This window comes from Coregonus lavaretus (genome assembly GCF_964263955.1).
Source record: "Coregonus lavaretus genome assembly, contig: HAP1_SCAFFOLD_137, whole genome shotgun sequence".
Lineage (NCBI taxonomy): Eukaryota > Metazoa > Chordata > Actinopteri > Salmoniformes > Salmonidae > Coregonus > Coregonus lavaretus.
Window position 1 is genome coordinate 840,882 of NW_028156980.1, and position 144,179 is coordinate 985,060.

At 43.9% G+C, this 144,179-nt stretch overlaps 1 protein-coding gene across 1 annotated transcript; it reads left to right on the forward strand.

Annotated features, from left to right (window-relative positions):
- Positions 1-30,463: 30,463 nt before the first annotated feature.
- On the forward strand, positions 30,464-97,406 carry LOC311125954 (GRB2-associated and regulator of MAPK protein 2-like; the record flags this gene model as incomplete). Its single annotated transcript, XM_084199981.1, is given in 9 exon segments — positions 30,464-30,578; positions 31,459-31,599; positions 63,242-63,372; positions 66,519-66,684; positions 67,393-67,607; positions 67,801-68,400; positions 96,346-96,430; positions 96,433-96,505; positions 96,827-97,406. Coding segments are annotated over 9 exon segments (2,106 nt in total).
- Positions 97,407-144,179: the final 46,773 nt, after the last annotated feature.

A 144,179-nucleotide genomic window follows, 5' to 3' on the forward strand; every position in this document is an offset into this window, starting at 1 on the left:
TTCAGTAGATTACAGTTTAGTTCAGTAGAGTACAGTTCAGTTTAGTTAAGTATAGTAGTCCAGTTTAGTTCAGTGGAGAAGTTCAGTTTAGTTCAGTAGAGTAGAGTTCAGTTTAGTTCAGTAGAGTAGAGTTCAGTTTAGTTCAGTAGAGTACAGTTCAGTTTAGTTCAGTAGGGTACAGTACAGTTTAGTTCAGTAGAGTACAGTTCAGTTTAGTTAAGTATAGTAGTCCAGTTTAGTTCAGTGGAGAAGTTCAGTTTAGTTCAGTAGAGTAGAGTTCAGTTTAGTTCAGTAGAGTAGAGTTCAGTTTAGTTCAGTAGAGTACAGTACAGTTTAGTTCAGTAGAGTACAGTTCAGTTTAGTTCAGTAGAGTACAGTACCGTTTAGTTCAGTAGAGTAGAGTACAGTACAGTTCAGTAGAGTAAAATACAGTTTAGTTCAGTAGAGTACAGTTTATTTCAGTAGAGTATTTTTCAGTTTAGTTCAGTAGAGTAGAGTTCAGTTTAGTTCAGTAGAGTACAGTTCAGTTTAGTTAAGTATAGAAGTCCAGTTTAGTTCAGTGGAGAAGTTCAGTTTAGTTCAGTAGAGTACAGTTCAGTTAGTTCAGTAGAGTACAGTACAGTTTAGTTCAGTAAAGTACAGTTCAGTTTAGTTCAGTAGAGTAGAGTTCAGTTTAGTTCAGTAGAGTAGAGTTCAGTAGAGTACAGTTCAGTTGAGTTCAGTAGGGTACATTACAATTTAGTTCAGTAGAGTACAGTTCAGTTTAGTTCAGTAGAGTACAGTACAGTTTAGATCAGTAGAGTACAGTTCAGTTTAGTTCAGTAGGGTAGAGTTCAGTTTAGTTCAGTAGAGTACAGTTCAGTTTAGTTCAGTAGGGTAGAGTTCAGTTTAGTTCAGTAGAGTACAGTACAGTTTAGATCAGTAGAGTACAGTTCAGTTTAGTTCAGTAGGGTAGAGTTCAGTTTAGTTCAGTAGAGTACAGTACAGTTTAGTTCAGTAGAGTACTGTTCAGTTTAGTTCAGTAGAGTACAGTACAGTTTAGTTCAGTAGAGTACAGTACAGTTTAGTTCAGTAGGGTACAGTTCAGTAGAGTACATTATAGTTTAGTTCAGTAGAGTTCAGTTTAGTTCAGTAGGGTACAGTACAGTTTAGTTCAGTAGAGTAGAGTTCAGTAGAGTACATTATAGTTTAGTTCAGTAGAGTAGTTCAGTTTAGTTCAGTAGAGTACAGTTTAGTTTAGTTCAGTAGAGTAGAGTTCAGTTTAGTTTAGTAGAGTACAGTACAGTTTAGTTCAGTAGAGTACAGTTCAGTTTAGTTCAGTAGAGTAGAGTACAGTTTAGTTCAGTAGAGTACAGTACAGTTTAGTTCAGTATCGTACAGTACAGTTTAGTTCAGTATAGTAGAGTACAGTTTAGTTCAGTAGAGTACAGTTCAGTTTAGTTTAGTAGAGTACAGTTCAGTTTAGTTAATTAGAGTAGTTCAGTTTAGTTCAGTAGAGTAGTTCAGTAGAGTTCAGTTTAGTTCATTAGAGTAGTTCAGTTTAGTTCAGTAGAGTAGTTCAGTAGAGTAGAGTACAGTTTAGTTCAGTATAGTACAGTACTGTTTAGTTCAGTAGTGTAGAGTACAGTTTAGTTCAGTAGAGTACAGTTCAGTTTAGTTTAGTAGAGTACAGTTCAGTTTAGTTAATTAGAGTAGTTCAGTTTAGTTCAGTAGAGTAGTTCAGTAGAGTTCAGTTTAGTTCATTAGAGTAGTTCAGTTTAGTTCAGTAGAGTAGTTCAGTAGAGTAGAGTACAGTTTAGTTCAGTAGAGTAAAGTACAGTTTAGTTCAGTAGAGTACAGTATATTTCAGTAGAGTATTTTTCAGTTTTGTTCAGTAGAGTAGAGTTCAGTTTAGTTCAGTAGAGTAGTCCAGTTTAGTTCAGTGGATAAGTTCAGTTTAGTTCAGTAGAGTACAGTTCAGTTTAGTTCATTAGAGTAGTTCAGTTTAGTTCAGTAGAGTAGTTCAGTAGAGTACCGTTTAGGTCAGTAGAGTACAGTACCGTTTAGTTCAGTAGAGTAGAGTACAGTACAGTTCAGTAGAGTAAAGTACAGTTTAGTCAGTAGAGTATTTTTCAGTTTAGTTCAGTAGAGTACAGTTCAGTTTAGTTCAGTGTAGTAGTTCAGTTTAGTTCAGTGGAGAAGTTCAGTTTAGTTCAGTAGAGTACAGTTCACTTTAGTTCAGTAGAGTAGAGTTCAGTTTAGTTCAGTAGAGTAGAGTTCAGTTTAGTTCAGTAGAGTAGTTCAGTTTAGTTCAGTAGAGTAGTTCAGTTTAATTCAGTACAGTAGTTCAGTTTAGTTCAGTAGAGTACTGTCACGATCGCTGACTAATGAAGCGGACCAAGGCGCAGCGTGATATGCGTACATTCCTTTTATAGTACTTAATACACGATACAAAACAACAAAACAAACGATACGTGAAGTCCTGGGTTGAACACAAACCTTCCGTAACAAGATCCCACAATAAACTGTGCCAAACAGGCTGCCCAAGTATGGTCCCCAATCAGAGACAACAAGCTACAGCTGCCTCTGATTGGGAACCACCCTGGCCAACATAGATATACACGAACTAGAACACAACATACAAAACTATAACATAGAAAAATCCACACCCTGGCTCAACATATAAGAGTCCCCAGAGCCAGGGCGTGACAAGTACAGTTCAGTAGAGTTCAGTTTAGTTCAGTAGAGTAGAGTTCAGTAGAGCACATTTACATTTACGTCATTTAGCAGACGCTCTTATCCAGATCGACTTACAGTTAGTGCATACATTATTTTTATTTTTATTTTCATAATTGTCCCCCGTTCAGTAGAGTACAGTACAGTTCAGTAGGGTACAGTACAGTTTAGTTCAGCAGAGTACAGTTCAGTTTAGTTCAGTAGAGTAGTTCAGTTTAGTTCAGTAGAGTACAGTTCAGTTAGTTCAGTAGAGTACAGTTCAGTTAGTTCAGTAGAGTACAGTTCAGTTAGTTCAGTATAGTACAGAACAGTTTAGTTCAGTAGAGTACAGTACAGTTTAGTTCAGTAGAGTACAGTACCGTTTAGTTCAGTAGGGTACAGTTCAGTTTAGTTCAGTAGAGTAGAGTTCAGTTTAGTTCAGTAGAGTACAGTACAGTTTAGTTCAGCAGAGTACAGTACAGTTTAGTTCAGTAGATCAGAGTTCAGTTTAGTTCAGTAGAGTACAGTACAGTTTAGTTCAGTAGAGTACAGTTCAGTTTAGTTCAGTAGAGTAGTTCAGTTTAGTTCAGTAGAGTAGTTCAGTTTAGTTCAGTAGAGTAGTTCAGTTTAGTTCAGTAGAGTACAGTACCGTTTAGTTCAGTAGGGTACAGTTCAGTTTAGTTCAGTAGAGTAGAGTTCAGTTTAGTTCAGTAGGGTAGAGTACAGTTTAGTTCAGTAGAGTACAGTACAGTTTAGTTCAGTAGAGTAGAGTTCAGTTTAGTTCAGTAGAGTACAGTACAGTTTAGTTCAGTAGAGTAGAGTTCAGTTTAGTTCAGTAGAGTACAGTTCAGTTAGTTCAGTAGAGTACAGTTCAGTTAGTTCAGTATAGTACAGTACAGTTTAGTTCAGTAGAGTAGTTCAGTTTAGTTCAGTAGAGTTCCTTTCAGTTTAGTTCAGTAGAGTTCAGTACAGTTTAGTTCAGTAGAGTACAGTTTAGTTCAGTAGTGTACAGTTCAGTTTAGTTAAGTATAGTAGTCCAGTTTAGTTCAGTGGAAAAGTTCAGTTTAGTTCAGTAGAGTAGAGTTCAGTTTAGTTCAGTAGGGTAGAGTACAGTTTAGTTCAGTAGAGTTCAGTACAGTTTAGTTCAGTAGAGAAGAGTTCAGTAGAGCACATTGACATTTACGTCATTTAGCAGACGCCCTTATCCAGAGCGACTTACAGTTAGTGCATACATTATTTTTATTTTTATTTTCATACTTTTCCCGCGTTCAGTAGAGTTCAGTTTAGTTCAGTAGAGTACAGTTTAGTTCAGTAGACTACAGTACAGTTTAGTTCAGTAGAGTAGAGTTCAGTTTAGTTCAGTAGAGTTCAGTTTAGTTCAGTAGAGTACAGTTTAGTTCAGTAGAGTACAGTACAGTTTAGTTCAGTAGAGTACAGTACCGTTTAGTTCAGTAGAGTACAGTACCGTTTAGTTCAGTAGAGTACAGTTCAGTTTAGTTCAGTAGAGTACAGTACAGTTTAGTTCAGTAGAGTAGAGTAAAGTTTAGTTCAGTAGGGTACAGTTCAGTTTAGTTCAGTAGAGTAGAGTTCAGTTTAGTTCAGTAGAGTACTGTTCAGTTTAGTTCAGTAGAGTAGTTCAGTTTAGTTCAGTAGAGTTCCTTTCAGTTTAGTTCAGTAGAGTTCAGTACAGTTTAGTTCAGTAGAGTAGAGTACAGTTTAGTTCAGTAGGGTAGAGTTTAGTTCAGTAGAGTACATTACAGTTCAGTAGAGTACTGTTCAGTTTAGTTCAGTAGAGTACAGTTCAGTTTATTTCAGTAGAGTAGTTCTGTTTAGTTCAGTAGAGTAGTTCAGTTTAGTTCAGTAGAGTACAGTACAGTTTAGTTCAGTAGAGTAGTTCAGTTTAGGTCAGTAGAGTAGAGTTCAGTTTAGTTCAGTAGGGTACAGTACAGTTTAGTTCAGTAGAGTAGAGTACAGTTTAGTTCAGTAGAGTACAGTACAGTTTAGTTCAGTACAGTTCAGTTTAGTTCAGTAGAGTACAATACAGTTTTGTTCAGTAGAGGACAGTACAGTTTAGTTCAGTAGAGTAGAGTTAATTTGAGTTCAGTAGAGTACAGTTCAGTTTAGTTCAGTAGAGTACAGTACCGTTTAGTTCAATAGAGGTAGAGTACAGTTTAGTTCAGTAGAGTTCAGTTTAGTTCAGTAGAGTGCAGTTCAGTTTATTTCAGTAGAGTACAGTTCAGTTTAGTTCAGTGGAGTAAAGTTCAGTTTAGTTCAGTAAAGTACAGTTTAGTTCAGTAGAGTACAGTTCAGTTTAGTTCAGTAGGGTAGAGTTCAGTTTAGTTCAGTAGAGTACAGTACAGTTTAGATCAGTAGAGTACAGTTCAGTTTAGTTCAGTAGGGTAGAGTTCAGTTTAGTTCAGTAGAGTACAGTACAGTTTAGTTCAGTAGAGTACTGTTCAGTTTAGTTCAGTAGAGTACAGTACAGTTTAGTTCAGTAGAGTACAGTACAGTTTAGTTCAGTAGGGTACAGTTCAGTAGAGTACATTATAGTTTAGTTCAGTAGAGTTCAGTTTAGTTCAGTAGGGTACAGTACAGTTTAGTTCAGTAGAGTAGAGTTCAGTAGAGTACATTATAGTTTAGTTCAGTAGAGTAGTTCAGTTTAGTTCAGTAGAGTACAGTTTAGTTTAGTTCAGTAGAGTAGAGTTCAGTTTAGTTTAGTAGAGTACAGTACAGTTTAGTTCAGTAGAGTACAGTTCAGTTTAGTTCAGTAGAGTAGAGTACAGTTTAGTTCAGTAGAGTACAGTACAGTTTAGTTCAGTATCGTACAGTACAGTTTAGTTCAGTATAGTAGAGTACAGTTTAGTTCAGTAGAGTACAGTTCAGTTTAGTTTAGTAGAGTACAGTTCAGTTTAGTTAATTAGAGTAGTTCAGTTTAGTTCAGTAGAGTAGTTCAGTAGAGTTCAGTTTAGTTCATTAGAGTAGTTCAGTTTAGTTCAGTAGAGTAGTTCAGTAGAGTAGAGTACAGTTTAGTTCAGTATAGTACAGTACTGTTTAGTTCAGTAGTGTAGAGTACAGTTTAGTTCAGTAGAGTACAGTTCAGTTTAGTTTAGTAGAGTACAGTTCAGTTTAGTTAATTAGAGTAGTTCAGTTTAGTTCAGTAGAGTAGTTCAGTAGAGTTCAGTTTAGTTCATTAGAGTAGTTCAGTTTAGTTCAGTAGAGTAGTTCAGTAGAGTAGAGTACAGTTTAGTTCAGTAGAGTAAAGTACAGTTTAGTTCAGTAGAGTACAGTATATTTCAGTAGAGTATTTTTCAGTTTTGTTCAGTAGAGTAGAGTTCAGTTTAGTTCAGTAGAGTAGTCCAGTTTAGTTCAGTGGATAAGTTCAGTTTAGTTCAGTAGAGTACAGTTCAGTTTAGTTCATTAGAGTAGTTCAGTTTAGTTCAGTAGAGTAGTTCAGTAGAGTACCGTTTAGGTCAGTAGAGTACAGTACCGTTTAGTTCAGTAGAGTACAGTACCGTTTAGTTCAGTAGAGTAGAGTACAGTACAGTTCAGTAGAGTAAAGTACAGTTTAGTCAGTAGAGTATTTTTCAGTTTAGTTCAGTAGAGTACAGTTCAGTTTAGTTCAGTGTAGTAGTTCAGTTTAGTTCAGTGGAGAAGTTCAGTTTAGTTCAGTAGAGTACAGTTCACTTTAGTTCAGTAGAGTAGAGTTCAGTTTAGTTCAGTAGAGTAGAGTTCAGTTTAGTTCAGTAGAGTAGTTCAGTTTAGTTCAGTAGAGTAGTTCAGTTTAATTCAGTACAGTAGTTCAGTTTAGTTCAGTAGAGTACTGTCACGATCGCTGACTAATGAAGCGGACCAAGGCGCAGCGTGATATGCGTACATTCCTTTTATAGTACTTAATACACGATACAAAACAACAAAACAAACGATACGTGAAGTCCTGGGTTGAACACAAACCTTCCCTAACAAGATCCCACAATAAACTGTGCCAAACAGGCTGCCCAAGTATGGTCCCCAATCAGAGACAACAAGCTACAGCTGCCTCTGATTGGGAACCACCCTGGCCAACATAGATATACACGAACTAGAACACAACATACAAAACTATAACATAGAAAAATCCACACCCTGGCTCAACATATAAGAGTCCCCAGAGCCAGGGCGTGACAAGTACAGTTCAGTAGAGTTCAGTTTAGTTCAGTAGAGTAGAGTTCAGTAGAGCACATTTACATTTACGTCATTTAGCAGACGCTCTTATCCAGATCGACTTACAGTTAGTGCATACATTATTTTTATTTTTATTTTCATAATTGTCCCCCGTTCAGTAGAGTACAGTACAGTTCAGTAGGGTACAGTACAGTTTAGTTCAGCAGAGTACAGTTCAGTTTAGTTCAGTAGAGTAGTTCAGTTTAGTTCAGTAGAGTACAGTTCAGTTAGTTCAGTAGAGTACAGTTCAGTTAGTTCAGTAGAGTACAGTTCAGTTTAGTTCAGTAGAGTACAGTACAGTTTAGTTCAGCAGAGTACAGTACAGTTTAGTTCAGTAGATCAGAGTTCAGTTTAGTTCAGTAGAGTACAGTACAGTTTAGTTCAGTAGAGTACAGTTCAGTTTAGTTCAGTAGAGTAGTTCAGTTTAGTTCAGTAGAGTAGTTCAGTTTAGTTCAGTAGAGTAGTTCAGTTTAGTTCAGTAGAGTACAGTACCGTTTAGTTCAGTAGGGTACAGTTCAGTTTAGTTCAGTAGAGTAGAGTTCAGTTTAGTTCAGTAGGGTAGAGTACAGTTTAGTTCAGTAGAGTACAGTACAGTTTAGTTCAGTAGAGTAGAGTTCAGTTTAGTTCAGTAGAGTACAGTACAGTTTAGTTCAGTAGAGTAGAGTTCAGTTTAGTTCAGTAGAGTACAGTTCAGTTAGTTCAGTAGAGTACAGTTCAGTTAGTTCAGTATAGTACAGTACAGTTTAGTTCAGTAGAGTAGTTCAGTTTAGTTCAGTAGAGTTCCTTTCAGTTTAGTTCAGTAGAGTTCAGTACAGTTTAGTTCAGTAGAGTACAGTTTAGTTCAGTAGTGTACAGTTCAGTTTAGTTAAGTATAGTAGTCCAGTTTAGTTCAGTGGAAAAGTTCAGTTTAGTTCAGTAGAGTAGAGTTCAGTTTAGTTCAGTAGGGTAGAGTACAGTTTAGTTCAGTAGAGTTCAGTACAGTTTAGTTCAGTAGAGAAGAGTTCAGTAGAGCACATTTACATTTACGTCATTTAGCAGACGCCCTTATCCAGAGCGACTTACAGTTAGTGCATACATTATTTTTATTTTTATTTTCATACTTTTCCCGCGTTCAGTAGAGTTCAGTTTAGTTCAGTAGAGTACAGTTTAGTTCAGTAGACTACAGTACAGTATAGTTCAGTAGAGTAGAGTTCAGTTTAGTTCAGTAGAGTTCAGTTTAGTTCAGTAGAGTACAGTTTAGTTCAGTAGAGTACAGTACAGTTTAGTTCAGTAGAGTACAGTACCGTTTAGTTCAGTAGAGTACAGTACCGTTTAGTTCAGTAGAGTACAGTTCAGTTTAGTTCAGTAGAGTACAGTACAGTTTAGTTCAGTAGAGTAGAGTAAAGTTTAGTTCAGTAGGGTACAGTTCAGTTTAGTTCAGTAGAGTAGAGTTCAGTTTAGTTCAGTAGAGTACTGTTCAGTTTAGTTCAGTAGAGTAGTTCAGTTTAGTTCAGTAGAGTTCCTTTCAGTTTAGTTCAGTAGAGTTCAGTACAGTTTAGTTCAGTAGAGTAGAGTACAGTTTAGTTCAGTAGGGTAGAGTTTAGTTCAGTAGAGTACATTACAGTTCAGTAGAGTACTGTTCAGTTTAGTTCAGTAGAGTACAGTTCAGTTTAGTTCAGTAGAGTAGTTCTGTTTAGTTCAGTAGAGTAGTTCAGTTTAGTTCAGTAGAGTACAGTACAGTTTAGTTCAGTAGAGTAGTTCAGTTTAGGTCAGTAGAGTAGAGTTCAGTTTAGTTCAGTAGGGTACAGTACAGTTTAGTTCAGTAGAGTAGAGTACAGTTTAGTTCAGTAGGGTACAGTACAGTTTAGTTCAGTAGAGTAGAGTTCAGTAGAGTACATTATAGTTTAGTTCAGTAGAGTAGTTCAGTTTAGTTCAGTAGAGTACAGTTTAGTTTAGTTCAGTAGAGTAGAGTTCAGTTTAGTTTAGTAGAGTACAGTACAGTTTAGTTCAGTAGAGTACAGTTCAGTTTAGTTCAGTAGAGTTGAGTACAGTTTAGTTCAGTAGAGTACAGTACAGTTTAGTTTAGTATCGTACAGTACAGTTTAGTTCAGTATAGTAGAGTACAGTTTAGTTCAGTAGAGTACAGTTCAGTTTAGTTTAGTAGAGTACAGTTCAGTTTAGTTAATTAGAGTAGTTCAGTTTAGTTCAGTAGAGTAGTTCAGTAGAGTTCAGTTTAGTTCATTAGAGTAGTTCAGTTTAGTTCAGTAGAGTAGTTCAGTAGAGTAGAGTACAGTTTAGTTCAGTATAGTACAGTACTGTTTAGTTCAGTAGTGTAGAGTACAGTTTAGTTCAGTAGAGTACAGTTCAGTTTAGTTTAGTAGAGTACAGTTCAGTTTAGTTAATTAGAGTAGTTCAGTTTAGTTCAGTAGAGTAGTTCAGTAGAGTTCAGTTTAGTTCATTAGAGTAGTTCAGTTTAGTTCAGTAGAGTAGTTCAGTAGAGTAGAGTACAGTTTAGTTCAGTAGAGTAAAGTACAGTTTAGTTCAGTAGAGTACAGTATATTTCAGTAGAGTATTTTTCAGTTTTGTTCAGTAGAGTAGAGTTCAGTTTAGTTCAGTAGAGTAGTCCAGTTTAGTTCAGTGGATAAGTTCAGTTTAGTTCAGTAGAGTACAGTTCAGTTTAGTTCATTAGAGTAGTTCAGTTTAGTTCAGTAGAGTAGTTCAGTAGAGTACCGTTTAGGTCAGTAGAGTACAGTACCGTTTAGTTCAGTAGAGTAGAGTACAGTACAGTTCAGTAGAGTAAAGTACAGTTTAGTCAGTAGAGTATTTTTCAGTTTAGTTCAGTAGAGTACAGTTCAGTTTAGTTCAGTGTAGTAGTTCAGTTTAGTTCAGTGGAGAAGTTCAGTTTAGTTCAGTAGAGTACAGTTCACTTTAGTTCAGTAGAGTAGAGTTCAGTTTAGTTCAGTAGAGTAGAGTTCAGTTTAGTTCAGTAGAGTAGTTCAGTTTAGTTCAGTAGAGTAGTTCAGTTTAATTCAGTACAGTAGTTCAGTTTAGTTCAGTAGAGTACTGTCACGATCGCTGACTAATGAAGCGGACCAAGGCGCAGCGTGATATGCGTACATTCCTTTTATAGTACTTAATACACGATACAAAACAACAAAACAAACGATACGTGAAGTCCTGGGTTGAACACAAACCTTCCGTAACAAGATCCCACAATAAACTGTGCCAAACAGGCTGCCCAAGTATGGTCCCCAATCAGAGACAACAAGCTACAGCTGCCTCTGATTGGGAACCACCCTGGCCAACATAGATATACACGAACTAGAACACAACAGACAAAACTATAACATAGAAAAATCCACACCCTGGCTCAACATATAAGAGTCCCCAGAGCCAGGGCGTGACAAGTACAGTTCAGTAGAGTTCAGTTTAGTTCAGTAGAGTAGAGTTCAGTAGAGCACATTTACATTTACGTCATTTAGCAGACGCTCTTATCCAGATCGACTTACAGTTAGTGCATACATTATTTTTATTTTTATTTTCATAATTGTCCCCCGTTCAGTAGAGTACAGTACAGTTCAGTAGGGTACAGTACAGTTTAGTTCAGCAGAGTACAGTTCAGTTTAGTTCAGTAGAGTAGTTCAGTTTAGTTCAGTAGAGTACAGTTCAGTTAGTTCAGTAGAGTACAGTTCAGTTAGTTCAGTAGAGTACAGTTCAGTTTAGTTCAGTAGAGTACAGTACAGTTTAGTTCAGCAGAGTACAGTACAGTTTAGTTCAGTAGATCAGAGTTCAGTTTAGTTCAGTAGAGTACAGTACAGTTTAGTTCAGTAGAGTACAGTTCAGTTTAGTTCAGTAGAGTAGTTCAGTTTAGTTCAGTAGAGTAGTTCAGTTTAGTTCAGTAGAGTAGTTCAGTTTAGTTCAGTAGAGTACAGTACCGTTTAGTTCAGTAGGGTACAGTTCAGTTTAGTTCAGTAGAGTAGAGTTCAGTTTAGTTCAGTAGGGTAGAGTACAGTTTAGTTCAGTAGAGTACAGTACAGTTTAGTTCAGTAGAGTAGAGTTCAGTTTAGTTCAGTAGAGTACAGTACAGTTTAGTTCAGTAGAGTAGAGTTCAGTTTAGTTCAGTAGAGTACAGTTCAGTTAGTTCAGTAGAGTACAGTTCAGTTAGTTCAGTATAGTACAGTACAGTTTAGTTCAGTAGAGTAGTTCAGTTTAGTTCAGTAGAGTTCCTTTCAGTTTAGTTCAGTAGAGTTCAGTACAGTTTAGTTCAGTAGAGTACAGTTTAGTTCAGTAGTGTACAGTTCAGTTTAGTTAAGTATAGTAGTCCAGTTTAGTTCAGTGGAAAAGTTCAGTTTAGTTCAGTAGAGTAGAGTTCAGTTTAGTTCAGTAGGGTAGAGTACAGTTTAGTTCAGTAGAGTTCAGTACAGTTTAGTTCAGTAGAGAAGAGTTCAGTAGAGCACATTTACATTTACGTCATTTAGCAGACGCCCTTATCCAGAGCGACTTACAGTTAGTGCATACATTATTTTTATTTTTATTTTCATACTTTTCCCGCGTTCAGTAGAGTTCAGTTTAGTTCAGTAGAGTACAGTTTAGTTCAGTAGACTACAGTACAGTTTAGTTCAGTAGAGTAGAGTTCAGTTTAGTTCAGTAGAGTTCAGTTTAGTTCAGTAGAGTACAGTTTAGTTCAGTAGAGTACAGTACAGTTTAGTTCAGTAGAGTACAGTACCGTTTAGTTCAGTAGAGTACAGTACCGTTTAGTTCAGTAGAGTACAGTTCAGTTTAGTTCAGTAGAGTACAGTACAGTTTAGTTCAGTAGAGTAGAGTAAAGTTTAGTTCAGTAGGGTACAGTTCAGTTTAGTTCAGTAGAGTAGAGTTCAGTTTAGTTCAGTAGAGTACTGTTCAGTTTAGTTCAGTAGAGTAGTTCAGTTTAGTTCAGTAGAGTTCCTTTCAGTTTAGTTCAGTAGAGTTCAGTACAGTTTAGTTCAGTAGAGTAGAGTACAGTTTAGTTCAGTAGGGTAGAGTTTAGTTCAGTAGAGTACATTACAGTTCAGTAGAGTACTGTTCAGTTTAGTTCAGTAGAGTACAGTTCAGTTTAGTTCAGTAGAGTAGTTCTGTTTAGTTCAGTAGAGTAGTTCAGTTTAGTTCAGTAGAGTACAGTACAGTTTAGTTCAGTAGAGTAGTTCAGTTTAGGTCAGTAGAGTAGAGTTCAGTTTAGTTCAGTAGGGTACAGTACAGTTTAGTTCAGTAGAGTAGAGTACAGTTTAGTTCAGTAGAGTACAGTACAGTTTAGTTCAGTACAGTTCAGTTTAGTTCAGTAGAGTGCAGTTCAGTTAAGTTCAGTAGAGTACAATACAGTTTTGTTCAGTAGAGGACAGTACAGTTTAGTTCAGTAGAGTAGAGTTAATTTGAGTTCAGTAGAGTACAGTTCAGTTTAGTTCAGTAGAGTACAGTACCGTTTAGTTCAATAGAGGTAGAGTACAGTTTAGTTCAGTAGAGTTCAGTTTAGTTCAGTAGAGTGCAGTTCAGTTTATTTCAGTAGAGTACAGTTCAGTTTAGTTCAGTGGAGTAAAGTTCAGTTTAGTTCAGTAAAGTACAGTTTAGTTCAGTAGAGTACAGTTCAGTTTAGTTCAGTAGGGTAGAGTTCAGTTTAGTTCAGTAGAGTACAGTACAGTTTAGATCAGTAGAGTACAGTTCAGTTTAGTTCAGTAGGGTAGAGTTCAGTTTAGTTCAGTAGAGTACAGTACAGTTTAGTTCAGTAGAGTACTGTTCAGTTTAGTTCAGTAGAGTACAGTACAGTTTAGTTCAGTAGAGTACAGTACAGTTTAGTTCAGTAGGGTACAGTTCAGTAGAGTACATTATAGTTTAGTTCAGTAGAGTTCAGTTTAGTTCAGTAGGGTACAGTACAGTTTAGTTCAGTAGAGTAGAGTTCAGTAGAGTACATTATAGTTTAGTTCAGTAGAGTAGTTCAGTTTAGTTCAGTAGAGTACAGTTTAGTTTAGTTCAGTAGAGTAGAGTTCAGTTTAGTTTAGTAGAGTACAGTACAGTTTAGTTCAGTAGAGTACAGTTCAGTTTAGTTCAGTAGAGTAGAGTACAGTTTAGTTCAGTAGAGTACAGTACAGTTTAGTTCAGTATCGTACAGTACAGTTTAGTTCAGTATAGTAGAGTACAGTTTAGTTCAGTAGAGTACAGTTCAGTTTAGTTTAGTAGAGTACAGTTCAGTTTAGTTAATTAGAGTAGTTCAGTTTAGTTCAGTAGAGTAGTTCAGTAGAGTTCAGTTTAGTTCATTAGAGTAGTTCAGTTTAGTTCAGTAGAGTAGTTCAGTAGAGTAGAGTACAGTTTAGTTCAGTATAGTACAGTACTGTTTAGTTCAGTAGTGTAGAGTACAGTTTAGTTCAGTAGAGTACAGTTCAGTTTAGTTTAGTAGAGTACAGTTCAGTTTAGTTAATTAGAGTAGTTCAGTTTAGTTCAGTAGAGTAGTTCAGTAGAGTTCAGTTTAGTTCATTAGAGTAGTTCAGTTTAGTTCAGTAGAGTAGTTCAGTAGAGTAGAGTACAGTTTAGTTCAGTAGAGTAAAGTACAGTTTAGTTCAGTAGAGTACAGTATATTTCAGTAGAGTATTTTTCAGTTTTGTTCAGTAGAGTAGAGTTCAGTTTAGTTCAGTAGAGTAGTCCAGTTTAGTTCAGTGGATAAGTTCAGTTTAGTTCAGTAGAGTACAGTTCAGTTTAGTTCATTAGAGTAGTTCAGTTTAGTTCAGTAGAGTAGTTCAGTAGAGTACCGTTTAGGTCAGTAGAGTACAGTACCGTTTAGTTCAGTAGAGTAGAGTACAGTACAGTTCAGTAGAGTAAAGTACAGTTTAGTCAGTAGAGTATTTTTCAGTTTAGTTCAGTAGAGTACAGTTCAGTTTAGTTCAGTGTAGTAGTTCAGTTTAGTTCAGTGGAGAAGTTCAGTTTAGTTCAGTAGAGTACAGTTCACTTTAGTTCAGTAGAGTAGAGTTCAGTTTAGTTCAGTAGAGTAGAGTTCAGTTTAGTTCAGTAGAGTAGTTCAGTTTAGTTCAGTAGAGTAGTTCAGTTTAATTCAGTACAGTAGTTCAGTTTAGTTCAGTAGAGTACTGTCACGATCGCTGACTAATGAAGCGGACCAAGGCGCAGCGTGATATGCGTACATTCCTTTTATAGTACTTAATACACGATACAAAACAACAAAACAAACGATACGTGAAGTCCTGGGTTGAACACAAACCTTCCGTAACAAGATCCCACAATAAACTGTGCCAAACAGGCTGCCCAAGTATGGTTCCCAATCAGAGACAACAAGCTACAGCTGCCTCTGATTGGGAACCACCCTGGCCAACATAGATATACACGAACTAGAACACAACATACAAAACTATAACATAGAAAAATCCACACCCTGGCTCAACATATAAGAGTCCCCAGAGCCAGGGCGTGACAAGTACAGTTCAGTAGAGTTCAGTTTAGTTCAGTAGAGTAGAGTTCAGTAGAGCACATTTACATTTACGTCATTTAGCAGACGCTCTTATCCAGATCGACTTACAGTTAGTGCATACATTATTTTTATTTTTATTTTCATAATTGTCCCCCGTTCAGTAGAGTACAGTACAGTTCAGTAGGGTACAGTACAGTTTAGTTCAGCAGAGTACAGTTCAGTTTAGTTCAGTAGAGTAGTTCAGTTTAGTTCAGTAGAGTACAGTTCAGTTAGTTCAGTAGAGTACAGTTCAGTTAGTTCAGTAGAGTACAGTTCAGTTAGTTCAGTATAGTACAGAACAGTTTAGTTCAGTAGAGTACAGTACAGTTTAGTTCAGTAGAGTACAGTACCGTTTAGTTCAGTAGGGTACAGTTCAGTTTAGTTCAGTAGAGTAGAGTTCAGTTTAGTTCAGTAGAGTACAGTACAGTTTAGTTCAGCAGAGTACAGTACAGTTTAGTTCAGTAGATCAGAGTTCAGTTTAGTTCAGTAGAGTACAGTACAGTTTAGTTCAGTAGAGTACAGTTCAGTTTAGTTCAGTAGAGTAGTTCAGTTTAGTTCAGTAGAGTAGTTCAGTTTAGTTCAGTAGAGTAGTTCAGTTTAGTTCAGTAGAGTACAGTACCGTTTAGTTCAGTAGGGTACAGTTCAGTTTAGTTCAGTAGAGTAGAGTTCAGTTTAGTTCAGTAGGGTAGAGTACAGTTTAGTTCAGTAGAGTACATTACAGTTTAGTTCAGTAGAGTAGAGTTCAGTTTAGTTCAGTAGAGTACAGTACAGTTTAGTTCAGTAGAGTAGAGTTCAGTTTAGTTCAGTAGAGTACAGTTCAGTTAGTTCAGTAGAGTACAGTTCAGTTAGTTCAGTATAGTACAGTACAGTTTAGTTCAGTAGAGTAGTTCAGTTTAGTTCAGTAGAGTTCCTTTCAGTTTAGTTCAGTAGAGTTCAGTACAGTTTAGTTCAGTAGAGTACAGTTTAGTTCAGTAGTGTACAGTTCAGTTTAGGTAAGTATAGTAGTCCAGTTTAGTTCAGTGGAAAAGTTCAGTTTAGTTCAGTAGAGTAGAGTTCAGTTTAGTTCAGTAGGGTAGAGTACAGTTTAGTTCAGTAGAGTTCAGTACAGTTTAGTTCAGTAGAGAAGAGTTCAGTAGAGCACATTTACATTTACGTCATTTAGCAGACGCCCTTATCCAGAGCGACTTACAGTTAGTGCATACATTATTTTTATTTTTATTTTCATACTTTTCCCGCGTTCAGTAGAGTTCAGTTTAGTTCAGTAGAGTACAGTTTAGTTCAGTAGACTACAGTACAGTTTAGTTCAGTAGAGTAGAGTTCAGTTTAGTTCAGTAGAGTTCAGTTTAGTTCAGTAGAGTACAGTTTAGTTCAGTAGAGTACAGTACAGTTTAGTTCAGTAGAGTACAGTACCGTTTAGTTCAGTAGAGTACAGTACCGTTTAGTTCAGTAGAGTACAGTTCAGTTTAGTTCAGTAGAGTACAGTACAGTTTAGTTCAGTAGAGTAGAGTAAAGTTTAGTTCAGTAGGGTACAGTTCAGTTTAGTTCAGTAGAGTAGAGTTCAGTTTAGTTCAGTAGAGTACTGTTCAGTTTAGTTCAGTAGAGTAGTTCAGTTTAGTTCAGTAGAGTTCCTTTCAGTTTAGTTCAGTAGAGTTCAGTACAGTTTAGTTCAGTAGAGTAGAGTACAGTTTAGTTCAGTAGGGTAGAGTTTAGTTCAGTAGAGTACATTACAGTTCAGTAGAGTACTGTTCAGTTTAGTTCAGTAGAGTACAGTTCAGTTTAGTTCAGTAGAGTAGTTCTGTTTAGTTCAGTAGAGTAGTTCAGTTTAGTTCAGTAGAGTACAGTACAGTTTAGTTCAGTAGAGTAGTTCAGTTTAGGTCAGTAGAGTAGAGTTCAGTTTAGTTCAGTAGGGTACAGTACAGTTTAGTTCAGTAGAGTAGAGTACAGTTTAGTTCAGTAGAGTACAGTACAGTTTAGTTCAGTACAGTTCAGTTTAGTTCAGTAGAGTGCAGTTCAGTTAAGTTCAGTAGAGTACAATACAGTTTTGTTCAGTAGAGGACAGTACAGTTTAGTTCAGTAGAGTAGAGTTAATTTGAGTTCAGTAGAGTACAGTTCAGTTTAGTTCAGTAGAGTACAGTACCGTTTAGTTCAGTAGAGTTCAGTTTAGTTCAGTAGAGTGCAGTTCAGTTTATTTCAGTAGAGTACAGTTCAGTTTAGTTCAGTGGAGTAAAGTTCAGTTTAGTTCAGTAAAGTACAGTTTAGTTCAGTAGAGTAGAGTTCAGTTTAGTTCAGTAGAGTAGTTCAGTTTAGTTCAATAGAGTAGTTCAGTTTAATTCAGTAGAGTACAGTACAGTTTAGTTCAGTAGAGTACAGTACAGTTTAGTTCAGTAGAGTACTGTTCAGTTTAGTTCAGTAGAGTAGAGTTCAGTTTAGTTCAGTAGGGTACAGTACAGTTTAGTTCAGTAGAGTAGAGTACAGTTTAGTTCAGTAGAGTACAGTACAGTTTAGTTCAGTAGAGTTCAGTTTAGTTCAGTAGAGTGCAGTTCAGTTAAGTTCAGTAGAGTACAATACAGTTTAGTTCATTAGAGTACAGTACAGTTTTGTTCAGTAGACGACAGTACAGTTTAGTTCAGTAGAGTAGAGTTAATTTGAGTTCAGTAGAGTACAGTTCAGTTTAGTTCAGTAGAGTACAGTACCGTTTAGTTCAATAGAGGTAGAGTACAGTTTAGTTCAGTAGAGTTCAGTTTAGTTCAGTAGAGTGCAGTTCAGTTTATTTCAGTAGAGTACAGTTCAGTTTAGTTCAGTGGAGTAAAGTTCAGTTTAGTTCAGTAAAGTACAGTTTAGTTCAGTAGAGTAGAGTTCAGTTTAGTTCAGTAGAGTAGTTCAGTTTAGTTCAGTAGAGTAGTTCAGTTTAATTCAGTAGAGTACAGTACAGTTTAGTTCAGTAGAGTACAGTACGTTTAGTTCAGTAGAGTTCAGTTTAGTTCAGTAGAGTGCAGTTCAGTTTATTTCAGTAGAGTACAGTACAGTTTATTTCAGTAGAGTAGATTTGAGTTTAGTTCAGTAGAGTTCAGTTTAGTTCAGTAGAGTAGAGTTCAGTTTAGTTCAATAGAGTACAGTTCAGTTTAGTTCAGTGGAGTAGAGTTCAGTTTAGTTCAGTAGAGTACAGTTCAGTTTAGTTCAGTAGAGTAGAGTTCAGTTTAGTTCAGTAGAGTGCAGTTCAGTTTAGTTCAGTAGAGTACAGTTTTAGTTTAGTAGAGTAGAGTTCAGTTTAGTTCAGTAGAGTACAGTTCAGTTTAGTTCAGTGGAGTAGAGTTCAGTTTAGTTCAGTAGAGTACAGTTCAGTTTAGTTCAGTAGAGTAGAGTTCAGTTTAGTTCAGTAGAGTGCAGTTCAGTTTAGTTCAGTAGAGTACAGTTTTAGTTTAGTAGAGTAGAGTTCAGTTTAGTTCAGTAGAGTACAGTTCACTTTAGTTCAGTAGAGTAGAGTTCAGTTCAGTTCAGTAGAGTAGTTCAGTTTAGTTCAGTAGAGTAGTTCAGTTTAGTTCAGTAGACTACAGTTCAGTTTGGTTCAGTAGAGTAGATTTTAGTTTAGTTCAGTAGAGTCCAGTTCAGTTTAGTTCAGTAGAGTACAGTTTAGTTCAGTTTAGTTCAGTAGAGTAGTTCAGTAGAGTTCAGTAGAGTTCCTTTCAGTTTAGTTCAGTAGAGTACAGTTCAGGTTAGTTCAGTAGAGTAGTTCAGTTTAGTTCAGTAGAGTACAGTATAGTTTAGTTCAGTAGAGTAGAGTTCAGTTTAGTTCAGTAGAGTACAGTACAGTTTAGTTCAGTAGAGTACAGTACAGTTTAGTTCAGTAGAGTAGAGTTCAGTTTAGTTCAGTAGAGTAGTTCAGTTTAGTTCAGTAGAGTACAGTACAGTTTAGTTCAGTAGAGTAGTTCAGTTTAGTTCAGTAGAGTAGTTCAATTTAGTTCAGTAGAGTAGTTCAGTTTAGTTCAGTAGACTACAGTTCAGTTTAGTTCAGTAGAGTACAGTACAGTTTAGTTCAGTAGAGTAGAGTTCAGTAGAGCACATTTACATTTACTTCATTTAGCAGACGCTCTTATCCAGAGCGACTTACAGTTAGTGCATACATTATTTTTATTTTTATTTTCATACTTGTCCCCCGTTCAGTAGAGTACAGTACAGTTCAGTAGAGTAAAGTACAGTTTAGTTCAGTAGAGTAGAGTACAATTTAGTTCAGTAGGGTACAGTACAGTTTAGTTCAGTAGAGTAGAGTACAGTTTAGTTCAGTAGAGTACAGTTTAGTTCAGTAGAGTAGAGTTCAGTTTAGTTCAGTAGAGTTCTGTTTAGTTCAGTATAGTACAGTACTGTTTAGTTAAGTAGAGTATAGTACAGTTTAGTTCAGTAGAGTAGAGTACAGTTTAGTTCAGTAGAGTAGAGTTCTGTTTAGTTCAGTATAGTACAGTACTGTTTAGTTCAGTAGAGTATAGTACAGTTTAGCTCAGTAGAGTAGAGTTCAGTTTAGTTTAGTAGAGTACAGTTCAGTTTAGTTCATTAGAGTAGTTCAGTTTAGTTCAGTAGAGTACAGTTTAGTTCAGTAGAGTACAGTACAGTTTAGTTCAGTAGAATACAGTTCAGTTTAGTTCATTAGAGTAGTTCAGTTTAGTTCAGTAGAGTAGTTCAGTAGAGTACAGTACCGTTTAGTTCAGTAGAGTAGAGTACAGTACAGTTCAGTAGAGTAAAGTACAGTTTAGTTCAGTAGAGTACAGTTTATTTCAGTAGAGTATTTTTCAGTTTAGTTCAGTAGAGTACAGTTCAGTTTAGGTCAGTGTAGTAGTTCAGTTTAGTTCAGTGGAGAAGTTCAGTTTAGTTCAGTAGAGTACAGTTCACTTTAGTTCAGTAGAGTACAGTACAGTTTAGTTCAGTAGAGTAGAGTTCAGTTTAGTTCAGTAGAGTACAGTACAGTTTAGTTCAGTGGAGTAGAGTTCAGTTTAGTTCAGTAGAGTACAGTTCAGTTTAGTTCAGTAGAGTAGAGTTCAGTTTAGTTCAGTAGAGTGCAGTTCAGTTTAGTTCAGTAGAGTACAGTTCACTTTAGTTCAGTAGAGTAGAGTTCAGTTTAGTTCAGTAGAGTAGTTCAGTTTAGTTCAGTAGAGTAGTTCAGTTTAGTTCAGTAGACTACAGTTCAGTTTGGTTCAGTAGAGTAGATTTTAGTTTAGTTCAGTAGAGTCCAGTTCAGTTTAGTTCAGTAGAGTACAGTTTAGTTCAGTTTAGTTCAGTAGAGTAGTTCAGTAGAGTTCAGTAGAGTTCCTTTCAGTTTAGTTCAGTAGAGTACAGTTCAGGTTAGTTCAGTAGAGTAGTTCAGTTTAGTTCAGTAGAGTACAGTATAGTTTAGTTCAGTAGAGTAGAGTTCAGTTTAGTTCAGTAGAGTACAGTACAGTTTAGTTCAGTAGAGTACAGTACAGTTTAGTTCAGTAGAGTAGAGTTCAGTTTAGTTCAGTAGAGTAGTTCAGTTTAGTTCAGTAGAGTACAGTACAGTTTAGTTCAGTAGAGTAGTTCAGTTTAGTTCAGTAGAGTACAGTTCAGTTTAGTTCATTAGAGTAGTTCAGTTTAGTTCAGTAGAGTACAGTTTAGTTCAGTAGAGTACAGTTCAGTTTAGTTCAGTAGAGTACAGTACAGTTTAGTTCAGTAGAATACAGTTCAGTTTAGTTCATTAGAGTAGTTCAGTTTAGTTCAGTAGAGTAGTTCAGTAGAGTACAGTACCGTTTAGTTCAGTAGAGTAGAGTACAGTACAGTTCAGTAGAGTAAAGTACAGTTTAGTTCAGTAGAGTACAGTTTATTTCAGTAGAGTATTTTTCAGTTTAGTTCAGTAGAGTACAGTTCAGTTTAGGTCAGTGTAGTAGTTCAGTTTAGTTCAGTGGAGAAGTTCAGTTTAGTTCAGTAGAGTACAGTTCACTTTAGTTCAGTAGAGTACAGTACAGTTTAGTTCAGTAGAGTAGAGTTCAGTTTAGTTCAGTAGAGTACAGTACAGTTTAGTTCAGTGGAGTAGAGTTCAGTTTAGTTCAGTAGAGTACAGTTCAGTTTAGTTCAGTAGAGTAGAGTTCAGTTTAGTTCAGTAGAGTAGTTCAGTTTAGTTCAGTAGAGTAGTTCAGTTTAGTTCAGTAGACTACAGTTCAGTTTGGTTCAGTAGAGTAGATTTTAGTTTAGTTCAGTAGAGTCCAGTTCAGTTTAGTTCAGTAGAGTACAGTTTAGTTCAGTTTAGTTCAGTAGAGTAGTTCAGTAGAGTTCTGTAGAGTTCCTTTCAGTTTAGTTCAGTAGAGTACAGTTCAGGTTAGTTCAGTAGAGTAGTTCAGTTTAGTTCAGTAGAGTACAGTATAGTTTAGTTCAGTAGAGTAGAGTTCAGTTTAGTTCAGTAGAGTACAGTACAGTTTAGTTCAGTAGAGTACAGTACAGTTTAGTTCAGTAGAGTAGAGTTCAGTTTAGTTCAGTAGAGTAGTTCAGTTTAGTTCAGTAGAGTACAGTACAGTTTAGTTCAGTAGAGTAGTTCAGTTTAGTTCAGTAGAGTAGTTCAGTTTAGTTCAGTAGAGTAGTTCAGTTTAGTTCAGTAGACTACAGTTCAGTTTAGTTCAGTAGAGTACAGTACCGTTTAGTTCAGTAGAGTACAGTTTAGTTCAGTAGAGTACATTACAGTTTAGTTCAGTAGAGTAGAGTTCAGTAGAGCACATTTACATTTACTTCATTTAGCAGACGCTCTTATCCAGAGCGACTTACAGTTAGTGCATACATTATTTTTATTTTTATTTTCATACTTGTCCCCTGTTCAGTAGAGTACAGTACAGTTCAGTAGAGTAAAGTACAGTTTAGTTCAGTAGAGTAGAGTACAGTTTAGTTCAGTAGGGTACAGTACAGTTTAGTTCAGTAGAGTAGAGTACAGTTTAGTTCAGTAGAGTAGAGTTCAGTTTAGTTTAGTAGAGTACAGTTCAGTTTAGTTCATTAGAGTAGTTCAGTTTAGTTCAGTAGAGTAGTTCAGTAGAGTTCAGTTTAGTTCAGTAGAGTACAGTTCAGTTTAGTTCAGTAGAGTACAGTACAGTTTAGTTCAGTAGAGTACAGTACAGTTTAGTTCAGTAGAGTATAGTACAGTTTAGTTCAGTAGAGTAGAGTTCAGTTTAGTTTAGTAGAGTACAGTTCAGTTTAGTTCATTAGAGTAGTTCAGTTTAGTTCAGTAGAGTAGTTCAGTAGAGTTCAGTTTAGTTCAGTAGAGTACAGTTCAGTTTAGTTCAGTAGAGTACAGTACAGTTTAGTTCAGTAGAGTACAGTACCGTTTAGTTCAGTAGAGTACAGTTCAGTTTAGTTCAGTAGAGTACAGTACCGTTTAGTTCAGTAGAGTACAGTTCAGTTTAGTTCAGTAGAGTACAGTACAGTTTAGTTCAGTAGAATACAGTTCAGTTTAGTTCATTAGAGTAGTTCAGTTTAGTTCAGTAGAGTAGTTCAGTAGAGTACAGTACCGTTTAGTTCAGTAGAGTAGAGTACAGTACAGTTCAGTAGAGTAAAGTACAGTTTAGTTCAGTAGAGTACAGTTTATTTCAGTAGAGTATTTTTCAGTTTAGTTCAGTAGAGTACAGTTCAGTTTAGGTCAGTGTAGTAGTTCAGTTTAGTTCAGTGGAGAAGTTCAGTTTAGTTCAGTAGAGTACAGTTCACTTTAGTTCAGTAGAGTACAGTTCAGTTTAGTTCAGTAGAGTAGAGTTCAGTTTAGTTCAGTAGAGTAGAGTTCAGTTTAGTTCAGTAGAGTAGTTCAGTTTAGTTCAGTAGAGTAGTTCAGTTTAGTTCAGTAGAGTAGTTCAGTTTAATTCAGTAGAGTACTGTCACGATCGCTGACTGATGAAGCGGACCAAGGCGCAGCGTGATATGCGTACATTCCTTTAATAGTACTTAATACACGATACAAAACAACAAAACAAACGATACGTGAAGTCCTGGGTTGAACACAAACCTTCCGGAACAAGATCCCACAATAAACTGTGCCAAACAGGCTGCCTAAGTATGGTCCCCAATCAGAGACAACAAGCTACAGCTGCCTCTGATTGGGAACCACCCTGGCCAACATAGATATACACGAACTAGAACACAACATACAAAACTATAACATAGAAAAATCGACACCCTGGCTCAACATATAAGAGTCCCTAGAGCCAGGGCGTGACAAGTACAGTTCAGTAGGCTACAGTACAGTTTAGTTCAGTAGAGTACAGTACAGTTTAGTTCAGTAGGCTAGAGTTCCGTTTAGTTCAGTAGAGTACAGTACAGTTTAGTTCAGTAGAGTAGAGTTCAGTTTAGTTCAGTAGAGTACAGTTCAGTTTAGTTCAGTAGGGTAGAGTACAGTTTAGTTCAGTAGAGTACAGTTCCGTTTAGTTCAGTACAGTACAGTTTAGTTCAGTAGAGTAGAGTTCAGTTTAGTTCAGTAGAGTACAGTTCAGTTTAGTTCAGTAGAGTTCAGTACAGTTTAGTTCAGTAGAGTACCGTTTAGTTCAGTAGAGTAGGGTACAGTTTAGTTCATTAGAGTACAGTTCAGTTTAGTTCAGTAGAGTACAGTTCAGTATAGTTCAGTAGAGTACTGTTCAGTTTAGTTCAGTAGAGTAGTTCAGTTTAGTTCAGTAGAGTTCCTTTCAGTTTAGTTCAGTAGAGTTCAGTACAGTTTAGTTCAGTAGAGTAGAGTTCAGTTTAGTTCAGTAGAGTAGAGTTCAGTTTAGTCCAGTAGAGTACAGTTCAGTTTAGTTCAGTAGAGTAGAGTTTAGTTCAGTAGAGTACATTACAGTTCAGTAGAGTACAGTTCAGTTTAGTTCAGTAGAGTAGAGTTCAGTTTAGTTCAGTAGAGTACAGTACTGTTTAGTCAGTAGGGTACAGTACTGTTTAGTCAGTAGGGTACAGTACAGTTTAGTTCAGTAGAGTAGTTCAGTAGAGTACAGTACCGTTCAGTTCAGTAGAGTAGAGTACAGTACAGTTCAGTAGAGTAAAATACAGTTTAGTTCAGTAGAGTATTTTTCAGTTTAGTTCAGTAGAGTATTTTTCAGTTTAGTTCAGTAGAGTAGAGTTCAGTTTAGTTCAGTAGAGTACAGTTCAGTTTAGTTAAGTATAGTAGTCCAGTTTAGTTCAGTGGAGAAGTTCAGTTTAGTTTAGTATAGTACAGTTCAGTTAGTTCAGTAGAGTACAGTTCAGTTTAGTTAAGTAGAGTACAGTTCAGTTTAGTTCAGTAGAGTACAGTACAGTTTAGTTCAGTAGGGTTCAGTTCAGTTTAGTTCAGTAGAGTACAGTTCAGTTTAGTTCAGTAGGGTAGAGTACAGTTTAGTTCAGTAGAGTACAGTTCCGTTTAGTTCAGTACAGTACAGTTTAGTTCATTAGAGTAGAGTTCAGTTTAGTTCAGTAGAGTAGAGTTCAGTTTAGTTCAGTAGAGTACAGTTCAGTTTAGTTCAGTAGAGTTCAGTACAGTTTAGTTCAGTAGAGTACCGTTTAGTTCAGTAGAGTAGGGTACAGTTTAGTTCATTAGAGTACAGTTCAGTTTAGGTCAGTAGAGTAGAGTTCAGTATAGTTCAGTAGAGTACTGTTCAGTTTAGTTCAGTAGAGTAGTTCAGTTTAGTTCAGTAGAGTTCCTTTCAGTTTAGTTCAGTAGAGTTCAGTACAGTTTAGTTCAGTAGAGTACCGTTTAGTTCAGTAGAGTAGGGTACAGTTTAGTTCATTAGAGTACAGTTCAGTTTAGTTCAGTAGAGTAGAGTTCAGTATAGTTCAGTAGAGTACTGTTCAGTTTAGTTCAGTAGAGTAGTTCAGTTTAGTTCAGTAGAGTTCCTTTCAGTTTAGTTCAGTAGAGTTCAGTACAGTTTAGTTCAGTAGAGTAGAGTTCAGTTTAGTTCAGTAGAGTAGAGTTCAGTTTAGTTCAGTACATTTTTTACATTTACATTTTAGTCATTTAGCAGACGCTCTTATCCAGAGCGACTTACAGGAGCAATTAGGGTTAAGTGCCTTGCTCAAGGGCACATTAACGTCATTTAGCAGACGCTCTTAGCCAGAGCGACTCACAAATTGGTGCGTTCACCCTATAGCCAGTGGGATAACCACTTTACAATTTGGGGGGGGGGGGGGGGGTTAGAAGGAATACTTTATCCTATCCCAGGTATTCCTTAAAGAGGTGGGGTTTCAAATGTCTCCGGAAGGTGGTGAGTGACTCCGCTGTCCTGGCGTCGTGAGGGAGCTTGTTCCACCATTGGGGTGGAGTACTGTTCAGTTTAGTTCAGTAGGGTACAGTACAGTTTAGTTCAGTAGAGTACAGTACAGTTTAGTTCAGTAGAGTTTAGTTCAGTAGAGTACATTACAGTTCAGTAGAGTACAGTTCAGTTTAGTTCAGTAGAGTAGAGTTCAGTTTAGTTCAGTAGGGTACAGTACTGTTTAGTCAGTAGGGTACAGTACTGTTTAGTCAGTAGGGTACAGTACAGTTTAGTTCAGTAGAGTAGTTCAGTAGAGTACAGTACCGTTCAGTTCAGTAGAGTAGAGTACAGTACAGTTCAGTAGAGTAAAATACAGTTTAGTTCAGTAGAGTATTTTTCAGTTTAGTTCAGTAGAGTATTTTTCAGTTTAGTTCAGTAGAGTAGAGTTCAGTTTAGTTCAGTAGAGTACAGTTCAGTTTAGTTAAGTATAGTAGTCCAGTTTAGTTCAGTGGAGAAGTTCAGTTTCGTTTAGTATAGTACAGTTCAGTTAGTTCAGTAGAGTACAGTTCAGTTTAGTTAAGTAGAGTACAGTTCAGTTTAGTTCAGTAGAGTTCAGTTTAGTTCAGTAGAGTACAGTACAGTTTAGTTCGGTAGAGTACAGTTCAGTTTAGTTCAGTAGAGTAGAGTTCAGTTTAGTTCAGTAGAGTAGAGTTCAGTTTAGTTCAGTAGAGTACAGTTCAGTTGAGTTCAGTAGGGTACATTACAATTTAGTTCAGTAGAGTACAGTACAGTTTAGTTCAGTAGAGTAGAGTTCAGTAGAGTTCAGTTTAGTTCAGTAGAGTACATTACAGTTTAGTTCGGTAGAGTACAGTACCGTTTAGTTCAGTAGGGTACAGTTCAGTTTAGTTCAGTACAGTAGAGTTCAGCTCAGTAGAGTACAGTACAGTTTAGTTCAGTAGAGTAGTTCTGTTTAGTTCAGTACAGTACAGTTCAGCTCAGTAGAGTACAGTACAGTTTAGTTCAGTAGAGTACAGTTTAGTTTAGTTCAGTAGGGTACAGTTCAGTTTAGTTCAGTAGAGTAGTTCAGTAGAGTAGAGTACAGTTTAGTTCAGTATAGTACAGTACTGTTTAGTTCAGTAGTGTAGAGTACAGTTTAGTTCAGTAGAGTACAGTTCAGTTTAGTTTAGTAGAATACAGTTCAGTTTAGTTAATTAGAGTAGTTCAGTTTAGTTCAGTAGAGTAGTTCAGTAGAGTTCAGTTTAGTTCATTAGAGTAGTTCAGTTTAGGTCAGTAGAGTAGTTCAGTAGAGTAAAGTACAGTTTAGTTCAGTAGAGTACAGTATATTTCAGTAGAGTATTTTTCAGTTTTGTTCAGTAGAGTAGAGTTTAGTTTAGATCAGTAGAGTAGTCCAGTTTAGTTCAGTGGAGAAGTTCAGTTTAGTTCAGTAGAGTACAGTTCAGTTTAGTTCATTAGAGTAGTTCAGTTTAGTTCAGTAGAGTTCCTTTCAGTTTAGTTCAGTAGAGTTCAGTACAGTTTAGTTCAGTAGAGTACCGTTTAGTTCAGTAGAGTAGGGTACAGATTAGTTCATTAGAGTACAGTTCAGTTTAGTTCAGTAGAGTAGAGTTCAGTATAGTTCAGTAGAGTACTGTTCAGTTTAGTTCAGTAGAGTAGTTCAGTTTAGTTCAGTAGAGTTCCTTTCAGTTTAGTTAAGTAGAGTTCAGTACAGTTTAGTTCAGTAGAGTAGAGTTCAGTTTAGTTCAGTAGAGTACAGTTCAGTTTAGTTCAGTAGAGTACAGTTCAGTTTAGTTCAGTAGGGTACAGTACAGTTTAGTTCAGTAGAGTGCAGTACAGTTTAGTTCAGTAGAGTTTAGTTCAGTAGAGTACATTACAGTTCAGTAGAGTACAGTTCAGTTTAGTTCAGTAGAGTAGAGTTCAGTTTAGTTCAGTAGGGTACAGTACTGTTTAGTCAGTAGTGTACAGTACTGTTTAGTCAGTAGGGTACAGTACAGTTTAGTTCAGTAGAGTAGTTCAGTAGAGTACAGTACCGTTCAGTTCAGTAGAGTAGAGTACAGTACAGTTCAGTAGAGTACAGTACAGTTTAGTTCAGTAGAGTATTTTTCAGTTTAGTTCAGTAGAGTATTTTTCAGTTTAGTTCAGTAGAGTAGAGTTCAGTTCAGTTTAGTTCAGTAGAGTACAGTTCAGTTTAGTTAAGTATAGTAGTCCAGTTTAGTTCAGTGGAGAAGTTCAGTTTCGTTTAGTATAGTACAGTTCAGTTAGTTCAGTAGAGTACAGTTCAGTTTAGTTAAGTAGAGTACAGTTCAGTTTAGTTCAGTAGAGTTCAGTTTAGTTCAGTAGAGTACAGTACAGTTTAGTTCGGTAGAGTACAGTTCAGTTTAGTTCAGTAGAGTAGAGTTCAGTTTAGTTCAGTAGAGTAGAGTTCAGTTTAGTTCAGTAGAGTACAGTTCAGTTGAGTTCAATAGGGTACATTACAATTTAGTTCAGTAGAGTACATTACAGTTTAGTTCGGTAGAGTACAGTACCGTTTAGTTCAGTAGGGTACAGTTCAGTTTAGTTCAGTACAGTAGAGTTCAGCTCAGTAGAGTACAGTACAGTTTAGTTCAGTAGAGTAGTTCTGTTTAGTTCAGTACAGTACAGTTCAGCTCAGTAGAGTACAGTACAGTTTAGTTCAGTAGAGTTCAGTTTAGTTCAGTAGAGTAGAGTACTGTTTAGTTCAGTAGTGTAGAGTACAGTTTAGTTTAGTAGAGTACAGTACAGTTTAGTTAATTAGAGTAGTTCAGTTTAGTTCAGTAGAGTAGTTCAGTAGAGTTCAGTTTAGTTCATTAGAGTAGTTCAGTTTAGGTCAGTAGAGTAGTTCAGTAGAGTAAAGTACAGTTTAGTTCAGTAGAGTACAGTATATTTCAGTAGAGTATTTTTCAGTTTTGTTCAGTAGAGTAGAGTTTAGTTTAGTTCAGTAGAGTAGTCCAGTTTAGTTCAGTGGAGAAGTTCAGTTTAGTTCAGTAGAGTACAGTTCAGTTTAGTTCATTAGAGTAGTTCAGTTTAGTTCAGTAGAGTTCCTTTCAGTTTAGTTCAGTAGAGTTCAGTACAGTTTAGTTCAGTAGAGTAGAGTTCAGTTTAGTTCAGTAGAGTACAGTACAGTTTAGTTCAGTAGAGTACAGTACAGTTTAGTTCAGTAGAGTAGAGTTCAGTTTAGTTCAGTAGAGTACAGTTCAGTTGAGTTCAATAGGGTACATTACAATTTAGTTCAGTAGAGTACAGTACAGTTTAGTTCAGTAGAGTAGAGTTCAGTTTAGTTCAGTAGAGTACATTACAGTTTAGTTCGGTAGAGTACAGTACCGTTTAGTTCAGTAGGGTACAGTTCAGTTTAGTTCAGTACAGTAGAGTTCAGCTCAGTAGAGTACAGTACAGTTTAGTTCAGTAGAGTAGTTCTGTTTAGTTCAGTACAGTACAGTTCAGCTCAGTAGAGTACAGTACAGTTTAGTTCAGTAGAGTTCAGTTTAGTTCAGTAGAGTAGAGTACTGTTTAGTTCAGTAGTGTAGAGTACAGTTTAGTTTAGTAGAGTACAGTACAGTTTAGTTAATTAGAGTAGTTCAGTTTAGTTCAGTAGAGTAGTTCAGTAGAGTTCAGTTTAGTTCATTAGAGTAGTTCAGTTTAGGTCAGTAGAGTAGTTCAGTAGAGTAAAGTACAGTTTAGTTCAGTAGAGTACAGTATATTTCAGTAGAGTATTTTTCAGTTTTGTTCAGTAGAGTAGAGTTTAGTTTAGTTCAGTAGAGTAGTCCAGTTTAGTTCAGTGGAGAAGTTCAGTTTAGTTCAGTAGAGTACAGTTCAGTTTAGTTCATTAGAGTAGTTCAGTTTAGTTCAGTAGAGTTCCTTTCAGTTTAGTTCAGTAGAGTTCAGTACAGTTTAGTTCAGTAGAGTAGAGTTCAGTTTAGTTCAGTAGAGTACAGTACAGTTTAGTTCAGTAGAGTACAGTACAGTTTAGTTCAGTAGAGTAGAGTTCAGTTTAGTTCAGTAGAGTAGAGTTCAGTTTAGTTCAGTAGAGTACAGTACAGTTTAGTTCAGTAGAGTACAGTACAGTTTAGTTCAGTAGGGTAGATTTCAGTTTTGTTCAGTAGAGTAGAGTTCAGTTCAGTAGAGTTGAGTTCAGTTTAGTTCAGTAGAGTACATTAAAGTAAAGTAGGGTACAATACAGTACACTTTACTGTACTGTGCTCTACTGTACTGTGATCTACTCTGCTGTCCAATCTTGTGAAATATAGATGTCCATGATTGGTTCAGATTTGGTCCGGTCTTGACCAAACCAAATCTTAACCAATTATAGACATCTTTGTTTTGGCCAAATATAGGCCGGGCCGGACCGGACATCTGTTGACTTTGAAATTAAGGCCGGTCCAGAACAGACCAAATCTGAACCAATCATAGATGACATGATCTGGACACAGTGATCAGGACCAAGAAAATACGCCCAAAAGACGTCACTGTTGGTAAATGCTTAGTGGGAGGTCTGTAGTAGAAGTCAGTCATTGATATTATGATTCCGTTAGATTAATTCACTGCTACCACAGGCTTCAGTCCGCTCCCTCAACCATTCACTGCTACCACAGGCTTCAGTCCGCTCCCTCAACCATTCACTGCTACCACTGGCTTCAGTCCGCTCCCTCACCCATTCACTGCTACCACAGGCTTCAGTCCGCTCCCTCAACTATTCACTGCTACCACAGGCTTCAGTCCGCTCCCTCAACCATTCACTGCTACCACAGGCTTCAGTCCGCTCCCTCAACTATTCACTGCTACCACAGGCTTCAGTCCGCTCCCTCAACCATTCACTGCTACCACAGGCTTCAGTCCGCTCCCTCAACCATTCACTGCTACCACAGGCTTCAGTCCGCTCCCTCAACCATTCACTGCTACCACAGGCTTCAGTCCGCTCCCTCAACCATTCACTGCTACCACAGGCTTCAGTCCGCTCCCTCAACCATTCACTGCTACCACAGGCTTCAGTCCGCTCCCTCAACCATTCACTGCTACCACAGGCTTCAGTCCGCTCCCTCAACCATTCACTGCTACCACAGGCTTCAGTCCGCTCCCTCAACTATTTACTGCTACCACTGGCTTCAGTCCGCTCCCTCAACCATTCACTGCTACCACAGGCTTCAGTCCGTTCCCTCAACCATTTACTGCTACCACAGGCTTCAGTCCGCTCCCTCAACCATTCACTGCTACCACAGGCTTCAGTCCGTTCCCTCAACCATTCACTGATACCACAGGCTTCAGTCCGCTCCCTCAACCATTCACTGCTACCACAGGCTTCAGTCCGCTCCCTCAACCATTCACTGCTACCACAGGCTTCAGTCCGCTCCCTCAACCATTCACTGCTACCACAGGCTTCAGTCCGCTCCCTCAACTATTTACTGCTACCACTGGCTTCAGTCCGCTCCCTCAACCATTCACTGCTACCACAGGCTTCAGTCCGTTCCCTCAACCATTTACTGCTACCACAGGCTTCAGTCCGCTCCCTCAACCATTCACTGCTACCACAGGCTTCAGTCCGTTCCCTCAACCATTCACTGCTACCACAGGCTTCAGTCCGCTCCCTCAACCATTGCACGACAGTTTGAGCATATCAGTTGAGCTCATTCAGTAAACAACTCGCCCGGTCCCCTAGGTCTACTGGAGGATCTGCTGGAGTCAATGATTGGCTGTTCATGGGGAGGGAGTGACGCTCCATTAGAGAGAGAGAGAGATTGGAGGAGGAGGACATGTCCACGAGGAGGTTCCCACAGGAACAGAGCTAGCGAGCTCCCCACCTTGCACTTTCTCTCTAAAAAATGGCGAGACTCTCTGCGCGAGCAGCAGCACCCCGGTGTAGAGAGGTGTGGGGTATGATGACATCGAGCCGGTATGAGATATGATGGAGAAGCTTTGGGCCAGCCTGTTGGAGGTGTCATGGAGCCCGGCATCAGTTCCGTTAGATGCTGTGGTCAGCAAGGTCCGCTTGCCCTGTCTCGTCCGCCTGGCGCCCGGTAAGACCAGCCCTCTGGGATGTACCTCACACACTCCTCTATCCTCCCTTCTATCTCAATCTAGCCTCAGTGGTTTTCTATCTGACAATACACTTCTCTTAGTCTAACAATAGGGCTAAGTCTTATCACAATATCGTCTGGTAAACTGAACCATGTCTACAGACAGTGGAGAATAATAATATCTGAACTGTTGAGATGAACGGGGAGACGTTCACATCCATGGGAAAAAAATAGTTTATACAAATGTGCAAACGTTCTTTGGGTAAGTCTATGTTCTAAGCTGTATTAAAGATGACTAGTTGTCATCATGTCTTCAGTTTAACCATCAGTACCCAGTCAGTTGTTTAACAGTTTGGCCAAACCACCACAAAGTGTCTGTTGTGTAACTAAAGTCCTGCTCTGCTTTTCATATGTAAATGATGTAATCTGCCAGTGAATGTTCTGAATACTAACGAACTGCGTGAGGAAACCTAGGGCCAGATATTCTACACTGAACAACCCCCCCTACACACACACACACCCTTTAAACCAAAAACACTATCTTCACTCAAGCGCTGCTATTTACACCCTGTTGGACCAGAGACGGTTATTAATGTGAGAACATGACCTCTGTGTAGGCAGACAGACAGGCAGACAGGCAGACAGACAGACAGACAGACAGACAGGCAGGCAGGCAGGCAGGCAGGCAGGCAGGCAGGCAGGCAGGCAGGCAGGCAGGCAGGCAGGCAGGCAGGCAGGCAGGCAGGAAGGCAGACAGACAGACACCAAGTGGGTATTTATTTACAGGGCTGTTGACCCCACAGTGGGTTGTCACACACACACACATACACACAGTCAGGTCAGTGTGTTAATGGTTGTGTGTGTGTGTGTGTCTCTCTAGGGGAGTGTGTCGAGGGTCTGTGTGAGGATGATATGGTGCTACTCCACTCCTGTCGTCAGTGGACCACCGTCACCGCTCTCTCTCTGGAAGAAGGACACTACGTCATCGGACCCAAGATAGACATCCCTCTCCAGTACCAGGGTGAGAACACACACACCTCTCCAGTACCAGGGTGATAACACACCTCTCCAGTACCAGGGTGATAACACACCTCTATAGTACCAGGGTGATAACACACCTCTCCAGTACCAGGGTGATAACACACCTCTCCAGTACCAGGGTGATAACACACCTCTCCAGTACCAGGGTGATAACACACCTCTCCAGTACCAGGGTGATAACACACCTCTATAGTACCAGGGTGATAACACACCTCTACAGTACCAGGGTGATAACACACCTCTATAGTACCAGGGTGATAACACACCTCTCCAGTACCAGGGTGATAACACACCTCTCCAGTACCAGGGTGATAACACACCTCTCCAGTACCAGGGTGATAACACACCTCTCCAGTACCAGGGTGATAACACACCTCTCCAGTACCAGGGTGATAACACACACACCTCTACAGTACCAGGGTGATAACACACCTCTCCAGTACCAGGGTGATAACACACCTCTCCAGTACCAGGGTGATAACACACCTCTCCAGTACCAGGGTGATAACACACCTCTATAGTATCAGGGTGATAACACACCTCTCCAGTACCAGGGTGATAACACACCTCTCCAGTACCAGGGTGATAACACACCTCTCCAGTACCAGGGTGATAACACACCTCTCCAGTACCAGGGTGATAACACACCTCTCCAGTACCAGGGTGAGAACACACACACCTCTATAGTACCAGGGTGATAACACACCTCTCCACTACCAGGGTGATAACACACACACCTCTCCAGTACCAGGGTGATAACACACCTCTCCAGTACCAGGGTGATAACACACCTCTATAGTACCAGGGTGATAACACACCTCTCCAGTACCAGGGTGATAACACACCTCTATAGTACCAGGGTGATAACACACCTCTATAGTACCAGGGTGATAACACACCTCTCCAGTACCAGGGTGATAACACACCTCTCCAGTACCAGGGTGATAACACACACACCTCTACAGTACCAGGGTGATAACACACCTCTCCAGTACCAGGGTGATAACACACCTCTACAGTACCAGGGTGATAACACACCTCTACAGTACCAGGGTGATAACACACCTCTCCAGTACCAGGGTGATAACACACCTCTACAGTACCAGGGTGATAACACACCTCTCCAGTACCAGGGTGATAACACCTCTATAGTACCAGGGTGATAACACACCTCTCCAGTACCAGGGTGATAACACACCTCTCCAGTACCAGGGTGATAACACACCTCTCCAGTACCAGGGTGATAACACACCTCTCCAGTACCAGGGTGATAACACACCTCTCCAGTACCAGGGTGATAACACACCTCTCCAGTACCAGGGTGATAACACACCTCTCCAGTACCAGGGTGATAACACACCTCTCCAGTACCAGGGTGATAACACACCTCTCCAGTACCAGGGTGATAACACACCTCTATAGTACCAGGGTGATAACACACCTCTCCAGTACCAGGGTGATAACACACCTCTCCAGTACCAGGGTGATAACACACCTCTCCAGTACCAGGGTGATAACACACCTCTCCAGTACCAGGGTGATAACACACCTCTCCAGTACCAGGGTGATAACACACCTCTATAGTACCAGGGTGATAACACACCTCTATAGTACCAGGGTGATAACACACCTCTATAGTACCAGGGTGATAACACACCTCTATAGTACCAGGGTGATAACACACCTCTCCAGTACCATGGTGATAACACACCTCTCCAGTACCAGGGTGATAACACACCTCTCCAGTACCAGGGTCATAACACACCTCTCCAGTACCAGGGTGATAACACACCTCTATAGTACCAGGGTGAGAACACACCTCTCCAGTACCAGGGTGATAACACACACACCTCTACAGTACCAGGGTGATAACACACCTCTCCAGTACCAGGGTGATAACACACCTCTACAGTACCAGGGTGATAACACACCTCTACAGTACCAGGGTGATAACACACCTCTCCAGTACCAAGGTGATAACACACCTCTATAGTACCAGGGTGATAACACACCTCTCCAGTACCAGGGTGATAACACACCTCTACAGTACCAGGGTGATAACACACCTCTATAGTATCAGGGTGATAACACACCTCTCCAGTACCAGGGTGATAACACACCTCTCCAGTACCAGGGTGATAACACACCTCTCCAGTACCAGGGTGATAACACACCTCTATAGTACCAGGGTGATAACACACCTCTATAGTACCAGGGTGATAACACACCTCTATAGTACCAGGGTGATAACACACCTCTCCAGTACCAGGGTGATAACACACCTCTCCAGTACCAGGGGGATAACACACCTCTATAGTACCAGGGTGATAACACACCTCTCCAGTACCAGGGTGATAACACACCTCTCCAGTACCAGGGTGATAACACACCTCTCCAGTACCAGGGTGAGAACACACCTCTCCAGTACCAGGGTGATAACACACCTCTCCAGTACCAGGGTGATAACACACCTCTCCAGTACCAGGGTGATAACACACCTCTCCAGTACCAGGGTGATAACACACCTCTATAGTACCAGGGTGATAACACACCTCTCCAGTACCAGGGTGATAACACACCTCTCCAGTACCAGGGTGATAACACACACACCTCTCCAGTACCAGGGTGATAACACACCTCTCCAGTACCAGGGTGATAACACACACACCTCTCCAGTACCAGGGTGATAACACACCTCTCCAGTACCAGGTTGAGAACACACCTCTCCAGTACCAGGGTGATAACACACCTCTCCAGTACCAGGGTGATAACACACCTCTCCAGTACCAGGGTGATAACACACCTCTATAGTACCAGGGTGATAACACACCTCTCCAGTACCAGGGTGATAACACACCTCTCCAGTACCAGGGTGATAACACACCTCTCCAGTACCAGGGTGATAACACACCTCTATAGTATCAGGGTGATAACACACCTCTATAGTATCAGGGTGATAACACACCTCTATAGTACCAGGGTGATAACACACCTCTATAGTACCAGGGTGATAACACACCTCTCCAGTACCAGGGTGATAACACACACACCTCTACAGTACCAGGGTGATAACACACCTCTATAGTACCAGGGTGATAACACACCTCTCCAGTACCAGGGTGATAACACACCTCTATAGTACCAGGGTGATAACACACCTCTATAGTATCAGGGTGATAACACACCTCTATAGTACCAGGGTGATAACACACCTCTCCACTACCAGGGTGATAACACACCTCTCCAGTACCAGGGTGAGAACACACCTCTCCAGTACCAGGGTGAAAACACACCTCTATAGTACCAGGGTGATAACACACCTCTATAGTACCAGGGTGATAACACACCTCTATAGTACCAGGGTGATAACACACCTCTCCAGTACCAGGGTGATAACACACACACCTCTCCAGTACCAGGGTGATAACACACCTCTCCAGTACCAGGGTGATAACACACCTCTATAGTATCAGGGTGATAACACACCTCTCCAGTACCAGGGTGATAACACACCTCTATAGTATCAGGGTGATAACACACCTCTATAGTATCAGGGTGATAACACACCTCTATAGTACCAGGGTGATAACACACCTCTATAGTACCAGGGTGATAACACACCTCTCCAGTACCAGGGTGATAACACACACACCTCTACAGTACCAGGGTGATAACACACCTCTATAGTACCAGGGTGATAATACACCTCTCCAGTACCAGGGTGATAACACACCTCTCCAGTACCAGGGTGATAACACACCTCTATAGTACCAGGGTGATAACACACCTCTATAGTATCAGGGTGATAACACACCTCTATAGTACCAGGGTGATAACACACCTCTCCACTACCAGGGTGATAACACACCTCTCCAGTACCAGGGTGAGAACACACCTCTCCAGTACCAGGGTGATAACACACCTCTACAGTACCAGGGTGATAACACACCTCTATAGTACCAGGGTGATAACACACCTCTCCAGTACCAGGGTGATAACACACACACCTCTCCAGTACCAGGGTGATAACACACCTCTCCAGTACCAGGGTGATAACACATCTCTATAGTACCAGGGTGATAACACACCTCTCCAGTACCAGGGTGAGAACACACACACCTCTCCAGTACCAGGGTGAGAACACACACACCTCTCCAGTACCAGGAAGATAACACACCTCTCCAGTACCAGGGTGATAACACACCTCTCCAGTACCAGGGTGATAACACACCTCTCCAGTACCAGGGTGATAACACACCTCTCCAGTACCAGGGTGATAACACACCTCTCCAGTACCAGGGTGATAACACACCTCTCCAGTACCAGGGTGATAACACACCTCTCCAGTACCAGGGTGATAACACACCTCTATAGTACCAGGGTGATAACACACCTCTCCAGTACCAGGGGGATAACACACCTCTATAGTACCAGGGTGATAACACACCTCTATAGTACCAGGGTGATAACACACCTCTCCAGTACCAGGGTGATAACACACCTCTCCAGTACCAGGGTGATAACACACCTCTCCAGTACCAGGGTGATAACACACACACCTCTACAGTACCAGGGTGATAACACACCTCTATAGTACCAGGGTGATAACACACCTCTATAGTACCAGGGTGATAACACACCTCTCCAGTACCAGGGTGATAACACACCTCTATAGTACCAGGGTGATAACACACCTCTACAGTACCAGGGTGATAACACACCTCTCCAGTACCAGGGTGATAACACACCTCTCCAGTACCAGGGTGATAACACACCTCTCCAGTACCAGGGTGATAACACACCTCTCCAGTACCAGGGGGATAACACACCTCTATAGTACCAGGGTGATAACACACCTCTATAGTACCAGGGTGATAACACACCTCTCCAGTACCAGGGTGATAACACACCTCTATAGTACCAGGGTGATAACACACCTCTCCAGTACCAGGGTGATAACACACCTCTCCAGTACCAGGGTGATAACACACACACCTCTCCAGTACCAGGGTGATAACACACCTCTCCAGTACCAGGGTGATAACACACCTCTATAGTACCAGGGTGATAACACACCTCTCCACTACCAGGGTGATAACACACCTCTCCAGTACCAGGGTGATAACACACCTCTCCAGTACCAGGGTGATAACACACACACCTCTCCAGTACCAGGGTGATAACACACCCCTCCAGTACCAGGGTGATAACACACCTCTATAGTACCAGGGTGATAACACACCTCTCCAGTACCAGGGTGATAACACACCTCTCCAGTACCAGGGTGATAACACACCTCTATAGAACCAGGGTGATAACACACCTCTCCAGTACCAGGGTGATAACACACCTCTATAGTACCAGGGTGATAACACACCTCTCCAGTACCAGGGTGATAACACACCTCTCCAGTACCAGGGTGATAACACACCTCTCCAGTACCTGGGTGATAACACACCTCTATAGTATCAGGGTGATAACACACCTCTATAGTACCAGGGTGATAACACACCTCTCCACTACCAGGGTGATAACACACCTCTCCAGTACCAGGGTGATAACACACCTCTCCAGTACCAGGGTGATAACACACCTCTCCAGTACCAGGGTGATAACACACCTCTCCAGTACCAGGGTGATAACACACCTCTATAGTACCAGGGTGATAACACACCTCTATAGTATCAGGGTGATAACACACCTCTATAGTACCAGAGTGATAACACACCTCTCCACTACCAGGGTGATAACACACCTCTCCAGTACCAGGGTGAGAACACACCTCTCCAGTAACAGGGTGATAACACACCTCTCCAGTACCAGGGTGATAACACACCTCTCCAGTACCAGGGTGATAACACACCTCTCCAGTACCAGGGTGATAACACACCTCTATAGTACCAGGGTGATAACACACCTCTATAGTACCAGGGTGATAACACACACACCTCTCCAGTACCAGGGTGATAACACACCTCTCCAGTACCAGGGTGATAACACACCTCTATAGTACCAGGGTGATAACACACCTCTCCAGTACCAGGGTGATAACACACCTCTCCAGTACCAGGGTGATAATACACCTCTCCAGTACCAGGGTGATAACACACCTCTATAGTACCAGGGTGATAACACACCTCTCCAGTACCAGGGTGATAACACACCTCTCCAGTACCAGGGTGATAACACACCTCTCCAGTACCAGGGTGATAACACACCTCTCCAGTACCAGGTAGTCAGATCTCATAGTTTTACCAATTTGACTTCATATTCCAACGTTTGTCCACATTTCTCATGGTGTATTTCCCTATAGTTGTCTTGGTATTTAGTTTTAATTATTGTGATAGGCTCACATTTTACTGGTACGGTATATCCCCATTATTTATTTTATCCCCGTTATATATCCCCGTTATATATCCCCGTTATATGTCCCGTTATAAATCCCCATTATATATCCCCTTTATATATCCCCGTTATATATCCCCGTTATATATCCCCGTTATATATCCCCATTATATATCCCCGTTATATGTCCCGTTATATATCCCCATTATATATCCCCATTATATATCCCCGTTATATATCCCGTTATATATCCCCATTATACATCCCCGTTATATATCCCCGTTATATATCCCCATTATTTATTTTATCCCCGTTATATATCCCCGTTATATATCCCCGTTATATGTCCCGTTATATATCCCCATTATATATCCCCATTATATATCCCTGTTATATATCCCCATTATATATCCCGTTATATATCCCCGTTATATATCCCCATTATTTATTTTATCCCGTTATATATCCCTGTTATATATCCCCATTATATATCCCGTTATATATCCCCATTATATATCCCCATTATATATCCCCGTTATATATCCCCGTTATATATCCCGTTATATATCCCTGTTATATATCCCCATTATATATCCCGTTATCTATCCCCGTTATATATCCCCGTTATATATCCCCATTATATATCCCCATTATATATCCCCATTATATATCCCTGTTATATATCCCCGTTATATATCCCCATTATATATCCCCGTTATATATCCCCATTATATATCCCCGTTATATATCCCCGTTATATATCCCCGTTATATATCCCCATTATTTATTTTATCCCGTTATATATCCCCGTTATATATCCCCATTATATATCCCCGTTATATATCCCCATTACATATCCATGTTATATATCCCCATTATTTATTTTATCCACGTTATATATCCCCGTTATATATCCCCGTTATATATCCCATTATTAATCCCCATTATATATCCCCGATATAAATCCCCGTTATATATCCCCGTTATATATCCCCATTATATATCCCCGTTATATATCCCTGTTATATATCCCCGTTACATATCCCCGTTATATATCCCCGTTATATATCCCCATTATATATCCCCGTTATATATCCCCATTATATATCCCCATTATATATCCCCATTATATATCCCCGTTATATATCCCCGTTATATATCCCCATTATATATCCCGTTATATATCCCCGTTATATATCCCCATTATTTATTTTATCCCCGTTATATATCCCCGTTATATATCCCCATTATATATTTTATCCCCATTATATATCCCCATTACATATCCCGTTATATATCCCCGTTATATATCCCCGTTATATATCCCCATTATATATCCCGTTATATATACCCATTATATATCCCCGTTATATATCCCCGTTATATATCCCCGTTATATATCCCCATTATATATCCCCGTTATATATCCCCGTTATATATCCCCGTTATATATCCCATATATATATCCCCATTATATATCCCCGTTATATATCCCCGTTACATATCCCCGTTATATATCCCCGTTATATATCCCCATTATATATCCCGTTATATATACCCATTATATATCCCCGTTATATATCCCCGTTATATATCCCTGTTATATATCCCCGTTATATATCCCCGTTATATATCCCCGTTACATATCCCCGTTATATATCCCCATTATATCCCCGTTATATATCCCCATTATATATCCCCATTATATATCCCCATTATATATCCCCGTTATATATCCCGTTATATATCCCCATTATACATCCCCGTTATATATCCCCGATATATATCCCCATTATTTATTTTATCCCCGTTATATATCCCCGTTATATATCCCCGTTATATTTCCCGTTATATATCCCCATTATATATCCCCATTATATATCCCTGTTATATATCCCCATTATATATCCATTTATATATGCCCCTTTATATATCCCCATTATTTATTTTATCCCGTTATATATCCCTATTATATATCCCCATTATATATCCCGTTATATATCCCCATTATATATCCCCATTATATATCCCCGTTATATATCCCCGTTATATATCCCGTTATATATCCCTGTTATATATCCCCATTATATATCCCGTTATATATCCCCGTTATATATCCCCGTTATATATCCCCATTATATATCCCCATTATATATCCGCGTTATATATCCCCGTTATATATCCCCGTTATATATCCCCATTATATATCCCTGTTATATATCCCCATTATATATCCCCGTTATATATCCCCGTTATATATCCCCGTTATATATCCCCATTATTTATTTTATCCCGTTATATATCCCCGTTATATATCCCCATTATATATCCCCGTTATATATCCCCATTACATATCCATGTTATATATCCCCATTATTTATTTTATCCACGTTATATATCCCCGTTATATATCCCCGTTATATATCCCATTATATATCCCCATTATATATCCCCGTTATAAATCCCCGTTATATATCCCCGTTATATATCCCCGTTATATATCCCCATTATATATCCCCGTTATATATCCCTGTTATATATCCCCGTTACATATCCCCGTTATATATCCCCGTTATATATCCCCATTATATATCCCCGTTATATATCCCCGTTATATATCCCCGATATATATCCCATATATATATCCCCATTATATATCCCCGTTATATATCCCCGTTACATATCCCCGTTATATATCCCCGTTATATATCCCCATTATATATCCCGTTATATATACCCATTATATATCCCCGTTATATATCCCCGTTATATATCCCTGTTATATATCCCCGTTATATATCCCCGTTATATATCCCCGTTACATATCCCCGTTATATATCCCCATTATATATCCCCGTTATATATCCCCATTATATATCCCCATTATATATCCCCATTATATATCCCCGTTATATATCCCGTTATATATCCCCATTATACATCCCCGTTATATATCCCCGTTATATATCCCCATTATTTATTTTATCCCCGTTATATATCCCCGTTATATATCCCCGTTATATGTCCCGTTATATATCCCCATTATATATCCCCATTATATATCCCTGTTATATATCCCCATTATATATCCCGTTATATATGCCCCTTTATATATCCCCATTATTTATTTTATCCCGTTATATATCCCTGTTATATATCCCCATTATATATCCCGTTATATATCCCCATTATATATCCCCATTATATATCCCCGTTATATATCCCCGTTATATATCCCGTTATATATCCCTGTTATATATCCCCATTATATATCCCGTTATATATCCCCGTTATATATCCCCGTTATATATCCCCATTATATATCCCCATTATATATCCCCGTTATATATCCCCGTTATATATCCCCGTTATATATCCCCATTATATATCCATGTTATATATCCCCATTATATATCCCCGTTATATATCCCCGTTATATATCCCCGTTATATATCCCCATTATTTATTTTATCCCGTTATATATCCCCGTTATATATCCCCATTATATATCCCCGTTATATATCCCCATTACATATCCATGTTATATATCCCCATTATTTATTTTATCCACGTTATATATCCCCGTTATATATCCCCGTTATATATCCCATTATATATCCCCATTATATATCCCCGTTATAAATCCCCGTTATATATCCCCGTTATATATCCCCGTTATATATCCCCATTATATATCCCCGTTATATATCCCTGTTATATATCCCCGTTACATATCCCCGTTATATATCCCCGTTATATATCCCCATTATATATCCCCGTTATATATCCATGTTATATATCCCCGTTCTATATCCCATATATATATCCCCATTATATATCCCCGTTATATATCCCCGTTACATATCCCCGTTATATATCCCCGTTATATATCCCCATTATATATCCCGTTATATATACCCATTATATATCCCCGTTATATATCCCCGTTATATATCCCCGTTATATATCCCCGTTACATATCCCCGTTATATATCCCCATTATATATCCCCGTTATATATCCCCATTATATATCCCCATTATATATCCCCATTATATATCCCCGTTATATATCCCGTTATATATCCCCATTATACATCCCCGTTATATATCCCCGTTATATATCCCCATTATTTATTTTATCCCCGTTATATATCCCCGTTATATATCCCCGTTATATGTCCCGTTATATATCCCCATTATATATCCCCATTATATATCCCTGTTATATATCCCCATTATATATCCCGTTATATATGCCCCTTTATATATCCCCATTATTTATTTTATCCCGTTATATATCCCTGTTATATATCCCCATTATATATCCCGTTATATATCCCCATTATATATCCCCATTATATATCCCCGTTATATATCCCCGTTATATATCCCGTTATATATCCCTGTTATATATCCCCATTATATATCCCGTTATATATCCCCGTTATATATCCCCGTTATATATCCCCATTATATATCCCCATTATATATCCCCGTTATATATCCCCGTTATATATCCCCGTTATATATCCCCATTATATATCCCCGTTATATATCCCCATTATATATCCCCGTTATATATCCCCGTTATATATCCCCGTTATATATCCCCGTTATTTATTTTATCCCGTTATATATATCCCCGTTATATATCCCCATTATATATCCCCGTTATATATCCCCATTACATATCCATGTTATATATCCCCATTATTTATTTTATCCACGTTATATATCCCCGTTATATATCCCCGTTATATATCCCATTATATATCCCCATTATATATCCCCGTTATAAATCCCCGTTATATATCCCCGTTATATATCCCCGTTATATATCCCCATTATATATCCCCGTTATATATCCCTGTTATATATCCCCGTTACATATCCCCGTTATATATCCCCGTTATATATCCCCATTATATATCCCCGTTATATATCCCCGTTATATATCCCCGTTCTATATCCCATATATATATCCCCATTATATATCCCCGTTATATATCCCCGTTACATATCCCCGTTATATATCCCCGTTATATATCCCCATTATATATCCCGTTATATATACCCATTATATATCCCCGTTATATATCCCCGTTATATATCCCCGTTATATATCCCCGTTACATATCCCCGTTATATATCCCCATTATATATCCCCGTTATATATCCCCATTATATATCCCCATTATATATCCCCATTATATATCCCCGTTATATATCCCCATTATATATCCCCATTATATATCCCCATTATATATCCCCGTTATATATCCTGTTATATATCCCCATTATACATCCCCGTTATATATCCCCGTTATATATCCCCATTATTTATTTTATCCCCGTTATATATCCCCGTTATATATCCCCGTTATATGTCCCGTTATATATCCCCATTATATATCCCCATTATATATCCCTGTTATATATCCCCATTATATATCCCGTTATATATCCCCGTTATATATCCCCATTATTTATTTTATCCCGTTATATATCCCTGTTATATATCCCCATTATATATCCCGTTATATATCCCCATTATATATCCCCATTATATATCCCCGTTATATATCCCCGTTATATATCCCGTTATATATCCCTGTTATATATCCCCATTATATATCCCGTTATCTATCCCCGTTATATATCCCCGTTATATATCCCCATTATATATCCCCATTATATATCCCCATTATATATCCCTGTTATATATCCCCGTTATATATCCCCATTATATATCCCCGTTATATATCCCCATTATATATCCCCGTTATATATCCCCGTTATATATCCCCGTTATATATCCCCATTATTTATTTTATCCCGTTATATATCCCCGTTATATATCCCCATTATATATCCCCGTTATATATCCCCATTACATATCCATGTTATATATCCCCATTATTTATTTTATCCACGTTATATATCCCCGTTATATATCCCCGTTATATATCCCATTATTAATCCCCATTATATATCCCCGTTATAAATCCCCGTTATATATCCCCGTTATATATCCCCATTATATATCCCCGTTATATATCCCTGTTATATATCCCCGTTACATATCCCCGTTATATATCCCCGTTATATATCCCCATTATATATCCCCGTTATATATCCCCATTATATATCCCCATTATATATCCCCATTATATATCCCCGTTATATATCCCCGTTATATATCCCCATTATATATCCCGTTATATATCCCCGTTATATATCCCCATTATTTATTTTATCCCCGTTATATATCCCCGTTATATATCCCCATTATATATTTTATCCCCATTATATATCCCCATTACATATCCCGTTATATATCCCCGTTATATATCCCCGTTATATATCCCCATTATATATCCCGTTATATATACCCATTATATATCCCCGTTATATATCCCCGTTATATATCCCCGTTATATATCCCCATTATATATCCCCGTTATATATCCCCGTTATATATCCCCGTTATATATCCCATATATATATCCCCATTATATATCCCCGTTATATATCCCCGTTACATATCCCCGTTATATATCCCCGTTATATATCCCCATTATATATCCCGTTATATATACCCATTATATATCCCCGTTATATATCCCCGTTATATATCCCTGTTATATATCCCCGTTATATATCCCCGTTATATATCCCCGTTACATATCCCCGTTATATATCCCCATTATATCCCCGTTATATATCCCCATTATATATCCCCATTATATATCCCCATTATATATCCCCGTTATATATCCCGTTATATATCCCCATTATACATCCCCGTTATATATCCCCGATATATATCCCCATTATTTATTTTATCCCCGTTATATATCCCCGTTATATATCCCCGTTATATGTCCCGTTATATATCCCCATTATATATCCCCATTATATATCCCTGTTATATATCCCCATTATATATCCATTTATATATGCCCCTTTATATATCCCCATTATTTATTTTATCCCGTTATATATCCCTATTATATATCCCCATTATATATCCCGTTATATATCCCCATTATATATCCCCATTATATATCCCCGTTATATATCCCCGTTATATATCCCGTTATATATCCCTGTTATATATCCCCATTATATATCCCGTTATATATCCCCGTTATATATCCCCGTTATATATCCCCATTATATATCCCCATTATATATCCCCGTTATATATCCCCGTTATATATCCCCGTTATATATCCCCATTATATATCCCTGTTATATATCCCCATTATATATCCCCGTTATATATCCCCGTTATATATCCCCGTTATATATCCCCATTATTTATTTTATCCCGTTATATATCCCCGTTATATATCCCCATTATATATCCCCGTTATATATCCCCATTACATATCCATGTTATATATCCCCATTATTTATTTTATCCACGTTATATATCCCCGTTATATATCCCCGTTATATATCCCATTATATATCCCCATTATATATCCCCGTTATAAATCCCCGTTATATATCCCCGTTATATATCCCCGTTATATATCCCCATTATATATCCCCGTTATATATCCCTGTTATATATCCCCGTTACATATCCCCGTTATATATCCCCGTTATATATCCCCATTATATATCCCCGTTATATATCCCCGTTATATATCCCCGATATATATCCCATATATATATCCCCATTATATATCCCCGTTATATATCCCCGTTACATATCCCCGTTATATATCCCCGTTATATATCCCCATTATATATCCCGTTATATATACCCATTATATATCCCCGTTATATATCCCCGTTATATATCCCTGTTATATATCCCCGTTATATATCCCCGTTATATATCCCCGTTACATATCCCCGTTATATATCCCCATTATATATCCCCGTTATATATCCCCATTATATATCCCCATTATATATCCCCGTTATATATCCCCGTTATATATCCCGTTATATATCCCCATTATACATCCCCGTTATATATCCCCATTATATATCCCCATTATTTATTTTATCCCCGTTATATATCCCCGTTATATATCCCCGTTATATGTCCCGTTATATATCCCCATTATATATCCCCATTATATATCCCTGTTATATATCCCCATTATATATCCCGTTATATATGCCCCTTTATATATCCCCATTATTTATTTTATCCCGTTATATATCCCTGTTATATATCCCCATTATATATCCCGTTATATATCCCCATTATATATCCCCATTATATATCCCCGTTATATATCCCCGTTATATATCCCGTTATATATCCCTGTTATATATCCCCATTATATATCCCGTTATATATCCCCGTTATATATCCCCGTTATATATCCCCATTATATATCCCCATTATATATCCCCGTTATATATCCCCGTTATATATCCCCGTTATATATCCCCATTATATATCCCTGTTATATATCCCCATTATATATCCCCGTTATATATCCCCGTTATATATCCCCGTTATATATCCCCATTATTTATTTTATCCCGTTATATATCCCCGTTATATATCCCCATTATATATCCCCGTTATATATCCCCATTACATATCCATGTTATATATCCCCATTATTTATTTTATCCACGTTATATATCCCCGTTATATATCCCCGTTATATATCCCATTATATATCCCCATTATATATCCCCGTTATAAATCCCCGTTATATATCCCCGTTATATATCCCCGTTATATATCCCCATTATATATCCCCGTTATATATCCCTGTTATATATCCCCGTTACATATCCCCGTTATATATCCCCGTTATATATCCCCATTATATATCCCCGTTATATATCCCCGTTATATATCCCCGTTCTATATCCCATATATATATCCCCATTATATATCCCCGTTATATATCCCCGTTACATATCCCCGTTATATATCCCCGTTATATATCCCCATTATATATCCCGTTATATATACCCATTATATATCCCCGTTATATATCCCCGTTATATATCCCCGTTATATATCCCCGTTACATATCCCCGTTATATATCCCCATTATATATCCCCGTTATATATCCCCATTATATATCCCCATTATATATCCCCATTATATATCCCCGTTATATATCCCGTTATATATCCCCATTATACATCCCCGTTATATATCCCCGTTATATATCCCCATTATTTATTTTATCCCCGTTATATATCCCCGTTATATATCCCCGTTATATGTCCCGTTATATATCCCCATTATATATCCCCATTATATATCCCTGTTATATATCCCCATTATATATCCCGTTATATATGCCCCTTTATATATCCCCATTATTTATTTTATCCCGTTATATATCCCTGTTATATATCCCCATTATATATCCCGTTATATATCCCCATTATATATCCCCATTATATATCCCCGTTATATATCCCCGTTATATATCCCGTTATATATCCCTGTTATATATCCCCATTATATATCCCGTTATATATCCCCGTTATATATCCCCGTTATATATCCCCATTATATATCCCCATTATATATCCCCGTTATATATCCCCGTTATATATCCCCGTTATATATCCCCATTATATATCCCCGTTATATATCCCCATTATATATCCCCGTTATATATCCCCGTTATATATCCCCGTTATATATCCCCGTTATTTATTTTATCCCGTTATATATCCCCGTTATATATCCCCATTATATATCCCCGTTATATATCCCCATTACATATCCATGTTATATATCCCCATTATTTATTTTATCCACGTTATATATCCCCGTTATATATCCCCGTTATATATCCCATTATATATCCCCATTATATATCCCCGTTATAAATCCCCGTTATATATCCCCGTTATATATCCCCGTTATATATCCCCATTATATATCCCCGTTATATATCCCTGTTATATATCCCCGTTACATATCCCCGTTATATATCCCCGTTATATATCCCCATTATATATCCCCGTTATATATCCCCGTTATATATCCCCGTTCTATATCCCATATATATATCCCCATTATATATCCCCGTTATATATCCCCGTTACATATCCCCGTTATATATCCCCGTTATATATCCCCATTATATATCCCGTTATATATACCCATTATATATCCCCGTTATATATCCCCGTTATATATCCCCGTTATATATCCCCGTTACATATCCCCGTTATATATCCCCATTATATATCCCCGTTATATATCCCCATTATATATCCCCATTATATATCCCCATTATATATCCCCGTTATATATCCCGTTATATATCCCCATTATACATCCCCGTTATATATCCCCGTTATATATCCCCATTATTTATTTTATCCCCGTTATATATCCCCGTTATATATCCCCGTTATATGTCCCGTTATATATCCCCATTATATATCCCCATTATATATCCCTGTTATATATCCCCATTATATATCCCGTTATATATGCCCCTTTATATATCCCCATTATTTATTTTATCCCGTTATATATCCCTGTTATATATCCCCATTATATATCCCGTTATATATCCCCATTATATATCCCCATTATATATCCCCGTTATATATCCCCGTTATATATCCCGTTATATATGTGGTCGGGAGCAGCAGTCGGGAGAGGACGTGTTTTTCTCTAGCTCTCTAGCTCTCTAGCTGGAGGTAAGCAAACTTCTCATTTGGTGTTGAGTATAGCTTAACCATGCATTAGATCGTAGGTTGGTAGTTAGTTGTAGTTAGGTATTGTATTTATTATAGGTTAGTATTGTAGTATTGTAGTATTGTTGTTATTGTAGGTTTCCGTAGGTTATTGTAGGCTAGTATTGAAGCTCGAGGCTAGCTAGCTCTCTAGCTGGAGGTAAGCAAACTTCTCATTTGGTGTTGAGTATAGCTTAACCATGCATTAGATCGTAGGTTGGTAGTTAGTGTAGTTTGGTATTGTATTTATTATTATAGGTTAGTATAGTTGTTGTTGTAGTATTGTTGTTATTGTAGGTTTCCGTAGGCTATTGTAGGTTAGTATCGAAGCACGAGGCTAGCTAGCTAGCGGGTAGCTACTGGTAACGATTAGCTGTCCCACTGTTAAATGTGCTTCTAGCCAACGTTTAATTTTTGCTGCGTTCTGCGTTATGTAAGGAACTAGACACGGACATGAATCATCTGTTTAGTGTGCTAACACACTCTTGGCAGTTTGTTGTAACCAAGTATTGGTGCTAATTGTGTGTTAATGGATGCTATCTTGCTAGTCAGCTACGGCGTCATAGCTAGGTATCGTGGGTAGCTACTGTGTCTTGGCAGTGTCTTCCGCCGTGCCGGCTGTAGCACGAAGCGAGCTAATTAGCCGTTTTTTTCGAACAGAGTCAGAGTCAACACAGTAGCCATTGTGTGCCGGGTGTAGCACGAAGCTAGCTAGCTAGCCGTTCTTAAAACAAAGCCAACACAGTGGCCATTGCTAGCTACCCAGCACGACCTAGCTACCCAGCACGACCAGCGGACGGTACGGTAGCAGCTAATTACAATATACTTGTCCTAGCTAGCCAATGTTGAATCATTGCTGCGCCATGAAAGGAACTTGACACAGACACGAATGATCTGTTTAGTGTGTTATCACACTATTGGTGGTTTGCTGTGACCAAGTGTTTGTGCTTGGCTGTGTGTTACTGGATGCTGGCATGCTGGTTAGCTAGTTAACACACTATTGGTGGTTTGTTGTGAGTATTTGTGCTTAACTGTGTGTTAAACTGTGTGTTATTGGATGCTAGCATGCTAGTCAGCTATGGTGTCATAGTTGGCTAGCTGAATAAAGTGGGTTTGAGTTTATTCCTTTAAACATTGAACAACTGTTCAGTGAAACAATTTTAGTTTCTGAGGTAGAAGTTTTTGGTGAGGGAGGCCCCCCTCTCTCCTCTCCCAGATGCTTAGCTCATTTCATTCCGATCTCCTCTGCATTTTTGTAGCCATTTGCTACAGCCTGTCAACTATGCCTCTGCCTATCCCTGTTCTCTCCTCTCTGCGCAGGCTACACAAACAACGCACAACACCGCGCGGCTGCTGCCTCTCCAACCTGGTGGTCCCTGCTCGCACCCCTCACCTGGAGTTCCAGGTCGCAGGCAGCCTCTGGAACTGCCGTTCTGCTGCCAACAAAGCTGACTTCATCCCAGCCTATGCCAACCTCCAGTCCCTCGACTTCCTGGCGCTGACGGAAACATGGATCACCACTGAAAACACGGCTACTCCTACTGCTCTCTCCTCGTCTGACCATGTGTTCTCGCATACCCCGAGAGCATCTGGTCAGAGGGGTGGTGGTACAGGAATCCTCATCTCTCCCAAGTGGACATTCTCAATTTTTCCCCTAACCCATCTGTCTATCTCCTCATTTGAATTCCATGCTGTCACAGTCACTAACCCATTTAAGCTTAATATCCTTGTCATCTATCGCCCTCCAGGTTCCCTTGGAGAGTTCATTAACGAGCTTGACGCCTTGATAAGTTCCTTTCCTGAGGATGGCTCACCCCTCACAGTTTTGGGGGATTTCAACCTCCCTATGTCCACGTTTGACTCATTTCTCTCTGCCTCCTTCTTTCCACTCCTCTCCTCTTTTGACCTCACCCTCTCACCGTCCCCCCCTACTCACAAGGCAGGCAATACGCTTGACCTCATCTTCACCAGATGCTGCTCCTCTACTAATCTCACTGCAACTCCCCTCCAAGTCTCCGACCACTACTTTGTTTCCTTTTCTCTCTCGCTCTCCTCCCACACTACTCACTCTGCCCCTACACAGATGGTAATGCGCCGCCGCAACCTTCGCTCTCTCTCTCCCACTACTCTCTCCTCTTCCATCCTATCATCTCTTCCCTCTGCTCAATCCTTCTCCCTCCAATCTCCTGATTCTGCCTCCTCAACCCTCCTCTCCTCCCTTTCTGCATCCTTTGACTCTCTGTGTCCCCTATCCTCCCGGCCGGCTCGGTCCTCCCCCCCAGCTCCGTGGCTTGATGACTCACTGCGAGCTCACAGAACAGAGCTCCGGGCAGCGGAGAGGAAATGGAAGAAAACTAAACTCCCTACCGACCTGGCATCTTTTCACTCCCTCCTCTCTACATTTTCTTCATCTGTTTCTGCTGCTAAGGCCACCTTCTACCACTCTAAATTCCAAGCATCTGCCTCTAACCCTAGGAAGCTCTTTGCCACATTTTCCTCCCTCCTGAATCCTCCTCCCCCCCCCCCCACCTCCTCTCTCTCTGTGGATGACTTCGTCAACCACTTTGAAAAGAAGGTTGACGACATCCGATCCTCGTTTGTTAAGTCTAATAACACTGCTGGTCCTGCTCACACTGCCCTACCCTATGCTTTGACTTCTTTCTCCCCTCTCTCTCCAGATAAAATCCTGCGACTTGTGACTGCAGGCCGCCCAACAACCTGCCCGCTTGACCCCATCCCCTCCTCCCTTCTCCAGACCATCTCCGGTGACCTTCTCCCCTACCTCACCTCGCTGATCAACTCATCCTTGACCGCTGGCCATGTCCCTTCCGTCTTCAAGAGAGCGAGAGTTGCTCCCCTCCTCAAAAAACCAACACTCGACCCCACTGATGTCAACAACTACAGACCAGTATCCCTTCTTTCTTTTCTTTCCAAAACTATTGAGCGTGCCGTCTTTAGCCAACTCTCTTGCTATCTCTCTCAGAATGACCTTCTTGATCCAAACCAGTCAGGTTTCAGGACTGGTCATTCAACTGAGACTGCTCTTCTCTGTGTCACGGAGACTCTCCGCACTGCTAAAGCTAACTCTCTCTCCTCTGCTCTTGTCCTTCTAGACCTGTCTGCTGCCTTTGATACTGTGAACCATCAGATCCTCCTCTCCACCCTCTCCGAGATGGGCATCTCCGGCGCGGCTCACTCCTGGATTGCGTCCTACCTGACCGGTCGCTCCTACCAAGTGGCGTGGCGGGAAGCTGTCTCCGCACCACGTGCTCTCACCACTGGTGTCCCCCAGGGATCGGTTCTGGGCCCTCTCCTTTTCTCCCTATACACCAAGTCACTTGGCTCTGTCATATCCTCACATGGTCTCTCCTATCATTGCTACGCTGACGATACACAACTAATCTTCTCCTTTCCCCCTTCTGATAACCAGGTGGCGAATCGCATCTCTGCATGTCTGGCAGACATATCAGTATGGATGACGGATCACCACCTCAAGCTGAACCCTGGCAAGACGGAGCTGCTCTTCCTCCCGGGGAAGGACTGCCCGTTCCATGATCTCGCCATCACGGTTGACAACTCCGCTGTGTCCTCCTCCCAGAGTGCGAAGAGCCTAGGCGTGACCCTGGACAACACCCTGTCGTTCTCCGCCAACATCAAGGCGGTGACCCGCTCCTGCAGGTTCATGCTCTACAACATTCGGAGAGTGCGACCCTGCCTTACACAGGAAGCGGCGCAGGTCCTGGTCCAGGCACTTGTCATCTCCCGTCTGGACTACTGCAACTCGCTGTTGGCTGGGCTCCCTGCCTGTGCCATTAAACCCCTACAACTCATCCAGAATGCCGCAGCCCGTCTGGTGTTCAACCTTCCCAAGTTCTCTCACGTCACCCCCCTCCTCCGCACACTCCACTGGCTTCCAGTTGAAGCTCGCATCCGCTACAAGACCATGGTGCTTGCCTATGGAGCAGTGAGGGGAACGGCACCTCTGTACCTTCAGGGTCTGATCAGTCCCTACACCCAAACGAGGACATTGCGTTCATCCACCTCTGGCCTGCTGGCTCCCCTTCCTCTGCGGAAGCACAGCTCCCGCTCAGCCCAGTCAAAACTGCTCGCTGCTCTGGCACCCCAATGGTGGAACAAGCTCCCTCACGACGCCAGGACAGCGGAGTCACTCACCACCTTCCGGAGACATTTGAAACCCCACCTCTTTAAGGAATACCTGGGATAGGATAAAGTATTCCTTCTAACCCCCCCCCCCCCCCCCCAAATTGTAAAGTGGTTATCCCACTGGCTATAGGGTGAACGCACCAATTTGTGAGTCGCTCTGGCTAAGAGCGTCTGCTAAATGACGTTAATGTGCCCTTGAGCAAGGCACTTAACCCTAATTGCTCCTGTAAGTCGCTCTGGTTAAGAGCGTCTGCTAAATGACTAAAATGTAAATGTAAATGTAATATATCCCTGTTATATATCCCCATTATATATCCCGTTATATATCCCCGTTATATATCCCCGTTATATATCCCCATTATATATCCCCATTATATATCCCCGTTATATATCCCCGTTATATATCCCCGTTATATATCCCCATTATATATCCCCGTTATATATCCCCATTATATATCCCCGTTATATATCCCCGTTATATATCCCCGTTATATATCCCCGTTATTTATTTTATCCCGTTATATATCCCCGTTATATATCCCCATTATATATCCCCGTTATATATCCCCATTACATATCCATGTTATATATCCCCATTATTTATTTTATCCACGTTATATATCCCCGTTATATATCCCATTATATATCCCATTATATATCCCCATTATATATCCCCGTTATAAATCCCCGTTATATATCCCCGTTATATATCCCCGTTATATATCCCCATTATATATCCCCGTTATATATCCCTGTTATATATCCCCGTTACATATCCCCGTTATATATCCCCGTTATATATCCCCATTATATATCCCCGTTATATATCCCCATTATATATCCCCATTATATATCCCCATTATATATCCCCGTTATATATCCCCGTTATATATCCCCATTATATATCCCGTTATATATCCCCGTTATATATCCCCATTATTTATTTTATCCCCGTTATATATCCCCGTTATATATCCCCATTATATATTTTATCCCCATTATATATCCCCATTACATATCCCGTTATATATCCCCGTTATATATCCCCGTTATATATCCCCATTATATATCCCATTATAAATACCCATTATATATCCCCGTTATATATCCCCGTTATATATCCCCGTTATATATCCCCGTTATATATCCCCGTTATATATCCCCGTTATATATCCCCGTTATATATCCCCGTTATATATCCCCGTTACATATCCCCGTTATATATCCCCGTTATATATCCCCATTATATATCCCGTTATATATACCCATTATATATCCCCGTTATATATCCCCGTTATATATCCCTGTTATATATCCCCGTTATATATCCCCGTTATATATCCCCGTTACATATCCCCGTTATATATCCCCATTATATATCCCCGTTATATATCCCCATTATATATCCCCAATATATATCCCCGTTACATATCCCCGTTATATATCCCCGTTGTATATCCCCATTATATATCCCGTTATATATACCCATTATATATCCCCGTTATATATCCCCGTTATATATCCCTGTTATATATCCCCGTTATATATCCCCGTTATATATCCCCGTTACATATCCCCGTTATATATCCCCGTTATATATCCCCGTTATATATCCCCATTATATATCCCCATTATATATCCCCATTATATATCCCCGTTATATATCCCCGTTATATATCCCCATTATATATCCCGTTATATATCCCCGTTATATATCCCCATTATTTATTTTATCCCCGTTATATATCCCCGTTGGTCTGACAAAGCCTGGATTCGAACCAGGATCTCTAGTGGCACAGCTAGCACTGCGATGCAGTGCCTTAGACCACTGTGCCACTCGGGAGATATATCCCCATTATATATCCCCGTTATATATCCCCATTATTTATTTTATCCCCATTATATATCCCCATTACATATCCCGTTATATATCCCCGTTATATATCCCCGTTATATATCCCCATTATATATCCCGTTATATGTACCCATTATATATCCCCGTTATATATACCCGTTATATATCCCCGTTATATATCCCCATTATATATCCCCGTTATATATCCCCATTATATATCCCCGTTATATATCCCCGTTATATATCCCCGTTATATATCCCGTTATATATCCCCGTTATATATCCCCGTTATATATCCCCATTATATATCCCCGTTATATATCCCCATTATATATCCCCGTTATATATCCCCGTTATATATCCCCGTTATATATCCCCATTATATATCCCCGTTATATATCCCCATTATATATCCCCGTTATATATCCCCGTTATATATCCCATTATATATCCCCATTATATATCCCCATTATATATCCCCGTTATATATCCCCATTATTTATTTTATCCCCGTTATATATCCCCGTTATATATCCCCATTATATATCCCCATTATATATCCCCGTTATATATCCCGTTATATATCCCCGTTATATATTCCCATTATATATCCCCATTATATTTCCCCATTATATATCCCCGTTATATATCCCGTTATATATCCCTGTTATATATCCCCATTATATATCCCTGTTATATATCCCCATTATATATCCCCGTTATATATCCCCATTATATATCCCCGTTATATAGCCCCGTTATATATCCCCATTATATATCCCCATTATATATCCCCATTATATATCCCCGTTATATATCCCCATTATATATCCCCATTATATATCCCCGTTATATATCCCCATTATATATCCCCGTTATATATCCCCATTATTTATTTTATCCCCGTTATATATCCCCGTTATATATCCCCATTATATATCCCCGTTATATATCCCCGTTATATATCCCGTTATATATCCCCGTTATATATTCCCATTATATATCCCCATTATATTTCCCCATTATATATCCCCATTATATATCCCGTTATATATCCCCGTTATATATCCCCATTATATATCCCTGTTATATATCCCCATTATATATCCCTGTTATATATCCACATTATATATCCCCGTTATATATCCCCATTAGTGGATCCCCATTAGTGTCATGGTTAGAATTAGGGTTAGGAGCTAGGGATTGTTTTAGGGTTAGGAGCTAGGGTTCGTTTTAGGGTTAGGAGCTAGGGTGAAGGTTAGGTTTTTGGGTTAAGGTTAGGGTTAGGGGTCATGGAAGTGAACTGTGTGTCCCCACAAGGTTAGTTGTACAAGACATTGTGTGCGTACGCGTCTATGAACGTTCAGACATTCCCAAACGTTCCCGTTGCATTCCATTTGTAACCTGATCCTAAACTTCCTCTCCCGGGAATCCTCCTCCAGTCGGCATGACGATGGAGTGAGGATGTCATCCTGTTGTCTTCCAACTCCACATGGTCAGACCTAGGCCCATATTCCCCTAGCCCCTAGCCCCTAGCCTCTAACCCATAGCCCCTAACCCCTAACCCCTAACCCCTAACCCCTAGCCCCTAACCCCTAGCCCTTTACCCCTAGCCCATAACCCCTAGCCCATAACCCCTAGCCCCTAGCCCCTAACCCCTAGCCCTTTACCCCTAGCCCATAACCCCTAGCCCATAACCCCTTACCCCTAGCCCCTAGCCCCTAACCCTAACCCCTTGCCTTAACCTTCTCCTCCACTGCACTCCATACCTCTAGACTCTTCAGATTCAAATATGGACATGAAAGTTTCACTGCTCTTTTTCATTCCTCCTTAATCAGAGACTGATTCATTAACAGATAGAACAGCAGTAGTGTAATGTATAATATAATCATAATATATGTAATTTAACAGACACTTTTATCCAATGCGACTTAGTCATACATTTTACATATGGGTAGCCCCTGTGAGAATCAAACCCACAACCTTTAGGGCTGCAAGTAACATGCTCTACCGACTGTACTGCACTCCACACTGAGATACCCCTGCTGTAGAACTTAGATATGAAAGGGTTAGACATGGAAGAGTTAGATATGGAAGAGTTAGATATGGAAGAATTATATACAGTGGGGAAAAAAAGTATTTAGTCAGCCACCAATTGTGCAAGTTCTCCCACTTAAAAAGATGAGAGAGGCCTGTAATTTCCATCATAGGTACACGTCAACTATGACAGACAAATTGAGATTTTTTTCTCCAGAAAATCACATTGTAGGGTTTTTAATGAATTTATTTGCAAATTATGGTGGAAAATAAGTATTTGGTCACCTACAAACAAGCAAGATTTCTGGCTCTCACAGACCTGTAACTTCTTCTTTAAGAGGCTCCTCTGTCCTCCACTCGTTACCTGTATTAATGGCACCTGTTTGAACTTGTTATCAGTATAAAAGACACCTGTCCACAACCTCAAACAGTCACACTCCAAACTCCACTATGGCCAAGACCAAAGAGCTGTCAAAGGACACCAGAAACAAAATTGTAGACCTGCACCAGGCTGGGAAGACTGAATCTGCAATAGGTAAGCAGCTTGGTTTGAAGAAATCAACTGTGGAAGCAATTATTAGGAAATGGAAGACATACAAGACCACTGATAATCTCCCTCGATCTGGGGCTCCACGCAAGATCTCACCCCGTGGGGTCAAAATGATCACAAGAACGGTGAGCAAAAATCCCAGAACCACACGGGGGGACCTAGTGAATGACCTGCAGAGAGCTGGGACCAAAGTAACAAAGCCTACCATCAGTAACACACTACGCCGCCAGGGACTCAAATCCTGCAGTGCCAGACGTGTCCCCCTGCTTAAGCCAGTACATGTCCAGGCCCGTCTGAAGTTTGCTAGAGTGCATTTGGATGATCCAGAAGAGGATTGGGAGACTGTCATATGGTCAGATGAAACCAAAATAGAACTTTTTGGTAAAAACTCAACTCGTCGTGTTTGGAGGACAAAGAATGCTGAGTTGCATCCAAAGAACACCATACCTACTGTGAAGCATGGGGGTGGAAACATCATGCTTTGGGGCTGTTTTTCTGCAAAGGGACCAGGACGACTGATCCGTGTAAAGGAAAGAATGAATGGGGCCATGTATAGTGAGATTTTGAGTGAAAACCTCCGTCCATCAGCAAGGGCATTGAAGATGAAATGTGGCTGGGTCTTTCAGCATGACAATTATCCCAAACACACCGCCCGGGCAACGAAGGAGTGGCTTCGTAAGAAGCATTTCAAGGTCCTGGAGTGGCCTAGCCAGTCTCCAGATCTCAACCCCATAGAAAATCTTTGGAGGGAGTTGAAAGTCCGTGTTGCCTAGCGACAGCCCCAAAACATCACTGCTCTAGAGGAGATCTGCATGGAGGAATGGTCCAAAATACCAGCAACAGTGTGTGAAAACCTTGTGAAGACTTACAGAAAACGTTTGACCTGTGTCATTGCCAACAAAGGGTATATAACAAAGTATTAAGAAACTTTTGTTATTGACCAAATACTTATTTTCCACCATAATTTGCAAATAAATTCATTAAAAATCCATTTTTTTCATTTTGTCTGTCATAGTTGACGTGTACCTATGATGAAAATTACAGGCCTCTCTCATCTTTTTAAGTGGGAGAACATGCACAATTGGTGGCTGACTAAATACTTTTTTTCCCCACTGTATGGAAGGGTTAGATATGGAAGGGTTAGGGCTGAGGGGAAGGAAGGTTAGGAAGGGGAAACGAGAAATCTGTCTTGTTGTGGATCATGAGAGGAGGAGGAGGAGGAGGAGGAGGAGAGAAAGAGTAGGGGATGAAGAGGATGAGGGAAAGAGAGATGAGGAGGAGAGAGGGGGAGGAGAAAGAGAGAGGGGAGGAGAAAGTGAGAGAGGGGAGGAGAAAGAGAGAGAGGGGGAGGAGAAAGAGAGAGAGGGGAGGTTTACATCGAAAGTTTACATACACTTAGGTTGGAGTCATTAAAACTAGTTTTCAACCACTCCACAAATTTCTTGTTAACAAACTATAGTTTTGGCATGTCGGTTAGGACATGTACTTTGTGCATGACACAAGTAATTTTTCCAACAATTGTTTACAGACAGAATTTTCACTTATAATTCACTGTACCACAATTCCAGTGGGTCAGAAGTTTACATACACTAAGTTGGCTGTGCCTTTAAACAGCTTGGAAAATTCCAGAAAATGATGTCATGGCTTTAGAAGCTTCTGATAGGCTAATTCACATCATTTGAGTCAATTGGAGGTGTACCTGTGGAAGTATTTCAAGGCCAACCTTCAAACTCAGTGCCTCTTTGCTTGACATCATAGGAAAATCAAAATTAATCAGCCAAGACCTCAGAAAAAAAATTGTAGACCTCCACAAGTCTGGTTCATCCTTGGGAGCAATTTCCAAACGCCTGAAGGTACCACGTTCATCTGTACAAACAATAGTACGCAAGTATAAACACCATGGGATCACGCAGCCTTCATACCGCTCAGGAAGGAGACGTGTTCTGTCTCCTAGAGTTGAATGTACTTTAGTGCGAAAAGTGCAAATCAATCCCAGAACAACAGCAAAGGACCTTGTGAAGATGCTGGAGGACACAGGTACAAAAGTATCTATATCCACAGTTAAACAAGTCCTATATCGACATAACCTGAAAGGCTGCTCAGCAAGGAAGAAGCCACTGCTCCAAAACCGCCTTAAAAAAACCAGACTACAGTTTGCAACTGCACATGGGGACAAAGATCGTACTTTTTTGAGAAATGTCCTCTGGTCTGATGAAACAAAAATAGAACTGTTTGGCCATAATGACCATCGTTATGTTTGGAGGAAAAAGGGGGATGCTTGCAAGCCGAAGAACACCATCCCAACCGTGAAGCACGGGGGTGGCAGCATCATGCTGTGGGGGTGCTTTGCTGCAGGAGGGACTGGTGCACTTCACAAAATAGATGGCATCATGAGGAAGGAAAATTATGTGGATATATTGAAGCAACATCTCAAGACATCAGTCAGGAAGTTAAAGCTTGGTCGCAAATGGGTCTTCCAAATGGAAAATGACCCCAAGCATACTTCCAAAGTTGTGGCAAAATGGCTTAAGGACAACAAAGTCAAGGTGTTGGAGTGGCCATCACAAAGCCCTGACCTCAATCCTCTAGTAAATTTGTGGGCAGAACTGAAAAAGCTTGTGCAAGCAAGGAGGCCTACAAACCTGACTCAGTTACACCAGCTCTGTCAGGAGGAATGGGCCTAAATTCACCCAACTTATTGTGGGAAGCTTGTGGAAGGCTACCCGAAATGTTTGACCCAAGATAAACCATTTAAAGGCAATGCTACCAAATACTAATTGAGTGTATGTAAACTTCTGACCCACTGGGAATGTGATGAAAGAAATAAAAAATTTCTACTAGGATTAAATGTCAGGGATTGTGAAAAACTGAGTTTAAAAGTATTTGGTTAAGGTGTATGTAAACTTCCGACTTCAACTGTACATACCCCAACCAGAAGCCATGGATTACAGGCAACATCCGCACTGAGCTAAAGGGTAGAGCTGCCGCTTTCAAGGAGCAGGACTCTAACCCGGACACTTATAAGAAATTCCACTATGCCCTCCGACGAACAATCAAACAAGCAAAGAGTCAATACAGGACTAAGATTGAATCATACTACACCGGCTCTGATGCTCGTCGGATGTGACAGGGCTTGAAAACTATTACAGACTACAAAGGAAAGCACAGCCGCGAGCTGCCCAGTGAAAAAAGCCTACCAGACAAGCTAAATCACTTCTATGCTCGCTTCGAGGCAAGCAACACTGAAGCATGCATGAGAGCATCAGCTGTTCCGGATGACTATGTGAGTAAGACTTTTAAGCAGGTCAACATTCACAAGGCCACTGGGCCAGACGGATTACCAGGACGTGTACTCCGAGCATGCACTGACCAACTGGCAAGTGTCTTCACTGACATTTTCAACATGTCCCTGTCTGAGTCTGTAATACCAACATGTTTCAAGCAGTCCCTGTGCCCAAGAACACTAAGTTAACCTGCCTAAATGACTACCGACCCGTAGCACTCACGTCTGTAACCATGAAGTACTTTGAAAGGCTGGTCATGGCTCACATCAACACCATTATCCCAGAAACCCTAGGCCCACTCCAATTTGCATACCGCCCCAACAGATCCACAGATGATGCAATCTCTATTGCACTCCACACTGCCCTTTCCCACCTGGACAAGAGGAACACCTACGTGAGAATGCTATTCATTGACTACAGCTCAGCGTTCAACACCATAGTGCCCTCAAAGCTCATCACTAAGCTCAGGACCCTGGGACTAAACACCTCCCTCTGCAACTGGATCCTGGACTTCCTGACGGGCCTCCCCCGGGTGGTAAGGGTAGCAACACATCTACCACACTGATCCTCAACACGTGCTCAGTCCCCTCCTGTACTCCCTGTTCACCCATGACTGCATGGCCAGGCACGACTCCAACACCATCATTAAGTTTGCCGATGACACAACAGTGGTAGGCCTGATCACCAACACCGATGAAACAGCCTATAGGGAGGAGGTCAGACACCTGGCCATGTGGTGCCAGGATAACAAACTCTCCCTCAATATGATCAAGACAAAGGAGATGATTGTGGACTACAGGAAAAAGAAGAGGACTGAGCACGCCCCCATTCTCATCGACGGGGCTGTAGTGGAACAGGTTGAGAGCTTCAAGTTACTTGGTGTCCACATCACCAACAATCTATCATGGTCCAAACACACCAAGACAGTCGTGAAGAGGGCACGACAAAGCCCATTCCCCCTCAGGAGACTGAAAAGATTTGGCATGGGTCCTCAGATCCTCAAAAGGTTCTACAGCTGCACCATCGAGAGTATCCTGACTGGTTGCATCACCGCCTGGTATGGCAACTGCTTGGCCTCCGACCGCAAGGCACTACAGAGGGTAGTGCGTACAGCCCAGTACATCACTGGGGCCAAGCTTCCTGCCATCCAGGACCTCTATACCAGGCGGTGTCAGAGGAAGGCCCTACAAATTGTCAAAGACTCCAGCCACCCTAGTCATGGACTGTTCTCTCTGCTACTGCATGGCAAGCGGTACCATAGCGCCAAGTCTAGGTCCAAAAGGCTTCTTAACAGCTTCTACCCCCAAACCTTAAGAGGCTTTTGCAATTATGTTAGCACAGCTGAAAACTGTTGTGCTGATTAAAGAAGCAATACAACTGGCCTTCTTGAGACTAGTTGAGTATCTGGAGCATCAGCAATTGTGGGTTTGATTAATTTTCTTCTGAAACTCGTCAGTCTATTCTTGTTCTGAGAAATGAAGGCTATTCCATGCGAGAAATTGCCAAGAAACTGAAGATCTCGTACAACGCTGTGTACTACTCCCTTCACAGAACAGTGCAAACTGGCTCTAATCAGAATAGAAAGAGGAGTGGGAGGCCCCGGTGCACAACTGAGCAAGAAGACAAATACATTAGAGTGTCTAGTTTGAGAAACAGATGCATCACAGGTCCTCAACTGGCAGCTTCATTAAATAGTACCCGCAAAACACCAGTCTCAACGTCAACAGTGAAGAGGCAACTCCAGGATGCTGACCTTCTAGGCAGAGTTGCAAAGAAAAAGCCATATCACAGACTGGCCAATGAAAAGTAAAGATTAAGATGGGCAAAAGAACACAAACACTGGACTTTTTTGCAACTCTGCCTAGAAGGTCAGCATCCCGGAGTCGCCTCTTTTCACCTGTTGTTTTCGGCGCATGTGGCAAATAAAATTTGATTTGATTTGATTTGGGAAATATAGAGGAGGAGGAGGAGAAGAGAAAGAGAGAAGGAGAGAAAGAGAGAGGGGAGGAGGAGAAATGAAAGAGTGAGGGAGGAAAAGAGAAAGAGAGAAAAAGAGGAGAGAAAGAGAGAGGGGGAGGAGAGAAAGAGAGAGGAGGAGGAGAGAAAGAGAGAGGAGGAGGAAGAGGAGAAGAGAAGTATAGAGGAGGAGGAGGAGAGAAATATAGAAGAGGAGGAGGAGGAGGAGGAGGAGGAGGAGGAGGGCTGCTTTTGTTGCTCTGTATCCTGGGGTTGTTCTGTGTGTGTGTGTGTGTGTGTGTGTGTGTGTGTGTGTGTGTGTGTGTGTGTGTGTGTGTGTGTGTGTGTGTGTGTGTGTGTGTGTGTGTGTGTGTGTGTGTGTGTGTGTGTGTGTAGGGGGGTTGCTATCCATCCGTCAGCCTGGTCTCCTGAGCCGTGGAGTGTTTGTTTAATCATCTCCATGTTGATCTCTGCTCAGTGTGAGAATGGAGCTTCTTTAACGGTTACCATGAGAACCCTGTTGACTTCGGATTGGCTGAGAGAGGTCAGAATTCACTGTTGCTCCTCCAGAAGGATGTGTGTGTACCAACAGTAGGTTTCCATAGTGACACACACACTTCTTGGAAACTTGTTGAGACAGTTTATTTTTCAGTTTATTTTTCTCTCTGACTAAAATCCCTGTCTCCTCCATGTGTGTGTGTGTATGCGTGTGTATGTGTGTGTGTGTGTAGGTAGATTCCGTCTAGTTGATGAAGACAGAGACGTCAGGGATCCCGTCCAGTATTTCTCCTCGGTGGAGGAAGTGGCCGGAGTGTTCCCTGACCGAGTCTTCACCATGGAAACCATCAGCTTCACTGTCAAGGTCAGGGGTTAGGGGTCAGGGGTAGGGTTTTTTTAAACATATTTTAGTTCCTGCTTTGCTTCAATGGGTACACTCGCAATGTCCGCCAGTCTACCCATTCTGCCATCATTGACTTGAATGGGGACACCCGGTCTATTCATTCTATTTCTATGGCAGCACATACAGTCAGGATTTTAAAATGTTTTGTTGTTTGAACGGTTATTACGGTGATCGCGGTCATTTGACTGGCCAATTACCATCATCCAAAATTCCATGACCATCACAGCCCTGGTCAGGGGTCAGGGGTTAGGGGGAGGAGCTACAACACTACTCAGCTATATACAATAGGGTTAGGGGGAGGAGCTACAACACTACTCAGCTATATACAATAGGGTTAGGGGGAGGAGCTACAACACTACTCAGCTATATACAATAGGGTTAGGGGGAGGAGCTACAACACTACTCAGCTATATACAATAGGGTTAGGGGGAGGAGCTACAACACTACTCAGCTATATACAATAGGGTTAGGGGGAGGAGCTACAACACTACTCAGCTATATACAATAGGGTTAGGGGGAGGAGCTACAACACTACTCAGCTATATACAATAGGGTTAGGGGGAGGAGCTACAACACTACTCAGCTATATACATGACAAACACTGGGTTAACTATACATGACAAACACTGGGTTAACTATACATGACAAACACTGGGTTAACTATACATGACAAACACTGGGTTAACTATACATGACAAACACTGGGTTAACTATACATGACAAACACTGGGTTAACTATACATGACAAATACTGGGTTAACTATACATGACAAACACTGGGTTAACTATACATGACAAATACTGGGTTAACTATACATGACAAATACTGGGTTAACTATACATGACAAACACTGGGTTAACTATACATGACAAATACTGGGTTAACTATACATGACAAACACTGGGTTAACTATACATGACAAATACTGGGTTAACTATACATGACAAACACTGGGTTAACTATACATGACAAATACTGGGTTAACTATACATGACAAACACTGGGTTAACTATACATGACAAATACTGGTCTATGTATCTGTGGTGTGTGTGGGTTGGTTCTTCTCTCCTTGTGGGGACCTAAAATCCCCAAAATCCCCACAAGGAGAGAAAAACAAGGATAATTCTCCTTCTTGGGGACATTTCCCACATCCCCATGAGGACAAAGGCTATTTTAAGGTCAGGAGTTAGGTTTAGGGTTAGGAGTTAGGTTTAGGGTTAGGAGTTAGGTTTAGGGTTAGTAGTTAGGTTTAGGGTTAGGGTTAGGAGTTAGGTTTAGGGTTAGGGTTAGGAGTTAGGTTTAGGGTAACGGTTAGGAGTTAGGAGTTAGGAGTTAGGTTTAGGGTTAGGAGTTAGGTTTAGGGTTACGGTTAGGAGTTAGGATTAGGGTTAGGAGTTAGGTTTAGGGTTAGGGTTAGGAGTTAGGTTTAGGGTTAGGGTTAGGAGTTAGGTTTAGGGTTACGGTTAGGAGTTAGGAGTTAGGAGTTAGGTTTAGGGTTAGGAGTTAAGTTTAGGGTTAGGAGTTAGGAGTTAGGTTTAGGGTTAGGAGTTAGGTTTAGGGTTAGGGTTAGGAGTTAGGTTTAGGGTTAGGGTTAGGAGTTAGGTTTAGGGTTAGGGTTAGGAGTTAGGTTTAGGGTTAGGGTTAGAAGTTAGGGTTAGGAGTTAGGAGTTAGGAGTTAGGAGTTAGGTTTAGGGTTAGGAGTTAGGTTTAGGGTTAGGAGTTAGGGTTAGGGTTAGGAGTTAGGTTTAGGTTTAGGGTTAGGAGTTAGGGTTAGGAGTTAGGTTTAGGGTTAGGAGTTAGGTTTAGGGTTAGGGTTAGGAGTTAGGGTTAGGGTTAGGAGTTAGGTTTAGGGTTAGGTTTAGGGTTAGGAGTTAGGTTTAGGGTTAGGAGTTAGGTTTAGGGTTAGGAGTTAGGTTTAGGGTTAGGAGTTAGGTTTAGGAGTTAGGTTTAGGGTTAGGGTTAGGTTTAGGGTTAGGGTTAGGAGTTAGGTTTAGGGTTAGGAGTTAGGTTTAGGGTTAGGAGTTAGGTTTAGGGTTAGGGTTAGGAGTTAGGTTTAGGGTTAGGAGTTAGGGTTAGGGTTAGGAGTTAGGTTTAGGGTTAGGAGTTAGGTTTAGGGTTAGGAGTTAGGTTTAGGGTTAGGAGTTAGGTTTAGGGTTAGGAGTTAGGTTTAGGGTTAGGAGTTAGGGTTAGGGTTAGGAGTTAGGTTTAGGGTTAGGAGTTAGGTTTAGGGTTAGGAGTTAGGTTTAGGGTTAGGAGTTAGGTTTAGGGTTAGGAGTTAGGTTTAGGAGTTAGGTTTAGGGTTAGGGTTAGGAGTTAGGTTTAGGGTTAGGAGTTAGGTTTAGGGTTAGGAGTTAGGTTTAGGGTTAGGGTTAGGAGTTAGGTTTAGGGTTAGGGTTAGGAGTTAGGTTTAGGGTTAGGAGTTAGGTTTAGGGTTAGGGTTAGGAGTTAGGTTTAGGGTTAGGAGTTATGTTTAGGGTTAGGGTTAGGAGTTAGGTTTAGGGTTAGGAGTTAGGTTTAGGGTTAGGGTTAGGAGTTAGGTTTAGGGTTGCAAACAGGGTTAGAATTAGGGTTAGGAGTTAGGTTTAGGATTAGGGTTAAGTTTATGGTAAGGGTTAGGGCTAGGGTAAGGGTTAGGTTAGGGGTTAGGGAAAATAGGACGTAGAAGAACAAAACGTATGTGTGTCTCTGTGTGGTGTGGTGTGGTTGTGTCTCTGTGTGGTGTGGTGTGGTGTGGTTGTGTCTCTGTGTGTGTCTCTGTGTGGTGTGGTGTGGTGTGGTTGTGTCTCTGTGTGGTGTGGTGTGGTGTGGTGTGGTTGTGTCTCTGTGTGGTGTGGTGTGGTGTGTGTGTGTGTCTCTGTGTGGTGTGGTGTGGTTGTGTCTCTGTGTGGTGTGGTGTGGTTGTGTCTCTGTGTGGTGTGGTGTGGTGTGGTTGTGTCTCTGTGTGGTGTGGTGTGTGTGTGTGTCTCTGTGTGGTGTGGTGTGGTTGTGTCTCTGTGTGGTGTGGTGTGTGTGTGTGTCTCTGTGTGGTGTGTGTCTCTGTGTTGTGGTGTGTCTCTGTGTGTCTCTGTGTGTGTGTCTCTGTGAGTGTGTATGTATACCTCTCCAGGTCGTGTCGAGGGAGTTCAGTGAGGACAGTGAGTCGTACAGTGTGACGCTGCAGGCCGGAGATCAGCTGTCACTAATGGGGAAGGCGGAGCTTCTCACGGCCACGCCTACCAGGGAGAAAACCGGACTGAGCGCTCTCCTGAGACGCCTGGGGAAAACCCCCCGCAGTAAGAAACACACCCCCCACAACCCTAACCCTAACCCTAACCCTAACCCCCCACAACCCTAACTCCTAACCCTAACCCTAACTCCTAACCCTAACCCCCCACAACCCTAACCCTAACCCTAACTCCTAACCCTAACCCTAACCCCCCACAACCCTAACTCCTAACCCTAACTCCTAACCCCCCACAACCCTAACTCCTAACCCTAACCCTAAACCTAAACCCTAAACCTTGTGGGAACCGGCAACATGTCCCCACTTGTCCGACTTTTCCTTGTTTGAAGTAAAACCAAACATACACACACCCTCCCTGCCCTGTCCCTCTCTCAGGTAAAACTCCCTGTCCCTCTCTTAGGTAAAACTCCCTGTCCCTCTCTCATGGGAAACTCCTGTCCCTCTCTCAGGTAAAACTCCCTGTCCCTATCTCAGGTAAAACTCCCTGCCCCTCTCTCAAGGGAAACTCCTGTCCCTCTCAAAGGTAAAACTCCCCATCCCTCTCTCAGGTAAAACTCCCTGTCCCTCTCTCAGATAAAACTCCCTGTCCCTCTCTCAGGTAAAACTCCCTGTCCCTCTGTCCTCAGGTAAAACTCCCTGTCCCTCTCTCAGATAAAACTCCCTGTCCCTCTCTCAGGTAAAACTCCCTGTCCCTCTGTCCTCAGGTAAAACTCCCTGTCCCTCTCTCAGGTAAAACTCCCTGTCCCTCTGTCCTCAGGTAAAACTCCGTGTCTGGTGTGTATGAACCATCGGACCAATCAAAGACTTTCTCTGCCCTTCACCTGCCGAGGACGGTTCTGCACGCGCTCCCCGCTGGAGCAGGGCATTCTGGGAGCTGACCACACGGTGCGCAGCATCATCGAGAGGGTCAGACTTCCTGTTAACGTTACTGTGCCGACAAGACCACCACGGAACCCCTATGACCGCCACGTGGTAAGACATGGCCGACACTAACGATGTGTGTGTGTGTGTGTGTGTGTGTGTGTGTGTGTGTGTGTGTGTGTGTGTGTGTGTGTGTGTGTGTGTGTGTGTGTGTGTGTGTGTGTGTGTGTGTGTGTGTGTGTGTGTGTGTGTGTGTGTGTGTACGGAAGGTGACTAACCCTAGCTCTCTCTGTATTGTTTCCAGGTGAGAGAGGGGCATCGCTACAAGCTGTTGAACATCGTCAGTAAAACTGTGGTGTTGTGTCTCGTCCTGCGTCCCACCCAACTGGTTCCCTCCCACTTTCTGTTGCTACGCTGCATGCCCCGCTTCTCCATGGCGATGCCAACGGCAACCATGGACAGCCTGTTGCTACGGCAACATGCCAGCTTCGACCCTGACGGTTACAGCCGAGCCGTCCGAGAGACGCGTCCAGAACTCAGCGAGGAGAGTGTGAACGTGCAGCGAGTGTGCGTGAGCGAGGACTCTCAGCAGCTGTCTATGTGTGTGTTCGCTGGTGGTGGAGTTACAGACAACGTCAGCCAATCGCAGCACTGCAGAGACTCTGTGGGGGAGGGGCCAGAGTACATCTCTCCCGATTGGCCGGAAGCTGAGCTGCAGACCAATGAGGATATCGCCTATGAAGAACTCTGGACCAATCAGATAGCAGAGGGCCTGGGGAAGGCGGAGCCAAACCTCATCTCCTTCCATTCCTCTTCCTCAATGGACGGATCGCTGGGGACCGCCCACCTCGCCATGGTGACACGAGTTCCAACTCCTCCCCCTGTACCTCCAAAATCAGACGCAGTGAGTCTCCACCCCCCTCCTCTCTCCCCCTCCTCTCTCCCTGCATTCAGACACTCGTGGTAGAAATGTGCCAAAACATCGGCCATAGAGACAGCAGAAGCAGTGGAAAATAGAACATTGCCACCAGAAAATGTTGGAGTTTTAGATTGGTTTAAGCTCTTCCAGATGTGATGGGGAAGAGCTGAGCAATTAAGAGGTGAGACATTATTAGTACACGTTTACTTGCGGAAGCGAATTTTGACGCTAGTCTAGTATGGGAATGCAAGTTTACTTACTATCTCCTTCGGACCCTTTAGAAAACTGTTTATATGTTGACCCACTAACTCCTTGAGACTCTATATAATCTAGTCTCTATGTTGACCCACCAACTCCTTCAGACTCTATAGAAACCAGTATTTATGTTAACCAAACATCTCCTTCAGACTCTAGAGAAATCTGTCTATATGTTGACCCAACACCTCCTTTAGACTCTATAGAAAACAGTCTTTATATTGACCCACCAACTCCTTCAGACTCTATAGAGTCCTACCTTCATGTTGACCCATCATCTCCTTCAGACTCTATAGAGTCCTACCTTCATGTTGACCCATCATCTCCTTCAGACTCTATAGAGTCCTACCTTCATGTTGACCCATCATCTCCTTCAGACTCTATAGAGTCCTACCTTCATGTTGACCCATCATCTCCTTCAGACTCTATAGAGTCCTACCTTCATGTTGACCCATCATCTCCTTCAGACTCTATAGAGTCCTACCTTCATGTTGACCCATCATCTCCTTCAGACTCTATAGAGTCCTACCTTCATGTTGACCCATCAATCTCCTTCAGACTCTATAGAGTCCTACCTTCATGTTGACCCATCATCTCCTTCAGACTCTATAGAGTCCTACCTTCATGTTGACCCATCATCTCCTTCAGACTCTATAGAGTCCTACCTTCATGTTGACCCATCATCTCCTTCAGACTCTATAGAGTCCTACCTTCATGTTGACCCATCATCTCCTTCAGACTCTATAGAGTCCTACCTTCATGTTGACCCATCATCTCCTTCAGACTCTATAGAGTCCTACCTTCATGTTGACCCATCATCTCCTTCAGACTCTATAGAGTCCTACCTTCATGTTGACCCATCATCTCCTTCAGACTCTATAGAGTCCTACCTTCATGTTGACACATCATCTCCTTCAGACTCTATAGAGTCCTACCTTCATGTTGACCCATCATCTCCTTCACTCTATAGAGTCCTACCTTCATGTTGACCCATCATCTCCTTCACTCTATAGAGTCCTACCTTCATGTTGACCCATCATCTCCTTCAGACTCTATAGAGTCCTACCTTCATGTTGACCCATCATCTCCTTCAGACTCTATAGAGTCCTACCTTCATGTTGACCCATCATCTCCTTCAGACTCTATAGAGTCTTACCTTCATGTTGACCCATCATCTCCTTCACTCTATAGAGTCCTACCTTCATGTTGACCCATCATCTCCTTCACTCTATAGAGTCCTACCTTCATGTTGACCCATCATCTCCATTTTTATTTCACCTTTATTTAACCAGGTAAGAAGCCAGTTGAGACCAAGTTCTCATTTACAACTGGGACCTGGCCAAGATAAAGCAAAGCAGTGCGATAAAAACAACAACAACACAGCGTTACATATGGGGTAAACAAAACGTACAGTCAATAACACAATAGAACATCTATATACAGTGTGTGCAAATGTAGTAAGTTATGGAGGTAAGGCAATAAATAGGCCATGGTGCAACATAATTATAATTTAGTATTAACACTGGAATGATAGATGTGCAGAAGATGATGTGCAAATAGAGATACTGGGGTGCAATTGAGCAAAATAAATAACAATATGGTGATGAGGTAGTTGGGTGGGCTAATTACAGATGGGCTGTGTACAGGTGCAGTGATCGGTAAGCTGCTCTGACAACTGATGCTTAAAGTTAGTGAGGGAGATAAGAGTCTCCAGCTTCAGAGATGTTTGCAGTTCGTTCCAGTCATTTGCAGCAGAGAACTGGAAGGAATGGCGACCAAAGGAGGTGTTGGCTTTGGGGATGACCAGTGAGATATACCTGCTGGAACGCATACTACGGGTGGGTGTTGCTATGGTGACCAATGAGCTAAGATAAGGCGGGGATTTGCCTAGAAGTGATTTATAGATGACCTGGAGCCAGTGGGTTTGGCGACGAATATGTAGTGAGGGCCAGCCAACAAGAGCATACAGGTCACAATGGTGGGTAGTATATGGGGCTTTGGTGACAAAACGGATGGCACTGTGATAGACTACATCCAATTTGCTGAGTAGAGTGTTGGAGGCTATTTTGTAAATGACATCGCCGAAGTCAAGGATTGGCAGGATAGTCAGTTTTACGAGGGCATGTTTAGCAGCATGAGTGAAGGAGGCTTTGTTGGGAAATAGGAAGCCGATTCTAGATTTAACTTTGGATTGGAGATGCTTAATATGAGTCTGGAAGGAGAGTTTACGGTCTAACCAGACACCTAGGTATTTGTAGTTGTCCACATATTCTAAGTCAGACCCGCCGAGAGTAGTGATTCTAGTCGGGCAGGCGGATGCAAGCAGCGTTCGATTGAAGAGCATGCATTTAGTTTTACTAGTGTTTAAGAGCAGTTGGAGGCCACGGAAGGAGTGTTGTATGGCATTGAAGCCCATTTGGAGGTTTGTTAACACAGTGTCCAATAAAGGGACAGATGTATACAAAATGGTGTCGTCTGCGTAGAGGTGGATCTGAGAGTCACCAGCAGCAAGAGCGACATCATTGATATACACAGAGAAAAGAGTCGGCCTGATAATTGAACCCTGTGGCACCCCCATAGAGACTGCCATAGGTCCAGACAACAGGCCCTCCGATTTGACACATTGAACTCTATCTGAGAAGTAGTTGGTGAACCAGGCGAGGCAGTCATTTGAGAAACCAAGGCTATTTAGTCTGCCAATAAGAATGCGGTGGTTGACAGAGTCGAAAGCCTTGGCCAGGTCAATGAAGATGGCTGCACAGTACTGTCTTTTATCAATCGCGGTTATTATATCGTTTAGGACCTTGAGCGTGGCTGAGGTACACCCATGACCAGCTCGTAAAACAGATTGCATAGCGGAGAAGGTACGGTGGGATTCGAAATGGTCGGTGATGATGTTTGTTAATTTGGCTTTCAAATACTTTCGAAAGGCAGGGCAGGATGGATATAGGTCTGTAACAGTTTGGATCTAGAGTGTCACCCCTTTTGAAGAAGGGGATGACCGCAGCAGATTTCCAATCTCTGGGGATCTCAGACTATACGAAAGAGAGGTTGAACAGGCTGGTAGTAGGGGTTGCGACAATTTCGGCAGCTAATTTTAGAAAGAAAGGGTCCAGATTGTCTAGCCCAGCTGATCTGTAGGGGTCCAGATTTTACAGCTCTTTCAGAACATTAGCTATCTGAATTTGGGTGAAGGAGAAGCAGGGGAGGGGGGCATGGGCATGTTGCAGCGGAGGGTGCAGAGTTGGTGGCCAGGGTAGGGGTAGCCAGGTGGAAAGCATGGCCAGCCGTAGCAAAATGATTGTTGAAATTTTCGATTATCGTAGATTTATCGGTGGTGACAGTGTTTCCTAGCCTCAGTGCAGTGGGCAGCTGGGAGGAGGTGCTCTTATTCCCCATGGACTTTACAGTGTCCCACAACTTTTTGGAGTTAGTGCTACAGGATGCACATTTCTGTTTAAAAAAGTTAGCCTTTGCTTTCCTAACTGCTTGTGTATATCGGTTCCTGACTTCCCTGAAAAGTTGCATATCGCGGGGGCTGCTCGATGCTAATGCAGTACGCCACAGGATGTTTTTGTGATGGTCAAGGGCAGTCAAGTCTGGGGTGAAACAGGGGCTATATCTGTTCTTAGATCTGAATTTTTTGATTGGGGAATGCTTATTTAAGATGGAGAGAACACTTTTAAAGAACAACCAGGCATCCTCTACTGATGAAGGTCAATATCCATCCAGGATAACCGGGCCAGGTCAATTAGAAAGGCCTGCTCACTGAAGTGTTTTAGGGAGCGTTTGACAGTGATGAAGGGTGGTCGTTTGACCGCGGACCGATTACGGACGCAGGCAATGAGGCAGTGATCACTGAGAACCTGGTTGAAGACAGCGGAGGTGTATTTAGAGGGTAAATTAGTCAGGATGATATCTATGAGGGTGCCCATGTTAACGGATTTAGGGTTGTACCTGGTAGGTTCCTTGATAATTTGTGTGAGATTGAGGGCATCTAGTCTAGATTGTAGGATGGCCGGGGTGTTAAGCATATTCCAGTTTAGGTGACCAAGCAATATGAACTCTGAGGATAGATGGGGGGCAATCAATTCACATATGGTGTCCAGGGCACAGCTGGGGGCTGAGGGGGGTCTGTAGCAAGCGGCAACAGTGAGAGACTTATTTCTGGAAAGGTGGATTTTTAGAAGTAGAAGCTCAAACTGTTTGGGCACAGACCTGTCACGCCCTGGCTCTGGGGACTCTGAAATGTTGAGCCAGGGTGTGGATTTTCTATGTTTAGTTTCACGGGGTAGCTTCTATGTTGTGTTTTCTATGTTTTGGGTTTTGTTCTAGATCATATAGATCTATGTTGGTCAGGGTGGTTCCCAATCAGAGGCAGCTGTTGCTCGTTGTCTCTGATTGGGAGCCATACTTAGGTAGGCTGTTTTCAGCTATTCTTTGTGGGATCTTGTTCTGATTTGGTTTGTGTTATACCGTAGACGTCACGTTATCGTTGTTGTTTTGATCGTGTGATCATTCTAAATAAATAATATGTTCACCTTCAACGCTGCGCCTTGGTCCGCTTCATCATGTGTCAACGATCGTGACAGAAGATCCCACCTCGACTGGATCAAGCAGCGTGACGAGGAGAGAGGATGGACGTGGGAGGAGATGAGTGCGAGTCTGGCAAGAGGGATGGAGGCCTTGGCCAAGGGTAGGAGTGAAGCCCATAAATTTTTTAGGGGGGGGCTAACGCCGTGGACGACGGGGCAGCAGGAGGACGCCAGGTTACGGGAGTCACTGGTCACCAGGGGGAAGGAGGTTGTAGAGGCACGGCGAGAGGTACTGGCGTGTGTTGCCAGTCCGGTCCGGCCTGTTCCTGATCCCCACGTAGGGCCAGTGGTGTGTGTTCCCAGTACGGTCCGGCCTGTTCCTGCCACTCGCACCAAGTCTACGGTGCGCGTCGCCAGCCCAGTCCGGCCCATTCCTGCTCCACGCACCAAGTCAGGGGTGCGCTTCGACAGCCCGGCTCGGCCCGTTCCTGCTCCCCGCACCAAGTCAGGGGTGCGCTTCGACAGCCCGGCTCGGCCCGCTCCTGCTCCCCACACCAAGCCAGTGGTGCGCTTCGTCAGTCCGGCTCGGCCCGTGCCTGTTCCCCGCACCAAGTCAGGGGTGCGCTTCGACAGCCCGGCTCGGCCCGCTCCTGCTCCCCACACCAAGCCAGTGGTGTGCGTCGTCAGTCCGGCACGGCCCGTGCCTGTTCCCTGCACCAAGTCAGGGGTGCGCTTCGACAGCCCGGCTCGGCCCGCTCCTGCTCCCCACACCAAGCCAGTGGTGTGCGTCGTCAGTCCGGCACGGCCCGTGCCTGTTCCCTGCACCAAGTCAGGGGTGCGCTTCGACAGCCCGGCTCGGCCCGCTCCTGCTCCCCACACCAAGCCAGTGGTGTGCGTCGTCAGTCCGGCACGGCCCGTGCCTGTTCCCCGCACCAAGTCAGGGGTGCGCTTCGACAGCCCGGCTCGGCCCGCTCCTGCTCCCCACACCAAGCCAGTGGTGTGCGTCGTCAGTCCGGCACGGCCCGTGCCTGTTCCACCGGTGGCTGGTCCGGCACCGGTCAGATGCTTCACGTCGGAGCTAGAGCAATCCGCTCCACCAGTGTTCAGTCCAGCTCCGGCCAGCAGGGCCAGACCGGACCAGGGGTACTGTGGGGGGTTAGAGAGGGAGTGGGGATCATGCCCAGAGCCGGATCCGCCGCCAAGGCGGAGTGCCCACCCGGTCCCTCCCCTGTGGTGTTCTGTTGGCGCGGTCGGAGTCCGCGCCTTTGGGGGGGGGGTACTGTCACGCCCTGGCTCTGGGGACTCTGAAATGTTGAGCCAGGGTGTGGATTTTCTATGTTTAGTTTCACGGGGTAGCTTCTATGTTGTGTTTTCTATGTTTTGGGTTTTGTTCTAGATCATATAGATCTATGTTGGTCAGGGTGGTTCCCAATCAGAGGCAGCTGTTGCTCGTTGTCTCTGATTGGGAGCCATACTTAGGTAGGCTGTTTTCAGCTATTCTTTGTGGGATCTTGTTCTGATTTGGTTTGTGTTATACCGTAGACGTCACGTTATCGTTGTTGTTTTGATCGTGTGATCATTCTAAATAAATAATATGTTCACCTTCAACGCTGCGCCTTGGTCTGCTTCATCATGTGTCAACGATCGTGACAGAAGATCCCACCTCGACTGGATCAAGCAGCGTGACGAGGAGAGAGGATGGACGTGGGAGGAGATGAGTGCGAGTCTGGCAAGAGGGATGGAGGCCTTGGCCAAGGGTAGGAGTGAAGCCCATAAATTTTTTAGGGGGGGGCTAACGCCGTGGACGACGGGGCAGCAGGAGGACGCCAGGTTACGGGAGTCACTGGTCACCAGGGGGAAGGAGGTTGTAGAGGCACGGCGAGAGGTACTGGTGTGTGTTGCCAGTCCGGTCCGGCCTGTTCCTGATCCCCACGTAGGGCCAGTGGTGTGTGTTCCCAGTACGGTCCGGCCTGTTCCTGCCACTCGCACCAAGTCTACGGTGCGCGTCGCCAGCCCAGTCCGGCCCATTCCTGCTCCCCGCACCAAGTCAGGGGTGCGCTTCGACAGCCCGGCTCGGCCCGTTCCTGCTCCCCGCACCAAGTCAGGGGTGCGCTTCGACAGCCCGGCTCGGCCCGCTCCTGCTCCCCACACCAAGCCAGTGGTGCGCTTCGTCAGTCCGGCTCGGCCCGTGCCTGTTCCCCGCACCAAGTCAGGGGTGCGCTTCGACAGCCCGGCTCGGCCCGCTCCTGCTCCCCACACCAAGCCAGTGGTGTGCGTCGTCAGTCCGGCACGGCCCGTGCCTGTTCCCTGCACCAAGTCAGGGGTGCGCTTCGACAGCCCGGCTCGGCCCGCTCCTGCTCCCCACACCAAGCCAGTGGTGTGCGTCGTCAGTCCGGCACGGCCCGTGCCTGTTCCCTGCACCAAGTCAGGGGTGCGCTTCGACAGCCCGGCTCGGCCCACTCCTGCTCCCCACACCAAGCCAGTGGTGTGCGTCGTCAGTCCGGCACGGCCCGTGCCTGTTCCCCGCACCAAGTCAGGGGTGCGCTTCGACAGCCCGGCTCGGCCCGCTCCTGCTCCCCACACCAAGCCAGTGGTGTGCGTCGTCAGTCCGGCACGGCCCGTGCCTGTTCCACCGGTGGCTGGTCCGGCACCGGTCAGATGCTTCACGTCGGAGCTAGAGCAATCCGCTCCACCAGTGTTCAGTCCAGCTCCGGCCAGCAGGGCCAGACCGGACCAGGGGTACTGTGGGGGGTTAGAGAGGGAGTGGGGATCATGCCCAGAGCCGGATCCGCCGCCAAGGCGGAGTGCCCACCCGGTCCCTCCCCTGTGGTGTTCTGTTGGCGCGGTCGGAGTCCGCGCCTTTGGGGGGGGGGTACTGTCACGCCCTGGCTCTGGGGACTCTGAAATGTTGAGCCAGGGTGTGGATTTTCTATGTTTAGTTTCACAGGGTAGCTTCTATGTTGTGTTTTCTATGTTTTGGGTTTTGTTCTAGATCATATAGATCTATGTTGGTCAGGGTGGTTCCCAATCAGAGGCAGCTGTTGCTCGTTGTCTCTGATTGGGAGCCATACTTAGGTAGGCTGTTTTCAGCTATTCTTTGTGGGATCTTGTTCTGATTTGGTTTGTGTTATACCGTAGACGTCACGTTATCGTTGTTGTTTTGATCGTGTGATCATTCTAAATAAATAATATGTTCACCTTCAACGCTGCGCCTTGGTCTGCTTCATCATGTGTCAACGATCGTGACAGAAGATCCCACCTCGACTGGATCAAGCAGCGTGACGAGGAGAGAGGATGGACGTGGGAGGAGATGAGTGCGAGTCTGGCAAGAGGGATGGAGGCCTTGGCCAAGGGTAGGAGTGAAGCCCATAAATTTTTTAGGGGGGGGCTAACGCCGTGGACGACGGGGCAGCAGGAGGACGCCAGGTTACGGGAGTCACTGGTCACCAGGGGGAAGGAGGTTGTAGAGGCACGGCGAGAGGTACTGGCGTGTGTTGCCAGTCCGGTCCGGCCTGTTCCTGATCCCCACGTAGGGCCAGTGGTGTGTGTTCCCAGTACGGTCCGGCCTGTTCCTGCCACTCGCACCAAGTCTACGGTGCGCGTCGCCAGCCCAGTCCGGCCCATTCCTGCTCCCCGCACCAAGTCAGGGGTGCGCTTCGACAGCCCGGCTCGGCCCGTTCCTGCTCCCCGCACCAAGTCAGGGGTGCGCTTCGACAGCCCGGCTCGGCCCGCTCCTGCTCCCCACACCAAGCCAGTGGTGCGCTTCGTCAGTCCGGCTCGGCCCGTGCCTGTTCCCCGCACCAAGTCAGGGGTGCGCTTCGACAGCCCGGCTCGGCCCGCTCCTGCTCCCCACACCAAGCCAGTGGTGTGCGTCGTCAGTCCGGCACGGCCCGTGCCTGTTCCCTGCACCAAGTCAGGGGTGCGCTTCGACAGCCCGGCTCGGCCCGCTCCTGCTCCCCACACCAAGCCAGTGGTGTGCGTCGTCAGTCCGGCACGGCCCGTGCCTGTTCCCTGCACCAAGTCAGGGGTGCGCTTCGACAGCCCGGCTCGGCCCACTCCTGCTCCCCACACCAAGCCAGTGGTGTGCGTCGTCAGTCCGGCACGGCCCGTGCCTGTTCCCCGCACCAAGTCAGGGGTGCGCTTCGACAGCCCGGCTCGGCCCGCTCCTGCTCCCCACACCAAGCCAGTGGTGTGCGTCGTCAGTCCGGCACGGCCCGTGCCTGTTCCACCGGTGGCTGGTCCGGCACCGGTCAGATGCTTCACGTCGGAGCTAGAGCAATCCGCTCCACCAGTGTTCAGTCCAGCTCCGGCCAGCAGGGCCAGACCGGACCAGGGGTACTGTGGGGGGTTAGAGAGGGAGTGGGGATCATGCCCAGAGCCGGATCCGCCGCCAAGGCGGAGTGCCCACCCGGTCCCTCCCCTGTGGTGTTCTGTTGGCGCGGTCGGAGTCCGCGCCTTTGGGGGGGGGGTACTGTCACGCCCTGGCTCTGGGGACTCTGAAATGTTGAGCCAGGGTGTGGATTTTCTATGTTTAGTTTCACGGGGTAGCTTCTATGTTGTGTTTTCTATGTTTTGGGTTTTGTTCTAGATCATATAGATCTATGTTGGTCAGGGTGGTTCCCAATCAGAGGCAGCTGTTGCTCGTTGTCTCTGATTGGGAGCCATACTTAGGTAGGCTGTTTTCAGCTATTCTTTGTGGGATCTTGTTCTGATTTGGTTTGTGTTATACCGTAGACGTCACGTTATCGTTGTTGTTTTGATCGTGTGATCATTCTAAATAAATAATATGTTCACCTTCAACGCTGCGCCTTGGTCCGCTTCATCATGTGTCAACGATCGTGACAAGACCTGGATAGTATGATAGAGCTCTGCAGGCTATCTCTACAGTAGATTGCAACCCCACCCCCTTTGGCAGTTCTATCGAGACGGAAAATGTTGTAGTTGGGGATGGACATTTCTGAATCTTTGGTGGCCTTCCTAAGCCAGGATTCAGACACTGCTAGAACATCAGGGTTGGCGGAGTGTGCTAACGCAGTGAATAACTCAAACTTAGGGAGGAGGCTTCTGATGTTAACATGCAAGAAACCAAGGCTTTTGCGGTTACAGATGTCAACAAATGATAGCGCCTGGGGAGCAGGAGTAATACTGGGGGCTACAGGGCCTGGGTTAACCTCTACATCACCAGAGGAACAGAGGAGGAGTAGAATAAGGATGCGGCTAAAGGCTTTAAGAACTGGTCTTCTAGTGCGTTGGGTACAGAGAAAAAAATGGGCAGGTTTCCGGGCGTTGTAGAATAGATTCAGGGCATTATGTACAGACAAGGATATCGAAGGACATGAGTACAGTGGAGGGAAACCTAAGCGTTGGGTAACAATGAAAGAGATAGCATCACTGGAGGTACCGATTGAGCCAGTCTCCGCGTGTATGGGGGGTGGGACAAAGGAGCTATCTGAGGCAGGTTGAGCGGGACTGGGGGCTCTACAGTGAAATAGTACTATAAGAACTAACCCAAACAGCAATAGGCAAGGCATATTGACATGGGAGAGAGGCATAACGCAATCACAGGTGCTATTCGAGAGAGCTAAGACAACAGCTGGTAATGGTGACGAAAGATTGAGCTGAGGCTAAACAGATAAACAGGATGGGGTACCGTATAAAGGAACAGTCCAGCAAGCATCAGCTGTGTAGCTGAGTGATCATAAGGTCCAGTGAACAGCAATAGGTTAGTCCGGGAGCAGTTCAGTGGCTGCTAAAGCACAGGCGAGCAGGAGGCACAGCTGTTGATTGCGTTTGCTAGCGGGCCGGGGCTAGCAGATGGATCTTCATGGTCGTCACAACGGGAAGCCTGTTGAAACCACATCAGACGATTATGTCGGCAGACCAGTCGTGATGGATTGGCGGGGCGTCGTGTCAACACCAGGAGGTCCCATCCGGTTGACAGAGAGGTAGATAGCCGGGAGATGGGCCTGGCTCGAGGCTAGCTCAAGGCTAACTGGGGTTAGCTTCAGGACAGTGGTGATTAGCCAACAATGACAACAGCCATTCGGTTGCAGCTAGCTAGTTGCGATGGTCCGGCGTTAAGGTCCAGTGATTCCGGCAGAAAAACCGGTATGCTCTGGGTCGATAGCGCGATGTGCAGACTGGCCGATAATTGTCCAGGCTAGAGCTGGCTGGTAGGTAGTGCAGGCCAAGGACAGTGGTGAAGACCGCTAACGGTGGCTAATAGCAAGTAGCTAGTTAGCTGGCTAGTTTCAGCCGTAGGTTCTTGATAAAAAGGTACAAGAAATAATAGAATCCGTTCCACATTGGGTGAGGCGGGTTGCAGGAAAGTATATTTAGTTAAAGGATGGAAAGTGAGATTGAGAAATATATATGAAAAATACAAAAAAAACTAAAAAAACTGGCTATCTACAGAAAACACGACCGCACTGCTATGCCATCTTGGATATCTTTCAGCCTCTAGAGAATCCAGTCTTTAAGTTGACCCACCAACTCCTTCAGACTCTATAGAATCAGTCTCTATGTTGACCAACCAGCTCCTTCGGACTATATAGAAAACATACTTCATGTTGACCCACCATCTCATTCATATTCTATAAAAAACACTCTATGTTGACCCACCATCTTGTTTACACTCTATAGACCACAGTCTCTATGTTGACCCACCAACTCCTTTACACTCTATAGAACACAGTCTCTATGTTGACCCACCATCTCCTTTACACTCTATAGAACACAGTCTCTATGTTGACCCACCATCTCCTTTACACTCTATAGAACACAGTCTCTATGTTGACCCACCATCTCCTTTACACTCTATAGAACACAGTCTCTATGTTGACCCACCATCTCCTTTACACTCTATAGAACACAGTCTCTATGTTGACCCACCATCTCCTTTACACTCTATAGAAAACAGTCTCTATGTTGACCCACCATCTCCTTTACACTCTATAGAACACAGTCTCTATGTTGACCCACCATCTCCTTTACACTCTATAGAACATAGTCTCTATGTTGACCTACCATCTCCTTTACACTCTATAGAACACAGTCTCTATGTTGACCCACCATCTCCTTTACACTCTATAGAACACAGTCTCTATGTTGACCCACCATCTCCTTCAGACTCTATAGAACACAGTCTCTATGTTGACCCACCATCTCCTTTACACTCTATAGAACACAGTCTCTATGTTGACCCACCATCTCCTTTACACTCTATAGAAAACAGTCTCTATGTTGACCCACCATCTCCTTTACACTCTATAGAACACAGTCTCTATGTTGACCCACCATCTCCTTTACACTCTATAGAACACAGTCTCTATGTTGACCCACCATCTCATTTACACTCTATAGACCACAGTCTCTATGTTGACCCACCAGCTCCTTTACACTCTATAGACCACAGTCTCTATGTTGACCCACCATCTCCTTTACACTCTATAGAACACAGTCTCTATATTGACCCACCATCTCATTTACACTCTATAGAACACAGTCTCTATGTTGACCCACCATCTCCTTTACACTCTATAGAACACAGTCTCTATGTTGACCCACCATCTCCTTTACACTCTATAGAACACAGTCTCTATGTTGACCCACCATCTCCTTTACACTCTATAGAACACAGTCTCTATGTTGACCCACCATCTCCTTCAGACTCTATAGAACACAGTCTCTATGTTGACCCACCATCTCCTTTACACTCTATAGAACACAGTCTCTATGTTGACCCACCATCTCCTTTACACTCTATAGAACACAGTCTCTATGTTGACCCACCATCTCCTTTACACTCTATAGAACACAGTCTCTATGTTGACCCACCATCTCCTTTACACTCTATAGAAACCAGTCTCTATGTTGACCCACCATCTCCTTTACACTCTATAGAACACAGTCTCTATGTTGACCCACCATCTCCTTCACCTCTATAGAATCAGTCTTTATGTTGACCCACCATCTCCTTCACCTCTATAGAAAACAGTCTCTACGTTGACCCACCATCTCGTTTACACTCTATAGACCACAGTCTCTATGTTGACCCACCCTCTCCTTTACACTCTATAGAAAACAGTCTCTATGTTGACCCACCAGCTCCTTCAGACTCTATATAGTCCTACCTTCATGTTGACCCACCATCTCCTTTACACTCTATAGAACACAGTCTCTATGTTGACCCACCATCTCCTTTACACTCTATAGAACACAGTCTCTATGTTGACCCACCATCTCCTTTACACTCTATAGAACACAGTCTCTATGTTGACCCACCATCTCCTTTACACTCTATAGAACACAGTCTCTATGTTGACCCACCATCTCCTTCAGACTCTATAGAACACAGTCTCTATGTTGACCCACCATCTCCTTTACACTCTATAGAACACAGTCTCTATGTTGACCCACCATCTCCTTCACCTCTATAGAATCAGTCTTTATGTTGAAAAACCAGCTCCTTCAGACTATATAGAATCAGTCTTTATGTTGACCCACCATCTCCTTCACCTCTATAGAAACCAGTCTCTATGTTGACCCACCATCTCCTTCACCTCTATAGAAACCAGTCTCTATGTTGACCCACCATCTCCTTCACCTCTATAGAAACCAGTCTCTATGTTGACCCACCATCTCCTTCACCTCTATAGAAACCAGTCTCTATGTTGACCCACCATCTCCTTCACCTCTATAGAAACCAGTCTCTATGTTGACCCACCATCTCCTTCACCTCTATAGAAACCAGTCTCTATGTTGACCCACCATCTCCTTCACCTCTATAGAAACCAGTCTCTATGTTGACCCACCATCTCCTTCACCTCTATAGAAACCAGTCTTTATGTTGACCCACCATCTCCTTCACCTCTATAGAAACCAGTCTCTATGTTGACCCACCATCTCCTTCACCTCTATAGAAACCAGTCTCTATGTTGACCCACCATCTCCTTCACCTCTATAGAAACCAGTCTCTATGTTGACCCACCATCTCCTTCACCTCTATAGAAACCAGTCTTTATGTTGACCCACCATCTCCTTCACCTCTATAGAAACCAGTCTCTATGTTGACCCTCCATCTCCTTCACCTCTATAGAAACCAGTCTTTATGTTGACCCACCATCTCCTTTACACTCTATAGAACACAGTCTCTATGTTGACCCACCATCTCCTTCAGACTCTATAGAACACAGTCTCTATGTTGACCCACCATCTCCTTTACACTCTATAGAACACAGTCTCTATGTTGACCCACCATCTCCTTTACACTCTATAGAACACAGTCTCTATGTTGACCCACCATCTCCTTTACACTCTATAGAACACAGTCTCTATGTTGACCCACCATCTCCTTTACACTCTATAGAACACAGTCTCTATGTTGACCCACCATCTCCTTTACACTCTATAGACCACAGTCTCTATGTTGACCCACCATCTCCTTTACACTCTATAGAACACAGTCTCTATGTTGACCCACCATCTCCTTTACACTCTATAGAACACAGTCTCTATGTTGACCCACCATCTCCTTTACACTCTATAGAACACAGTCTCTATGTTGACCCACCATCTCCTTTACACTCTATAGAACACAGTCTCTATGTTGACCCACCATCTCCTTTACACTCTATAGAACACAGTCTCTATGTTGACCCACCAGCTCCTTCAGACTCTATATAGTCCTACCTTCATGTTGACCCACCATCTCCTTTACACTCTATAGAACACAGTCTCTATGTTGACCCACCATCTCCTTTACACTCTATAGAACACAGTCTCTATGTTGACCCACCATCTCCTTTACACTCTATAGAACACAGTCTCTATGTTGACCCACCATCTCCTTTACACTCTATAGAACACAGTCTCTATGTTGACCCACCATCTCCTTCACCTCTATAGAATCAGTCTTTATGTTGAAAAACCAGCTCCTTCAGACTATATAGAATCAGTCTTTATGTTGACCCACCATCTCCTTCACCTCTATAGAAACCAGTCTCTATGTTGACCCACCAACTCCTTCACCTCTATAGAAACCAGTCTCTATGTTGACCCACCATCTCCTTCACCTCTATAGAAACCAGTCTCTATGTTGACCCACCATCTCCTTCACCTCCATAGAAACCAGTCTCTATGTTGACCCACCAGCTCCTTCACCTCTATAGAAACCAGTCTCTATGTTGACCCACCATCTCCTTCACCTCTATAGAAACCAGTCTCTATGTTGACCCACCATCTCCTTCACCTCTATAGAAACCAGTCTTTATGTTGACCCACCATCTCCTTCACCTCTATAGAAACCAGTCTCTATGTTGACCCTCCATCTCCTTCACCTCTATAGAAACCAGTCTTTATGTTGACCCACCATCTCCTTTACACTCTATAGAACACAGTCTCTATGTTGACCCACCATCTCCTTCAGACTCTATAGAACACAGTCTCTATGTTGACCCACCATCTCCTTTACACTCTATAGAACACAGTCTCTATGTTGACCCACCATCTCCTTTACACTCTATAGAACACAGTCTCTATGTTGACCCACCATCTCCTTTACACTCTATAGAACACAGTCTCTATGTTGACCCACCATCTCCTTTACACTCTATAGAACACAGTCTCTATGTTGACCCACCATCTCCTTTACACTCTATAGACCACAGTCTCTATGTTGACCCACCATCTCCTTTACACTCTATAGAACACAGTCTCTATGTTGACCCACCATCTCCTTTACACTCTATAGAACACAGTCTCTATGTTGACCCACCATCTCCTTTACACTCTATAGAACACAGTCTCTATGTTGACCCACCATCTCCTTTACACTCTATAGAACACAGTCTCTATGTTGACCCACCATCTCCTTTACACTCTATAGAACACAGTCTCTATGTTGACCCACCAGCTCCTTCAGACTCTATATAGTCCTACCTTCATGTTGACCCACCATCTCCTTTACACTCTATAGAACACAGTCTCTATGTTGACCCACCATCTCCTTTACACTCTATAGAACACAGTCTCTATGTTGACCCACAATCTCCTTTACACTCTATAGAACACAGTCTCTATGTTGACCCACCATCTCCTTTACACTCTATAGAACACAGTCTCTATGTTGACCCACCATCTCCTTCACCTCTATAGAATCAGTCTTTATGTTGAAAAACCAGCTCCTTCAGACTATATAGAATCAGTCTTTATGTTGACCCACCATCTCCTTCACCTCTATAGAAACCAGTCTCTATGTTGACCCACCAACTCCTTCACCTCTATAGAAACCAGTCTCTATGTTGACCCACCATCTCCTTCACCTCTATAGAAACCAGTCTCTATGTTGACCCACCATCTCCTTCACCTCCATAGAAACCAGTCTCTATGTTGACCCACCAGCTCCTTCACCTCTATAGAAACCAGTCTCTATGTTGACCCACCATCTCCTTCACCTCTATAGAAACCAGTCTCTATGTTGACCCACCATCTCCTTCACCTCTATAGAAACCAGTCTTTATGTTGACCCACCTTCTCCTTCACCTCTATAGAAACCAGTCTTTATGTTGACCCACCATCTCCTTCACCTCTATAGAAACCAGTCTCTATGTTGACCCACCATCTCCTTCACCTCTATAGAAACCAGTCTCTATGTTGACCCACCATCTCCTTTACACTCTATAGAACACAGTCTCTATGTTGACCCACCATCTCCTTTACACTCTATAGAACACAGTCTCTATGTTGACCCACCATCTCCTTTACACTCTATAGAACACAGTCTCTATGTTGACCCACCATCTCCTTCAGACTCTATAGAACACAGTCTCTATGTTGACCCACCATCTCCTTTACACTCTATAGAACACAGTCTCTATGTTGAACCACCATCTCCTTTACACTCTATAGAACACAGTCTCTATGTTGACCCACCATCTCCTTTACACTCTATAGAACACAGTCTCTATGTTGACCCACCATCTCCTTTACACTCTATAGAACACAGTCTCTATGTTGACCCACCATCTCCTTTACACTCTATAGAACACAGTCTCTATGTTGACCCACCATCTCCTTCAGACTCTATAGAACACAGTCTCTATGTTGACCCACCATCTCCTTTACACTCTATAGAACACAGTCTCTATGTTGACCCACCATCTCCTTCACCTCTATAGAATCAGTCTTTATGTTGAAAAACCAGCTCCTTCAGACTATATAGAATCAGTCTTTATGTTGACCCACCATCTCCTTCACCTCTATAGAAACCAGTCTCTATGTTGACCCACCATCTCCTTCACCTCTATAGAAACCAGTCTCTATGTTGACCCACCATCTCCTTCACCTCTATAGAAACCAGTCTCTATGTTGACCCACCATCTCCTTCACCTCTATAGAAACCAGTCTTTATGTTGACCCACCATCTCCTTCACCTCTATAGAAACCAGTCTCTATGTTGACCCTCCATCTCCTTCACCTCTATAGAAACCAGTCTTTATGTTGACCCACCATCTCCTTTACACTCTATAGAACACAGTCTCTATGTTGACCCACCATCTCCTTCAGACTCTATAGAACACAGTCTCTATGTTGACCCACCATCTCCTTTACACTCTATAGAACACAGTCTCTATGTTGACCCACCATCTCCTTTACACTCTATAGAACACAGTCTCTATGTTGACCCACCATCTCCTTTACACTCTATAGAACACAGTCTCTATGTTGACCCACCATCTCCTTTACACTCTATAGAACACCGTCTCTATGTTGACCCACCATCTCCTTTACACTCTATAGACCACAGTCTCTATGTTGACCCACCATCTCCTTTACACTCTATAGAACACAGTCTCTATGTTGACCCACCATCTCCTTTACACTCTATAGAACACAGTCTCTATGTTGACCCACCATCTCCTTTACACTCTATAGAACACAGTCTCTATGTTGACCCACCATCTCCTTTACACTCTATAGAACACAGTCTCTATGTTGACCCACCATCTCCTTTACACTCTATAGAACACAGTCTCTATGTTGACCCACCAGCTCCTTCAGACTCTATATAGTCCTACCTTCATGTTGACCCACCATCTCCTTTACACTCTATAGAACACAGTCTCTATGTTGACCCACCATCTCCTTTACACTCTATAGAACACAGTCTCTATGTTGACCCACCATCTCCTTTACACTCTATAGAACACAGTCTCTATGTTGACCCACCATCTCCTTTACACTCTATAGAACACAGTCTCTATGTTGACCCACCATCTCCTTCACCTCTATAGAATCAGTCTTTATGTTGAAAAACCAGCTCCTTCAGACTATATAGAATCAGTCTTTATGTTGACCCACCATCTCCTTCACCTCTATAGAAACCAGTCTCTATGTTGACCCACCAACTCCTTCACCTCTATAGAAACCAGTCTCTATGTTGACCCACCATCTCCTTCACCTCTATAGAAACCAGTCTCTATGTTGACCCACCATCTCCTTCACCTCTATAGAAACCAGTCTCTATGTTGACCCACCAGCTCCTTCACCTCTATAGAAACCAGTCTCTATGTTGACCCACCATCTCCTTCACCTCTATAGAAACCAGTCTCTATGTTGACCCACCATCTCCTTCACCTCTATAGAAACCAGTCTCTATGTTGACCCACCATCTCCTTTACACTCTATAGAACACAGTCTCTATGTTGACCCACCATCTCCTTTACACTCTATAGAACACAGTCTCTATGTTGACCCACCATCTCCTTTACACTCTATAGAACACAGTCTCTATGTTGACCCACCATCTCCTTCAGACTCTATAGAACACAGTCTCTATGTTGACCCACCATCTCCTTTACACTCTATAGAACACAGTCTCTATGTTGAACCACCATCTCCTTTACACTCTATAGAACACAGTCTCTATGTTGACCCACCATCTCCTTTACACTCTATAGAACACAGTCTCTATGTTGACCCACCATCTCCTTTACACTCTATAGAACACAGTCTCTATGTTGACCCACCATCTCCTTTACACTCTATAGACCACAGTCTCTATGTTGACCCACCATCTCCTTTACACTCTATAGAAAACAGTCTCTATGTTGACCCACCATCTCGTTTACACTCTATAGACCACAGTCTCTATGTTGACCCACCATCTCCTTTACACTCTATAGAAAACAGTCTCTATGTTGACCCACCAGCTCCTTCAGACTCTATATAGTCCTACCTTCATGTTGACCCACCATCTCCTTTACACTCTATAGAACACAGTCTCTATGTTGACCCACCATCTCCTTTACACTCTATAGAACACAGTCTCTATGTTGACCCACCATCTCCTTTACACTCTATAGAACACAGTCTCTATGTTGACCCACCATCTCCTTTACACTCTATAGAACACAGTCTCTATGTTGACCCACCATCTCCTTCAGACTCTATAGAACACAGTCTCTATGTTGACCCACCATCTCCTTTACACTCTATAGAACACAGTCTCTATGTTGACCCACCATCTCCTTCACCTCTATAGAATCAGTCTTTATGTTGAAAAACCAGCTCCTTCAGACTATATAGAATCAGTCTTTATGTTGACCCACCATCTCCTTCACCTCTATAGAAACCAGTCTCTATGTTGACCCACCATCTCCTTCACCTCTATAGAAACCAGTCTCTATGTTGACCCACCATCTCCTTCACCTCTATAGAAACCAGTCTCTATGTTGACCCACCATCTCCTTCACCTCTATAGAAACCAGTCTCTATGTTGACCCACCATCTCCTTCACCTCTATAGAAACCAGTCTCTATGTTGACCCACCATCTCCTTCACCTCTATAGAAACCAGTCTCTATGTTGACCCACCATCTCCTTCACCTCTATAGAAACCAGTCTTTATGTTGACCCACCATCTCCTTCACCTCTATAGAAACCAGTCTCTATGTTGACCCACCATCTCCTTCACCTCTATAGAAACCAGTCTCTATGTTGACCCACCATCTCCTTCACCTCTATAGAAACCAGTCTCTATGTTGACCCACCATCTCCTTCACCTCTATAGAAACCAGTCTTTATGTTGACCCACCATCTCCTTCACCTCTATAGAAACCAGTCTCTATGTTGACCCTCCATCTCCTTCACCTCTATAGAAACCAGTCTTTATGTTGACCCACCATCTCCTTTACACTCTATAGAACACAGTCTCTATGTTGACCCACCATCTCCTTCAGACTCCATAGAACACAGTCTCTATGTTGACCCACCATCTCCTTTACACTCTATAGAACACAGTCTCTATGTTGACCCACCATCTCCTTTACACTCTATAGAACACAGTCTCTATGTTGACCCACCATCTCCTTTACACTCTATAGAACACAGTCTCTATGTTGACCCACCATCTCCTTTACACTCTATAGAACACAGTCTCTATGTTGACCCACCATCTCCTTTACACTCTATAGACCACAGTCTCTATGTTGACCCACCATCTCCTTTACACTCTATAGAACACAGTCTCTATGTTGACCCACCATCTCCTTTACACTCTATAGAACACAGTCTCTATGTTGACCCACCATCTCCTTTACACTCTATAGAACACAGTCTCTATGTTGACCCACCATCTCCTTTACACTCTATAGAACACAGTCTCTATGTTGACCCACCATCTCCTTTACACTCTATAGAACACAGTCTCTATGTTGACCCACCAGCTCCTTCAGACTCTATATAGTCCTACCTTCATGTTGACCCACCATCTCCTTTACACTCTATAGAACACAGTCTCTATGTTGACCCACCATCTCCTTTACACTCTATAGAACACAGTCTCTATGTTGACCCACCATCTCCTTTACACTCTATAGAACACAGTCTCTATGTTGACCCACCATCTCCTTCACCTCTATAGAATCAGTCTTTATGTTGAAAAACCAGCTCCTTCAGACTATATAGAATCAGTCTTTATGTTGACCCACCATCTCCTTCACCTCTATAGAAACCAGTCTCTATGTTGACCCACCATCTCCTTCACCTCTATAGAAACCAGTCTCTATGTTGACCCACCATCTCCTTCACCTCTATAGAAACCAGTCTCTATGTTGACCCACCAGCTCCTTCACCTCTATAGAAACCAGTCTCTATGTTGACCCACCATCTCCTTCACCTCTATAGAAACCAGTCTCTATGTTGACCCACCATCTCCTTCACCTCTATAGAAACCAGTCTTTATGTTGACCCACCATCTCCTTCACCTCTATAGAAACCAGTCTTTATGTTGACCCACCATCTCCTTCACCTCTATAGAAACCAGTCTCTATGTTGACCCACCATCTCCTTCACCTCTATAGAAACCAGTCTCTAGGTTGACCCACCATCTCCTTCACCTCTATAGAAACCAGTCTTTATGTTGACCCACCATCTCCTTCACCTCTATAGAAACCAGTCTCTATGTTGACCCTCCATCTCCTTCACCTCTATAGAAACCAGTCTTTATGTTGACCCACCATCTCCTTTACACTCTATAGAACACAGTCTCTATGTTGACCCACCATCTCCTTCACCTCTATAGAAACCAGTCTCTATGTTGACCCACCAACTCCTTCACCTCTATAGAAACCAGTCTCTATGTTGACCCACCATCTCCTTCACCTCTATAGAAACCAGTCTCTATGTTGACCCACCATCTCCTTTACACTCTATAGAACACAGTCTCTATGTTGACCCACCATCTCCTTTACACTCTATAGAACACAGTCTCTATGTTGACCCACCATCTCCTTCAGACTCTATAGAACACAGTCTCTATGTTGACCCACCATCTCCTTTACACTCTATAGAACACAGTCTCTATGTTGACCCACCATCTCCTTTACACTCTATAGAACACAGTCTCTATGTTGACCCACCATCTCCTTTACACTCTATAGAACACTGTCTCTATGTTGACCCACCATCTCCTTTACACTCTATAGAACACAGTCTCTATGTTGACCCACCATCTCATTTACACTCTATAGACCACAGTCTCTATGTTGACCCACCATCTCCTTTACACTCTATAGAAATCAGTCTTTATGTTGACCCACCATCTCCTTCACCTCTATAGAAACCAGACTCTATGTTGACCCACCATCTCCTTCACCTCTATAGAAACCAGTCTCTATGTTGACCCACCATCTCCTTTACACTCTATAGAAACCAGTCTTTATGTTGACCCACCATCTCCTTCACCTCTATAGAAACCAGTCTCTATGTTGACCCACCATCTCCTTCACCTCTATAGAAACCAGTCTTTATGTTGACCCACCATCTCCTTCACCTCTATAGAAACCAGTCTCTATGTTGACCCACCATCTCCTTTACACTCTATAGAACACAGTCTCTATGTTCACCCACCATCTCATTCACCTCTATAGAAACCAGTCTTTATGTTGACCCACCATCTCCTTCACCTCTATAGAAACCAGTCTTTATGTTGACCCACCATCTCCTTCACCTCTATAGAAACCAGTCTTTATGTTGACCCACCATGTCCTTCACCTCTATAGAAACCAGTCTTTATGTTGACCCACCATCTCCTTCACCTCTATAGAAACCAGTCTCTATGTTGACCCACCATCTCTTTCACCTCTATAGAAACCAGTCTCTATGTTGACCCACCAGCTCCTTCAGACTCTATATAGTCCTACCTTCATGTTGACCCACCATCTCCTTTACACTCTATAGAACACAGTCTCTATGTTGACCCACCATCTCCTTTACACTCTATAGAAACCAGTCTCTATGTTGACCCACCATCTCCTTTACACTCTATAGAACACAGTCTCTATGTTGACCCACCTTCTCCTTTACACTCTATAGAACACAGTCTATATGTTGACCCACCATCTCCTTTACACTCTATAGAACACAGTGTCTATGTTGACCCACCATCTCCTTTACACTCTATAGAACACAGTCTCTATGTTGACCCACCATCTCCTTTACACTCTATAGAACACAGTCTCTATGTTGACCAACAAGCTCCTTCACCTCTATAGAAACCAGTCTCTATGTTGACCCACCATCTCCTTCACCTCTATAGAAACCAGTCTTTATGTTGACCCACCATCTCCTTCAGACTCTATAGAAACCAGTCTTTATGTTGACCCACCATCTCCTTCACCTCTATAGAAACCAGTCTCTATGTTGACCCACCATCTCCTTTACACTCTATAGAACACAGTCTCTATGTTGACCCACCATCTCCTTCACCTCTATAGAAACCAGTCTTTATGTTGACCCACCATCTCCTTCACCTCTATAGAAACCAGTCTTTATGTTGACCCACCATCTCCTTCACCTCTATAGAAACCAGTCTCTATGTTGACCCACCATCTCCTTCACCTCTATAGAAACCAGTCTCTATGTTGACCCACCAGCTCCTTCAGACTCTATATAGTCCTACCTTCATGTTGACCCACCATCTCCTTTACACTCTATAGAACACAGTCTCTATGTTGACCCACCATCTCCTTCACCTCTATAGAAACCAGTCTTTATATTGACCGACCATCTCCTTCACCCTATAGAAACCAGTCTCTATGTTGACCCACCATCTCCTTCACCTCTATAGAAACCAGTCTTTATATTGACCCACCATCTCCTTCACCTCTATAGAAACCAGTCTTTATGTTGACCCACCATCTCCTTCACCTCTATAGAAACCAGTCTTTATATTGACCCACCATCTCCTTCACCTCTATAGAAACCAGTCTTTATATTGACCCACCATCTCCTTCACCTCTATAGAAACCAGTCTTTATATTGACCCACCATCTCCTTCACCTCTATAAAAACCAGTCTTTATATTGACCCACCATCTCATTCACCTCTATAGAAACCAGTCTTTATGTTGACCCACCATCTCCTTCACCTCTATAGAAACCAGTCTTAATATTGACCCACCATCTCCTTCACCTCTATAGAAACCAGTCTTTATGTTGACCCACCATCTCCTTCACCTCTATAGAAACCAGTCTCTATGTTGACCCACCATCTCCTTCACCTCTATAGAAACCAGTCTTTATTTTAACCCACCATCTCCTTCACCTCTATAGAAACCAGTCTCTATGTTGACCCACCATCTCCTTCACCTCTATAGAAACCAGTCTTTATGTTGACCCACCATCTCCTTCACCTCTATAGAAACCAGTCTCTAGGTTGACCCACCATCTCCTTTACACTCTATAGAACACAGTCTCTATGTTGACCCACCATCTCCTTCACCTCTATAGAAACCAGTCTTTATGTTGACCCACCATCTCCTTCACCTCTATAGAAACCAGTCTTAATATTGACCCACCATCTCCTTCACCTCTATAGAAACCAGTCTTTATGTTGACCCACCATCTCCTTCACCTCTATAGAAACCAGTCTCTATGTTGACCCACCATCTCCTTCACCTCTATAGAAACCAGTCTTTATTTTAACCCACCATCTCCTTCACCTCTATAGAAACCAGTCTCTATGTTGACCCACCATCTCCTTCACCTCTATAGAAACCAGTCTTTATGTTGACCCACCATCTCCTTCACCTCTATAGAAACCAGTCTCTATGTTGACCCACCATCTCCTTTACACTCTATAGAACACAGTCTCTATGTTGACCCACCATCTCCTTCACCTCTATAGAAACCAGTCTTTATGTTGACCCACCATCTCCTTCACCTCTATAGAAACCAGTCTTTATGTTGACCCACCATCTCCTTCACCTCTATAGAAACCAGTCTCTATGTTGACCCACCATCTCCTTCACCTCTATAGAAACCAGTCTCTATGTTGACCCACCAGCTCCTTCAGACTCTATATAGTCCTACCTTCATGTTGACCCACCATCTCCTTTACACTCTATAGAACACAGTCTCTATGTTGACCCACCATCTCCTTTACACTCTATAGAACACAGTCTCTATGTTGACCCACCATCTCCTTTACACTCTATAGAACACAGTCTCTATGTTGACCCACCATCTCCTTTACACTCTATAGAACACAGTCTCTATGTTGACCCACCATCTCCTTTACACTCTATAGAACACAGTCTCTATGTTGACCCACCATCTCCTTTACACTCTATAGAACACAGTCTCTATGTTGACCCACCATCTCCTTTACACTCTATAGAACACAGTCTCTATGTTGACCAACAAGCTCCTTCACCTCTATAGAAACCAGTCTCTATGTTGACCCACCATCTCCTTTACACTCTATAGAACACAGTCTCTATGTTGACCCACCATCTCCTTCAGACTCTATAGACCACAGTCTCTATGTTGACCCACCATCTCCTTCACCTCTATAGAATCCAGTCTTTATGTTGACCCACCATCTCCTTCACCTCTATAGAAACCAGTCTTTATGTTGACCCACCATCTCCTTCACCTCTATAGAAACCAGTCTTTATGTTGACCCACCATCTCCTTCACCTCTATAGAAACCAGTCTTTATGTTGACCCACCATCTCCTTCACCTCTATAGAAACCAGTCTTTATGTTGACCCACCATCTCCTTCACCTCTATAGAATCCAGTCTTTATGTTGACCCACCATCTCCTTCACCTCTATAGAAACCAGTCTTTATGTTGACCCACCATCTCCTTCACCTCTATAGAAACCAGTCTTTATATTGACCCACCATCTCCTTCACCTCTATAGAAACCAGTCTTTATATTGACCCACCATCTCCTTCACCTCTATAGAAACCAGTCTCTATGTTGACCCACCATCTCCTTCACCTCTATAGAAACCAGTCTTTATATTGACCCACCATCTCCTTCAACTCTATAGAAACCAGTCTTTATGTTGACCCACCATCTCCTTCACCTCTATAGAAACCAGTCTTTATATTGACCCACCATGTCCTTCACCTCTATAGAAACCAGTCTTTATATTGACCCACCATCTCCTTCACCTCTATAGAAACCAGTCTTTATATTGACCCACCATCTCCTTCACCTCTATAGAAACCAGTCTTTATATTGACCCACCATCTCATTCACCTCTATAGAAACCAGTCTTTATGTTGACCCACCATCTCCTTCACCTCTATAGAAACCAGTCTTAATATTGACCCACCATCTCCTTCACCTCTATAGAAACCAGTCTTTATGTTGACCCACCATCTCCTTCACCTCTATAGAAACCAGTCTCTATGTTGACCCACCATCTCCTTCACCTCTATAGAAACCAGTCTTTATTTTAACCCACCATCTCCTTCACCTCTATAGAAACCAGTCTCTATGTTGACCCACCATCTCCTTCACCTCTATAGAAACCAGTCTTTATGTTGACCCAAGATCTCCTTCACCTCTATAGAAACCAGTCTCTATGTTGACCCACCATCTCCTTTACACTCTATAGAACACAGTCTCTATGTTGACCCACCATCTCCTTCACCTCTATAGAAACCAGTCTTTATGTTGACCCACCATCTCCTTCACCTCTATAGAAACCAGTCTTTATGTTGACCCACCATCTCCTTCACCTCTATAGAAACCAGTCTCTATGTTGACCCACCATCTCCTTCACCTCTATAGAAACCAGTCTCTATGTTGACCCACCAGCTCCTTCAGACTCTATATAGTCCTACCTTCATGTTGACCCACCATCTCCTTTACACTCTATAGAACACAGTCTCTATGTTGACCCACCACCTCCTTTACACTCTATAGAACACAGTCTCTATGTTGACCCACCATCTCCTTTACACTCTATAGAACACAGTCTCTATGTTGACCCACCATCTCCTTTACACTCTATAGAACACAGTCTCTATGTTGACCCACCATCTCCTTTACACTCTATAGAACACAGTCTCTATGTAGACCCACCATCTCCTTTACACTCTATAGAACACAGTCTCTATGTTGACCCACCATCTCCTTTACACTCTATAGAACACAGTCTCTATGTTGACCAACAAGCTCCTTCACCTCTATAGAAACCAGTCTCTATGTTGACCCACCATCTCCTTTACACTCTATAGAACACAGTCTCTATGTTGACCCACCATCTCCTTTACACTCTATAGACCACAGTCTCTATGTTGACCCACCATCTCCTTCAGACTCTATAGACCACAGTCTCTATATTGACCCACCATCTCCTTCACCTCTATAGAAACCAGTCTTTATGTTGACCCACCATCTCCTTCACCTCTATAGAAACCAGTCTTTATGTTGACCCACCATCTCCTTCACCTCTATAGAAACCAGTCTTTATATTGACCCACCATCTCCTTCACCTCTATAGAAACCAGTCTTTATATTGACCCACCATCTCCTTCACCTCTATAGAAACCAGTCTTTATATTGACCCACCATCTCCTTCACCTCTATAGAAACCAGTCTTAATATTGACCCACCATCTCCTTCACCTCTATAGAAACCAGTCTTTATGTTGACCCACCATCTCCTTCACCTCTATAGAAACCAGTCTTTATGTTGACCCACCATCTCCTTCACCTCTATAGAAACCAGTCTTTATGTTGACCCACCATCTCCTTCACCTCTATAGAAACCAGTCTCTATGTTGACCCACCATCTCCTTCACCTCTATAGAAACCAGTCTTTATATTGACCCACCATCTCCTTCACCTCTATAGAAACCAGTCTTTATATTGACCCACCATCTCCTTCACCTCTATAGAAACCAGTCTTTATATTGACCCACCATCTCCTTCACCTCTATAGAAACCAGTCTTTATGTTGACCCACCATCTCCTTCACCTCTATAGAAACCAGTCATAATATTGACCCACCATCTCCTTCACCTCTATAGAAACCAGTCTCTATGTTGACCCACCATCTCCTTCACCTCTATAGAAACCAGTCTTTATGTTGACCAACAAGCTCCTTCAGATTCTATAGAAACCAGTCTTTACTTTGACCCATCAGCTACTTCAGACTTTTTAGAAACCAGTCTTTATGTTGACCAACCAACCAGCTCCTTGAGACTCTATATAATCCAGTCTTCATGTTGACCCACCATCTCCTTCAGTCTATTATTATTATCTAATTATTCAGAAACCACTATGTGTGTGTGTGTTTGTATGTGTGTCTGTGGTTGTGTGGTTGTTTATGTGTGTAGGTGAGAGAAGAGTGCAGGTTCCTGATCCCTCCTCCAGTTCCTCCTCGATGCTGTAAAGGAGAGTCATCCCCTTCCTGTCCTAGCCCCGCCCCCAGCCACCGATCCCACCCCGCTTCCCTCGGACACACCTCTCATGCTACTCCTCTGGAACAACAGACAGGTACACACACGCAAAGACACACACACACACACCTCTGGAACAACAGACAGGTACACACACGCAAAGACACACACACACACCTCTCATGCTACTCCTCTGGAACAACAGACAGGTACACATGGACACACCTTAATCCCATCTCTCTCTCTCTCTCTCCCTCTCTCTCTCTCTTTCTCTTTCTCTATCTCTCTCTCTCTCTCTCTCTCTCTCTCTCTCTCTCTCTCTCTCTCTCTCTCTCTCTCTCTCTCTCTCTCTCTCTCTCTCTCTCTCTCTCTCTCTCTCTCTCTCTCTCTCTCTCTCTCTCTCTCTCTCTCTCTCTAGTTGTTCCGTATCTCTTCCAGACTCATTTGTCTACTGTTATCCCTGTTCCTGGACTGATCCCTCCCTCTCCAGCCCTGAGCCAATCTCTGCTCTCCCTGCCGACAGCCTGGCCAATCCCCAGCCTGCGCAGGCCTCCTGGGCGGAGCCATGGAGCTGTAACTCCTCTTCCTGGCTGAGGCCTCCGCCCCCTCAGAGCCGATTCGCTCCCTTCGGAGCGCTGAACCCCTTTAACCCTAGTCGCTTCACCTGCCCATCTCCAGAGCCAGTACCATCCAATCAGATATCAGAGTTCTCCAGAGGCGCCGAGGGAGGCGGGACTTTCGAGGGGTCGACTCAACCTAGTGACCCTGCTTGGCGCCCGCCCACCGACCTGTCTGCGCTCTCATTGGAGGAGGTGTCTGCCAGTCTGAGGTTCATCGGCCTATCAGAGGCGGCAGTGGGCGTGTTCCAGAGAGAGCGTGTTGACGGGAGCCTCCTGGTGCGGCTCGATGAGGAGACCCTGTCACATGACTTCCACCTCAGCCGACTGCACGTCACAAAGATCACACAGTTTATACAGGGCTGGAGGCCCAAGATATAACCCTAACCCACAGCTGCCTGTCTTCACTATTAGAGCCATCCTAAATCTACCTTCTGATTGGTTGAACTGCCTGCTGTGTGCCTTCTGATTGGTTGAACTGCCTACTGTGTGCCTTCTGAATGGTTGAACCGGCTGCTGTGAGCCTTCTGATTGGCTTGAGGAGAGATAGTGACTTGGAGGGTGATCAGTGAACTGTACATTTTACATTTTAGTCATTTAGCAGACGCTCTTATCCAGAGCGACTTACAGTTAGTGAGTGCATACATTTTCATACTGGCCCCCCGTGGGAAACGAACCCACAACCCTGGCGTTGCAAACGCCATGCTCTACCAACTGAGTTACAGGGAACTGTAGCTGACAGTCCAGAGACAGACGGGTCTTATCAACCCAGCGCTGCTCTCTCTCATTTCCTCTGTTATGGATCTGTAACCGTGGAGACAGAGGGTGTTCTGCTGTAACTACAGACTGTAGTTTACTAACCACTGGCTGCTACAGCTGGTCTCCATGGTAACCACTGGCTGCTACAGGTGGTTGCTGTAGCGATTTGCTATGGTAAGGGCTGCTGTACGGTGTCTCTTTATTGTTTAAAGGTGCTCTATGAAGCCACAAAGTGATAACTTATTGTTTATGATGATAACCTGAGATAGCTAATGGCATGTTGCATAGAACCCATTTAACCAGAGAATATACTGTATATAAGCCACAGGCAGGTTAGTTCTAATATGGTCTAAACTTAAGGATGTCAAAGATCATTAAATAGATAATTAAATAACCTCTCAACAGGGCACTTGGTTTGTCTGTAACAAACAAACACACACACACACCTACACACCTACACACCTACACACACACACACACACACACACACACACACACACACACACACACACACACACACACACACACACACACACACACACACACACACACACACACACACACACACACACACACACACAGAGAGAGTGGAGGCTGTGTGGGTTGTTGGAGAAGGCCAGGCACAGTCATCAAGTAAATAACATCAGACGCGCACACACGCACGCACGCACGCACGCACGCACGCACGCACGCACGACACACACACACACACACACACACACACACACACACACACACACACACACACACACACACACACACACACACACACACACACACACACAGGCACACAGACACACACACACACACACACACACACACACACACACACACAAACATGTTTAGCACCAAAATGCAACCTTCCCTGACTTCACCAGAAGCTACAGTATTATGACCGGATAAACAGTACGTGGTGACGTGAATAAACAGTACAGTGGCAGCCCAGAAGCCAAAAGGGTTGAAGGAGAGACGAAGTGGGCAGGGTTACCTGTGGAACTTCCTAGTTGGGTCCTTGGCGTGGTCCAATAGCAGCTGACAGGGTGAGAACTAATTACGATAAACATCCTCATGATGATGTATCATCCTTAAAAGTAACACCTAGACAACACAGTTAGAATCAGTCACCTAGACAACAGAGTTACAGTCAGTAACCTACACAACAGTTGCAGTCAGTAACCTAGACAACAGTCAGTTACAGAGAGTCATCTAGACAACAGTCAGATAGTCAGTCAACGAGACAACACAGTTACAGTCAGTCTCCTAGACAACACAGTTACAGTCAGTCTCCTAGACAACACAGTTACAGTCAGTCTCCTAGACAACACAGTTACAGTCAGTCTCCTAGACAACACAGTTACAGTAAGTCACCTAGACAACACAGTTACAGTAAGTCACCTAGACAACACAGTTACAGTAAGTCACCTAGACAACACAGTTAGTCAGTTATCTAGACAACATTGTTAATCAGTCACATAAACAACAGACAACTACAGTCAGTAGTTAGTAGACAAATAATAGTAGACAAAATACATACTTTCAGTCACATAGACAAAACAGTTACATTCAGTCACCTAGACAATAAACAGTTAGTCAGATAACTAGACAACACATTTACAGTCCATTACCTATATAATGTTCTATCAAAGCTTATTATCCAAAGTTATATAAACTTATCATACACATTCATTTAATTGATTATGCACTCTTTCAAATTAAAATTACCCTCTGCTCTTTGTTCATAAAATAGCCTGTTGTTCCATATACCTCGATGCCATCTGGTGAACAAAAAATGGTTGCATCGAGTTTACTTAAAAGGTCTCTTCCCATGAACGCCATAGTAGTTGTAGCGTTTACTATAAATTAATGTTGAAAATTAATATCCTCCTAATCAATTTGTAATGGGAGAGATATATGATCACTTTGCATAGTTCCACTAATTCTGGACTTCCTGTTTACTTAAAGGACACCTTCAACCTCTCTAGGTTTATTCTGGGAGTTAGGGTGCGGTTGGGCAGGAGTCCAATTTCCTTTCTCTACCTCCCTCGAGTATTACGGTTCCCTTGTTTCAACGAAAAATTCCATAATTGTATTTGCTAATCTATTGTTTAAATCAACCTTTTGGTTCTGGTTGATTATTGTAAATATCATTTTATATTCCTTGCTCTCTAGTAGATCTAATTATTTCAATGTTTATTCGTCCTGTATGACCTCTAAACTTTCTTTCTGCCGGTTCAAAAGCTCTACCAAACCTTTGTAACCACAATGCCATGCATTCCTCGCGCCACCGTTTGATCTCAAAGTTATCTATTTTAACTATAGGAAACATGTATGTTGACCTGAGTTTAGGGAATAGCCCACGTGGACTGACTCTTTTCATAAAGGTAGATTATGTTGCTCCATTACCAAATGACCTAATATCATAACTGACTTTTCCTCCTTCCTTATTATATTTACCAGCCATTGTAAACACATTAAGTCCCATAATTGATACACCTCTTTCATATAATCTAAATCCCATAATTTATACACCTCTTTCATATAATCTAAATCCCATAATTTATACACCTCTTTCATATAATCTAAATCCCATAATTTATACACCTCTTTCATATAATCTAAATCCCATAATTTATACACCTCTTTCATATAATCTAAATCCCATAATTTATACACCTCTTTCATATAATCTAAGTCCCATAATTGATACACCTCTTTCATATAATCTAAATCCCATAATTTATACACCTCTTTCATATAATCTAAATCCCATAATTTATACACCTCTTTCATATAATCTAAATCCCATAATTTATACACCTCTTTCATATAATCTAAATCCCATAATTTATACACCTCTTTCATATAATCTAAATCCCATAATTTATACACCTCTTTCATATAATCTAAGTCCCATAATTGATACACCTCTTTCATATAATCTAAATCCCATAATTTATACACCTCTTTCATATAATCTAAATCCCATAATTTATACACCTCTTTCATATAATCTAAATCCCATAATTTATACACCTCTTTCATATAATCTAAATCCCATAATTGATACACCTCTTTCATATAATCTAAATCCCATAATTTATACACCTCTTTCATATAATCTAAATCCCATAATTTATACACCTCTTTCATATAATCTAAATCCCATAATTTATACACCTCTTTCATATAATCTAAATCCCATAATTTATACACCTCTTTCATATAATCTAAATCCCATAATTTATACACCTCTTTCATATAATCTAAGTCCCATAATTGATACACCTCTTTCATATAATCTAAATCCCATAATTTATACACCTCTTTCATATAATCTAAATCCCATAATTTATACACCTCTTTCATATAATCTAAATCCCATAATTTATACACCTCTTTCATATAATCTAAATCCCATAATTGATACACCTCTTTCATATAATCTAAATCCCATAATTTATACACCTCTTTCATATAATCTAAATCCCATAATTTATACACCTCTTTCATATAATCTAAATCCCATAATTTATACACCTCTTTCATATAATCTAAATCCCATAATTTATACACCTCTTTCATATAATCTAAATCCCATAATTTATACACCTCTTTCATATAATCTAAATCCCATAATTTATACACCTCTTTCATATAATCTAAGTCCCATAATTGATACACCTCTTTCATATAATCTAAATCCCATAATTTATACACCTCTTTCATATAATCTAAATCCCATAATTGATACACCTCTTTCATATAATCTAAATCCCATAATTTATACACCTCTTTCATATAATCTAAATCCCATAATTGATACACCTCTTTCATATAATCTAAATCCCATAATTGATACACCTCTTTCATATAATCTAAATCCCATAATTTATACACCTCTTTCATATAATCTAAATCCCATAATTTATACACCTCTTTCATATAATCTAAATCCCATAATTTATACACCTCTTTCATATAATCTAAATCCCATAATTTATACACCTCTTTCATATAATCTAAATCCCATAATTGATACACCTCTTTCATATAATCTAAATCCCATAATTTATACACCTCTTTCATATAATCTAAATCCCATAATTTATACACCTCTTTCATATAATCTAAATCCCATAATTTATACACCTCTTTCATATAATCTAAATCCCATAATTTATACACCTCTTTCATATAATCTAAATCCCATTCCGGGTTCTTATGGCTGTATTATCCATTATACCTGTAATTGATCCCTTTTAAAACTACCGTCTTGAGGATACTCATTATCTGTCCATGCTGATAATTCACTAAGATATGGTTCCACATAGAAAAATCCTAATTTACTTAACATCCATTTGCAAATTATTTGATGTATATTACTTTTACAAGAGACTTGTTCTAAATGCAGATTTGTCTGTAATAATTTCGTCATTTCCAGTCTCTCTCTTCGAGTTAAATGAAGCTCTGCTTTACTCTTAATGGTGACTGTTTTTCCAGATACCGGTCTACTAAGCTGGCCATTCATTACTACTATTAGTTCATGCAATATTAGTAATCAAATACTTAAATCAAATCTCAATCTTGATCTGTATTAAAATGTAATTTGCCTATTTTGTCTTTGGTGCTATGATTCAACATGTTACTGCTCCCTCTCCTGGCCATTTTGAGTAATTTACAAGGGACTAATTCTCTCATAGGGCTTTTATAACACGGTTGAGGCCTTGAACCTTTTCACATCTATCTCTTTATTCTGTTTCCTTGAGGACTCGAACCTCTGAACAATGTTTATTCTTTCATCACAGGACTTGAACCTATTTATCACACCTTATAATCTCGTCATTTTGAGGACTCGAACCTCTGACCTATTTTATAATGTTTCTTTTGACTTTATTGGACTCAAACCTATTATATAATGTCATACCCTTTATAATCTCGTCATGTTGAGGACTCGAACCTCTGACCTATTTTATAATGTCATACACATTAAAAGACCCTAAACCCAATCCTGTTAAACCCACTCTCCTTCTCCTCCTTTGTTTTTAGTCATTACTCTGATCTGATCTAATCCTGCTCAGAATCATAGCACCCTGTTATTGTCTAATTTGATCCCTCTACTTATATCCATTATACACCTCAACACCCTCTACTTATATCCATTATACACCTCAACACCACTCATCGTCCCCCTTTAAAATATTTTTTTTTTTTTAAATGTTCGTTACAGCTTAGCTTTACCACAGGTAAGCAGAGTTTGACATAATCAAGTCTGCTTCCCTGTTAGTTCGGCTGTGAACTGCATCAAGTCTGCTTCCCTGTTAGTTCGGCTGTGAACTGCATCAAGTCTGCTTCCCTGTTAGTTCGGCTGTGAACTGCATCAAGTCTGCTTCCCTGTTAGTTCGGCTGTGAACTGCATCAAGTCTGCTTCCCTGTTAGTTCGGCTGTGAACTGCATCAAGTCTGCTTCCCTGTTAGTTCGGCTGTCTGCTTCCCTGTTAGTTCGGCTGTCTGCTTCCCTGTTAGTTCGGCTGTCTGCTTCCCTGTTAGTTCGGCTGTCTGCTTCCCTGTTAGTTCGGCTGTGAACTGCATCAAGTCTGCTTCCCTGTTAGTTCGGCTGTGAACTGCATCAAGTCTGCTTCCCTGTTAGTTCGGCTGTGAACTGCATCCTGTTCGTTTAGACACCAATCTGCTATGATGAGTTTCTGGTATTGAGAAGTTCAGGATGCAAGAGAGTAGGTTACACAGATGGAGATTGGATTCAGTCATTATTTGATGGTCACAATATTGGATTCAATGATAGGGGGTATGGACATAGCCTCCTGCCATCTGAATGACTTCCATACAACATCTCTCAGCTTATATAATGCACTTCCAATCTATTCTTATCTTACACAGTTGCTAGCCATCATTGCCTACTTGGTATCATGTGGCACCCTAGCCAGGCCATTCCATCACGCACCCATCCTAAGATTAGCAACAGTGGCCCCCAATCTATCTTGGCACACTGAAGTTCTGTTACTCACTTGTGACACCAATAACACATTTCTTATCCTTGTTCTCTGTCCACATACAGATTATGATTTAACCATTCATGAATGAATCACAAATCATCATAACAACAACCGAGTTACAGTCACCTGGACAACAGGGTTATAGACAGTCACCTAGACAACATACAGTTACAGACAGTCACCTAGACAACAAACAGTTAGTCAGTCACCAAGACAACACAGTTATAGTCAGTCACCTAGACAACAGACAATTAGTCAGTCACCTGGAAAACAAACACATATTCAATCACCTAGACAACACAGTTACAGTCTGTCATCTACACAACAGAGTTACTGTCAGTCACCTAGACAACACATTTACAGTCAGTCACCTCAAGAACACAGTTAAAGTCAGTCACCTGGACAACAAAGTTAGTCAGTCAACTAGACAACATACAGTTAAAGTCAGTCACATTTACGTCACAGTTACAGTCACTCACCTGGAGAACACAGTTAGTCAATCAATGGACAAAAAACATTTATTCAGTCACCTAGACAAAAGTTAGTCATTCACATAGACAACACATTTACAGTTAGTCACCTAGACAACAGATAGGTAAAGTCAGTCACTGAGACAACACACTTACAGTCAGTCACTTAGAAAACAGAGATACAGTCAGTCCCATTGACAACAGAGTTATAGTCAGTAACCAAGACAACATAGTTACATTCAGTCACCTAGACAACACAGTTAGTCAGTCACATAGACAACAGAGTTACAGTCACCTGGACAACAGAGTTATAGTCAGTCACCAAGACAATATAGTTACATTCAGTCACCGAGACAACACAGTTAGTCAGTCACTTAGAAAACAGTATTACAGTCACCTAGACAACATAATGACAGTCAGTCACCTAGACAAAAGACAGTTACAGAAAGTCACCCAGACAACAAGACAGTTACAGTCAGTCACCTAGACAACACAGTCACAGTCAGTCACCTAGACAACACAGTCACAGTCAGTCACCTAGACAACACAGTCACAGTCAATAACCTAGACAACACAGTTACAGTCAGTCACCTAGACAACACAGTCACAGTCAGTCACCTAGACAACCTAGTTACAGTCAGTCACCTAGAAAGTGGAGTTACAGTCAACTAGACAAAATATTTATAGTCATTCACCAAGACATCCCAGTTACAGTCAGTCACCTAGACAACACGGTTACAGTCACCTAGACAACAGAGTTACAATCAGTCACCTACACAACAAACAGTTAGTCATTCACCTAGATAACACAGTCACAGTCAATCACCTAGACAACAGAGTTACAATCAGTCACCTACACAATAGAGTTACAATCAGTGACCTAGACAACACAGTTAGTCAGTCATGAAACAACACAGTTACAGTCAGTCACCTACACAACAGGGGTTACAGTCAGTCACCTGGACAACACATTTACTGTCAGTCACTTAGACAACAAACTTACAGTAATCTAGACTACATCATTATTGTCAGTCACCTAGACAACAGTGTTCTAGTCAGTCAAGTAGACAATACATACAGTCAGTCACCTAGAGAGCACAGTTAAAGTCGGTCACCTTGACAACAAATTTACAGTCAGTCAACTAGACAACATACACTTACTTTGAGTCACATAGACAAAATAGTTACATTCAGTCACCTACATTTACATTTCAGTCATTTAGCAGACACTCTTATCCAGAGCGACTTACAGTTAGTGAGTGCATATATTTTCATACTGGCCCCCCAAGGGAATCGAACCCACAACCCTGGCGTTGCAAGCGCCATATTCTACCAACTGAGCTACACGGGACCTAGACAATAAAAAGTTAGTCATATAACTAGACAACACAGTTACAGTCTGTTACCTAGACAACACAGTTACAGTTAGTCACCTAGACATCAGAATTACAGTCACCTCGACAAAATAGTTATAGTCAGTCACCTGGACAACAGAGTTAAAGTCAGTCACCTAAACAACACAGCTACAGTTAGTCACCTAGAGAACACACAGTTAGACTGTCAGCTAGACAACACAGTCACAGTCAGTCACCTAGACAACACAGTCACAGTCAGTCACCTAGACAACACAGTCACAGTCAATAACCTAGACAACACAGTTACAGTCAGTCACCTAGACAACACAGTCACAGTCAGTCACCTAGAGAACACACAGTTAGACTGTCAGCTAGACAACACAGTTACAGTCAGTCTCCTCAATGACACATTTAGTCAGGTCACCTAGACAGCACAGTTACATTCAGTCACCCAAACATAACTTTTAGTCAGTCACCTAGACAACACAGTTACAGTCAGTCACCTAGAGAACACACAGTTAGACTGTCAGCTAGACAACACAGTTACAGTCAGTCACTTTCGATAACACATTTAGTCAGTCACCTAGACAGCACAGTTACATTCAGTCACCCAAACATAACTTTTAGTCAGTCACCTAGACAACACAGTTACAGTCAGTCACCTAGACAACAGACATTTAAAGTCAGTCACATAGACAACAAAGTTACAATCAGTCAACTAAACATAACTTTTAGTCAGTCACCTAGACAACAGTCAGTCAGTCACCTAGACAACACAGTAACATTCAGTCAACTAAACATAACTTTTAGTCAGTCATCTAGACAACACAGTCAGTCAGTCAGACAACACAATTAGTCAGTCTCCTAGACAACACAGTTAGAGTCAGTCACATAGAGAACAAACAGTTAGTCAGTCAACTACACAACACTGTTAAAGTCAGTCATGTAGACAACCTAGTTAAAGTCATTAACCTAGACAAAACAGTCACCTACAAAACACAGCAACAGTCTGTCACCTAGACAACATAGCTAAAGTAGGTAACCTACAAAACAGTCACCTAGGCTACACAGTTAGTCCAGTCACTTAGACAACAGACAGTTAAAGTCAGTCACATAGACAACACAGTTACCGTCTGTCACCTAGACAACACAGTTAATCAGTCACCTAGACAGCGTAGTTACAGTCACCTACACAAAAAAGCTACAGTAAGTCAACTACACAACACAGTTATAGTCAGTCACATTGAAAACACAGTTACAGTCAGTCACCTAGACATCAAAAGGTTAGTCAGTCACCTTGACAACATAGTTGCAGTCAATCACCTAGACAACAGAGTTACAATCAGTCACCTAGAAAACAAACAGTTAGTCATTCACCTAGATGTCACAGTCAGTAACATAGACAACACAGTTACAGTCAGTCATGCAGACAGCCCAGTTACAGTCAGTCACCTAGACAGCAGAGTTACAGTCACCTAGACATCAAAGGTACAGTCAGTGACCTAGACAACACAATTAGTCAGTCACCTACACAACAGGGGTTACAGTCAGTCACCTGGACAACACATTTACTGTCAGTCACCTAGACAACAGACTTACAGTAACCTAGACAAAATCATTATTGTCAGTCACCTAGACAACAGTGTTGTAGTCGGTCACCTAGACAACAGTGTTCTAGTCAGTCACCTAGACAACAAGTTACATTCAGTCACCAAGACATTTACATTTACATTTTTGTCATTTAGCAGACGCTCTTATCCAGAGCGACTTACAAATAGGTGCATTCACCTTATAGCCAGTGGGATAACCACTTTACAATGACTTACCTAGACAATAAACAGTTAGTCAGATAACTAGACAACACATTTACAGTCCATTACCTAGACAACACGGTTACAGTTAGTCACGTAGACTACTTTTTTTTTTGGGGGGGGGGGGGGGGGGTTGGGGTAAGGGTGGTGTAGAAGGATTACTTCATCCTATCCCAGGTATTCCTTAAAGAGGTGGGGTTTCAAATGTCTCCGGAAGGTGGTGAGTGACTCCGCTGTCCTGGCGTCATGAGGGAGCTTGTTCCACCGTTGGGGTGCCAGAGCAGCGAACAGTTTTGACTGGGCTGAGCGGGAACTATGCTTCCGCAGACAACATTGTTAATCAGTCACATAGACAATGGACAACTACAGTCAGTCAACTACACAGCAGACACTTACATTCAGTCATCTAGACAAGAAACAGTTAGTCATATAACTTTACAACACAGTTACAGTCCATTACCTAGACAACACAGTTACAGTCCATTACCTAGACAACACAGTTACAGTCCATTACCTAGACAACCCAGTTACAGTCAGTCACCTAGAGAACACACAGTTAGACTGTCAGCTAGACAACACAGTTAGTCAGTCACCTGGCAACAGAGTTGCAGTCAGTCACCTAGACAACACAGCTGCAGTCAGTCACGTAGACAACACAGTTACAGTCAGTCACCTAGAGAACACACAGTTAGACAGTCAGCTAGACAACACAGTTACAGTCAGTCACTTTCGATAACACATTTAGTCAGTCACCTAGACAGCACAGTTACATTCAGTCACCCAAACATAACTTTTAGTCAGTCACCTAGACAACAAAGTTACAGTCAGTCACTTAGACAACACATTCACAGTCAGTCAGCTAGACAACACAATTAGTCAGTCACCTAGACAACACAGTTAGTCAGTCTCCTAGACAACACAGCTAGAGTTAGTCACCTAGAGAACAGAGTAACAGTCACCTACACAACACAGCTACAGTCAGTAACCTAGACAACACAGTTAGTAAATCTCCAAGACAACACAGCTACAGTCAGTCACCTAGCCCAACACAGTTAGTCAGTAACCTAGACAAAAGACAGTTAAAGTCAGTCACCTAGAGAACAAAGTTACAGTCAGTCACCTAGACAACACAGTGACAGTCAGTCACCTAGAAACACATTTAAACTAAGTCACATAGATAACACAGTTACAGTCACCTAGACAACATACAGTTACAGTAAGTCACCTAGATAACATGTTTACAGTCACCTAGACAAAATAGTTATAGTCAGTAACATAGACAAACGAGTTGCAGTCAGTCACCTAGACAACCCAGTTACTGTCAGTCACCTAGCCAACACAGTTACAGTCAATCACCTATACAATACATTTACTATCTGTCACCTAGACAACAGATTTAATCAGTCAACAAGACAACAGACAGTTAAAGTCAGTCACATAGTATGAAAAATGTATGCACTCACTAACTGTAAGTCGCTGGATAAGAGCATCTGCTAAATGACTAAAATGTAAATGTAAAAAGCATAGACTTCACAGTCACAGTCAGTTACCTAGACAACAGATTTACAGTCACCTGCACAACACAGCCACAGTCAGTCAACTAGACCACAACCAGTTAGTCACTCAACTAGACAACACAGTTACAGTCAGTCAACTAGACCACAACCAGTTAGTCTCTCAACTAGACAACACAGTTACAGTCAGTCAACTAGACCACAACCAGTTAGTCTCTCAACTAGACAACCCAGTTACAGTCAGTCAACTAGACCACAACCAGTTAGTCTCTCAACTAGACAACCCAGTTACAGTCAGTCAACTAGACCACAACCAGTTAGTCTCTCAACTAGACAACCCAGTTACAGTCAGTCAACTAGACCACAACCAGTTAGTCTCTCAACTAGACAACCCAGTTACAGTCAGTCATCTAGACAACACAGTTACAGTCAGTCATCTAGACAACCCAGTTGCAGTCAGTCACCTAGAAAAAATAGTTACAGTCACCTAGACAAAATGTTCTAGTCAGTCACATAGAAAACAAACAGTTAGTCAGTCACGTAGACAACCCAGTTACAGTCAGTCACAAAGACAACACAGCTCCAGTTAGTCACCTAGACAACACAGTTAAACTAAGACACCTGTAAAACACAGATACAGTCACCTAGACAACACAGTTTGTCAGTCACCTAGACAACAGACAGTTAAAGACAGTCACAAAGACAACACAGTTAGTCAGTCACCTAGACAACACAGTTAGTCAGTCACCTAGACAACACAGTTAGTCAGTCACCTAGATAACACATTTAAACTAAGTCACAAAGAAAACACAGTTACAGTCACCTAGACAATAGAGTTACAGTCACATACACAACACAGCTACAGTCAGTCAGCTAGACCACAACCAGTCACTCAACTAGACAACACGGTTACAGTCAGTCATTTATAAAACATAGTTACGGTCACCTATACAAAAGAGTTCTACATTTACATTTTAATGTTCGTCATTTAGCAGACGCTCTTATCCAGAGCCACTTACAAATTGGTGCATTCACCTTATAGCCAGTGGGACAACCACTTCAAAATATGTTTTTTTTCTTCTCTTTGGGGTGGGGTAAGTGGGGGTAGAAGGATTACTTTCTCCTATCCCAGGTATTCCTTAAAGAGTTGGGGTTTCAAGTGTCTCCGGAAGGTGGTGAGTGACTCCGCTGTCCTGGCGTCGTGAGGGAGCTTGTTCCACCATTGGGGTGCCAGAGCAGCGAACAGTTTTGACAGGGCTGTCAGTCACATAGACAACACAGCACCAGTCAGTCACATAGACAACACATTTAAACTAAGTCATCTATAAAACACATTTTAAGTCACCAAGACAACACCGTTTTTCAGTCAACTAGACAAATGACAGTTAAAGTTAGTCACCTAGACAACAGTGAAAGTCAGTCACATAGACAACAGTGAAAGTCAGTCATCTAGACAACACCGTTTCAGTCAGTCACCTAGACAACACAGTTAGTCAGTCACCAAGACAAAACAGTTAAATTCAGTCATATCTACAACACAGTTACAGTCAGTCACCTAGACAACAGAGTTAGTCAGTCATCTAGACAACAGAGTAACAGTCACCTACACAACCCAGTTACATTCAGTTACCTAGAATACAGTGTTACAGTCAGCTAGACAAAATAGTTCTAGTCAGTCACATAGACAACAGAGTTGCAGTCAGTCATCTAGACAACACAGTTTTAGTCAGTCACCTAGACAACAGACAGTTAAAATCAGTCACATAGACAACACAGTTACAATCAGTCACCTAGAATACAGTGTTACAGTCAGCTAGACAAAATAGTTATATTTAGTCACCTAGACAACATAGAGTTAAAGTCAGTAAGATAGATAACAACGTTAGTCAGTCACCCTGCAACAGAGTTACAGTCACCTACACAACACAGCTACAGTCTGTAAACTAGACCACAAACAGTCAGTCACTCAATTAGACAACAAGGTTACAGTCAGTCACGTAAACAACCCAGTTGCAGTCAGTCACCTAGAAAACAGAGTTACAGTCACCTAGACAAAAGAGTTCTAGTCAATCACATAGACAACACAGTTACAGTTAGTCACCTACCCAACCCAGTTAGTTAGTCACCTAAACAACACAGTTAATCAGTCACCTAGACAGCGTAGTTACAGTCACCTAGACAAAAAAGCTACAGTAAGTCAACTACACAACACAGTTATAGTCAGTCACATTGAAAACACAGTTACAGTCAGTCACCTAGACATCAAAAGGTTAGTCAGTCACCTTGACAACATAGTTGCAGTCAATCACCTAGACAACAGAGTTACAATCAGTCACCTAGAAAACAAACAGTTAGTCATTCACCTAGATGTCACAGTCAGTAACATAGACAACACAGTTACAGTCAGTCATGCAGACAGCCCAGTTACAGTCAGTCACCTAGACAGCAGAGTTACAGTCACCTAGACATCAAAGGTACAGTCAGTGACCTAGACAACACAATTAGTCAGTCACCTACACAACAGGGGTTACAGTCAGTCACCTGGACAACACATTTACTGTCAGTCACCTAGACAACAGACTTACAGTAACCTAGACAAAATCATTATTGTCAGTCACCTAGACAACAGTGTTGTAGTCGGTCACCTAGACAACAGTGTTCTAGTCAGTCACCTAGACAACAAGTTACATTCAGTCACCAAGACATTTACATTTACATTTACGTCATTTAGCAGACGCTCTTATCCAGAGCGACTTACAAATAGGTGCATTCACCTTATAGCCAGTGGGATAACCACTTTACAATGACTTACCTAGACAATAAACAGTTAGTCAGATAACTAGACAACACATTTACAGTCCATTACCTAGACAACACGGTTACAGTTAGTCACGTAGACTACTTTTTTTGGGGGGGGTGGGTTGGGGTAAGGGGGGTGTAGAAGGATTACTTTATCCTATCCCAGGTATTCCTTAAAGAGGTGGGGTTTCAAATGTCTCCGGAAGGTGGTGAGTGACTCCGCTGTCCTGGTGTCGTGAGGGAGCTTGTTCCACCGTTGGGGTGCCAGAGCAGCGAACAGTTTTGACTGGGCTGAGCGGGAACTATGCTTCCGCAGACAACATTGTTAATCAGTCACATAGACAATGGACAACTACAGTCAGTCAACTACACAGCAGACACTTACATTCAGTCATCTAGACAAGAAACAGTTAGTCATATAACTTTACAACACAGTTACAGTCCATTACCTAGACAACACAGTTACAGTCCATTACCTAGACAACACAGTTACAGTCCATTACCTAGACAACACAGGTACAGTCAGTCACCTAGAGAACACACAGTTAGACTGTCAGCTAGACAACACAGTTAGTCAGTCACCTGGCAACAGAGTTGCAGTCAGTCACCTAGACAACACAGCTGCAGTCAGTCACGTAGACAACACAGTTACAGTCAGTCACCTAGAGAACACACAGTTAGACTGTCAGCTAGACAACACAGTTACAGTCAGTCACTTTCGATAACACATTTAGTCAGTCACCTAGACAGCACAGTTACATTCAGTCACCCAAACATAACTTTTAGTCAGTCACCTAGACAACAAAGTTACAGTCAGTCACCTAGAAAACAGACTGTTAAAGTCAGTCACATAGACAACACATTCACAGTCAGTCAGCTAGACAACACAATTAGTCAGTCACCTAGACAACACAGTTACAGTCAGTCACGTGGACAACCCAGTTGCAGTCAGTCACCTAGACCACAACCAGTTAGTCTCTCAACTAGACAACCCAGTTACAGTCAGTCATCTAGACAACACAGTTACAGTCAGTCATCTAGACAACCCAGTTGCAGTCAGTCACCTAGAAAAAATAGTTACAGTCACCTAGACAAAATGTTCTAGTCAGTCACATAGAAAACAAACAGTTAGTCAGTCACGTAGACAACCCAGTTACAGTCAGTCACAAAGACAACACAGCTCCAGTTAGTCACCTAGACAACACAGTTAAACTAAGACACCTGTAAAACACAGATACAGTCACCTAGACAACACAGTTTGTCAGTCACCTAGACAACAGACAGTTAAAGACAGTCACAAAGACAACACAGTTAGTCAGTCACCTAGACAACACAGTTAGTCAGTCACCTAGACAACACAGTTAGTCAGTCACCTAGATAACACATTTAAACTAAGTCACAAAGAAAACACAGTTACAGTCACCTAGACAATAGAGTTACAGTCACATACACAACACAGCTACAGTCAGTCAGCTAGACCACAACCAGTCACTCAACTAGACAACACGGTTACAGTCAGTCATTTATAAAACATAGTTACGGTCACCTATACAAAAGAGTTCTACATTTACATTTTAATGTTCGTCATTTAGCAGACGCTCTTATCCAGAGCCACTTACAAATTGGTGCATTCACCTTATAGCCAGTGGGACAACCACTTCACATTATGTTTTTTTTCTTCTCTTTGGGGTGGGGTAAGTGGGGGTAGAAGGATTACTTTCTCCTATCCCAGGTATTCCTTAAAGAGTTGGGGTTTCAAGTGTCTCCGGAAGGTGGTGAGTGACTCCGCTGTCCTGGCGTCGTGAGGGAGCTTGTTCCACCATTGGGGTGCCAGAGCAGCGAACAGTTTTGACAGGGCTGTCAGTCACATAGACAACACAGCTCCAGTCAGTCACATAGACAACACATTTAAACTAAGTCATCTATAAAACACAGTTTAAGTCACCAAGACAACACCGTTTTTCAGTCAACTAGACAAATGACAGTTAAAGTTAGTCACCTAGACAACAGTGAAAGTCAGTCACATAGACAACAGTGAAAGTCAGTCATCTAGACAACACCGTTTCAGTCAGTCACCTAGACAACACAGTTAGTCAGTCACCAAGACAACACAGTTAAATTCAGTCATATCTACAACACAGTTACAGTCAGTCACCTAGACAACAGAGTTAGTCAGTCATCTAGACAACAGAGTAACAGTCACCTACACAACCCAGTTACATTCAGTTACCTAGAATACAGTGTTACAGTCAGCTAGACAAAATAGTTCTAGTCAGTCACATAGACAACAGAGTTGCAGTCAGTCATCTAGACAACACAGTTTTAGTCAGTCACCTAGACAACAGACAGTTAAAATCAGTCACATAGACAACACAGTTACAATCAGTCACCTAGAAAACCCAGTTACATTCAGTCACCTAGAATACAGTGTTACAGTCAGCTAGACAAAATAGTTATATTTAGTCACCTAGACAACATAGAGTTAAAGTCAGTAAGATAGATAACAACGTTAGTCAGTCACCCTGCAACAGAGTTACAGTCACCTACACAACACAGCTACAGTCTGTAAACTAGACCACAAACAGTTAGTCACTCAATTAGACAACAAGGTTACAGTCAGTCACATAAACAACCCAGTTGCAGTCAGTCACCTAGAAAACAGAGTTAGAGTCACCTAGACAAAAGAGTTCTAGTCAATCACATAGACAACACAGTTACAGTTAGTCACCTACCCAACCCAGTTAGTTAGTCACCTAGACAACACAGTTAGTCAGTCACCTAGACAGCGTAGTTACAGTCACCTACACAAAAAAGCTACAGTAAGTCAACTACACAACACAGTTATAGTCAGTCACATTGAAAACACAGTTACAGTCAGTCACCTAGACATCAAAAGGTTAGTCAGTCACCTTGACAACATAGTTGCAGTCAATCACCTAGACAACAGAGTTACAATCAGTCACCTAGAAAACAAACAGTTAGTCATTCACCTAGATGTCACAGTCAGGAACATAGACAACACAGTTACAGTCAGTCATGCAGACAGCCCAGTTACAGTCAGTCACCTAGACAGCAGAGTTACAGTCACCTAGACATCAAAGGTACAGTCAGTGACCTAGACAACACAATTAGTCAGTCACCTACACAACAGGGGTTACAGTCAGTCACCTGGACAACACATTTACTGTCAGTCACCTAGACAACAGACTTACAGTAACCTAGACAAAATCATTATTGTCAGTCACCTAGACAACAGTGTTGTAGTCGGTCACCTAGACAACAGTGTTCTAGTCAGTCACCTAGACAACAAGTTACATTCAGTCACCAAGACATTTACATTTACATTTACGTCATTTAGCAGACGCTCTTATCCAGAGCGACTTACAAATAGGTGCATTCACCTTATAGCCAGTGGGATAACCACTTTACAATGACTTACCTAGACAATAAACAGTTAGTCAGATAACTAGACAACACATTTACAGTCCATTACCTAGACAACACGGTTACAGTTAGTCACGTAGACTACTTTTTTTGGGGGGGGTGGGTTGGGGTAAGGGGGGTGTAGAAGGATTACTTTATCCTATCCCAGGTATTCCTTAAAGAGGTGGGGTTTCAAATGTCTCCGGAAGGTGGTGAGTGACTCCGCTGTCCTGGCGTCGTGAGGGAGCTTGTTCCACCGTTGGGGTGCCAGAGCAGCGAACAGTTTTGACTGGGCTGAGCGGGAACTATGCTTCCGCAGACAACATTGTTAATCAGTCACATAGACAATGGACAACTACAGTCAGTCAACTACACAGCAGACACTTACATTCAGTCATCTAGACAAGAAACAGTTAGTCATATAACTTTACAACACAGTTACAGTCCATTACCTAGACAACACAGTTACAGTCCATTACCTAGACAACACAGTTACAGTCCATTACCTAGACAACACAGGTACAGTCAGTCACCTAGAGAACACACAGTTAGACTGTCAGCTAGACAACACAGTTAGTCAGTCACCTGGCAACAGAGTTGCAGTCAGTCACCTAGACAACACAGCTGCAGTCAGTCACGTAGACAACACAGTTACAGTCAGTCACCTAGAGAACACACAGTTAGACTGTCAGCTAGACAACACAGTTACAGTCAGTCACTTTCGATAACACATTTAGTCAGTCACCTAGACAGCACAGTTACATTCAGTCACCCAAACATAACTTTTAGTCAGTCACCTAGACAACAAAGTTACAGTCAGTCACCTAGAAAACAGACTGTTAAAGTCAGTCACATAGACAACACATTCACAGTCAGTCAGCTAGACAACACAATTAGTCAGTCACCTAGACAACACAGTTACAGTCAGTCACGTGGACAACCCAGTTGCAGTCAGTCACCTAGACCACAACCAGTTAGTCTCTCAACTAGACAACCCAGTTACAGTCAGTCATCTAGACAACCCAGTTACAGTCAGTCATCTAGACAACCCAGTTGCAGTCAGTCACCTAGAAAAAATAGTTACAGTCACCTAGACAAAATGTTCTAGTCAGTCACATAGAAAACAAACAGTTAGTCAGTCACGTAGACAACCCAGTTACAGTCAGTCACAAAGACAACACAGCTCCAGTTAGTCACCTAGACAACACAGTTAAACTAAGACACCTGTAAAACACAGATACAGTCACCTAGACAACACAGTTTGTCAGTCACCTAGACAACAGACAGTTAAAGACAGTCACAAAGACAACACAGTTAGTCAGTCACCTAGACAACACAGTTAGTCAGTCACCTAGATAACACATTTAAACTAAGTCACAAAGAAAACACAGTTACAGTCACCTAGACAATAGAGTTACAGTCACATACACAACACAGCTACAGTCAGTCAGCTAGACCACAACCAGTCACTCAACTAGACAACACGGTTACAGTCAGTCATTTATAAAACATAGTTACGGTCACCTATACAAAAGAGTTCTACATTTACATTTTAATGTTCGTCATTTAGCAGACGCTCTTATCCAGAGCCACTTACAAATTGGTGCATTCACCTTATAGCCAGTGGGACAACCACTTCACAATATGTTTTTTTTCTTCTCTTTGGGGTGGGGTAAGTGGGGATAGAAGGATTAATTTCTCCTATCCCAGGTATTCCTTAAAGAGTTGGGGTTTCAAGTGTCTCCGGAAGGTGGTGAGTGACTCCGCTGTCCTGGCGTCGTGAGGGAGCTTGTTCCACCATTGGGGTGCCAGAGCAGCGAACAGTTTTGACAGGGCTGTCAGTCACATAGACAACACAGCTCCAGTCAGTCACATAGACAACACATTTAAACTAAGTCATCTATAAAACACAGTTTAAGTCACCAAGACAACACCGTTTTTCAGTCAACTAGACAAATGACAGTTAAAGTTAGTCACCTAGACAACAGTGAAAGTCAGTCACATAGACAACAGTGAAAGTCAGTCATCTAGACAACACCGTTTCAGTCAGTCACCTAGACAACACAGTTAGTCAGTCACCAAGACAACACAGTTAAATTCAGTCATATCTACAACACAGTTACAGTCAGTCACCTAGACAACAGAGTTAGTCAGTCATCTAGACAACAGAGTAACAGTCACCTAAACAACCCAGTTACATTCAGTTACCTAGAATACAGTGTTACAGTCAGCTAGACAAAATAGTTCTAGTCAGTCACATAGACAACAGAGTTGCAGTCAGTCATCTAGACAACACAGTTTTAGTCAGTCACCTAGACAACAGACAGTTAAAATCAGTCACATAGACAACACAGTTACAATCAGTCACCTAGAAAACCCAGTTACATTCAGTCACCTAGAATACAGTGTTACAGTCAGCTAGACAAAATAGTTATATTTAGTCACCTAGACAACATAGAGTTAAAGTCAGTAAGATAGATAACAACGTTAGTCAGTCACCCTGCAACAGAGTTACAGTCACCTACACAACACAGCTACAGTCTGTAAACTAGACCACAAACAGTTAGTCACTCAATTAGACAACAAGGTTACAGTCAGTCACGTAAACAACCCAGTTGCAGTCAGTCACCTAGAAAACAGAGTTACAGTCACCTAGACAAAAGAGTTCTAGTCAATCACATAGACAACACAGTTACAGTTAGTCACCTACCCAACCCAGTTAGTTAGTCACCTAGACAACACAGTTAGTCAGTCACCTAGACAGCGTAGTTACAGTCACCTACACAAAAAAGCTACAGTAAGTCAACTACACAACACAGTTATAGTCAGTCACATTGAAAACACAGTTACAGTCAGTCACCTAGACATCAAAAGGTTAGTCAGTCACCTTGACAACATAGTTGCAGTCAATCACCTAGACAACAGAGTTACAATCAGTCACCTAGAAAACAAACAGTTAGTCATTCACCTAGATGTCACAGTCAGTAACATAGACAACACAGTTACAGTCAGTCATGCAGACAGCCCAGTTACAGTCAGTCACCTAGACAGCAGAGTTACAGTCACCTAGACATCAAAGGTACAGTCAGTGACCTAGACAACACAATTAGTCAGTCACCTACACAACAGGGGTTACAGTCAGTCACCTGGACAACACATTTACTGTCAGTCACCTAGACAACAGACTTACAGTAACCTAGACAAAATCATTATTGTCAGTCACCTAGACAACAGTGTTGTAGTCGGTCACCTAGACAACAGTGTTCTAGTCAGTCACCTAGACAACAAGTTACATTCAGTCACCAAGACATTTACATTTACATTTACGTCATTTAGCAGACGCTCTTATCCAGAGCGACTTACAAATAGGTGCATTCACCTTATAGCCAGTGGGATAACCACTTTACAATGACTTACCTAGACAATAAACAGTTAGTCAGATAACTAGACAACACATTTACAGTCCATTACCTAGACAACACGGTTACAGTTAGTCACGTAGACTACTTTTTTTTGGGGGGGTGGGTTGGGGTAAGGGGGGTGTAGAAGGATTACTTTATCCTATCCCAGGTATTCCTTAAAGAGGTGGGGTTTCAAATGTCTCCGGAAGGTGGTGAGTGACTCCGCTGTCCTGGCGTCGTGAGGGAGCTTGTTCCACCGTTGGGGTGCCAGAGCAGCGAACAGTTTTGACTGGGCTGAGCGGGAACTATGCTTCCGCAGACAACATTGTTAATCAGTCACATAGACAATGGACAACTACAGTCAGTCAACTACACAGCAGACACTTACATTCAGTCATCTAGACAAGAAACAGTTAGTCATATAACTTTACAACACAGTTACAGTCCATTACCTAGACAACACAGTTACAGTCCATTACCTAGACAACACAGTTACAGTCCATTACCTAGACAACACAGGTACAGTCAGTCACCTAGAGAACACACAGTTAGACTGTCAGCTAGACAACACAGTTAGTCAGTCACCTGGCAACAGAGTTGCAGTCAGTCACCTAGACAACACAGCTGCAGTCAGTCACGTAGACAACACAGTTACAGTCAGTCACCTAGAGAACACACAGTTAGACTGTCAGCTAGACAACACAGTTACAGTCAGTCACTTTCGATAACACATTTAGTCAGTCACCTAGACAGCACAGTTACATTCAGTCACCCAAACATAACTTTTAGTCAGTCACCTAGACAACAAAGTTACAGTCAGTCACCTAGAAAACAGACTGTTAAAGTCAGTCACATAGACAACACATTCACAGTCAGTCAGCTAGACAACACAATTAGTCAGTCACCTAGACAACACAGTTACAGTCAGTCACGTGGACAACCCAGTTGCAGTCAGTCACCTAGACCACAACCAGTTAGTCTCTCAACTAGACAACCCAGTTACAGTCAGTCATCTAGACAACACAGTTACAGTCAGTCATCTAGACAACCCAGTTGCAGTCAGTCACCTAGAAAAAATAGTTACAGTCACCTAGACAAAATGTTCTAGTCAGTCACATAGAAAACAAACAGTTAGTCAGTCACGTAGACAACCCAGTTACAGTCAGTCACAAAGACAACACAGCTCCAGTTAGTCACCTAGACAACACAGTTAAACTAAGACACCTGTAAAACACAGATACAGTCACCTAGACAACACAGTTTGTCAGTCACCTAGACAACAGACAGTTAAAGACAGTCACAAAGACAACACAGTTAGTCAGTCACCTAGACAACACAGTTAGTCAGTCACCTAGACAACACAGTTAGTCAGTCACCTAGACAACACAGTTAGTCAGTCACCTAGATAACACATTTAAACTAAGTCACAAAGAAAACACAGTTACAGTCACCTAGACAATAGAGTTACAGTCACATACACAACACAGCTACAGTCAGTCAGCTAGACCACAACCAGTCACTCAACTAGACAACACGGTTACAGTCAGTCATTTATAAAACATAGTTACGGTCACCTATACAAAAGAGTTCTACATTTACATTTTAATGTTCGTCATTTAGCAGACGCTCTTATCCAGAGCCACTTACAAATTGGTGCATTCACCTTATAGCCAGTGGGACAACCACTTCACAATATGTTTTTTTTCTTCTCTTTGGGGTGGGGTAAGTGGGGGTAGAAGGATTACTTTCTCCTATCCCAGGTATTCCTTAAAGAGTTGGGGTTTCAAGTGTCTCCGGAAGGTGGTGAGTGACTCCGCTGTCCTGGCGTCGTGAGGGAGCTTGTTCCACCATTGGGGTGCCAGAGCAGCGAACAGTTTTGACAGGGCTGTCAGTCACATAGACAACACAGCTCCAGTCAGTCACATAGACAACACATTTAAACTAAGTCATCTATAAAACACAGTTTAAGTCACCAAGACAACACCGTTTTTCAGTCAACTAGACAAATGACAGTTAAAGTTAGTCACCTAGACAACAGTGAAAGTCAGTCACATAGACAACAGTGAAAGTCAGTCATCTAGACAACACCGTTTCAGTCAGTCACCTAGACAACACAGTTAGTCAGTCACCAAGACAACACAGTTAAATTCAGTCATATCTACAACACAGTTACAGTCAGTCACCTAGACAACAGAGTTAGTCAGTCATCTAGACAACAGAGTAACAGTCACCTACACAACCCAGTTACATTCAGTTACCTAGAATACAGTGTTACAGTCAGCTAGACAAAATAGTTCTAGTCAGTCACATAGACAACAGAGTTGCAGTCAGTCATCTAGACAACACAGTTTTAGTCAGTCACCTAGACAACAGACAGTTAAAATCAGTCACATAGACAACACAGTTACAATCAGTCACCTAGAAAACCCAGTTACATTCAGTCACCTAGAATACAGTGTTACAGTCAGCTAGACAAAATAGTTATATTTAGTCACCTAGACAACATAGAGTTAAAGTCAGTAAGATAGATAACAACGTTAGTCAGTCACCCTGCAACAGAGTTACAGTCACCTACACAACACAGCTACAGTCTGTAAACTAGACCACAAACAGTTAGTCACTCAATTAGACAACAAGGTTACAGTCAGTCACATAAACAACCCAGTTGCAGTCAGTCACCTAGAAAACAGAGTTACAGTCACCTAGACAAAAGAGTTCTAGTCAATCACATAGACAACACAGTTACAGTTAGTCACCTACCCAACCCAGTTAGTTAGTCACCTAAACAACACAGTTAATCAGTCACCTAGACAGCGTAGTTACAGTCACCTAGACAACACAGTTAATCAGTCACCTAGACAGCGTAGTTACAGTCACCTAGACAAAACAGCTACAGTTAGTCACCTAGACAACACAGCTACAGTTAGTCACCTAGACAACACAGTTACAGTCAGTCACCTAGACAATATGGCTAAAGTCAGTCACCTAGACAACACAGTTACAGTCAGTCACCTAGACAACACAGCTACAGTCAGTCAGATAGAAAACACAGTTACAGTCAGTCACCTAGACAACAGTTACAGTCAGTCACCTAGACAACAGTTACAGTCACCTAAAGAACACAGCTACAGTCAGTCAGCTAGACAACCAAGAGTTAGTCGGTCAACTAGACAACACGGTTACAGTCAGTCACGTAGAAAACCCAGTTACAGTCATTCACCTTGAAAACAGAGTTACAGTTACCTAGACAAAAAAACTTGTTTTTCAACCACTCCACAAATTTCTTGTTAACAAACTATAGTTTTGGCAACTTTATGCGTGACACAAGTAATTTTTCCAACAATTGTTTACAGACAGATTATTTCACGTAAAATTCACTGCGTCAAAATTCCACTGGGTCAGAAGTTTACATACATTAAGTTGACTGTGCCTTTAAACAGCTTGGAACATTCCAGAAAATGATGTCATGGCTTTAGAAGCTTCTGATAGGCTAATTTACGTTTACATTTAAGTCATTTAGCTGACGCTCTTATCCAGAGCGACTTACAAATTGGTACATTCACCTTAGGATAGCCAGTGGGACAACCACCCTTTTTTTATGGGGGGGTAGAAGGATTACTGTTATACTATTCCAGGTATTCCTTAAAGAGGTAGGGTTTCAAGTGTCTCCAGAAGGTGGTCAGTGACTCCGCTGTCCTGGCGTCGTGGGGGAGCTTGTTCCACCATTGGGGTGCCAGAGCAGCGAATAGCTTTGACTGGGGTGAGTGGGAACTGTGCTTCCGTAGAGGTAGGGGGGTATAGCAGGCCAGAGGTGGATGAACGTAGTGCCCTCGTTTGGGTGTAGGGTCTGATCAGAGCCTGAAGGTAAGGAGGTGCCATTCCCCTCAGAGCTCCGTAGGCAAGCACCATGGTTTTGTAGTAGATGCAAGCTTCAACTGGAAGCCAGTGGAGTGTGCGGAGGAGCGGGGTGACATGAGAGAACTTGGGAAGGTTGAACACCAGACGGGCTGCAGCGTTCCGGATAAGTTGTAGGGGTTTAATGGCACAGGCAGGGAGCCCAGCCAACAGCGAGTTGCAGTAATCCAGACGGGAGATGACAAGTGCCTGGATTAGGACCTGTGCCGCTTTCTGTGTAAGGTAGGGTCGTACTCTGCGAATGTTGTAGAGCATGAACCTGCAGGATCGGGTCACCGCTTTGATGTTAGCGGAGAATGACAGGATGTTGTCAAGGGTCAAGCCAAGGTTCTTTGCACTCTGGGAGGAGGACACAATGGAGTTGTCAACCGTGATGGCGAGATCATGGAGTGGGCAGTCCTTCCCCGGGAGGAAGAGCAGCTCCGTCTTGCCGAGGTTCAGCTTGAGGTGGTGATCCGACATCCACGCTGATATGTCTGCCAGACATGCAGAGATGCGATTCGCCACCTAGTTATCAGAAGGGGGAAAGGAGAAAATGAATTGTGTGTCATCTGCTTAGCAATGATAGGAGCGACCATATGAGGATATGACAGAGCCAAGTGACTTGGTGTATAGAGATAATAGGAGAGGGCTGAGCCCTGGGGGACACCAGTGGTGAGAGCATGTGGTGCGGAGACAGATTCTCGCCACGCCACCTGGTAGGAGCGACCTGTCAGGTAGGAAGCAATCCAAGAGTGAGCAGCGTTGGAGATGCCCAACTCGGAGAGGGTGGAGTGGAGAATCTGATGGTTCACAGTATCAAAGGCAGCAGATAGGTCTAGAAGGATAAGAGCAGAGGAGAGAGAGTTAGCTTTAGCAGTGCGGAGAGCCTCCATGACACAGAGAAGAGCAGTCTCAGTTGAATGACCAGTCTTGAAGCCTGATTGGTTTGGATCAAGATGGTCATTCTGAGAGAGATAGCAGGAGAGTTGGCTAGAGACGGCACGCTCAAGAGTTTTGGAGAGAAAATAAAGAAGGGATACTGGTCTGTAGTTGTTGACATTGGAGGGATCGAGAGTAGATTTTTTGAGGAGGGGTGCAACTCTCGCTCTCTTGAAGACGGAAGGGACCAGGTTGAGTTGATGAGCGAGGTGAGGTAAGGGAGAAGGTCTCCGGAAATGGTCTGGAGAAGAGAGGAGGGGATAGGGTCAAGCGGGCAGGTTGTTGGGCGGCCGGCCGTCACAAGTCGCAAGATTTTATCTGGAGAGAGAGGGGAGAAAGAAGTCAAAGCATAGGGTAGGGCAGTGTGAGCAGGACCAGCGGTGTCAATTGACTTAATAAATGAGGATCGGATGTCGTCAACCTTCTTTTCAAAATGGTTGACAAAGTCATCCACAGAGAGGGAGGAGGGAGGGGGAGGAGGAGGAGGAAATTTAGAGTGGTAGAAAGTGGCTTTAGCAGCAGAAACAGAGGAAGAAAATGTAGAGAGGAGGGAGTGAAAAGATGACAGGTCCGCAGGGAGTCTAGTTTTCCTCCATTTCCGCTCGGCTGCCCGGAGCCCTCTTCTGTGAGCTCGCAATGAGTCGTCAAGCCACAGAGCAGGAGGGGAGGACCGAGCCGGCCGGGAGGATAGGGGACATAGAGAGTCAAAGGATGCAGAAAGGGAGGAGAGGAGGGTTGAGGAGGCAGAATCAGGAGATCGGAGGGAGAAGGATTGAGCAGAGGGAAGAGATGATAGGATGGAAGAGGAGAGAGTAGCGGGAGAGATACAGCGAAGGTGGCGACGGCGCATTACCATCTGAGTAGGGGCAGAGTGAGTAGTGTTGGAGGAGTACAGTAAAACGAATCCTATATCGACGTAACCTGAAAGGCCGCTCAGCAAGGAAGAAGCCACTGCTCCAAAACCGCCGTAAAAAAGCCAGACTACGGTTTGCAACTGCACATGGGGACAAAGATCGTACTTTTTGGAGAAATGTCCTCTGGTCTGATGAAACAAAAATAGAACTGTTTGGCCATAATGACCATTGTTATGTTTGGAGGAAAAAGGGGGTAACTTGCAAGCCGAAGAACACCATTCCAATCGTGAAGCACGTGGGTTGCAGCATCATGCTGTGGGTGTGCTTTGCTGCAGGAGGGACTGGTGCACTTCACAAAATAGATGGCATCATGAGGAAGGACAATTATGTGGATATATTGATGCAACATCTCAAGACATCAGTCAGGAAGTTAAAGCTTGGTCGCAAATGGGTCTTCCAAATGGACAATGACATTTTACATATTAGTCATTTAGCAGACGCTCTTATCCAGAGCGACTTACAGTTAGTGAGTGCATACATTATTATTTTATTTTTTCATGCTGGCCCCCAGTGGGAATTGAACCCACAACCCTGGCGTTGCTCTACCAACTGAGCTACATCCCTGCCGGCCATTCCCTCCCCTACCCTGGACGACGCTGGGCCAATTGTGCGCCGCCCCATGGGTCTCCCGGTCACAGCCGGCTACGACAGAGCCTGGATGACCTCAAGCATACTTCCAACATTGTGGCAAAATGGCTTAAGGACAACAAAGTCAAGGTATTGGAGTGGCCATCACAAAGCCCTGACCTCAATCCTATAGAACATTTGTGGGCAGAATTGCTTTTATTTATAATTGATACATTAGCCTATGGTTTCAATATATGAATATATCGTCTCTCTTTCAATAATAAATAGCCTACTCAATAAATTATCCCATTTTCTAAAGCAACATAGCTCTCTTAATCACAACAGTTGTATGTAAATCTATATATGGATTACATATGTAATCATGTCCAGTGTTCATGCTGTAAATTGTTGTAATTACAGCAGATGCAATGTTAATTCTATTCTATAATTGTGATTCATATGTCATTATTTTTCACCTTTTTATTTTTCAGAGAGTAGTGTCCAAAACTAACCTCGCGTTTCCCAGAAAGTGGTCAGCACATTTTCCTATAGTTGGAAGAAGCAGAAAGCCCTGACAGGTGCACAGGATAAACTGCCCCTCCACAAGCTCATCACGGAATCCCCAACAAGGTGGGGATCTCGACTGCAGATGATGGAAAGAGTCCTGGAGCAGGAAAAGGCCATCACACAAGTCCTGGCAGCAGACAAAAAAACACGGCACCTTGCACCCTCCTGGCAAGACATTGAGGTATATGAATCTATCACGGCAGCACTTAAGCCCCTCCAGGATTTCACAGATGCCCTGTCAGGAGAGACATACGTGCGTGTGTCCTATCTGAAGCCGGTCCTCCATTTGTTCAAGATGGAGGTTCTGAAATCAAATGCGGGCGAAGCCAAACTGACCGGAGAGATTAAGATGAGGGTCCTCAATTACCTGAATGACAAATACACCGACCCTGAGAGAAAGAAGCTGCCACTGCTCCACAATCAGCAAAGAAGTCCAAGAAGAGCCTTGGGAGCTTCTTTAAGAAAACCAGAAGTGCTGGACAGCTACACTCTGATGAAGGCAGCAGACAGAGCTGGACAGCTACACTCTGATGAAGGCAGCAGACAGAGCTGGACAGCTACACTCTGATGAAGGCAGCAGACAGAGATGGACAGCTACACTCTGATGAAGGCAGCAGACAGAGCTGGACAGCTACACTCTGATGAAGGCAGCAGACAGAGCTGGACAGCTACACTCTGATGAAGGCAGCAGACAGAGCTGGACAGCTACACTCTGATGAAGGCAGCAGACAGAGATGGACAGCTACACTCTGATGAAGGCAGCAGACAGAGCTGGACAGCTACACTCTGATGAAGGCAGCAGACAGAGCTGGACAGCTACACTCTGATGAAGGCAGCAGACAGGCTGATCCTTTGGAGTGGTGGCGAGTTCACGCATCCAACTTCCCACAAGTGAGTTGTCTGACAAAAAAATACTTATGCATCCCTGCCACAAGTTCACCCTCTGAGAGAGCATTTAGCACTGGGGGCAATGTGGTCACATGCCACAGGACAACTTTGAAGCCAGAAACTGTCAATAGGCTGGTGTTCCTGGCAGGGAACTTGTGAAGAGGGAGGCAGTGAACTGTTACATGCTGAACTGAGAAACAGACTGTCTGGTTATATTAATATTAATTAAGCATTATTATATGCTTGAAGAAGTTAGTTTGAAAAGGTTTTACTGACCGGTGTTGTGCTGAAAAAAGACTGCCCGTCTTATATTTGGCAGGAAAAATATTTCTAAAAAAACTAAAACAAATCTTTGCATCCTGAGTACTTTTTTTTGCATATTTACATTTACATTTTAGTCATTTAGCAGACGCTCTTATCCAGAGCGACTTACAGTTAGTGAATACATTTTTTTTTTATACTGGCCCCCCATGGGAATCGAACCCACAACCCTGGCGTTGCAAACGCCATGCTCTATCAACTGAGCTACATCCCTGCAGGCCATTCCCTCCCCTACCCTGGACCAATTGTGCACCGCCCATGAGTCTCCCGGTCGCGGCCGGCTGCGACAGAGCCTGGATTCGAACCAGGATCTCTAGTGGCACAGTTAGCACTGCGATGCCTTAGACCACTGCGATGCCTTAGACCACTGCGATGCCTTAGACCACTGCGATGCCTTAGACCACTGCGATGCCTTAGACCACTGAGATGCCTTAGACCACTGCGATGCCTTAGACCACTGCGATGCCTTAGACCACTGCGATGCCTTAGACCACTGCGATGCCTTAGACCACTGCGATGCCTTAGACCACTGAGGTGCCTTAGACCACTGCGATGCCTTAGACCACTGCGATGCCTTAGACCACTGCGATGCCTTAGACCACTGAGATGCCTTAGACCACTGCGATGCCTTAGACCACTGTGATGCCTTAGACCACTGAGGTGCCTTAGACCACTGCGATGCCTTAGACCACTGCGATGCCTTAGACCACTGAGATGCCTTAGACCACTGCGATGCCTTAGACCACTGCGATGCGATGCCTTAGACCACTGCAATGCGATGCCTTAGACCACTGCGATGCCTTAGACCACTGCGATGCCTTAGACCACTGCGATGCCTTAGACCACTGCGATGCGATGCCTTAGACCACTGCGATGCCTTAGACCACTGCGATGCCTTAGACCACTGCGATGCCTTAGACCACTGCGATGCCTTAGACCACTGCGATGCCTTAGACCACTGCGATGCGATGCCTTAGACCACTGCGATGCCTTAGACCACTGCGATGCCTTAGACCACTGCGATGCCTTAGACCACTGCGATGCCTTAGACCACTGCGATGCCTTAGACCACTGCGGTGCCTTAGACCACTGCGATGCCTTAGACCACTGAGATGCCTTAGACCACTGAGGTGCCTTAGACCACTGCGATGCCTTAGACCACTGCGATGCCTTAGACCACTGCGATGCGATGCCTTAGACCACTGCGATGCCTTAGACCACTGCGATGCCTTAGACCACTGCGATGCCTTAGACCACTGCGATGCCTTAGACCACTGCAATGCCTTAGACCACTGCGATGCCTTAGACCACTGAGATGCCTTAGACCACTGCGATGCCTTAGACCACTGCGATGCCTTAGACCACTGCGATGCCTTAGACCACTGCGATGCGATGCCTTAGACCACTGCGATGCCTTAGACCACTGCGATGCCTTAGACCACTGCGATGCCTTAGACCACTGCGATGCCTTAGACCACTGCGATGCCTTAGACCACTGCGATGCCTTAGACCACTGCAGTGCCTTAGACCACTGCGATGCCTTAGACCACTGAGGTGCCTTAGACCACTGCGATGCCTTAGACCACTGCGATGCGATGCCTTAGACCACTGCGATGCCTTAGACCACTGAGATGCCTTAGACCACTGCGATGCCTTAGACCACTGCGATGCCTTAGACCACTGCGATGCCTTAGACCACTGCGATGCATTAGACCACTGCGATGCCTTAGACCACTGCGATGCCTTAGACCACTGCGATGCGATGCCTTAGACCACTGCGATGCCTTAGACCACTGCGATGCCTTAGACCACTGCGATGCCTTAGACCACTGCGATGCCTTGGACCACTGCGATGCCTTAGACCACTGCGGTGCCTTAGACCACTGCGATGCCTTAGACCACTGAGATGCCTTAGACCACTGCGATGCCTTAGACTACTGCGATGCGATGCCTTAGACCACTGCGATGCGATGCCTTAGACCACTGCGATGCCTTAGACCACTGCGATGCCTTAGACCACTGCGATGCCTTAGACCACTGCGATGCCTTAGACCACTGCGATGCCTTAGACCACTGCGGTGCCTTAGACCACTGCGATGCCTTAGACCACTGAGATGCCTTAGACCACTGAGGTGCCTTAGACCACTGCGATGCCTTAGACCACTGCGATGCCTTAGACCACTGCGATGCGATGCCTTAGACCACTGCGATGCCTTAGACCACTGCGATGCCTTAGACCACTGCGATGCCTTAGACCACTGCGATGCCTTAGACCACTGCAATGCCTTAGACCACTGCGATGCCTTAGACCACTGAGATGCCTTAGACCACTGCGATGCCTTAGACCACTGCGATGCCTTAGACCACTGCGATGCCTTAGACCACTGCGATGCGATGCCTTAGACCACTGCGATGCCTTAGACCACTGCGATGCCTTAGACCACTGCGATGCCTTAGACCACTGCGATGCCTTAGACCACTGCGATGCCTTAGACCACTGCGATGCCTTAGACCACTGCAGTGCCTTAGACCACTGCGATGCCTTAGACCACTGAGGTGCCTTAGACCACTGCGATGCCTTAGACCACTGCGATGCGATGCCTTAGACCACTGCGATGCCTTAGACCACTGAGATGCCTTAGACCACTGCGATGCCTTAGACCACTGCGATGCCTTAGACCACTGCGATGCCTTAGACCACTGCGATGCCTTAGACCACTGCGATGCCTTAGACCACTGCGATGCCTTAGACCACTGCGATGCGATGCCTTAGACCACTGCGATGCCTTAGACCACTGCGATGCCTTAGACCACTGCGATGCCTTAGACCACTGCGATGCCTTGGACCACTGCGATGCCTTAGACCACTGCGGTGCCTTAGACCACTGCGATGCCTTAGACCACTGAGATGCCTTAGACCACTGTGATGCCTTAGACTACTGCGATGCGATGCCTTAGACCACTGCGATGCCTTAGACCACTGCGATGCCTTAGACCACTGCGATGCCTTAGACCACTGCGATGCCTTAGACCACTGCGATGCGATGCCTTAGACCACTGAGATGCCTTAGACCACTGCGATGCCTTAGACCACTGCGATGCCTTAGACCTCTGCGATGCCTTAGACCACTGCGATGCCTTAGACCACTGCAATGCCTTAGACCACTGCGATGCCTTAGACCACTGCGATGCCTTAGACCACTGCGATGCCTTAGACCACTGCGATGCCTTAGACCACTGAGATGCCTTAGACCACTGAGGTGCCTTAGACCACTGCGATGCCTTAGACCACTGCGATGCCTTAGACCACTGAGATGCCTTAGACCACTGCGATGCCTTAGACCACTGCGATGCCTTAGACCACTGAGGTGCCTTAGACCACTGCGATGCCTTAGACCACTGCGATGCCTTAGACCACTGCGATGCCTTAGAACACTGCGATGTCTTAGACCACTGCGATGCCTTAGACCACTGCGATGCCTTAGACCACTGCGATGCCTTAGACCACTGCGATGCGATGCCTTAGACCACTGCGATGCCTTAGACCACTGCGATGCCTTAGACCACTGCGGTGCCTTAGACCCCTGCGATGCCTTAGACCACTGCGATGCCTTAGACCACTGCGATGCCTTAGACCACTGCGATGCCTTAGACCACTGCGATGCGATGCCTTAGACCACTGCGATGCCTTAGACCACTGCGATGCCTTAGACCACTGCGATGCCTTAGACCACTGCGATGCGATGCCTTAGACCACTGAGATGCCTTAGACCACTGCGATGCCTTAGACCACTGCGATGCCTTAGACCACTGCGATGCCTTAGACCACTGCGGTGCCTTAGACCATTGCGATGCCTTAGACCACTGCGATGCCTTAGACCACTGCGATGCCTTAGACCACTGCGATGCCTTAGACCACTGCGATGCCTTAGACCACTGCGATGCCTTAGACCACTGCGATGCCTTAGACCACTGCGATGCCTTAGACCACTGCGATGCCTTAGACCACTGAGATGCCTTAGACCACTGCGATGCCTTAGACCACTGCGATGCCTTAGACCACTGCGATGCCTTAGACCACTGCGATGCCTTAGACCACTGCGATGCCTTAGACCACTGCGATGCCTTAGACCACTGCGATGCAATGCCTTAGACCACTGCGATGCCTTAGACCACTGAGATGCCTTAGACCACTGCGATGCCTTAGACCACTGCGATGCCTTAGACCACTGAGATGCCTTAGACCACTGCGATGCCTTAGACCACTGCGATGCCTTAGACCACTGCGATGCCTTAGACCACTGCGATGCCTTAGACCACTGCGATGCCTTAGACCACTGCGATGCCTTAGACCACTGCGATGCAATGCCTTAGACCACTGCGATGCCTTAGACCACTGAGATGCCTTAGACCACTGCGATGCCTTAGACCACTGCGATGCCTTAGACCACTGCGATGCCTTAGACCACTGCGGTGCCTTAGACCACTGCGATGCCTTAGACCACTGAGATGCCTTAGACCACTGAGGTGCCTTAGACCACTGCGATGCCTTAGACCACTGCGATGCCTTAGACCACTGCGATGCGATGCCTTAGACCACTGCGATGCCTTAGACCACTGCGATGCCTTAGACCACTGCGATGCCTTAGACCACTGCGATGCCTTAGACCACTGCAATGCCTTAGACCACTGCGATGCCTTAGACCACTGAGATGCCTTAGACCACTGCGATGCCTTAGACCACTGCGATGCCTTAGACCACTGCGATGCCTTAGACCACTGCGATGCGATGCCTTAGACCACTGCGATGCCTTAGACCACTGCGATGCCTTAGACCACTGCGATGCCTTAGACCACTGCGATGCCTTAGACCACTGCGATGCCTTAGACCACTGCGATGCCTTAGACCACTGCAGTGCCTTAGACCACTGCGATGCCTTAGACCACTGAGGTGCCTTAGACCACTGCGATGCCTTAGACCACTGCGATGCGATGCCTTAGACCACTGCGATGCCTTAGACCACTGAGATGCCTTAGACCACTGCGATGCCTTAGACCACTGCGATGCCTTAGACCACTGCGATGCCTTAGACCACTGCGATGCATTAGACCACTGCGATGCCTTAGACCACTGCGATGCCTTAGACCACTGCGATGCGATGCCTTAGACCACTGCGATGCCTTAGACCACTGCGATGCCTTAGACCACTGCGATGCCTTAGACCACTGCGATGCCTTGGACCACTGCGATGCCTTAGACCACTGCGGTGCCTTAGACCACTGCGATGCCTTAGACCACTGAGATGCCTTAGACCACTGCGATGCCTTAGACTACTGCGATGCGATGCCTTAGACCACTGCGATGCGATGCCTTAGACCACTGCGATGCCTTAGACCACTGCGATGCCTTAGACCACTGCGATGCCTTAGACCACTGCGATGCCTTAGACCACTGCGATGCCTTAGACCACTGCGGTGCCTTAGACCACTGCGATGCCTTAGACCACTGAGATGCCTTAGACCACTGAGGTGCCTTAGACCACTGCGATGCCTTAGACCACTGCGATGCCTTAGACCACTGCGATGCGATGCCTTAGACCACTGCGATGCCTTAGACCACTGCGATGCCTTAGACCACTGCGATGCCTTAGACCACTGCGATGCCTTAGACCACTGCAATGCCTTAGACCACTGCGATGCCTTAGACCACTGAGATGCCTTAGACCACTGCGATGCCTTAGACCACTGCGATGCCTTAGACCACTGCGATGCCTTAGACCACTGCGATGCGATGCCTTAGACCACTGCGATGCCTTAGACCACTGCGATGCCTTAGACCACTGCGATGCCTTAGACCACTGCGATGCCTTAGACCACTGCGATGCCTTAGACCACTGCGATGCCTTAGACCACTGCAGTGCCTTAGACCACTGCGATGCCTTAGACCACTGAGGTGCCTTAGACCACTGCGATGCCTTAGACCACTGCGATGCGATGCCTTAGACCACTGCGATGCCTTAGACCACTGAGATGCCTTAGACCACTGCGATGCCTTAGACCACTGCGATGCCTTAGACCACTGCGATGCCTTAGACCACTGCGATGCCTTAGACCACTGCGATGCCTTAGACCACTGCGATGCCTTAGACCACTGCGATGCGATGCCTTAGACCACTGCGATGCCTTAGACCACTGCGATGCCTTAGACCACTGCGATGCCTTAGACCACTGCGATGCCTTGGACCACTGCGATGCCTTAGACCACTGCGGTGCCTTAGACCACTGCGATGCCTTAGACCACTGAGATGCCTTAGACCACTGTGATGCCTTAGACTACTGCGATGCGATGCCTTAGACCACTGCGATGCCTTAGACCACTGCGATGCCTTAGACCACTGCGATGCCTTAGACCACTGCGATGCCTTAGACCACTGCGATGCGATGCCTTAGACCACTGAGATGCCTTAGACCACTGCGATGCCTTAGACCACTGCGATGCCTTAGACCTCTGCGATGCCTTAGACCACTGCGATGCCTTAGACCACTGCAATGCCTTAGACCACTGCGATGCCTTAGACCACTGCGATGCCTTAGACCACTGCGATGCCTTAGACCACTGCGATGCCTTAGACCACTGAGATGTCTTAGACCACTGAGGTGCCTTAGACCACTGCGATGCCTTAGACCACTGCGATGCCTTAGACCACTGAGATGCCTTAGACCACTGCGATGCCTTAGACCACTGCGATGCCTTAGACCACTGAGGTGCCTTAGACCACTGCGATGCCTTAGACCACTGCGATGCCTTAGACCACTGCGATGCCTTAGAACACTGCGATGTCTTAGACCACTGCGATGCCTTAGACCACTGCGATGCCTTAGACCACTGCGATGCCTTAGACCACTGCGGTGCCTTAGACCCCTGCGATGCCTTAGACCACTGCGATGCCTTAGACCACTGCGATGCCTTAGACCACTGCGATGCCTTAGACCACTGCGATGCGATGCCTTAGACCACTGCGATGCCTTAGACCACTGCGATGCCTTAGACCACTGCGATGCCTTAGACCACTGCGATGCGATGCCTTAGACCACTGAGATGCCTTAGACCACTGCGATGCCTTAGACCACTGCGATGCCTTAGACCACTGCGATGCCTTAGACCACTGCGGTGCCTTAGACCATTGCGATGCCTTAGACCACTGCGATGCCTTAGACCACTGCGATGCCTTAGACCACTGCGATGCCTTAGACCACTGCGATGCCTTAGACCACTGCGATGCCTTAGACCACTGCGATGCCTTAGACCACTGCGATGCCTTAGACCACTGCGATGCCTTAGACCACTGAGATGCCTTAGACCACTGCGATGCCTTAGACCACTGCGATGCCTTAGACCACTGCGATGCCTTAGACCACTGCGATGCCTTAGACCACTGCGATGCCTTAGACCACTGCGATGCCTTAGACCACTGCGATGCAATGCCTTAGACCACTGCGATGCCTTAGACCACTGAGATGCCTTAGACCACTGCGATGCCTTAGACCACTGCGATGCCTTAGACCACTGAGATGCCTTAGACCACTGCGATGCCTTAGACCACTGCAATGCCTTAGACCACTGAGGTGCCTTAGACCACTGCGATGCCTTAGACCACTGCGATGCCTTAGACCACTGCGATGCCTTAGACCACTGCAATGTCTTAGACCACTGCGATGCCTTAGACCACTGCGATGCCTTAGACCACTGCGATGCCTTAGACCACTGCGATGCGATGCCTTAGACCACTGCGATGCGATGCCTTAGACCACTGCGATGCCTTAGACCACTGCGGTGCCTTAGACCACTGCGATGCCTTAGACCACTGAGATGCCTTAGACCACTGCGATGCCTTAGACCACTGCGATGCCTTAGACCACTGCGATGCCTTAGACCACTGCGATGCCTTAGACCACTGCGATGCCTTAGACCACTGCGATGCCTTAGACCACTGCGATGCCTTAGACCACTGCGATGCCTTAGACCACTGCGATGCCTTAGACCACTGAGATGCCTTAGACCACTGCGATGCCTTAGACCACTGCGATGCCTTAGACCACTGCGATGCCTTAGACCACTGAGGTGCCTTAGACCACTGCGATGCCTTAGACCACTGCGATGCCTTAGACCACTGCTATGCCTTAGACCACTGCGATGCGATGCCTTAGACCACTGAGATGCCTTAGACCACTGCGATGCCTTAGACCACTGCGATGCCTTAGACCACTGCGATGCCTTAGACCACTGCGATGCGATGCCTTAGACCACTGAGATGCCTTAGACCACTGCGATGCCTTAGACCACTGCGATGCCTTAGACCACTGCGATGCCTTAGACCACTGCGATGCGATGCCTTAGACCACTGAAATATTTCTAAAAAAACTAAAACAAATCTTTGCATCCTGAGTACTTTTTTTTGCATATTTACATTTACATTTTAGTCATTTAGCAGACGCTCTTATCCAGAGCGACTTACAGTTAGTGAATACATTTTTTTTTTATACTGGCCCCCCGTGGGAATCGAACCCACAACCCTGGCGTTGCAAACGCCATGCTCTATCAACTGAGCTACATCCCTGCAGGCCATTCCCTCCCCTACCCTGGACCAATTGTGCACCGCCCATGAGTCTCCCGGTCGCGGCCGGCTGCGACAGAGCCTGGATTCGAACCAGGATCTCTAGTGGCACAGTTAGCACTGCGATGCCTTAGACCACTGCGATGCCTTAGACCACTGCGATGCCTTAGACCACTGCGATGCCTTAGACCACTGCGATGCCTTAGACCACTGAGATGCCTTAGACCACTGCGATGCCTTAGACCACTGCGATGCCTTAGACCACTGCGATGCCTTAGACCACTGCGATGCCTTAGACCACTGCGATGCCTTAGACCACTGAGGTGCCTTAGACCACTGCGATGCCTTAGACCACTGCGATGCCTTAGACCACTGCGATGCCTTAGACCACTGAGATGCCTTAGACCACTGCGATGCCTTAGACCACTGTGATGCCTTAGACCACTGAGGTGCCTTAGACCACTGCGATGCCTTAGACCACTGCGATGCCTTAGACCACTGAGATGCCTTAGACCACTGCGATGCCTTAGACCACTGCGATGCGATGCCTTAGACCACTGCAATGCGATGCCTTAGACCACTGCGATGCCTTAGACCACTGCGATGCCTTAGACCACTGCGATGCCTTAGACCACTGCGATGCGATGCCTTAGACCACTGCGATGCCTTAGACCACTGCGATGCCTTAGACCACTGCGATGCCTTAGACCACTGCGATGCCTTAGACCACTGCGATGCCTTAGACCACTGCGATGCGATGCCTTAGACCACTGCGATGCCTTAGACCACTGCGATGCCTTAGACCACTGCGATGCCTTAGACCACTGCGATGCCTTAGACCACTGCGATGCCTTAGACCACTGCGGTGCCTTAGACCACTGCGATGCCTTAGACCACTGAGATGCCTTAGACCACTGAGGTGCCTTAGACCACTGCGATGCCTTAGACCACTGCGATGCCTTAGACCACTGCGATGCGATGCCTTAGACCACTGCGATGCCTTAGACCACTGCGATGCCTTAGACCACTGCGATGCCTTAGACCACTGCGATGCCTTAGACCACTGCAATGCCTTAGACCACTGCGATGCCTTAGACCACTGAGATGCCTTAGACCACTGCGATGCCTTAGACCACTGCGATGCCTTAGACCACTGCGATGCCTTAGACCACTGCGATGCGATGCCTTAGACCACTGCGATGCCTTAGACCACTGCGATGCCTTAGACCACTGCGATGCCTTAGACCACTGCGATGCCTTAGACCACTGCGATGCCTTAGACCACTGCGATGCCTTAGACCACTGCGATGCCTTAGACCACTGCGGTGCCTTAGACCACTGCGATGCCTTAGACCACTGAGGTGCCTTAGACCACTGCGATGCCTTAGACCACTGCGATGCGATGCCTTAGACCACTGCGATGCCTTAGACCACTGCGATGCCTTAGACCACTGCGATGCCTTAGACCACTGCGATGCGATGCCTTAGACCACTGCGATGCCTTAGACCACTGAGATGCCTTAGACCACTGCGATGCCTTAGACCACTGCGATGCCTTAGACCACTGCGATGCCTTAGACCACTGCGATGCCTTAGACCACTGCGATGCCTTAGACCACTGCGATGCCTTAGACCACTGCGATGCGATGCCTTAGACCACTGCGATGCCTTAGACCACTGCGATGCCTTAGACCACTGCGATGCCTTAGACCACTGCGATGCCTTAGACCACTGCGATGCCTTAGACCACTGCGGTGCCTTAGACCACTGCGATGCCTTAGACCACTGAGATGCCTTAGACCACTGCGATGCCTTAGACTACTGCGATGCGATGCCTTAGACCACTGCGATGCCTTAGACCACTGCGATGCCTTAGACCACTGCGATGCCTTAGACCACTGCGATGCCTTAGACCACTGCGATGCGATGCATTAGACCACTGAGATGCCTTAGACCACTGCGATGCCTTAGACCACTGCGATGCCTTAGACCACTGCGATGCCTTAGACCACTGCGATGCCTTAGACCACTGCAATGCCTTAGACCACTGCGATGCCTTAGACCACTGCGATGCCTTAGACCACTGCGATGCCTTAGACCACTGCGATGCCTTAGACCACTGAGATGCCTTAGACCACTGAGGTGCCTTAGACCACTGCGATGCCTTAGACCACTGCGATGCCTTAGACCACTGAGATGCCTTAGACCACTGCGATGCCTTAGACCACTGCGGTGCCTTAGACCACTGCGATGCCTTAGACCACTGCGATGCCTTAGACCACTGCGATGCCTTAGACCACTGCGATGCCTTAGACCACTGCGATGCCTTAGACCACTGCGATGCCTTAGACCACTGCGATGCCTTAGACCACTGCGATGCCTTAGACCACTGCGATGCCTTAGACCACTGCGATGCCTTAGACCACTGCGATGCCTTAGACCACTGCGATGCCTTAGACCACTGCGATGCGATGCCTTAGACTAATGCGATGCCTTAGACCACTGCGATGCCTTAGACCACTGCAATGCCTTAGACCACTGCGATGCCTTAGACCACTGCGATGCCTTAGACCACTGCGATGCGATGCCTTAGACCACTGCGATGCCTTAGACCACTGCGATGCCTTAGACCACTGCGATGCCTTAGACCACTGCGATGCCTTAGACCACTGCGATGCCTTAGACCACTGCGATGCCTTAGACCACTGCGGTGCCTTAGACCACTGCGATGCCTTAGACCACTGAGGTGCCTTAGACCACTGCGATGCCTTAGACCACTGCGATGCGATGCCTTAGACCACTGCGGTGCCTTAGACCACTGCGATGCCTTAGACCACTGAGATGCCTTAGACCACTGAGGTGCCTTAGACCACTGCGATGCCTTAGACCACTGCGATGCCTTAGACCACTGCGATGCGATGCCTTAGACCACTGCGATGCCTTAGACCACTGCGATGCCTTAGACCACTGCGATGCCTTAGACCACTGCGATGCCTTAGACCACTGCAATGCCTTAGACCACTGCGATGCCTTAGACCACTGAGATGCCTTAGACCACTGCGATGCCTTAGACCACTGCGATGCCTTAGACCACTGCGATGCCTTAGACCACTGCGATGCGATGCCTTAGACCACTGCGATGCCTTAGACCACTGCGATGCCTTAGACCACTGCGATGCCTTAGACCACTGCGATGCCTTAGACCACTGCGATGCCTTAGACCACTGTGATGCCTTTGACCACTGCGATGCCTTAGACCACTGCGGTGCCTTAGACCACTGCGATGCCTTAGACCACTGAGGTGCCTTAGACCACTGCGATGCCTTAGACCACTGCGATGCGATGCCTTAGACCACTGCGATGCCTTAGACCACTGCGATGCCTTAGACCACTGCGATGCAATGCCTTAGACCACTGCGATGCCTTAGACCACTGAGATGCCTTAGACCACTGCGATGCCTTAGACCACTGCGATGCCTTAGACCACTGCGATGCCTTAGACCACTGCGATGCCTTAGACCACTGCGATGCCTTAGACCACTGCGATGCCTTAGACCACTGCAATGCGATGCCTTAGACCACTGCGATTCCTTAGACCACTGCGATGCCTTAGACCACTGCGATGCCTTAGACCACTGCGATGCCTTAGACCACTGCGATGCCTTAGACTACTGCGGTGCCTTAGACCACTGCGATGCCTTAGACCACTGAGATGCCTTAGACCACTGCGATGGCTTAGACTACTGCGATGCGATGCCTTAGACCACTGCGATGCCTTAGACCACTGCGATGCCTTAGACCACTGCGATGCCTTAGACCACTGCGATGCCTTAGACCACTGCGATGCGATGCCTTAGACCACTGAGATGCCTTAGACCACTGCGATGCCTTAGACCACTGCGATGCCTTAGACCACTGTGATGCCTTAGACCACTGCGATGCCTTAGACCACTGCAATGCCTTAGACCACTGCGATGCCTTAGACCACTGCGATGCCTTAGACCACTGCGATGCCTTAGACCACTGCGATGCCTTAGACCACTGAGATGCCTTAGACCACTGAGGTGCCTTAGACCACTGCGATGCCTTAGACCACTGCGATGCCTTAGACCACTGAGATGCCTTAGACCACTGCGATGCCTTAGACCACTGCGGTGCCTTAGACCACTGCGATGCCTTAGACCACTGCGATGCCTTAGACCACTGCGATGCCTTAGACCACTGCGATGCCTTAGACCACTGCGATGCCTTAGACCACTGCGATGCCTTAGACCACTGCGATGCCTTAGACCACTGCGATGCCTTAGACCACTGCGATGCCTTAGACCACTGCGATGCCTTAGACCACTGCGATGCCTTAGACCACTGCGATGCCTTAGACCACTGCGATGCGATGCCTTAGACTAATGCGATGCCTTAGACCACTGCGATGCCTTAGACCACTGCGATGCCTTAGACCACTGCGATGTGATGCCTTAGACCACTGCGATGCCTTAGACCACTGCGATGCCTTAGACCACTGCGATGCCTTAGACCACTGCGATGCCTTAGACCACTGCGATGCCTTAGACCACATCGATGCGATGCCTTAGACCACTGAGATGCCTTAGACCACTGCGATGCCTTAGACCACTGCGATGCCTTAGACCACTGCGATGCCTTAGACCACTGCGATGCCTTAGACCACTGCGATGCCTTAGACCACTGAGATGCCTTAGACCACTGCGATGCCTTAGACCACTGCGATGCCTTAGACCACTGCGATGCCTTAGACCACTGCGATGCCTTAGACCACTGCGATGCCTTAGACCACTGAGATGCCTTAGACCACTGCGATGCCTTAGACCACTGCGATGCCTTAGACCACTGAGGTGCCTTAGACCACTGCGATGCCTTAGACCACTGCGATGCCTTAGACCACTGCGATGCCTTAGAACACTGCAATGTCTTAGACCACTGCGATGCCTTAGACCACTGCGATGCCTTAGACCACTGCGATGCCTTAGACCACTGCGATGCGATGCCTTAGACCACTGCGATGCCTTAGACCACTGCGATGCCTTAGACCACTGCGGTGCCTTAGACCCCTGCGATGCCTTAGACCACTGCGATGCCTTAGACCACTGCGATGCCTTAGACCACTGCGATGCCTTAGACCACTGCGATGCCTTAGACCACTGCGATGCGATGCCTTAGACCACTGCGATGCCTTAGACCACTGCGATGCCTTAGACCACTGCGATGCCTTAGACCACTGCGATGCGATGCCTTAGACCACTGAGATGCCTTAGACCACTGCGATGCCTTAGACCACTGCGATGCCTTAGACCACTGCGATGCCTTAGACCACTGCGATGCCTTAGACCACTGCGATGCCTTAGACCACTGCGGTGCCTTAGACCACTGCGATGCCTTAGACCACTGAGATGCCTTAGACCACTGCGATGCCTTAGACCACTGCGATGCCTTAGACCACTGCGATGCCTTAGACCACTGCGATGCCTTAGACCACTGCGATGCCTTAGACCACTGCATGCCTTAGACCACTGCGATGCCTTAGACCACTGAGATGCCTTAGACCACTGCGATGCCTTAGACCACTGCGATGCCTTAGACCACTGCGATGCCTTAGACCACTGCGATGCCTTAGACCACTGCGATGCCTTAGACCACTGCGATGCGATGCCTTAGACCACTGAGATGCCTTAGACCACTGCGATGCCTTAGACCACTGCGATGCCTTAGACCACTGCGATGCCTTAGACCACTGCGATGCCTTAGACCACTGCGATGCCTTAGACCACTGCGATGCCTTAGACCACTGCGATGCCTTAGACCACTGAGATGCCTTAGACCACTGCGATGCCTTAGACCACTGCGATGCCTTAGACCACTGAGATGCCTTAGACCACTGCGATGCCTTAGACCACTGCAATGCCTTAGACCACTGAGGTGCCTTACACCACTGCGATGCCTTAGACCACTGCGATGCCTTAGACCACTGCGATGCCTTAGACCACTGCGATGTCTTAGACCACTGCGATGCCTTAGACCACTGCGATGCCTTAGACCACTGCGATGCCTTAGACCACTGCGATGCGATGCCTTAGACCACTACGATGCGATGCCTTAGACCACTGCGATGCCTTAGACCACTGCGGTGCCTTAGACCACTGCGATGCCTTAGACCACTGAGATGCCTTAGACCACTGCGATGCCTTAGACCACTGCGATGCCTTAGACCACTGCGATGCCTTAGACCACTGCGATGCCTTAGACCACTGCGATGCCTTAGACCACTGCGATGCCTTAGACCACTGAGATGCCTTAGACCACTGCGATGCCTTAGACCACTGCGATGCCTTAGACCACTGCGATGCCTTAGACCACTGCGATGCCTTAGACCACTGCGATGCCTTAGACCACTGAGGTGCCTTAGACCACTGCGATGCCTTAGACCACTGCGATGCCTTAGACCACTGCTATGCCTTAGACCACTGCGATGCGATGCCTTAGACCACTGAGATGCCTTAGACCACTGCGATGCCTTAGACCACTGCGATGCCTTAGACCACTGCGATGCCTTAGACCACTGCGATGCGATGCCTTAGACCACTGAGATGCCTTAGACCACTGCGATGCCTTAGACCACTGCGATGCCTTAGACCACTGCGATGCCTTAGACCACTGCGATGCCTTAGACCACTGCGATGCCTTAGACCACTGCGATGCCTTAGACCACTGCGATGCCTTAGACCACTGAGATGCCTTAGACCACTGCGATGCCTTAGACCACTGCGATGCCTTAGACCACTGAGATGCCTTAGACCACTGCGATGCCTTAGACCACTGCGATGCCTTAGACCACTGAGGTGCTTTAGACCACTGCGATGCCTTAGACCACTGCGATGCCTTAGACCACTGCGATGCCTTAGACCACTGCGATGTCTTAGACCACTGCGATGCCTTAGACCACTGCGATGCCTTAGACCACTGCGATGCCTTAGACCACTGCGATGCGATGCCTTAGACCACTGCGATGCCTTAGACCACTGCGATGCCTTAGACCACTGCGGTGCCTTAGACCACTGCGATGCCTTAGACCACTGCGATGCCTTAGACCACTGCGATGCCTTAGACCACTGCGATGCCTTAGACCACTGCGATGCGATGCCTTAGACCACTGCGATGCCTTAGACCACTGCGATGCCTTAGACCACTGCGATGCCTTAGACCACTGCGATGCCTTAGACCACTGCGATGCGATGCCTTATACCACTGAGATGCCTTAGACCACTGCGATGCCTTAGACCACTGCGATGCCTTAGACCACTGCGATGCGATGCCTTAGACCACTGAGATGCCTTAGACCACTGCGATGCCTTAGACCACTGCGATGCCTTAGACCACTGCGATGCCTTAGACCACTGCGATGTCTTAGACCACTGCGATGCCTTAGACCACTGCGATGCCTTAGACCACTGCGATGCCTTAGACCACTGCGATGCGATGCCTTAGACCACTGCGATGCCTTAGACCACTGCGATGCCTTAGACCACTGCGGTGCCTTAGACCACTGCGATGCCTTAGACCACTGCGATGCCTTAGACCACTGCGATGCCTTAGACCACTGCGATGCCTTAGACCACTGCGATGCCTTAGACCACTGCGATGCGATGCCTTAGACCACTGAGATGCCTTAGACCACTGCGATGCCTTAGACCACTGCGATGCCTTAGACCACTGCGATGCCTTAGACCACTGCGATGCCTTAGACCACTGCGATGCCTTAGACCACTGCGATGCCTTAGACCACTGCGATGCCTTAGACCACTGAGATGCCTTAGACCACTGCGATGCCTTAGACCACTGAGATGCCTTAGACCACTGCGATGCCTTAGACCACTGCAATGCCTTAGACCACTGAGGTGCCTTAGACCACTGCGATGCCTTAGACCACTGCGATGCCTTAGACCACTGCGATGCCTTAGACCACTGCGATGTCTTAGACCACTGCGATGCCTTAGACCACTGCGATGCCTTAGACCACTGCGATGCCTTAGACCACTGCGATGCGATGCCTTAGACCACTGCGATGCGATGCCTTAGACCACTGCGATGCCTTAGACCACTGCGGTGCCTTAGACCACTGCGATGCCTTAGACCACTGAGATGCCTTAGACCACTGCGATGCCTTAGACCACTGCGATGCCTTAGACCACTGCGATGCCTTAGACCACTGCGATGCCTTAGACCACTGCGATGCCTTAGACCACTGAGATGCCTTAGACCACTGCGATGCCTTAGACCACTGCGATGCCTTAGACCACTGCGATGCCTTAGACCACTGCGATGCCTTAGACCACTGCGATGCCTTAGACCACTGAGGTGCCTTAGACCACTGCGATGCCTTAGACCACTGCGATGCCTTAGACCACTGCTATGCCTTAGACCACTGCGATGCGATGCCTTAGACCACTGAGACTCCTTAGACCACTGCGATGCCTTAGACCACTGCGATGCCTTAGACCACTGCGATGCCTTAGACCACTGCGATGCGATGCCTTAGACCACTGAGATGCCTTAGACCACTGCGATGCCTTAGACCACTGCGATGCCTTAGACCACTGCGATGCCTTAGACCACTGCGATGCCTTAGACCACTGCGATGCCTTAGACCACTGCGATGCCTTAGACCACTGAGATGCCTTAGACCACTGCGATGCCTTAGACCACTGCGATGCCTTAGACCACTGAGATGCCTTAGACCACTGCGATGCCTTAGACCACTGCGATGCCTTAGACCACTGAGGTGCTTTAGACCACTGCGATGCCTTAGACCACTGCGATGCCTTAGACCACTGCGATGCCTTAGACCACTGCGATGTCTTAGACCACTGCGAT